Here is a 144,179-nt window from a genome sequence, read left to right as displayed (position 1 = left end):
CAGGGTCAGGGTCAGGGTTAGGTTCAGGGTTAGGTTCAGGTTCAGGGTTAGGGTTAGGGTTAGGGTTAGGGTTATTACGTTGTTTTCGCGTTGTTTGTTGATGGCACACTTTCATCGGCACGCATTTATCGGTGCGCTTCTGTGAGTGCGATTTCGTTCTCGCTGTTTTCTCGCTGCAGTTTTGTTGGCGTGCTTTTGTTGAGATGCATTTGTCGGTGAACTTCTCTTGTGTACTCTGTGTGCTATTACACAACGGCATTGAGGATAACTTTGAAGCTCATTTCAATAAAGACTTCCCAGAGCCATACTATTAATGAAGCATTATGCTTAATCTGCATTAACTAGATTTGCAAAATGTGGTATTTCTTTCTACCTTTTAGTCTGTTCAAGGAATTATAAACTGAATTATTTTCCTCTCTTTTTTGGTATCAGGCCTGCTAATATCTTACTTCCTGGATTCTAGCTGTACGCTGAGATGTACGATTGCTTTATTAGATCGGGTGTCTATGTGATCTTGAGAGCCTATGTATGTGATCTGTCATAAGAAGGGCCACCCAACTCTATGTTTCCCAGCATTGCCGATAAGCTGGTCAGTTAGAGGTCAGAGAGTGCTATTATACTATATCAATATCAGAAATGAACAGCATGGGACAACTGTGGTGGCAAAAATCACCATCACTACGAGCTATACAGAGCTTGTAGGTCTGCACATATCCTCCCCTTATTAGAGAGATTGCCAGGGAGGGCAGATAATTTTTATCTAGGCTTCCTCCTCTAGGACACTAACCCGGTTACCACGTATGCAGTGGCAAAGTTCTGTGCTGTTGCAATGTCCATAAGAAAAAAATTGGCTACAGTATAGTACCATCTTGTACCAATTATCTGAACAAACCTTTAACAATCTTTGGACCATACTATTATTATCCACTTTTAATGTAAATACTTTTAATTATATTTTAATGTTAGTATTTTTAATATAGTGTAAAGACAAATGTACATTGCTGGTCTTTGACCGTAATAAAGATCTTACTTACTTACTCACCACCAGGCAAAAGATTTCAAATCAGTGTCACACTCAAGGACCATCACTGTGTTGAGGGGAAAATGAAGAATTGAAGGAAGGGAGCAAGTGGAGGAGCTTCAGAGTACTATAAAAAAAAAATCTTGAAAAATATCTAAATCGAACAGCAGTACTTGGCTACCCAGAGGAGTACAGAAGTGTCTGCTGTGATTGAAGACCCTCTAATCATACAAAGAAATGGGGAAGCAGCTCCAGCAGAGAGGTTAGGCATCAATTCTGAAATTTCAAAGTTTTCATGATTGTTTTGCCATGATAAACTGTTCAGACAGTTGAAAAAATTTCAAATCACAAGCCTGGAAGATACCTTGACCTAAATTCAGGGGTGGGCTGCTGCGGGTTCGCAGGGGATCAGGAGAACCTCTAGCTAAGATTCAGTGCAGTTCTGAGAACCCCAAAATCCCACTCCTGGCTGGCCCCGCCCACCCCTCCCCTCCCAGGAGTCGCCACATGCCCCATTTTGGATGCAGTTAAGTACAGGGTGCACACAGAGGCTCAGGGATGGTGAAAAATGGGCCTACTGGAAGTTTAGGAAGGCCAGAAATGGACCCGTAGGCTCGAGGAAAACCTCCGGAGCCCTGGGAGGCACAAATCTCCCTCTGCTATGGTGCAGAAGGCCGACTAGGCCACGCCCAGCATGGCCACACCCACCCAACAACCGGGCAGAGAACCTCTTGCTAAAATTTTTGAAGCCCATCCCTGCCTAAACGTTTGGAAGCTGATGTCACTTGCAGCACCTTTCAGGAAAACATGGTCTCCTGGGTTCTGAAACTTCTTCTCTTCTAAAGTGCACATAAAGATACCTTCTAAAAATTTACCTTCTTCCATAAAAAAAAAATATTTATACGATCTTCCCAACATTTCCCTGAGAAAACATTCTCTTTCCTAAACTCACTCTTTTCTCCAAGGAACAGCGCAATGAGTTTTCTAATTCACAGCTGCAGTATTAAGCCACCTACTTCGGTCCAAAGAAACTACGTTAACGCTTTATTCTGTTCAACGAAGGGAAATAATCATCGTTGATGTGATCGGAAAAGGTCACTTCTGCCTCCTTAGAAAAAACACATTGTACGAAGCACATCGTACAAATAAAAGAAGAAAAGGGCAGGGAGAGTGAAACCGAATTGATTTGCCTAAGCTTTCTTTGTAGAAATACGCAGCACATTTAGATAAATAGCCGTATTGTTGAAGATGAAAGGCAAATCAGTTTGGCTTTTTAAAAAAAAGAACTGCATATAAAATGAGATTCTACGCCCTGCCTTGCATAACTTTATGAAGGTAGAGAAAGGAAACGTGGTTGTTGTGTGTGTTTTTTTAAGGAGCTTTTCATACAGTGGCCATCTTGCCCTTTATATTAAAGGAAAAAGCTGTTGACAGTATTAATATCACTTCTCTTTCAAGGGATGGCGGTCATCATTTTATTCCCCACATTAATTCAGTACCATCACTGTATTTGAGGCTGTATATAGAATATAAGAGAAAATTCAACATGCACAATGCTAGCTAAAGGAAAAGATACAGAATTGCTTTAGCTGCAGAGGCTTGGTTACAAGTCAAATTTAATTCCAACCAAATTCTTGCGGGACGTTGCTAAAAGAAAATGTTTGGTTTTCAAGTGAGTTTTGAAGGAAAAAAAAGAGACACAGCAGGTTCCTTCTCTAACTATAAAGAGAACCAAGGCAGGAATAACAGAACAGCTTGAAGGAGCAGAGAATCACAGGTCAGTGAAACTACGTTAAAAGAAAAATATTTGCAGGGTTTGTGTCAGTGGTGGATTCAGCCAATTCGCACCTATTTGGGAGAACTGGTTGGTAACTTTCTAAGCAGTTCGGAGAACTGGTTTTTGGAAGAAATCTCTTGTTTTTTCCCACTTTCCAGGGCTAATCCTGTAAGGAAGGCAGGAAGGAAACATTCTGGTGTTGTTTCTAACCTAATCTTTATTGCTCTCCTTACAGAAACTGCCTCTCCAGTTAACCCTTATGACATTGTAACAACTAAGGCGAAATTCCCCATCTACCTGAGTGACATTGACTTGACCACGCCCTCATGATCACATGACCACCGAGCCCCGCCTACCCAGCTAGTCATTAGGGGAGAGAACTGGTTGGTAAATTATTTGAATCCCACCACTGGTTTGTGTGTATCAAGTTTACAAAACCAAAAAGGATTGGAGAGTTCTAGCAAGGATTTGAAGATAAGAGCAGGGCACTTGGGCTGAATCCAGGAATGAACAAGATAATTTAAGGAAGTCCATCATATGATAACATTCTTCAGACAGGAAGTTAGCTTTAGGTTAACTGGTTTGATTCCTTCTAAGAAGACTGAAATATATATGGAAGATCCTTCATACTGTGAATATTTCTCAGGTACTGTCAATATGTTCTGAGTTACTCTACATCAGGGCTGTCAAACACACAGCCCATGGGGCGCGTGTGTCATGCACTGGTCATGCCCATGCCTGTTTTAGCAAAGAGGGAAAAAGTCCTGATACATCATGTGACACTGCCATGACAATGTGAATTTGACACCCCTGCTCTACATAATTCTGTTTATTTATTTATTCATTATTAAAATGTATATGCCGCCCAATCCGGAAGGACTCCGGGTGGCTTACAAAAAAAGAAAAAGAGACAGAAAAAAAAAAATAAGAAACAAGACAGTTTAAAAACACAAAGCACATGCATTCATTCTAACCGGGGATGGACCTTTTCTGAAGAGAGAACAGTTTGAGAAAAAGAATCAGTTAAGAGGGGTGTGGGTGTGTGGGTGTGTTTTCAATGTTGCCAGTCAGTTTATATAGTTCCAGAATATTTGAAATGTATCAATTTGCCAATTATCTTCTTTTCTATTTAGAAATACTGTGTATAAACATTGGAGATAGTAATTAATGCAACTATTAATTTTAAATCTTCTACTTCTAGACTATTGGATCAAGATTTTACTAATTTTTATAATGTACAAGGTTTGGCTGAGGAATCTCAAGTTTATCTTTTCCTTGTAGTAAAGAAAATGCTAAGAGACTCCTTGTCAAAAATTGAGATGACTGGTAATAGATAGTTAATGAAGCAGGTTTTTTTAAAAAAAACATTTTTAGATTTTTTTTAAAAAATCCCACCTGTATTACTCAAGGCGTCAAACATACACAATATTTCCTCCTCCTGTTTTCCCAGGACAACAGTCCTTAAGAGGTTTCACCCCGCCACTCATTCACAGTTACTTAAAATAATTTTATCTAAAGCTCATTCTTCCTTCAGCCTCTGAGTATCAAATGACTAACGACAAACCAAGAATATTGCTTTCATCAATCAGAAAGTTTATCAAGCCTGAAATTAAAAGTCAACTGAGAGGGAGAGGGAGAGGGAGAGGGGGAGGGAGAGGGGGAGGGAGGGAGGGAGGGAGGGAGGGAGAGAGAGAGAGAGAGAGAGAGAGAGAGAGAGAGAGAGAGAGAGAGAGAGAGAGATTTGCTCTTGTTTATTAAAAAGACTTTTTGAGCACTTAAGAGCTACCCAGGATCCTTTTGATCAATTGTTTGTCTCCATTCTTGATTTGAAATTAAAGTCTCTGAAAAGTTCTTATATACATTTTTGGGATTCACTTTACTTGTAAAATCCTTCATACATCTGCAAATCCTGGAATTACTTCATGTTACAGTAGAATTGTTGTTCTTTACTTATCTTTTGTCTTTAATAGCAGTGCCAAGAAAATTCCACAACCAATTGCATCCTGAGAGCAAAGATAAACCCTCAAATAGCTTCAACAGCTCTCACAGAGAGTGCTAACGGACCAGATGTTAAATTTATTATTTTACCGACAAAGAAATAAGACTAGTATAGAACTATTTCAAGCTGTTTAGTTCTCATCAGCTAGCCATAACCTTCTAGGATTCGGATTGGGGCTGAAAGGCTAAAACGGAAGCAGTATGCTTCCTCCCATAATTGAGTAGACCAGGTAACCCTGATAGACCGGTCCCACTGGAAAAAAACACTTAATTCACCAGATGACTGCAAAGAAATATAATTCTTCCCTCCCCCTCCCATCAGAACCTATCCTTCTTTCCCCCACCATCCACTCTCAACTATCAGTACCTATCTTTCCATTCCCCACCATCTAAACTGGTGAAAGATGTTGGACGAGAAACTAAATGTTTTGTTCTTCTTCCTCAAGAAAAAACCAATCCAGTTGCCTTTTGAGAAAAAAAAAACACTTTTGAGAAAACTATGACCTGGATGACTGAAAATCTCCTCAGACTGCCTCACCTATGTCAGGAATTTTTCTGCTTGTAACCCTTGCTTAACTCTGCTCGAGTGATCATAAAACGCCTAAAGTCAGACTAGATGAGGCACATTGTCTCCTGCCTCCTCCTGTAGAGGGCGCTTTTTAGAGGCTTTTTTAAACAGTTAAGCAGAGTCATCCACGGTGACTCTGGCAGCAACTAGCTCAGCCTGACCTCAGCTCTTGCCTTTTTCCTTTTACATTTTTCTTTTCTTTTCATGATGACAGTGGTGAGGCTCTGCCTCCCCTGACTGCACGTCCCTGGTTCAAAGTTGAACAGAGAAAAGTGGTAGACTTTGTGACACTTCTAATCGAAGATGGATAATGTACCATACAACCAGGGCTGGATTTTCCTATAGGCTAACTAGGCTTCAGCCTAGGGCCTCAAGATCAAGAGGGGACTACATTCAAATTGTTAGCAAAATTAAAATTACACTATTCTAAAAACAGTGAACACTAAAACACTGAACTGAAAATAAGGAGAAATTCTACGCATATGACTAATAAACAAACATAAAAATGTATTGGTTAAGATCGTTCCAGTGCCGCGGCAATTGGGGAGCCCACCCACGTTCCCGGCACCGGCGGTCGGGCGAGAGGCGCGGCCGCTCCCAGTAGCCGCCCCGTCGACGCGGAGCCCACCAGCGGCCAGGCAGGTGAGGGCGAGGGGGACGAGCCGGGCAGCTGAGCGCAGCAGGGGAGGCGGCTGGCCTTGCTGCCTTTGCCGCAGAGCAGAGCCACCCTCCGTCGGGAGGCCAGCTATATATATTGATATATATTGATATATATCACAGTAATGATGTATTTTATTGTCTCTCATGTAATTTACAAACTTAAAAATGGGAGGTGAAAGGGCCTCATAAGTGGAATAGCCTAGGGCCTCTTTTCATCTAAATCCGGCCCTGCATACAACAACATAGGAGAATGGTGAATCAAGAATGAAGAGGGCGTATAGGCACGTACATACAATGTGAAATTAAAGCTGGGATACAACAGTAAATGACAATTAATTGAGAGTCTAAGTCATGAGGCTTAGATGGGATTCTGAGTGATGGAGGGGGGGAGTCATGGGATTCTGAGTGAAATGAAAATTGTTAATGTAGGAGAGGATCAGAAGGTTCAGCATGGTATTAAAATATAATATGCTTGTTCATTGATGTAGCTAGAGTAACCAGCAAAGCATAGCATCAAATGGTTGGTATATCTATTGTCATCCACATCCATCAATGGAATAGATATCTCTGTATGTGTATCTATCTGTATATCTTTGCATGTGAGAGTGCATAGGTGCAACCAGTGCCATCCTATTGTCCCTGTGTGAGTGTTTTTAATTGGGTAAAACTTGGGCCGTAAACACAATGCCACTGTGCTGCACATCTTTCTCAAGACCTACCAGGATTTCTGCCTTTTCTGGAATTAGCACAAAAATATATCCAGCATATTACAAATCAAAATCCCAAAGGTAAGCACCATTTTTATTTCCAAGAATGCCTCTGAGGGTTGCATAGATTTTGAACTCCACATATTGTGCAGAAATAAAAATGTTACGAGGTGGCAGTCTAGTGGTATTGAGTGGGGTGTCCACCTTATCCTCTCCAGGCCCACCAATCCGCACCCCACTGCACCCCCCCCAAAAAACCCTATGCATAGGAGGTAGGAAACATTGCACTTGCCTCTAGAAGTCGTGGATGCTTCAACACTTGAGATTTTGAAGAAGAGTTTGAAGAACCATTTGCTGAAATGCTATAGGGACATGATGGCAAACCTATGGCATGTGTGCCAGAGGTGGCATGCTGAGCCCTCTCTGTGGGCATGTGTACCATCACCAGCTGTTCTTCTGGTTTCCAATGTGCCAGGCAGTATAGAGCCGAGGTGGCGCAGTGGTTAGGGTGCAGTACTGCAGGCCACTTCAGCTGACTGTTATCTGCAGTTCAGCTGTTCTAATCTCACCAGCTCAAGGTTGACTCAGCCTTCCATCCTTCAGAGGTGGGTGAAATGAGGACCCAGACTGTGGGGGCGATATGCTGACTCTGTAAACCACTTAGAGAGGGCTGAAAGCCCTATGAAGCGGTATATAAGTCTAACTGCTATTGCTATTGCTATTGCTATTCATGGGCTCCGGAGCCCCGGAAAGTGGCCAAAAACAGGCCGTTTTCGGGCCTTGTGGGAGCCATTTTCAAGCATTTTTCCAAGCCATTTTCAGGCTGTTTTTGGACCATTTTCAGGCCATTTTTCGGCCGAAAAATGGCCTGAAAATGCCCTAAAAGCACACCGGCCAGCTGGTCTTCGGGTTTTCAGCGCTCCAGCATGTACATATGCACCAGTGGTGGGTTTCAAAAATTGTTCGAACCTACTCTGTGGGTGTGGCCTCCTTTGTGGGAGTGACTTGCCGCCCATGTGACCAGATATGAAGGTGCCGACGACACTTGTCAGAGCCACCTTAAATTACCTCTCACACAGCACTGGCATGCATAAGAATATGATGTAAACTTGTTTTTTAAAAGGCATCTTTGGTTTGCGTTAAAACAACTTCAACACACGCAATGTTCTGATTGCACCACAAATGCAGTAGTCATCCTTACCTTTCACAGAGGCACTGAGTTTTATAAATATGAGCATGATAGTGTAGAATAATCATATCCAAGGACCAGTGGTGGGTTTCAAAAAATTTTGGAACCTCTTCTGTAGGTGTGGCCTGCTTTCCGGGTCCACTGGTGGAACCTCTTCTAACCGGTTCGGTAGATTTGACGAATAGGTGCGAACTGGTAGGAACCCACCTCTGATATGCACACACTTGCATATGCGTCCCAGTTTGGGCACTTGGTGCTGAAAAGATTCATCATCACTGCTATAGGGTTTCCTTCCAAGGTCCCTTCCAACTCCGTTATTCTATTAGTGTGTTATCATGGGAGATAAGAGACTGATGAAGAAGAACCTCAACAGTTTGTCTTTTGGCAAAGGAGGTCATGCTCTCGATCGTGCCCCTCACTGTGACCATTTTGTGAGGGCAACCAGGACGTGTTCTCAACATTCCAAATGGCACCATTGCTCAAAAAAAAAAAAAAAAAAAGGAACCCTTGAGAAATAAGCTGAGTTTCCATTGGCAACTATCAACATCATGATATTCCATGACCTTTGTTGGCAAAATATGATCTCATTCCCTGGGATGTAGAAAATTCTAAATGTGTATCAGAAAGTCAAATTATTTTGATACATTGCTTTGCACAGGCTCAGGAAAGACAAAAGATGAAACTTCCTTGGCTCCCCGTGAAACCTATTTAGGTGTCCTTGGTGCTCACAAGATGTTCTGTGTGGGACCAGCATGCTAGCTGAGATAAATGGAATGGCAGTTGCATTCTGAAATTAAATTTTAAAGCTAGGTGTGAAAATGAAGGTGCAACAATAGCAGATCTTACAGAAGGCTTTTTCTAACATTTATAAATTAGCAGCTGTAGCTCTGCCACCACATACCTTCTGCCTAGAATATAAATCCACTGGAGGTGAACATATTCCCATGAAGCCAGAATAATCTGAGTTAGACAGAACTATCTATCTAGCATTGCTACTAATAGACATTAAAGCATCTGTGAAGCTTTATCAGTTTGCACAGACTAAAGAAAGAGGAGAAGGATCACAGCCAGCATGCTACGTCCTAAAATTTGATAGAACAATTTATAGATTACCTTTCAGTGTTAACTTACTGATAAAGATGAAAATAGAAGCTACAATCCATGTTTCATATAAACAAATGTTTTTTTTTTTTTACATTCCACATCTCACATATATATGTCTCAAAATGACACTTACGATTCTTTCTATTTCTAAGGTTAATGATATTGGAGTTGCATCTGTGGAAGACGGATAGTAAAAAGCCAATTTATCCCAGAAAAACTAAAATTCAATAGGCAAGGGAGCTGTCCTATTTGAAGGGATGAAGACGACTAGACATGAATAAGTTCAGTTCTCAATATTTGAAGAACATTAAAGGAGGTTTAGCACAAATAAATAGGGTCTTTAATTCCATTTGACTGACTGATTGAGGCACTACCTGCATCTGAAATAACTCTATGCAGCTGACCCTACAGCAAAGAACAAGATAAAAACACAGAACAAAAAGAGATTAAAACATGTACAGCATATATCTGATCTATACTAAAGCCTGGGAGAACAGCCAGGCTTTCAAGACCTTCCGGAATGTCATCCGAGCGGAAACACCATGGACCTCAAGGAGATGTCAGGAGCAAGCAACATTTAGATATGCTCCAAAAAATAATTTATTGTTGATCCCCTATATGGTTCACCGACAAAACCGCGAAGCCCTTATCTGCGACGACATAAGCGTGGAGGGCAAATCCGCGCCTTCCGAAGCACTCAACACCCTAACCCTAACCCTAACCCTAACCCTAACCCTAACCGTAACCCTAAACCTAATCCTAACCCTAACCCTAACCCTAACCCTAACCCTAACCCTAACCCTAAACCTAAACCTAAACCTAAACCTAACCCTAACCCTAACCTAACCCTAAACCTAACCCTAAACCAAACTCCTAAACCTAATCCTAACCCTTACCTTAATTTAAATCGGCTTTCTGCCACCGCACTGTTTTAAAGCGCCCTTCTGTCGCCGCGCTGTTGTCGCCGCAGTGATGATGTTGTGGTGATGACGTCACGGCTTTAGCGACGCGGTTTTGTTGCCGCTATTTTGACGAGCGCGGTTTTGTCGGGCCACGCCCCTATATTACAAGAAGCTCACCATCACTGCCTTTCCTTGGGAAACAGCAGGTATAGGCCTAAAGGTTTGACCTCTTGGAGGTTGACTTGTGTTCTCAATGTGGTCCCAATGACTCAGAAAGGGTGCTAATGACCAGATGACTGCAGGGAATATAATTCCTTCCATCCTCCACCATTCAGTCAGAAATGAAGAAGCTTCTTGGATGAGAGGTGAAATGTCTTCAAGGCAAAGGTGGCATTCAGCAGGTTTTGACCAGTTTTGGAGAATGGGTAGCGGAAATTTTGAGTAGTTCAGAGAACTGGTAAATACCCACTCTGACTGTCTCCTCCCCCATCTATTCTCAAGTCGCAGCTGATTGGGAGGAAATGGGGATTTTGAAGTAACCTTCCCCTGCCATGCCCACCAAGCCAGGCCCACCAAGCCAGGCCCACAGAACCAATAGTAAAAAAAAAGAAAATTGAATCCCACCACTGCTTCAAGGAAAAACAAAGACCAGTTGCCTTTTGAAAAAGCACCTTTGGGACAACAACTATGACCTAGATCAGTGGTCTCCAACCTTGGCAACTTTAAGACTTGTGGACTTCAACTCCCTGAGTTCCTCAGCCAGCTGGTTGAGGAACTCCGGTAGTTGAAGTCCACAGGTCCTAAAGTTGCCAAGGTTGGAGACCATTGACCTAGATAACTGAGAATCTTCTTAAGATACCAGATTTGAATTTGAATTTTCATTTATTCCTTAAATCTGGGAATGTTGATTGGGATTGCTAGACTTTGTACTAGCATTTAGTGGGATACTTTAAAAAAATTATATTCCATATAGATATTTTAGAATATATGATGGAAATCATATGCAAGTATATCAGTAATGGGATTCAGCCAGTTCGCACCACTTCGGGAGAACCGGTTCTTAACTTTCTGAGCAGTTTGATGAACTGGTTGTTAGAAGAAATCATTAGGGCAGAGAACCGGCTGTTAAATTATTTGAATCCCACCACTGAAGTCTATCCAAATCAGTGGTGGGATTCACTTACCTTCCCTACCGGTTTGCAAGTGTGAGTGCATGCACTGTGTCTGTCCATGCGCACCGCCTTCTGCACATGTGCAATGCTCATGCATTATGTTGGGGGGTGAGTGGCCAGAGCCTCCCACAGCCGCCGCTGCCAGTTCGCCTGATCCAGAGAGAACTGGCTGAATGCTACCTCTAAACCAAATGTTAAGATAATCTGCAAAGATCCTCTCATCCTAAGCACATTGCTAGCACTGATGATTTTACCTCGTTTAGGTAATAAACAAGAAAACAACCAAGCTCAGAAAGCACCAAGGACCCTCATTTCAACCCTGAGCTATAAATATTCTCCTTTATTGGTACTTTAACCTTTCTACTTATTCTTCCATTAGAGCAGACAGATGGATTAGACTGTTTTGATTTATCTTAGTTTTGCATCTCTCTGTTCTATAACTACTGTGGGAATAAATCTATCAATATAAAAATGCAGAGCATGCCCGGGAAATATATAATATATTGGAAATTAATATACATACATGAATAACGAATGGCATCCTCTTTCCCCCTGAAACTTTTCTTTGAAATGTAACGTTCTCTCTTTCAAATTCTTCTTTGAAAGTTGTAACTTTGTCAAAGATGTTTGCAACTGGTATGTTTATTGCCCCCTCTGCGAATAAAGGATAGTGTGTCAAACTGTCCAGTAGAATATTAATGATTTAGAGCAGGGGTATCAGAGGTGGGTTCCTACCAGTTCGCACCTATTCGGTAGAACCGTTTCGTCAAATCTACCGAACCGGTAAGAAGAGGTTCCACCAGTGGACCCGGAAAGCAGGCCACACCTACAGAAGAGGTTCCAAAAAATTTTGAAACCCACCACTGGTCCTTGGATATGATTATTCTACACTATCATGCTCCTATTTATAAAACTCAGTGCCTCTGTGAAAGGTAAGGATGACTATTGTGTTTGTGGTGCAATCAGAACATTGTGTGTGTTGAAGTTGTTTTAACGCAAACCAAAGATGCCTTTTAAAAAACAAGTTTACATCATATTCTTATGCATGCCAGTGCTGTGTGTGAGGTAATTTAAGGTGGTTCTGACAAGTGTTGTCGGCATCTTCATATCCGGTCACATGGGCGGCAAGCCACTCCCATCCGGTCACATGGGCAGCAAGCCACTCCCACAAAGGAGGCCACACCCACAGAGTAGGTTCAAACAATTTTTGAAACCCACCACTGAAGGGTATCAAACTCAAGGTTCGGGGGCCAAATCCGACCCATGAGGTACTTAGATCTGGCCCGTGGGACCACCCTGGGAACAGCAAAGGAGGCCCATTTTTGCTGGCAGAGGATTGCAGGAGGCCTTTGCAGCCAAAAATGGAGCTCAGGAGACTGTTTTCATTGGCAGCATGGTTGGGCCACCACAAGCGCCACCAACACAAGTGACATCTAGCTGGCCATGCTTACCCTGGCCACACACCCCCGCTCACCCATGCCGAGGTCAAACACAACCCTAATGCGGCCCTCAATGAAATCGAGTTTGACACCCCTAATTTAGAGTAAGTTCAAACTTTTACCTGTTGTGGAATCTGCTTTTTAAATTTTTGAAGAAGGAAATCTTACAACTCCTGATCAATAGGTGAAGTTCTAGGGATAGAAAATTGACAATAAAATCCAAATCAAACTGTATATTGAAATTAGTGCAAAGAAGGTGCAAAGAATGAAATTTGAATTTCACAGTTTTGGGGGAGATTAATCTTTAATCGGAAAGATGTTCAATATTCAAGAACAGGGGTGTGATAGTTTTCCTTGAAGAAAGATTCATTATGTGGAGCTATTAATGTTATTTGTAAATGGAGTTACCCATTAACTAAGCAGACCTGCTAAAGAGGTGACAGGACTAGACTGACCTATTATTACACTGTAAATTCTACAGTGATATTAGCTTTATTTACATTCTGCCCCAATATATATATTTCTAAGAAGCCCAGACAATTTGGGTGTGAGTCATCCTCTGGAAGAATTAAAGTCTTTCATTACTTACTCAGTAGCCAAATTTTGTGTTGTCGCATTATAGCATTCTCTTTTTTTAAAAAAAAAAAAATTGCTTTTAGTGAAAAATTGTTTTTATGTTTTTCTCTTAACTACCTGGTATTGCTAATTCAATTTGGATATTTGCATATAAATTTCCTTGTGTTGATAAATAACAGCAACAACATTTTTCGTGCAGTAATTCACAATGAAAATAAGATATTACTGGTCATAGGAATAACCACTTCTGTTTTATTCACCGTTTAAGATGTAATGTACAGATTCTACAAACTGTGTTATTTTCTTTTAGCTGACTTGTATTTTTATTCTATAGTTCATAACATTTTAGATTAACACTTACAGTTTATTAATATGTATTATTATAGTAGTTTATGTTCCTTTTTTGGTTATAGAGATTCCTTGTTATGTTGGTATTTTACCACAACTGTTTGGCTTGATTTTTATGTTATATATTTAGTAAATTCTGCTGGTAATTCACTGAATAAACATTACAAGTTTATTGGGAAGCATTAAAAGACCAATCTGGAGGCCAGGTTCTCTTGGAAAAAACCAGGACCAAATCTATTTATTTGCTAAAAATTGACCCAGACTTGATGGCACATATTCATTCATTCATTCATTCATTCATTCATTCATTCATTCATTCAATCAATCAAATTTCTAAATTCAGAGACCTACAGGCTGATTCATTTTCACCTGGCCTGGAACAACAGAGCTGTGCCTTTAATTAGAAAAAGTTATTTCTACTGAAGGTGCCTAGGCCTTACCTTCAGGACTGCAACGTGGGCAGCATTTAGTCTTAAAGTAAAGGTAAAAGTTATCTTCGCACATATGTGTTAGTCATTTCCAACTCTAGGGCGTGGTGCTCATCTCCGTTTCAAAGCAGAAGAGCCAGCTCTGTCCAAAGATGTCTCCATGGTGATGTGGCCGGCATGACTAAACACCGAAGGTGCATGGAACGCTGTTACCTTCCCACCAAAGGTGGCCTCTATTTTTCTACTTGTATTTTTACATGCTTTCAAACTGCTAGGTTGGCAGAAACTGGGACAAGTAACAGGAGCTCATTTAGTCTTACGCATGATATAATTTTCCTGTTACTTAATTTGTAATTTTATACTTCTGCTGTTAGAACGGATTGCTTAATCTTAATATATTATCATTGTTTCATTTTATGATAACTTCATGGTTAATTGGTAAATACATATGATGAAAAAAATGGTTTACATTTATTGTATGTGTTTTCTTGGCTTGTTTTGGTTTCATTTCATTTCATTTATTAAATTTATAGGCCGCCCAATCCCGGAGGACTCCGGGCGGCTTACAACGAAAGAAGAAAAAAAAGAAAAGCAAAATAAAAGAGTAGTTTAAAATTCACAACACACATACATTCTAATCGGGGCTGGACCTTAACAATAAAGTCAACAGCCACAGGCCTGCCGGAACAGCCAGGTTTTAACGGGGTTCCTATGGATTATTTCAATTCTTTTAATTTTTGTTAGCAATATTTTTTGTGAGACTATATGAAGAAAGATGAGTGAAAACTCCATGAAAACAAGGCTGATGAATTACAGGATAAATTATAGCTTTGAGAAATAAAAAAAGCAGATGCCTTCTCCATACATTCACAAAAAGAATCAATAGAAAGTTCACTACAGGCAAGACTAAATTGTAAAGGATAATCAAACAATCAGAGTGAAAATGGAGAAGTAGTCACAGGGCAAGATACCCAAGGGAAGATCTGTGAGTTGTAATGAATGATCAAGTAAATATGAATTGACATTGTGAAGCTAACTAATGTTTTATTGAGCAATCCTAGAAGCTGCCTCAAGTGTAAAGCAAATGAGGTGGTGATTCAATTAATCCTGACAATAGTTTGACCTTGTTGAGAAGCCTACATTCACTTTTGGACAGAGCAATTAAAAGTGAAAGATAATTGTAGAGACATAAATGTACCACAACATAAATGAAATGATGCTGCATTTAATATAAAGAAATTGGAGAGTTGAACTGCTAGAAAAACTGGATGATGATGGTGATGATAATAGCCTAACAAGATCTTTGTTGCTTTGATCAAACGCCCAATCTGATATTCCTTCAAGAGTCATTTTTAATCATCAAACAATTTTAAGGTGTATATGTTTCTATGTTGTGTTCTCTGGCCTAAAAGTTGTAATAATGGTTTTCTTGTTGTTCTTGTATCATTAAATCAAAACAGTCCAGTGAATCAAAATAGATCTGCCATAACACTTCTCAAAAATGGAGCATCTTAGACCTGTAAGGTAAAGTGTTTCTTTAAAGTTGATGACATATACTCTGTACCTTAATAATTACCTGTAACTTAATAATTACTGGTGTAATGAGTAGATAATTTTGATATCTCTCTATCCCTCTTTTTAAAAGGCATAATTTTGGAAAACCACAAAGCTTTATGGCATTTCTGAAGTTAGCCATAATTCCAATTTAAGTCAAAACTATGAACTGAGAAATGCATTTTAGGTCCACTGAATCTACTATAACCCTACCAAACCCAAATTAAAATCTTCACTGAATTAAATAAAACCCAGGATTAAGATGTACAATGCCTCAATAGACATTGTGTACAAAATAATAATATTTACCGTGTTTCCCCGAAAATACGACATGTCCTGATAATAAGGCCATGCCACATTTCTTGGTGGGCAAAAATATAAGCCCTCCTCTGCAAATAAGCCCCCTGGACAACCACCCATTTCCGACCAGGCAGAGCACTGCTCACCAACCTAGCGGTATCCCGAAGATGCCAAGCCGCGGGAACCGGGTGGAAAGGTGATCGTGTTGCTTGGTGCCTTTGGGATACTGCTAGGTTGAGTGGCGCTGTGCCCAGCTGAAGAGAGGGATTGCTGGGCGGCTGCTCTCTTGCGAGCGGGCTCCCAAAGAGCCAGGCACAGCAGCCACCTGGCAAACCTCCTTTCCAGCTGTGCAGAGTCCCATTCACTGACCTAGGGGTATCGACAAGCCACGTGAAGGTCTGTTCGTCGCCGCCTGGCTCTTATGGCTTGACACCTTCAAAATGCCAGTGAATGGCGCTCTGCACAGCTGGAGAAGGGGGTTGCGCAAGCAGCTGATCTATTCCCACTTGCGCACCTCCCAGCCTCACAATGCCCTGGCTCTCCCTGCAGAGCCAGGGCACCTCCGCTGCTGCTGCCGCCATCCCAGCATGGCTTTTTCGGCAGCTTCCAAACTGAGTCTTCCGGCAGTGGCCGCTTTGGACATATGCTCTATAGTTGTGGGCTGGCTGTCGGCAGAGCGTACAACCATAGAGCGTACGTCCAGAGCGGCCACTGCCAGAAGACTCAGTTTGGAAGCCGCCGAAAAAGCTATGCTGGGATGGCGGTGGCAGCGGTGGCGGCAGTGGGGGTGCCCTGGCTCTGCAGGAGAACTGGGCCAGGGCATTGTGAGCCTGGGAGGCGCGTGAGTGAGAGCGGAACAGCAGTTCACGCAACACCCATCTCCAGCCATGCAGAGCGCCATTCACTGGCATTTTGAAGGCGCCAAGCAGCAGGAGCCAGGCGGCGGTGATCAGGCGCTCTCGTGGCTTGGCTATAACCCTAGGTCAGTGAATGCCGCTGTGCCCAGCTGTAAAGAGGGTTTGCCGGGTGGCTGCTCGTGAGCGTGGTTGCTTCATGGCTGTTGTATTGCACTGCTGGGTCAGCGCAACACAGCCATTCGCCCATGAGGCTGTGTCCGGCTCTTTGGGAGCCTGCTCGCAAGAGAGCAGCCACCTGGCAACCCCAAAACAATAAACCCTCCCCTCATAATAAGGCCCAAGCGATATTTTGTGTGTAAAAAGAAAATAAGACCCTGTCTTATTTTCGGGGAAACACGGTATTATGGCTGGCCCCAGAGTCAGCCAGATATTTAGATATTTTTATCCAGTCTTTCCCATGGACCTGGAACAGATAGATGTTGATGTTTGATGGTATTAAAAGTATGATTGCAGACAAAGCTGCCTTTTGCAACTGGCTGATGGTTATTTTGTCAATGCTGATGGTGTTCATGTGATGCCCCAGATGCTTTGGAATTGCACTTAAGGTGCTGATTACTATTGACACTATCTTCACTTTCTTTTGCCATAGTCATTCAACTTTTATTGGGTACTTCCACATCCACTATCCAGACATTTGGTCTTTCCTATCTACAGTTGTTAAGTCTGGAGTGTTATATGGCAGGTGCTCGTCTGCTTGAATCCTAAAGTCCCAGAGTACTTTAGCTTCTTCATTTTCTATGACTCTGTGTATTTTCTAGTGGAAGTCCTTGCTTGCTGGCAAATGGTTTTTCTTGCAGATACTCCAATGAATTGTTGTTGCTACTTTGTCATTCCCTTATAGTCAGTGTTGTTGCAGAAAATGACAGGCTTTAGACTTCTCAGGATACAGGAAAAGTTTATTTGGCAGCCAGGTTCAGAAAGCGAGCCCATGGCTTAGCATTGTAAGTTCTGAAGAACCTTTATTATCGAAGCACGCGTTCTTATACATTCTCAAAACGGAAACACTTAACACATTTCGTAGTGGTTACCTTGAGGAGAGAAGCCTTATAAGGAGATGGGGGTCTTACTTCTCCCTTTTGTTATGGAGTACGTGTCATTAACGAACTTTAATTGAACCTTGGACTTTTGACATAGGTTTTGACATAGGAACATCTTGTGGTTAGGCACTGGCTTCCTGTTTCTTCTTCCTGTCTATGTGGCTTTTAATATAGAAGTAAAGGGCTCTAAGAGGCTGTCCAGCCTGACCCGGTAGGTTTCACACTTAATCTCACTTTACGTCTGCTTTATCGTGATCTTCTTGCAGCAGCTAATTAAGTAGTTCACTGTTTCTTCAGCTTCTCTGTAGAGGAAGCATTTGTTGTCTATTGCTGTCTTTTCAATTCTGGCTTTGAATGCATTCGTTCATAAGGCCTGGTCTCATGGAGCCAGAATTAGCCCCTCAGTCTCTTTCTACAACTTTCCTGGTCTTTATTTTTATGAAAAGCTTTTTTAAATTTTTTTTCATTTTCATTTTCATACAAGTAATCACAAGTGTACCATTACATCTTAACCAGCACTATTTTGTATTATCCAATATTATATCAATTCCTCTTACCATCAACCCACAACTACCATTTGCTCTTCTGCTTTCCATACTATAAATATATTTATGCTGATAAATAAAATAAAGGGAGACTAGTATAGATCTATTTCAAGCTATTTAGCTCTCATCAGCTAGCCATACCCATGTTGGGAATCGAACCTGTGCTCTATTGCCTCTTAGGCAGATGTGTTAACCATTGAGCTACAGAGCTCGACTCCTTGAGAGACCGCCTTCTGCCAATTACATCCCTGCGACCAATAAGATCACATAGATTAGGCCTCCTCCGTATACCATCAGCCAGCCAGTGTCGGCTGGCAACTACAAGGAGGAGGGCCTTCTCAGTAGTAGCCCCGACCCTTTGGAACGAGCTCCCCGTAGAGATTCGCACCCTCGCCACCGTCCAGGCCTTCCGCACAGCCTTGAAGAACTGGCTCGCCCGTCAGGCCTGGGGACAAGGATAATTCCCCTCCCGAATGATGAATGTATGTTGTTTATCATTTTATTATATGTCTTATCTTAATGTCTGTATCTCCCCTTCCCCTATTTTATGTGAGCCGCCCTGAGTCCCCTCAGGGAAAAGGGCGGCCTACAAATATTAATAAATCTCTAAATCTCTAAATCTCTCCTTACCAGCCAGCCAGGGTGAGAGGTATATATTTAAAGTCACAACCCCTGGTATGCCCAAATATGGGAGGAAGGTCACACTTCCACTCTCTGTCTTCAGCTATATATATATATATTGGTTATTCAATCTCCTCTCCCTCTCTTCTCTTCCCTACCTCCTTTCTTCCCTCTACCATCCCTCTGTTCTCTACTTCACATTCCTCTCTCCTTCTCCTCTCTCCTCTTTCTATTCCTTCTCTCTCCCTTACTATTTTCCTCCCTTCTGCTTCCCTCTCTCCTAACCCCTCTCTCCCTCCCTCCCTCTCCCTTTCTCTCTGCCACTCTCTCCACTTAACTTAAATGGTGTATTTCAGCATCTGAGCAAATTTCATTTAATATTGATGGTACTAATAATTATATTCCAATGAACACCTTTCATATTAATAATTTTACATACATCCTCCTTTTAAGGGTATACATATATAACAATTCTATTATTATCCCCCCGCCAGCATATTTTTGGGCAAAGTGTGGGATGTGTTCAAGTTTCCAGTTATCCTCATAATAATATTACATAGTTATACATCATTAAGCACCCCAATTTTTTTAATCTTCTGTTGTAATCTCAGTTACTTATCCTCATTAGAGTATTTTCAACCCCCCCCCCATTTTTTATCCAATGTGTTTTCTCATTTAGTACTTAACCAAATATTCATTTCTCATTCATCTGTTGGTGCCTATCAAGTAACATACTATCCTCATTCAAAAATGTTAACTTACATTTAATTGTCTTTTAATTAAAAATCCTTGCTATTCAATACTTATTACAATTCAATTTAACTGCTACATGAAATGATAGGCAAACATACACCTCACTTATATTCTCCACCTAAAAAAGTTCTATATGCACATATCTTCATAATACTAACATTTCAAATATGTTAACTTATATTTAATTATATTTTAATTGCAATCCTTACTATTCAAAACCAATTTACAATTCAATCTGTTATATGAAATAATAAATGACACACACCTCACACATATTCTCCACATATAGAATTCTGCATATTCAATTAAGCACAATTATTCATGTTAATATAATTGTGTGTGTGTGTGTGTGTGTTTGTGTGTGTGTGTTCCCTTCTTCCTCTCTCCTATCAAATTTTCGTCCTTTCCTTATCTTTCCGCTTCTTTCTAGCCAGCCTTTTATCCCAATTTCAAAGCATCTTCTTCTTTTTCTTTCTACTATTTATGTATCCTTCCTTCCAGATCTTTTTTTATCACTCTTTTCTGTGCCATTCAGTATGCCCTCATAGAGATTTCTTTTGTCTCCTTACCTTATTTCCCCTTTTTCTTTTATTATTGTGTTTTTTTTTTCTTGTGGTATGTTCCCTTCTTTTTTTTTTCTCTATGTCTGTCTGATCAATTCTCTTCCATTCTTTTTTTACTCTCCTTTCCTCATTGGGACAAGCTCCCCCTTTTCCATTTTTCCTAGTCTTAGCCATTGCCATATCTTGTTATTATCTCTTTGTCCTGCTATTTTTGTTTTATGTACTGTCCATGTGATACTTTATCTTCCCATGTCTCTCTTCTGATCTTCATTTAGTCTTTCTTGTTGGTCAGTTTGGAGTCTTGGTACTCAGTAGCCTCCATGGTCTACTGTTGTGGCCCAGCAGGTGCCGTTGGAGCTGCCACCAGACTCCGACAGCGAGGGGACCTCTGAGTCAGCTCTGGAGGATGTGGAGGACCCTGGACAGGGTTCCGACTCTGAGCAGGGCGCAGAGAGGCTGGTTGGCCACCAGGAGGCGCCTGAGCCTTGGACCAGTGGGGAGGAGACAAGGGAGAGTGAGCCGGAGGCCAGTAGTGAGTTGTTCCTGGATGCACGCCATCGAAGAGCTACTAGGTGTCAGGAACAATTACGCAATTACAGGAGGTGATTGCACTCAGCTGGTGGTCATTAGGCTCCTCTCCAAACTATAAAAAGCTACTTGTGCACACGGCCCTCTCTGCAGAAGTCAACGTAGGATTGAATGTCGGAGGACAGTACTGTGAGCTTGGCAGGCTGGATTGCTGCCAAGCCTTATCTGTGTTTATTGCTCCCTGAGTTTGTCTGAGTTGCTGCCAAGGTCCTTATCTGTTTGTTCTGCTTGGCTTTCAGCCACTGAGGTTTTGGAGTCTTGCTATTAAAGTACATTCCAGTTAAGCTTGTCTCGGCATTCGTTACTGGACGGAGGAGCGGGTCAGAACAGTCTACTAGCTTCAGTGCATTTTTCTTTACCATCCTTCAGGTATTCTTCTAATGCTCTTTTCTCTTCTTCAAACATGCACTTGCAACCTTCCACAGTCCCCTGTTTTTCTTGGTAACTAGAGTCTGTCAACATCACCAGCATGAATAAAGGCATGGTTTATTTTCAATTATTTTTCTGGTCTCTGTCCAGGCTTATTATTATTTATTCCCTCCACACATACATATACACACAGAGAGGGGGGAGGATCTATATATAGATATCTAGCCATTCAGCCAGCTAGTGGTTAAAGCATCAAATTAGAAAGAAGGAGTCAATGAGTTCTAATCCAACCTTAGCTATGAAAGCCAAATGGATGACTTTGGGCCAGTAACTCTCTCTCAGCCTAATATACCTGTTATTGTGAAGAAACTAGGAGAAGGAATGTGTGTTGGATATGTTCGCTGCTTTGAGTTATTTCTAAAAATAATAAAGATGGGATGCGCTAGATCCTCCCATACCAGTGGTGTGTTGCAGGCAGTTTGCCCCAGTATGGTGGTCCGGAGGACATACCAGTGACGTGCGGTCAGATTTAGGGTTGGTGAGGCACTTTTTAGACTTGTGGACTTCAACTCCCAGAATTCCACAGCCAGGCATGCTCAGTTCCGATTTAAAGCGACAGCATTTTTCCCCCTTGCAAAATAAGTTTTCCCATTCTTTTTCTTCTCCCTCCCCCTCCTTCCTCCCTCTCTCCCTCCCTCCCCCCTCTCTCAAACAGACACACGCACACAGAGAACTTCGATCCCTCTCTCATTCACTCACTCTCAAACACAAACACAGAAGTTGGATTGGATATATTTTCCAAAGGCTTGAAAGCAGCTCCTCTGCCATACCCCCCCTTCCCCTGCTGCCTTCCAATCAAACTTTTTGAATTTCTCCCCCCCTCCCCACACACGCACCTTTTCCAGCTGTTTCAGAGATGATTTCAACTCTGCTTCTCCCTGCCCTCCCCTCCCCTCATGAAAGGCCAGAGCTCTGTCAGACTGAGCTAATTGCTCCCAGAGAACTCTAAAAAGCCTCTAAAAATGCCCTTTACAGGAGGCGAGAGAATACGTGCCTCATTTGCATAAGGAATTTTTTGCTTGTTAACCCTTGCTTAACTCTTAAAAGGTGAAAAATTCCTTATGCAAAAGAGGCCCCTAGTTCTCTGGCCTCCCCCTATGGTTAACACAAAGCACTGTTCCAAGTCACTGTGAATCTGGCAGCAACTACCTTGGCTTTAATTATTTTAAAAAAAATCTTTAAAATTCTTTCCTTTTCCTCATGACTGGTGAGGCCACCGCCTCCCTTGCCTCTAGTGACTGCACGTCCCTGGGACACACCCACCCACCCGAGCTCCTTACCTGTATTTGAGCTCTTTGGCGCTTCCACGCATGGAGCGCACAGCACCTGCACGATGCTGACAGATATCCGATGCAGATTGTGCAGTAGAAGCTTAAAGAGTGCCATTTTAGGCCCACATATATAACTTCCTGCGTTGTTACAATTTGTACCACTGGAGGTTTCTGAATACTCTTCAAGGTCTCCTCTATGTAGATTCAATTAAAGTAGTCTATTTGGTGACCAGGGCATGACAAATACGTTGTAGGTGTAATTATTAAAGCCACTTTTCCATGGAAGTGTATATAGAGTTAATATCAGACATATTGATATATAATCTTAGAGTTCATTCAATAGTCCACCAACATATATTATTAATCTATATTATTCTCAGGCATAAACCTGCAGGTTATAACTTTGCCCTCTTGACTTCTTAATCACATACCTCTACTCTAGATATCTGAATCTGCCAAACTAAGGATGATTATTGTAATTCTATAGCCTCCGGAAGTCATGGCTAACTTTAAAAACCTGAACCAGCACATTCAATTACTGCTATGCATATACCTTCCATTGTGTGTGTGTGTGTGTGTAGCTACGTACATACATATACATACATACATTACTCAAACACATATATGTGTATATATCTCTCTGTGTGTATCTGTATGTGTGTGTGTATACATACATACCAGAGGTGGGTTCCTACCAGTTTGCACCTATTCAGTAGAACCGGTTCGTCAAATCTACCGAACCGGTTAGAAGAGGTTCCACCAGTGAAACCAAAGATGCCTTTTAAAAAATAAGTTTACATCATATTCTTATGCATGCCAGTGCTGTGTGTGAGGTAATTTAAGGTGGTTCTGACAAGTGTCATCGGCATCTTCATATCCGGTCACATGGATGGCAAGCCACTCCCATCCGGTCACATGGGTGGCAAGCCACTGCCACAAAGGAAGCCCCACCCACAGAGTAGGTTCGAACAATTTTTGAAACCCACCACTGATACATGCATACATACATACATACATACGTTAACCACACACAAAGAAATATAACTGTCAAATCTTAGTGTCTCTAGTCACAGAAAATGAATGTTAATACATTTATAAACAATTCCACATGTGTGATTCTGTTTGGTGTATATACATTTTAATAATATATAATCTTTATTTGGCACTTAATCTTGGCATCTCAATGATTTCCAAACCTTTGATTTATCTTTTTAGTGGCATTTTGCTCGTGCTTCATATTTAATATATTCAAGGGTTTCTGATGTGGACATATTCCTAGCAAAACTTTACTGTTGTCCTCAGAAGACCCTTGTCGATTTATTTTAAAATATAAATTTGTCTGTTTCTTACAATTTCATGCCTTAGACAGGAAAGCAGGTGGGGTGATCTTGGGCCAGTTATTCTCTCGCTCAACCCAATTTGATGTTTTTGTGGGGAGAAAATAGGGAGGATTATTTTCTATGTTTGCCCCTTTGAGTTGCATATGAAAAAAGCAGGATAAAAATCTTTTTTTTTAATGGTTTAATTGCAACTCCCACGTCTTTCTAATTCAAAAACTGTATATATTATAGGACTGCATGGTGAAACTTTGCTGGCCTAAAAGTACAGACCCATATGGACTAAGATGACAAAATATTTGTGTTTGATTCAGTGGTGGGTTTCAAAAATTGTTCGAACCTGCTCTGTGGGTGTGGCCTCCTTTGTGGGAGTGGCTTGCTGCCCATGTGACCGGATGGGACTGGCTTGCCGCCCATGTGACCGCATATGAAGATGCCGACGACACTTGTCAGAACCACCTTAAATTACCTCCCACACAGCACTGGCATGCATAAGAATATGATGTAAACTTGTGTTTTAAAAGGCATCTTTGGTTTGCGTTAAAACAACTTCAACACACGCAATGTTCTGATTGCACCACAAACGCAGTAGTCATCCTTACCTTTCACAGAGGCTCTGAGTTTTATAAATAGGAGCATGACAGTGTAGAATAATCACATCCAAGGGCCAGTGGTGGGTTTCAAAAAGTTTTGGAACCTCTTCTGTAGATGTGGCCTGCTTTCCGGGTCCACTGGTGGAACCTCTTCTAACCGGTTCGGTAGATTTGACGAACCGGTTCTACCGAATAGGTGCGAACTGGTAGGAACCCACCTCTGGTTTGATTGGCAAAATATAGCTGAAGAAAACTAGCATTCATTCACACTGTACTACATATTTTATACAGGTAAACCTAATGCTGAGTTAGCCAGGTTCAGTTTATAGCCTATTGTTGGAAGATTTTAAAAAAAGGTGCTGCAAATATTGTCTTCTAAGAAAGCTGGGCTTTAGGTCTTTAAAAAAAAAAACCTCAACCAAATAAAATCACACCAATGTTTCCATTTGTTCTTGGTTTTTTGGGAAATCGGAGATTAAAAGAAAGCCAGCTGGGTGAACAGCAGCTGGAGGTGAATCAATGGTTTAACACTCAGTCAGTCTCTGCCGATTGCTGTGATATTGATTGACTCCTAATCAATTGTGACTCTGTGACTGCATAATCAGTGAGAGTAAATAACATGCATGAGTGGCGCTATCTGAATCAGGGAAGCCAAGGGCTGCATTGTGCAAGGATTTGGGGGGGGGGGGCTGGAGGAGAGCAGAGCCTTTAATTAAGCACAGCACAGCATAGATTAAAAAGAAGGAAGGTTGGAAATTCCAGTCAGCAAGAAAGGACACTCAAAGCTGCTCTTTTAAGATGAATGAAATTGAAGGAAGGGGGCCACATCCAAAATGAGCCGAGGTGGCGTAGTGGTTAAATGCAGCACTGCAGGCTACTTCAGCTGACTGCAGTTCGGCAGTTTGGCTGTTCAAATATCACCGGCTCAGGGTTGACTCAGCCTTCCATCCTTCCGAGGTGGGTAAAATGAGGAGCCGGATTGTTGTTGGGGGCAATCTGCTGACTCTGTAAACCGCTTAGAGAGGGCTGAAAGCCCTACGAAGCAATATATAAGTCTAACTGCTATTGCTATTGCTATATAGAAGCGAGCAGAAGGGCTGGGTGAGGATGCCACTTTCCATATACTTAGACTGTTCCATGTACTTAGGATATTTACCTATGTAGTAAAAGAAGATAAAGGTTCCCCTCGCACATATGTGCTCGTCATTTTCTAGGGGTTGATGCTCATCTCCGTTTCAAAGCCAAAGAGCTGTCCGAAGACATCTCTGTGGTCATGTGGCTGGCATGACTAAACGCTGAAGGTGCACGGAATGCTGTCACCTTCCCACCAAAGGTGGTTCCCATTTTTCTACTTGCATTTTTTACATGCTTTCAAACTGCTAGGTTGGCAGAAGCTGGGACAAGTAACAGGAGCTCACTCGTTATACGGGCACTAGGGATTCGAACTGCTGAACTGCTGACCTTTCTGATTGACAAGCTCAGCATCTTAGCCACTCAGCCAGAGTCCCTTGTATCTATTTAGTAGGGATGTATTAATATTATCCTTCTCATCTTTCTACTAGTTTCTCCTATTGGTATCTTATTATTATATTATTTTGTTGTATGAATACTGAGAGCTTATGCACCGAAGACAAATTTCTTGTCACACTTAGCCAGTAAATATTTCTATTCCATTCCTATTCCAAGCCCCCAAACATAGTTCTGTGTTCATCTCCTTCATAACAGAGGATAGGAGTAGAGAATCTGTACCAGAAGGTGAGATTCACTTACCTTCCCTACTGGTTCTCTCATTTCGCTCCCGTGTGCCGCATCTGTGCATACACACCAGTGGTGGGATTCAGCCAGTTCACACCTATTCGGGAGAACCGGTTGGTAACTTTCTAAGCAGTTCATAGAACCGGTTGTTGGAAGAAATCGTTTGTTTTTTCCCACATTACAGGGCTAATCCTGTAAGGAAGGCAGGAAGGAAACATTTTGGTGTTGTTTCTAGCCTCATCTTTATTGCCCTGCTTACAGAAACTGCCTCTCCAGTTAACCCTTATTACCATTGTAACAACGAAGGTGAAGTGCCCATCGACCTGAGTGACATTGACTTGGCCAAGCCCACATGATCACATGATCACCGAGCCCCGCCTACTCAGATCGTCATTAGGGCAGAGAACTGGTTGGTAAATTATTTGAATCCCACCACTGATACACACCACCATCTGTGAATGTGCAGTGCTCACACACTATGTCAGGGCAGGTGGGCGGAGCCTCCTGCAGCCGCCACTACTGATTTGCCCGAACCGGAGAGAACCGGCTGAATACCACCTCTGATCTGTACCCTTATAAATATAACTGAGCTATAGCTTGCAATAACGCAGGACAGCATCACCACATGTGAGGGATGGGCAGTTCAACGGTTCCACCACAAATGCGCAAACGACAAAAGCGCGCCTGACTAAACCGCGCTGACAAAACCGCGCCAACGAATGAGTGCTGAAGCGCGCCGACAACAGCGCACCGACAGAAGCATGCTGTAACCTAACCCTAAAAATAACCCTAAACCTAACCCTAAACCTAACCCTAAACTTAACCCTAAACCTAACTCTAAACCTAACCCTAAACCTTACCTTAACTTAAATCGCGCTTCTGTCGGCGCGCTGTTGTCGGCGCGCTTTTGACATTGCGGTTTTAGCACCGCGGTTTTGTCGGCGCGCTTTTGACGTTCGCGCTTTTGTCGGGTCATGCAGTTCAACAATATCCAGGCCAACCAGCTTTGGAAAATTATGCTGAAAAGGAACAAAAGAAATACTAATGGCAGATTGTGGCTGAATTTTGCTTGGTGTCCGATGCGTATTGTTACTAGGTGACAAAAGAGTGTTCTTTTCAACTAAATAAACATTTGTCAAGCCTCTCACATCCATCACACTCCATTAAAAAAAACTCTCTCGGTATTTAATTAATGTATTTAATTACAAAAGATTGAAGAAATATAACGTTCTACTAAGCAAAATGCTTATACAAAAACATTTCTTTTAAATCCGTATAATAAATATTGGAGAAATATTCAGATTTATATTCCAGTTCTGTAATACATAAACATGCAGATAACAATTTTAAGAGCACAATAGTAGGGAACTGCTGTCTTGGTATGCTGAAAGATAAAGGCAATTTGATTTTTTTTTTAAAAAAGAACAATTCTGATAGCTGCAACTATCAATATTTAGAAAATATACTGATGCTACATTTAAGACCACAGTGTTTTTCCTCTTTCACTTTCCTCTGCACATAAAATCTCAGAGCAAAAATCAATAAGAGGTGATCTGCCAGGGGCAAACTTTCAATTTGCTGTAGTTTGTGAAGCATTTCGGTGGTAAAGAGCTGCTGTTTAACTAGCCTCTACTGAATGCTTTAAAAGACAGGTGAAATTGAGCAAACCACATTCCTGCAGTTATATGCTATTTTCGGTGGCCAACTTGACATTTGACAGCTTTTAATGCTGCGTGCTGTGACGGATAATTTAAGAGAAAGATGCAAATTTGATAGGAAACATAATGTAGATTTAAGACATGATAACCATTGTCACTTGGTTCAACCTCCTAGTCTTTCATCTACCTATACTTTCTCTGGCTCCATGACAGTAACAAGCAAGCTACTAGTTAACATTGCTCTAATTATTCAGGCTGCCTGGCTTCATGGAAGGAGAACTGTCATGTTATTGGTTCATTCAGTTCTGAGTTTTACCTCATGTTTTATCTAAAAGTCCAAGAATATAAAGCATTGTGAACAGCCTGTTCAAAGGATGATAAAATACCTGTTTTAAATTACTTGCAACTACTGCTTATCTTCAATGGCTTTAGTATGCTTTACCAAAGTTCCCAACTCAAAGTGTCCAATCATGACAAGCCTTACATAAATTTGAAAGACGGCAAATGCGTTTCCAAAATGAAGTTCAGTTTTTGTGACATGATGTGGTGGCAGGAAATAGAATCAATTCTCAAGAGGAAATCCCAAATTCTCAAGAAGAAGCCAAAGTTTTGCAAAGCTATACACAAAACAAGTGTATATTGAACGGGCTGTGCCTTTTAAAATGTTTAGTATATTGTTATACAGAATCTACATGAGGAAAATATGCATTAAAATGTCCATATGTAGACAAAAACATGAAAATCAATTGAAATTTCCCCAAAACTAGAAAATAATTAACAGAACAGTATATGTAGAAATCTCTAGAATAGACACAGATCATTAAAATTTATCCAAATCTCAAAGCTTTGCTTCCTCCCTCCCCAACCAATGAGATTTTCCTAGTAACAAATTGTGATTTAAGAAAAATATTCTAGCTCTGGACAAGGATTTTCTACGATTTCTGTTCTGTCCCCAGAACATTTGCTGTTCTGGCAGGGTGGGGGTTAATTTCTGTCTGTTATAACTGATTGTTCAGCATTCAAATGTACAGCACTGTGCGTTCAAAACAGTAACATGGTTTATATTTAGCTGCTGTGATCCGTTGGCAGCCAGTAGAGCTGGAAGCAGTTGGGGAGGTACAGGGGCCAGTCCTGGGGATTGAGGAAAGCTCCGACGAGGGCTCTGCATCGGAGGCAGAGAGGGAGTTAGACAACAGTGAGGCAGAGGAACAGCTGGAGACTGTTCCCAGTGTGCGCATGCACAGAGCTGCCAGAAGACAAGAACAACTAAGAAAGCATGATAGACTTAAGAGTAAAACCACATCTTGAAGATGATTGGCCCCTCCCATAGGAAACAAAAGAGAAGCGAATGGGGAGTGGACTTTTGCAGGAAACAATTCATTCATTTGGTCATGTCAAGAGTGGAAAGTTCTCTTTGTAACTATAAGAAACTCTGTGTCAAGTTTGGCCTTGCCCTGCATTTGGAAACTAGTTATTTGGCAGCTTGCCAAACAAGATAAGGTTAGTATTTGATAAACATTCCTCTGAAAGACTGTTTGCTAAGCCTTGTGGAGTGTGAATGAAAGGAATTCCCAGTCATGTAAATAAAAGGAGTTTGGCCAGGACCAAGACTCTGCTTCTTGCTATTGAAGGAAGCCTGGGTCAGAATATTAGCTAGCTTATACGTAAAGTTTAGCAAATGACCTTAGGGCTAAAATAGGGGCAGCTTCACAAGGAAGTATTCAGGGATTATTACATACTTATTCTTTCCTGTCTTGTCACATCCTGTTATAAAGCTTTGATGGGAAAGAAAGGAAGTGAAGCCTTTCCAACCTTCTTCTTTCCTTACAGGGAAGTCACTCACTGTTCTTCAGCCAAAAAAGCTAATACAATCCTTGCTTGTTTAGGTTTATGTTAGGTTTATTAGATTTATATGCCGCCCTTCTCCCAAGGACTCAGGGCGGCGTACAACATTAAAAGGAAAACATAATACAAAAGTTAAAAAAATTAAATAGAATATCCCAAACCCAATTAAAATTGACAATGACATTTTTTTTTAAAAAAAATCGAATTAAAATTAACAGTGATCATAATTAATTTTGTTTTGTTCAGGCCAGGCTGGCTTGCTAGAAAAGCCAACTTTTTAGCGTTGGAAGGACCAGAGGTCAGGGATTATATGAAGCTCTGGGGGCAGCTCATTCTGGAGGGAAGGCGCTCCCACAGAGAAGGCTCTCCCCCTGGGGGTCGCTAACCAACACTGTCTGGCCGACGGCACCCTGAGGAGGCCAACTCTGTGGGATCACACTGGATGATGGGAGGCTACCGGTGGCAGTAGGTGGTCTTGCAGGTACCTGTATAAAACAGAGGCATGGAATCAAAATCACGTGAATAATTAGTACCGCTTTATAAAGCCTTAGTAAGGCCACACCTGGAATACTGTATCCAGTTTTGGTCACCACGTTACAAAAAAGATATTGAGACTTAAAGTGCAGAGAAGAGCAACTGAGATGATTAAAGGCCTGGAGACATGAAGAACAGTTGCAGGAATTGGGTATGGCCAGTCTAGAGAAAAGTAACATAGCAGTATTCCAGTATTTGAGGAGGCTGCCACAAAGAAGAGGGGTGGGGGTGTCAACTCATTTTCCAAAGCCCCAGAGGGCAAGACAAGAAATAATGGATGGAAACTAATCAAAGAGAGAAGCAACCTGAAATTGAAGAGAAACTTCCTAACAGTGAGGGCAATTATAGCAATAGCAATAGCAGTTAGACTTATATACCGCTTCATAGGGCTTTCAGCCCTCTCTAAGCGGTTTACAGAGTTGGCATATTGCCCCCACAATCTGGGTCTTCATTTTACCCACCTTGGAAGGATGGAAGGCTGAGTCAACCCTGAGCCGGTGAGATTTGAACCGCCGAGCTGCAGAACTAGCAGTCAGCTGAAGTGGCTGCAGTACTGCACCCTAACCACTGCGCCACCTTGGCTCTTAACCAGTGGAACAGCTTTGCCTTCAGAAGTTGTGGGTGGCTTCATTACTTGAGGTTTTTAAGAAAAGACTGGGCAGCCACCTATGTGAAATGGTATAGGACAGAGGTGTCAAACTGATGGCCCATGGGCCAGATGCATCACATGTAGGCCATGCTCATGCCAGCTCTGCAAAGGGAAAAAGTCACAAAACATCATGTGATGGCAGTGGTGGGATTCAGCCGGTTCGCACCTATTCAGAAGAACCAGTTGTTAACTTCTAAGCAGTTCGGAGAACCAGTTGTTGGAAGAAATCTCCTTTTGTTTTTTCCCACTTTACAAGACTAATCCTGTAAGGAAGGCAGGGAGGAAACATTATAGTGTTGTTTCTAGCCTAATCTTTATTGACCTGCTTACAGAAACTGCCTCTCCGGTTAACCCTTATTGCATTGTAACAGCTAAGGCAATGTTTCTCAACCTTGGTAACTTGAAGATGTCTGGACTTCAACTCCCAGAATTCCCCAGCCAGCGAATGCGGAATTCTGGGAGTTGAAGTCCAGACATCTTCAAGTTGCCAAGGTTGAGAAACACTGAGCTAAGGGGAAGCGCCCATCGACGTGAGTGACATTGAGTTGGCCACACCCACCCAGACACATGACCACCACGCCCCACCTACCCAGCTGGTTATTAGGACAGAGAACCGGTGGTTCAATTATTTGAAACCCACCACTGTGTGATGGCAACATGACACTGCAAATTTGACACTTGTGATATAGGGTCTCTTGCTTGAGCAAGAGTTTAGATTCGAAGACTTCCAAGGTCCCTTCCAGCTCTATTCTGATTGATTGATTTTGACCCATCTGGGGGTATCTGCAGGTGAGTAGCATGTTCTTTCACACCTTTAGGCAGCAAACTTTAGGCCCTGTGGGGGTAGGGATTGTCATATGTTTTACCCTAGATAGTAGGTAGGCTACGTTATAGCTAGGAACATACCTAGAACCACAAGGTTACGGATTAGCGAATCCAGGACAGTTTCCATTATTAAACCAAACAATATGATGTTCATAGATTAAGATGAAAGAAGTGTATAGTGTTAGATATTAGCAACTGTTATAAGGGTTTCCACCAAGGTCCTCTGTTCCGGCGGAAACAGCGATTCAATCTCATTGGCCGAAGGGTCTGACAGCTCCCTATAAAAGGCCTGCAGTCAGACTGAACCTTCACTGGATTGTACATAGTTGTTCTGTTACAATAAAGAGCTGTTGTTGCCTAAGCCTTGAGTGTGTGCCTTTCCTTTACCCAATCTAACATATAGTTTTTGCATTGGTTTTAATTCAATGCAAAGAATCTTTAGGATTAATTGAAAGAAAGCTTATTTTGAATAAAACTTAATTTGGTTAATATTTCAAACTTATTTATAATAACCTTGTATACCATTACTATAAATTCAGTATTCATTTAGTAAGCTCTCACTTTCATAAATTTAAAAGTATGATGCCACTGCAACTTCCAGAAAAGCTCTGGCATTTGAACTGATGACTTTGGGACAGGGGAAGGCTAGATGCAACCCTGTGGCCGCCTGGAAGATTAATGACAGTGAAATGGATGTGATTAGAGAGAATGTGGAGAGCAACTGTCCAGATTAAATTCAAATCACTTATCCAATAGGAAATTCAACTAATAACCTTGGACAGCCACCATCTTTGATGTAAGACACCTGATTAAGATGAAAGAAGAAACATGTAAATATGCTTACTGGCTTATGCTTTGATTTCCCAGAGGAAGGTATAGATAAAAGTTAAGCAAAAATTTTCAAAAATTGTGTACCAATTTTATCCTCTTCAGCTGTGTACTGTCCCAACAGTATATAGCTAATGTAGGAATTAAGAGCTGTCTCCCTTAAGAAACTACCTCATGGGAAATGTAACTACCTTATGGAAAAGGTAGGCAGAACTGCCTTATGCGAAATGTAGTTCCATAACATATGACCACATCTCTGTTCCCTGAATGGGCAGCAGGGTATTCTGCCCGGGAAAAGTGATTTATTACTGGACACACTCTGAATCGCTTTGTCTACCAGAAAGCAGCTTTGCGCCAGCAGCATGGGTTAGAGGAAATTAATAGTTTTTGCATTGGTTTTAATTCAATCCAAAGAATCTTTAGGATTAATTGAAATAAAGCTATGTGATGGGACAGATCATGGAAAGTCAGAAGAATCTTAACACTGAACTGTAAGTTTTGCTATTAAGGATGCCTGATGATAAACTTGATCAAAAGAACGTCCTAAGCGTGGAGTTTAACTGCATGCCCCGAGCCATCTGCATCGCTGGGGCAGAACAAGCTGAGAGAAAAGATTAAAAAGAACAAGACTCGGTTAGAAATTCATCCACATAAAGTTTATCTCAGTCCTGGTTGACCGAAAAAAAATTGTTTATTCTATCCAAAATTGAAAAGAATGGGACCTTTTCACATGAAGCATGAAAACAAAATCCTTCTCAACGTGGAAGGACATCAATCAGCTTCTCTTATACTTTTCAAATCAAGAGCATAGTAACAGTGTCATTTCTCTGTCTCCATGTTACTTTTGTTATTATTGCTTCATCAACAAAGAAGAAAAGTTGCAATGTGATTCTACTGATTTATTTGACATTGTGCTAGTCATTCCCGACTCTAGGGGGCGGTGCTCATCTCTGTTTCAAAGCCGAAGAGCCAGCGCTGTCCAAAGACGTCTCTATGGTCATGTGGCTGGCATGACTAAATGCCGAAGGTACATGGAACGCTGTTACCTTCCCACCAAAGTGGTCCCTATTTTTCTACTTGCATTTTTACGTGCTTTCAAACTGCTAGATTGGCAGAAGCTGGGACAAGTAACAGGAGCTCACTCTGTTACATGGCACTAGGGATTCGAACTGCTGAACTGCCAACCTTTCTGATCGACAAGCGCAGCATCTTAGCCACTGAGCCACCACATCCCTTATTTGACATAAAGTTATGCCTAATTTACCAGATAACTATAAAATAATGAGCAGCAGATTTTAAAAAGAAAATCTGAAATACTGTGTGTGAGATTTGAAAAAAAATATATGGTCTTCTAGCAAACCAATATTGGAATTATGTGTAAAGATGAATACCTCAACACCTATTCATGAATTTGCTGGTGTGATCTACACTGAATTTCTGAGTTTGGTTTCCTGAACATCAGGAATGATCTGCAGCACCAGAATCATTTTTCCCCTTCAGACTTGTAAGCCACTTCTGACCACAACTGATGAAAAGAAATGGCAGTTTCCTGCCATATTGAGGCGGGAAACTAAAGAATAAGTCCTAGGACAGGCAGATTCCATGTTTAAAAATGAATGCTCCACAAAACATCACTCTTGGATGAACTTGGTTAGTCCTACACAGTCTATCATAGACAATATTTGCCACAATTCTTCAAAGAAATGAAAGTATTCCATCTCTCTCAACTACAGTAGCTTCAAGTAAAACTGAAAGAACTTCTCTTGCAGGTATGAAAATGGAATGAAAATAATAATAATAATCACTCCCAAGAACCAGTTTTGCCAAGAATGTTGCAGAGATGGCCTCACATTCTAGCCGGAGGTGGTATTCAGCAGGTGTCAATACCTCTCCATTAGATAATTAGGAAAGAAGACCATGAGACTCCGTGGGTAGAAATCAAGTGTACTTTTACTAATTATAAATGATTAAAGGCATAGCGAAGCGAAGACTGATTATTTAGGCGCGAAGGCGATTGATATATAGAATAACCCATTCCCCACCCCTTGGCATCACAGTTACAGTCCAATCATAATTCTCCCAAGTGTCAGGTGTGAGACAACTTCAAAAGGCATCATGAAGATGGAATGTCGGTGCCGTTAGTCCTGGCGGGAATCGCCTACGCATGCATAGTCTGTCAGGCAACTGAGCTCCAGAACCTTCCTCCAGCACAATTAGTAACCCCTCCCAAATACCATGCCCTCCCTCCCCGTTTCATGGCAGCCGAAGCAACAGCAAAGCAGAGGCTGACAGCAGGTTCTGACCAGTTCTGGAGAACCGGATTTTCAGTAATTCAGAGAACCGGTAAATGCTACCTCTGACTGGCCCTGCCCCCATCTATTCTCTGCCTCCTGAGTCCCAGCTGATTTTTCAGTATCCTTCCCCGGGAGTGGGGTGGGAATGGAGATTTTAGAGTATCCTTCCCCTGCCACGCCCACCAAGCCACACCCACCAAAGGCATGCCACGCCCACCAAGCCACGCTCATAGAACCAGTAGTAAAACGTTTTGAATCCCACCACTGATTCTAGCTCATATTTGGCCAGCTGTTTGGTTTAAAGGGACTTTTGCTAATTTCTGATCCATCTTAATTGTGGACTATATGTTAACCCCACAAAGAATGTTAAAAATAATTTCACCATAATGAATGATCTATATTTAAAAGTGAGTTTTTAGTTTTGATTCCCCTCCCCCCTGCAGCGCTCAAGAGGGACTCCAAAAGCAGAGTTAGAAACAGTAAAAAATAAAAATTCCCTTTCATCAAATTGGACTTCCAGCAATTATCTTGGGCAAAGTATAGCAGTGTTTTATCACTGTCTCCTTTGGGAATTTTTTTTGACTTCCCAGATTAGCCTGACATTTCTCAGTTGTACAAATTTCTATGTCTTGCTATTTCATGCAACAACAATAAGCAAGTCCAAGGCTACAGTTTCATCATTTTGAACCCGTATCTTTGAATGGACAGTTACAAGTTGCCCCACCTTTAAAGAAGGGAGCACCATAACCATTTCGGGGGCCAAAACAATAAATTCCACAGAATGTCTAGAACTAACTGTACACATTATTTTTTCTTAGAGAAAGATTTCTTCCCTATTTTCACCCACTAAAACCTTTCTATCCACTAGACTGGACATTTTAGCCTGCAGAATTGCAACCCATTATTGGCAATTATAGCTCTCCTTCAGAAATGACTTCCAGTCCTTTGCTGCAGAGGGGGGAAAAAAATGAAGCTGGCAGTTAAAATGAAGCAGTACTAGATAATATCTTTGGTATCTTTTTCTGGCTTCAAGAAAAGCCATTTCACTGCTTTTTCCTCCGAACAATGCAATAGCAATAGCAATAGCAATAGCAGTGGACTTATATACCGCTTCATAGGCCTTTCAGGCCTCTCTAAGCGGTTTACAGAGAGTCAGCATATTGCCCCCAACAATCTGGGTCCTCATTTTACCCACCTCGGAAGGATGGAAGGCTGAGTCAACCCTGAGCCGGTGAGATTTGAACCGCTGACCTGCTGATCTAGCAGTAGCCTGCAGTGCTGCATTGGCACAACGATATCAACCGAGAAAAGGGCACTATTAGCTTCCTGCAAATGTATCGGGGAAACATGTTTGTCATTGCGTCTGATAGCAGTGATTTCTTTGTCTTTATCTTCCATAGGAGCATCTCATTTAAAAGAAATGAAACTTAAATGAATGGGCCTTTCCCCCCCTATTCCTTCTAACCTAAAGGAGATATTTCTAGAAATATCTCCAAAAATTGATTTGGAGGTTGCTGTTGTTACTAGGAGGCATAATCCAGCTTGCCTCATTCTTAGCTAAGAGATGCACAAGCTATGGAATTGCTCCATGGGTTTCTGCTCAGCCAATTAGAAATTCCCCTAAAGCAGAGTAGTGGACTGTGCAACTGCTCAAAGGCACTTCAGCTGTTACTCTCACATCCCTTATGCTGGGTGGAGTATCAGCTCAACAGGGTACACCCACATCACACCGAGCTGCACTGGCTGCCCATTGGTCTCCGAACACGATTCAAGGTGCTGGTTATCACCTTTAAAGCCCTACATGGCCTAGGACCTGGGTATCTACGAGACCGTCTCCTGCCACATACCTCCTTCAGACCAATAAGATCACACAGGATGGGCCTTCTCCGGGTGCCTTCAGCAGGACAATGCCGGCTGGCGGCACCTAGGAGTAGGGCCTTCTCTGTTGCAACTCCGGCCATATGGAATAAGCTGCCCCCAGAGATCCGGGCCCTCCCCACTCTCATGGCCTTTCACAAAGCCATTAAAACCTGGCTTTTCCGGCAGGCCTTCTGATTGGCTGTTTGTTGCATTCTTTTTTAACTTTGTGTGTCCTATTGTTTTTAAGTTCCTTTAATTTCTTTTTATTCTGTGAGCCGCCTGGAGTCCTTCGGGATTGGGCGGCATAGAAACCTAATAAATTCAATTCAATAAACTGTAACACACTCTACATGGGGCTGCCCTTGAAGAGTGTTCAAAGACTTCAGCTGGTCCAGAACGCAGCCGCACGAGCGATTGTGGGTGCACCCAGGTACACCCACGTCACACCTATCCTCCGCGAGCTGCACTGGTTACTCATTAGTCTCCGAACCCGCTTCAAGGTGCTGGTCGTTACCTATAAAGCCCTACATGGCATCGGACCTGGGTACCTGAGAGACCGCCTCCTGCTGATTACCTCCCATAGACCGATTAGATCTCACAGGTTAGGTTTTCTCCGGATTCCATCTGCCAGCCAATGTTGGCTGGTGACTCCCCGGGGGAAAGCCTTCTCTGTCGCAGCTCCAGCCCTCTGGAACGACCTCCCCATGGAGATCCGGACCCTTACTACCCTCCCAGCCTTCCGCAAAGCGGTTAAGTCCTGGCTGCTCCAGCAGGCCGGGGGGCTTTCAAAATATCCAGCCCCATGGAAACTGTGACTGTTGTGGATTTTAAAGTATTGTTTCATTTATTTATCCCCTCCCTTGTTTATTGTAAGCCGCCCGGAGTCCTTCGGGAGTGGGCAGCATACAAGACAAATAAAACTAAACTAAAACTAAACTAAATGCAACAACTAGTAGGCCATACAGGCTTATCAATAGTCTGATGATCCTGGGTTTTCTCAATTTAGGTTAACCCAGGGCATTTTGTTGTGTTTGGGAATATCGGACTTCTTGATTACTGTTATGTATTAAATGTATATAGTTATGCTAAAGGCGAATAACCTTTAGATGACCCTGACTGTTGAATTGGGCTAATGTGAAACTAACCTTTGCATAACCTTAACTGTTACATTGTGCAAAAGTGAAACTAAAGTTCAGAACAATTATAGGGGGCCAGGTTTTTTTTTCTAGTTTATGATGGGTTAAGGCCCTGTGGGCCTAGAGTATAAATAACAGGCATTGGCCTGCAGTTCCTCAGTTCCATTTTCGAGCCAATAAAAGCTGTTGCAGCTATGCTGGTCTGGTTCTTGTCCACTGAAGCTCACTACACTATAACTAGGATTTAGCAGTGAAACACAAAATCTCCTGATACATCATGGCTTAGATTGGGGCTTTGATTCAACTTTGCAGACATGGTGAGATAGTTTAGAATTTTTTTTTCACATTCAAAAGTTTTATTTTCTTTTAAAACAAACATTTCATCATTCCTCAATCAGTAAGACATCGGAGTACAATTTTTTTTGTGTATCAAAATAGTTCTAGTTTACCACCAAATTCTTGTCTAGCCTAATGTATAACCCTCCCTCCCTCCACTCCCCCAACCCCCTCCTCCTCCCCCCCAACTTCCCAGAACCCGTACACGATGTGGATTTTTAACAAACACAGTCTAAAATCTATTGAGAAAAAAGAAATAAAGAAATTAATGACATCTCTACATTGATCTTAGCTTCTTCTTGCTGAGCTAACTTTAAACAATTTAAATCATTTCTGATCTTAAGCATAGGCTAACTGGAATTTCTTGGTCCCGTATTTATTTTGTATCTAGTCAATCCATTTTTCCCAGTCTCGTTTATATCTCTCATTTGAATGATCTTTAAGATATGCCGATATTTTAGCCATCTCGGCTAAGCTTGTAACTTTCAATGTCCATTCTTGAATTGTAGGCAAGTCTTCCTTCTTCCAGTATTGCGCCACCAACAGTCTTGCTGCCGTTATTAGGTGCAGAATCAAGTTAGTCTTGATAGTTTAGAATTTTTGTTGCAGGGAGGAATGAATCCACCTTCTTGCTCATTGCCATTAAGAAAATATAAGTGATTTTTATACTCTCTGTGATTTAAAAATATCTTTTTTTCCCCCAGCCCCTCTAAATTAAATACTTGGCATGGCGCTTGGAGACCTTGAAACTGAGTGATCTTTGCATGTTTACATAGCTACCATCTCTGGCCTGGGCTCTGCTTGTGCCAACTTCAGTCTTCACAAGGAAAGAGGTAACAAGTGTCTCCTTGGCAACTAGTGAAAAATTAACGATCAATGATATTTCTGAGTCAGAAATAGCTTTTTAAGGAATGTAATAGAGGAATAGCCCTTTACTTCTTTCTAAATGGACACAAATCAGCCAGCCATAACTTTGGGGATGAAACTGCCCAACAGAATTATGTTACATCTATATTATAGTAAGCATTTAGCATAGCCTGCTCAATGCATTCATTCCTGACTACGACAGCCAGCAAATCCATGGAAATGTAGAAAATAGTCACTTGTTAATGAAGGAAATGACAGATCAAAGAATAGGGTTTCATGCAACAAAAGAAAAATTACATGAGTGGGGCGGGGCTTGATGTCGCAACGACACAACATGCAATTTTGGGTCTCCAGTATTGCTGTCGATATCTCTGTTTCTAGGCGGTCCTTTTGGACCTAAACTGTTCTCAAGGAACAGTGATAGAGAAGAGCATGTCCGGTTGATCTCAGGGACATCAGAAAGCCACTGATTGATCCAGGAGAAAAGCTCTTTTTGCCAGCTACAAGAGAAGCAACTAAAATGGCTGCTGAAGGTTGGGACAAGCCTCTGAAACAAAAGCAGTACAGGAGTATGTCGAATTGGTGAGAAAAAAAATATTATTAGAGAAGGGAAAACCCAAAAGAATTGGAATTTAAAATAAAATTGAAGGCAGAAGAAAACAAGTGGTTAATTAACTCTGGTTTAAGATGATTGTGTTATCTTTTTTACCTTAACTTTGTTTGTTCCTATGGATGGACTCTTTACAAATGCCTCTTACTTTTAAACTGGACTGGTCTCTTTTTTTCCTTCTTCCTCTATACTTTCTCCATTTTATGTTTCGTGGATTAAAAGCTTCTTCTCTCGTAAGGCTGGGACACAGTGTAATTTTTACACTTTTTTTTCCTTTCATCTCTTGGACAGAGAGGCAGAAACAGATGGAAAAGAGGTAACACTACCATCTAATGGCTAGATGCTTGGCAATATCTGATAAAGCTATAAGCTTTGTTTACTGAAAGACTCAGTGAAAACATTTTGTTGATAGAGGTGTTCCTTTGAAGGAAAGAGAAAGCTTTGATTTGAAAAACTCCACTGAATTTGTTTGACCTAAAAAGTCTCGGATGTTTTGGCAGTGTTTATAACCTGGAAAATGGCATGACATGAAGAAGAAAAGGCACAAACTTTGCAAAGAATTTTCTTAGAAATTCAAAAAGTTTTAATAGTTACAGAGAGGATTGAAAAGAGACTTGAAATTATAGATCAAAATACAAAAAGTATGGGGACAGCGATGAAGTTTGAGGGCAGAGCTGAAAAAATAACAGAGACATATGAAAGTGATAAGAAAATTGTTGACACTGACAGCAAACTGAGAGTGGAGGGTAATTACAAGTGTGAAACACGGAAAGGAGAAATTGATGAACGGATCTTCATTTCGGATGTCAGAAAATAGATGAAGAAAGGAGAGAGAATTTGGAAGCAATAATGAGAGTAATCTCAGCAAAAAGACTAATGATAGCAAGAGCTGATAAAAAGAGCAGATAAAGAATTTTGAATTCTTATAAGATATGCAATGAACAACAAGTTCTTAAGAGAAGTCCACATAAGACTTATCAAGAAAACACTTAGAATACAGACTTTACAAATGGCAAAAGATATTGGACTACACTATCTCTGGAAGGATACAGGATGATGAAATGAAATATCACAATAAATTTTAGTTAAATGTAGTTAAAATTTTAGTGCTATGTACAATGTAATAATAGCTATAGTCAAATAAATTATTAATAATGATAACAAAGCATTTATATATACTAGATTGATAATATGAAATTTTATACAATATTGTAAGTGAAGATATGGAGATGATGTCGCTAACACCATTGTTTACAAACATACAGTTTTCAGTAGGCAGAAAAAATAAGTTATTTCTAAACAGTTTTTGTGATATCGTTTTTATAGCTCCCTGCTAATACATGTGTTGAAATTCGTGCTTCTCAGAAAAAGTCAGAACGTTATATTATTTAACTCCCATCACAAAATTCAATAGGAATGATAGTTGGGAATTATTAATGTCTGGTGGAAGGAAACTGCTGGCTTGTACAGGAATACCAATTCATTTTGCATCCCTGTAAGCAGATTTGTTCTGTCAACCAGTAGGTTAGCAGACACAAGGGATCAGTTCCCAAGGGATGTTGTTAATTAATTTGCTAGTCAATGCTAAGGCTTCTGTGATCAAACATGCAGGTTACGATGGGAAAAGTGCATTGCTACATTAGCTGTGAGTCTCTTTTTAAAAAAATATGAAGATGAAAAATAATATGTATTTAAGATTTTATGGTTTTCATTATGTGCATTATTTTCCCTTCTCCCAGCCAGTTTTTATTTCAAAACCAAAGCTATTTTTCAGACGACTTAAAAAGTTATCATCAGGAAAATGATAACTTGAACAAACCTTTCCCCCACTTTCTCTATGGATATCCTTGTTTTGAACAAACAGCAACCTGACTGGTGATTTCCATTTTTTTTTTTTTTTAAATAGCATTCTGTATATCTTGTCTTTCTTTCATTACAGAGTAATGGAACTCCTATTGCTACTGATCTGGACCATATTATTAGCTTTAGGGGACGCATTATTTATTTTTAAGTCATATAATTAGAACTAAGAGCGTGGCACAACAAAACCACGCTCGACTAAAGCGCGCCCGATTAAACCGTGTCGCTGACGTCATCAACAGGGCGACAACAGCGAGCGCGGAGAAAGAAGGGCGCTTTAAATAACGCTTTGGAAGCAAGCCGATTCAAGGTAAGGTAAGGGTTAGGTTTAGGGTTAGGTTAAGGGTTAGGGTTAGGTTTAGGGTTAGGTTAAGGGTTAGGGTTAGGGTTAGGGTTAGGGTTAGGTTAAGGGTTAGGTTTAGGGTTAGGTTTAGGGTTAGGTTAAGGGTTAGGTTTAGGGTTAGGTTTAGGATTAGGTTTAGGGGGGTTAGGTTTAGGTTTAGGGGTTAATTTTAGGTTTAGCGTTTACAGCGTGCTTTTTTCTCCGCGCTGTTGTCGCGCTGTGATGACGTCAGCTACGCGGTTTCGTCGAACGCCCTTTAGTCGAACGCGGTTTTGTGGTGGAACCTCCCAAGAGTGCCTCAAGCATTTTTATGCTGCATTTTTAAAAGGGAGTAGCAGGGTAGAAGAAATGAATGATCTCACCACATCTGCTTCTGTTCTCAGAAATTGATTTAAGAGTGACACAAACCTTGACAATCTCAGAATATGACTGAATCCCTCATTCTCACTTAAGAGGCTTTCAAACTAAGGCAATTCTGTAATATATTGCAATATTTGAAATGTGATTGGTGGTACACATAATTAATTCTGGAGAAATCTTATGTTCTGCATTTTAAGTAGGTGATTAAAACACTATATATTTGATTGTATTACAGACTTTGGTTCTAATATTGTTCTTTTGGTTTCAAATGGGTTTTCTTGTTTGCTGTTATTTGGCAATTATTTTATTGTATTAAAAATAATATGTATGTTATTTGGAGAGCTTGGAGAGAGAAAAGTTTTAAATCTACTTTATTTAAATCTAGTAAGTAACATATTAATTTTCACTCCATGAAAAGATGATTAATTTATCAGCTAAAGATACCTAAAAGCTTAATCTCTCTTGAGCTACCATGATTCCAGACTAATTCCACATTTGACTCTTTCCACTAGCTCGGCAAGTCTCTTTCTCACAATAAGAAAGAAAGATAGATAGAAATAAAGAAAGAGTTTAAGGTTTTGTAATATTTTCTTTTTTTCAATATACAGCAAAAAGTGATTACACATTTGATTTCAAAATGGATTAAAAGGGTTCAGATGAATTTGGATTAAACAGAGACTTTAATTAAAGTTAATTAAAATGATCCTTTCTTGTGGGAAAAGTTCTTTTGTTTATAGTTTACTTGTCAAGAAGACTTTAAAGGTTGGGCACCAGAGGGCACCAGGCGGTTTCCTTAAAGTTTGGTGTTTGGTTGAAGAGATTTTCAAGCTTCTTAACTCCATAATGGAATCAAAAGTTTTATTGAAGAGGAGCAAACCTTTGGAATAAAACTGAAATAGACTTTAAGGTGGATTTAAAAATTACCACTTACAAGAAAGGTATGTAAATATTGCATTTATAATGTTGGATGATCATTTAAAAATTTAAAAACACTGAGATGGATTATTTTCTTATATTGGAATATAAGCAGAGGTGCTATTCAGCAGGTTTTGACCAGTTCTGGAGAACCGGTAGCAGAAATTTTAAATAGTTCAGTGAACCGGTAAATATCCCCTCTGACTGGCCCTGCCCCCATCTGCCTCCTGAGTCCCAGCTGATCGGGAGGGAATGGGGATTTTGCAGTAACCTTCCCCTAGAGTAAGAGGTGGGTTCCTGCCAGTTCGCACCAGTTCGGTAGAACCGGTTCGTCAAATCTACCGAACCGGTTAGAAGAGGTTCCACCAGTGGACCCTGAAAGCAGGCCACACCTACAGAAGAGGTTCCAAATTTTTTTGAAACCCACCACTGACACACACACACACACACACACACACACACACACACACACACACAGACAGACAGACAGACAGACTCACACAGAGAGAGAAAGAGAAAGAAAGGAAGAAAGAAAAAAGAAAGAAAAAAGAAAGAAAAAAGAAAGAAAGAAAAAGTGAGAGAAAGATGAAAGAAAAAAAGGAAAAAGGGACAGAGAGACAAAAGGAAGGAGAGAGAGAGAGAGAGAGAGAGAGAGAGAACACATGGCCGGCAAGCCACTCCCACCAGGTTACATGGCCCACCAAGTCACACCCACAGAACCGGTAGCAAAAAATTTTGAATCCCACCACTGAAAATATAAGGAATCTACTGCTTTTACTAAAGTGGAATTATAAAAGGGCTTGATAAACATGACATTAATTTTGAGAGAAGAGATAAAGAGTATGTTAAAAGCATAATTGGATGTAGTGAACTGATTTGTAATAATTATGTTATTTTTTTATATACAAATAATGGGTTATTAATTCTGGCAACATTTATTATTTTTATGAACAGGACTGGATTTGGACTTTCATTAATTGAAGAGAGGGATTCAGCTATATTCTGGAAATGTAAACTCCTCCAATCTGGTCCTGCTAATTCACAATTTCCATCTCTTATTCCTGCTTCACTCTGGGAAAATTAGTTCAGCTTGCTTTACATACAGGTGGAGGGGATTAGACTATAAAGCTCACTTGTTTCTCCCCTGGCCCCCTGTGTCATACAATCTAAGATTATAAAACTGATCAAATGTTTGAAATTAAATAAAGCTCCAGGATACAACTTCATCTCAGCAGAGTTCAGTTGTAGTCACATAGACAGATAGGGTGCCTGTTTTGGCTTCCCTAACACCTTTATTTATAATTATGTTAAGGTAGATGATTGGAATCTACCTTTGGTCATTCCAATCCATAAAAAAGGAGAGAAGAGATTTACCTGCCAATCATCGGTCCATTAGCCTTCTCAGAATGGTTAGCAAATTATATACTAGACATTTGTACCAGTGGTGGGATTCAAAACTTTTTACTACTGGTTCTGTGGGCATGGCTTTGTTTGTATGGCAGGGGAAGGATATTGCAAAATCCCCATTCCCTCCCCACCCCTCTAACCTACTTTCCAGCTCTATCCTACTGTTCAAGGTAACAAAAGAAGATCAGCTGGGAGCAGTGGTGGGTTTCAAAAATTATTCGAACCTACTCTGTGGGTGTGGCCTCCTTTGTGGGAGTGGCTTTCCGCCCATGTGACCAGATGGCAGTGGCTTGCCGCCGATGTGACCGGATATGAAGATGCCGACGACACTTGTCGGAACCACCTTAAATTACCTCACACACAGCACTGGCTTGCATAAGAATATGATGTAAACTTGTTTTTTAAAAGGCATCTTTGGTTTGCGTTAAAACAACTTCAACATACGCAATGTTCTGATTGCACCACAAATGCAGTAGTCATCCTTACCTTTCACAGAGGCACTGAGTTTTATAAATAGGAGCATGATAGTGTAGAATAATCATATCCAAGGACCAGTGGTGGGTTTCAAAAAATTTCAAAACCTCTTCTGTAGGTGTGGCCTGCTTTCCGAGTCCACTGGTGGTCCTCTTCCGGTTTGGTAGATTTGACGAACTGGTTCTACCGAATAGGTGCGAACTGGTAGGAACCCACCTCTGGCTGGGAGGCTGAGAGGCAGCGGGAGTGGGGCCAGCCTATTTGCGGTTCTCCAAACTACTCAAAATTTCCACCACCGGGTCTCCAGAACTGGCTGAATACCACCTCTGATTTGTACAATAAACTCCTGGACTGGGTTACAATCAAAAATATCTTCCTGATGAGCAGGCAGTGGCCAGACAAGGTCATTTAATTTTTGACTATATTTAAACTCTGCAACATCTAGTTGAGAACTATTTCTCCGGAGCTTGCTCAACAGTCCATACGGTTTGTTAATCTTAGATGTGCTTTTGATTTCATCTCTATAGTCCAACTGTGGGACAAACTGAAGTCATTCTCAAGTGATAGAAGATTACTTGTTCTTATAGACAAGCTCTATGAAAACTCCCAGATGAAAGTGCGATGCCATGGTCATGGCCACTGCACCACGGAAAGAAAGGAGCAAGACTAGGTGTATTTTAGCTCTCAATCTCTGTAATCTATTTATCAATTCTCTCATAGACAAACTGAATGGCCCATCTCTTCATCTAGCAAAAATGGGAAATGGACACATTTCTGCTCTTTTATATAGCAATGTTGCCGTCTGAGACACAAACTGGCTTGAAATGGGTACTTCATATAATCGCTAAACACTGCCAAGAAGTACGGTTAGAAATTAATTACGTCAAAACCAAATTTATGGTTTTTGCTAAGCATCCTAAGTAAGGCACATGTTTGGTGGCTAAATAATCATCCAATGGAGCAATTTAAGACTTTTAAATGTCTGGGGGTTGTTTCCATGCTATTAGCAAATTGCAAGTCCCAGACCAATTATGTCAGCTTAAATGCAAGAAAAAGCGGGTTGGCTTTATAATCTTTCTATTTCTCAAAAAGAGCTTGTTGCATATCTTCAATGATTAAGATTTTGTTGGCGAAGATCCGAAACTCTACAAAATTGGAATTCGGTTGAGCATCAATAGGTCATTTCTTTTGCTTCAATCCAAGGTTTTGAAATCTATTTTTCAAGTACCGTATCTTCCAGTGTTCCAAAAGTGGTCCTTCATTGTGAAGCTAGCTTAATTAAAATAAACTTGGATTTACATTTTTTTTTTATTGCTGGTGTAAGCTCTCTTCTCTCCTAGTCAGCCTGGCCCCTTTTATTACGACCATATTTGGTACAAGACAGTACATGCTAAATTATAATTGGATGGCTTTGCATAACCATAATGAACTATCAATCAATCAATCTAATTCATTCATCAGTCCTCGCTAGAAACAGCTTTTCTGAGCCATTCTGCACATTTTCTCTGATCAGTCAGAGGGGTGAAATGCTCTGAAGTATGCTATTAGTTCACTTCACTACCAGTTTACTTCGCGGGGACATGCAGGCCAAATGCGCAGGCGCTACCATGCAGCGCTGAAAAAGGAGGACTAGGAAGCCTTTTCTGAGTCTGCAAAGATAAATAGAACAGCGAGGGGGGAACAGCTGTGCCTCACAATTTAGCTTTGCTAGAAAGCAGGAAATCCTGCTTTCTAGCGAATATAAATCATGTGGCATAGCTGATTGTCGCACAGCTGATTGTCAGAAGTACTGATTCGGGCAAACTGATAGCATTTTTACTACCGGTTCAGGCGAACCAGTCCGCACTGGTAGCATTTCACCCTTGATCAGTTAGATACCTAGCTGCATAACAACCCTCAAATTTAGAAGGGCTTGGTAAAATGTAATGCCCTCCTAACAGCTGCAACTGAAGGGAGATACCATAATAGCCCATATCTCCATGTGGCAGAGGAATAATTAAAACAATGGAACATGTTATTTCACTGTTTCCCCCTATTCAGATGCTTGCCAGAAATTATTATCTCACATCCTGTTTCTTTTAATCTTAAACTGTTACTATCAGAATGATCTAATTTCATTTCACTGACCACAGTGAATTACTCCTCCATAGTTTATACAGTGCACCATAGTATGTCCTCCACTTTTTTCTGAAATATTTCATTTTTTTCTTTCTCTTTTTATTTTAATTGCATTTTTTTTTGTTTTATTTGCTGGTTTATGTTCAAATAAAAATGTATTAATTGAAACACAATTAGGGGGAAGCTGTTGAAATTGAAATGGAAATATATTTCAAGTTGTTATTTCTAATAACCTTTACTGGACTTTTGTTGATTAATAAGGAGTTCTGAATATGTAAAGACAGGCATATAGAAAATGGGGTGAGGCATGGAACACAGAGGTTACTTGGTTCTATTTCAAGGGACAACAATAAGTTGTTAATGTTGACTGTACTGGTGGGAATGAAGGGGGAAGCTTCTTACTTTGTTTTGTTTTTCTGGGCACTTTTAAAATTATATATAGAAATATAGGATTCGAGATTGAGGGAGACGCATACATTCAGCTGTGACACTAAATACATACCTATTTCCCTGGCTCAGCTGATAAAGGAGGAGAACCTTGTGGCTTAGTGGTTAACACAACTGCCTGATATGTAATACAGCACAGGTTCTAATCCCAGTAAGGGTATGGCTAGCTGATGAGAGCTAAATAGCTTGAAATAGATCTATACTAGTCTCCCTTTATTTATTTATCAGCACAAATACAACACAAATGTAACAAAGGCAACAGTAAAAATATTGGGTTTCTGTCTGGATGGTCTCTTGTGATGAGTCGATAGACAGAGAAAGGAAGCAGTATGCCTCCTCCCATATTTGGGCATACCAGGGGTTGTGACACTATACACACATACATACATACATACATACATACACACACATACATACGTGTGTGTGTATGTATGTGTGTGTGTGTACACACACACACACACACACACACACACACACATATATATGTTTTTTTATTTGTGCTAATAAATAATTTATTTATCAGCACAAATAAAAAAACACAAATATAACAAAGGCAAGAGTAAAAATATTGGGTTTCTGTCGTGATGGACTCTTGTGACGAGCCAATTGACAGATGATGGAAGCAGTTAGCTTCCTCCCATAATTGGGGCTTACCAGGGGTTGTAAAAATCTAATAGATACCTTTCACCCTGGCTTCGCTGATAAACGGATAAGAGCCTGTGGCCTAATGGCTAAGATCTCTGCCTAGTGTGCCTAGTATGCCATATAGCCCAGGTTCAAATCCCAGTAAGGGTATGGCTAGCTGATGAGAGCTAAATAGCTTGAAATAGATCTATACTAGTCTCCCTTTATTTATTTATCAGCACAAATAAAAAAACACAAATATAACAAAGGCAAGAGTAAAAATATTGGGTTTCTGTCGTGATGGACTCTTGTGACGAGCCAATTGACAGATGATGGAAGCAGTTAGCTTCCTCCCATAATTGGGGCTTACCAGGGGTTGTAAATTTTGCATCTTGGAGCGAAGGAAGAGGACGCGACAAGAGGCGTAGCAAAAGCAGTAACCTTTATTCAAAGCATAGTAACTACGATTCAACGTGGCGTGGTTCGCGCCAAACATTTATACCCCCAAGTTTGAACAATGAGCCAATAGGGCGTCGAGTAGCTCAACCAATCGGAGAGAGAGTTAAACCGGCTCCGCCCAAGAACCAGTCAGAAAAGGAGACCTTACTTCCCGCGCTAGTATTCAACACCCCTCCCCCCCTAGTCAAGGTACCCTTAAGAAGGGCAAACATAGTCTTGTAGATAGGTGGGGCGGTGGCGCTCTCGTCCCGACCTTCGTAATTCCCCAGTGATTTTCGTCGGGGGGGAAACCGCCGGCGGAGGCATGTCCGTAGCGGGGCGGTGCGTCTGCGGTGCGGCCCCAAGAGATGGTGCTGGCCCGGGGCCCCGTGCCCAGTGTCCATTTGTCCTAGGTGGCGTCTCCATGGCAACAAAAGTGTCCGACAGTGGCCCCCTGCAATCTGGTTGGAATGTAGATTCAGAGTCTCGATGAGGGCTTCGCGGGAAGGAATAACCGGATGAGGCACGTCTGTCCGAGAAGTCGGCTTGTCCCCCGTTCCCCGAATGGAGACTGTCCGTTGGGGAAAAGGTCATCAAGGGTAGCTCACGCTGAGAACGAGTGTCCGAGGAGCTCGGGCCGTCTGCTTCCGCGGGGAGGCGTCGCCTTAACTGGTCCAGGTGGCGCCTCCATTGTGTTCCGTCGGCCAGACCGGCCCTAAAGGAGCAGGGGCCAGTCAGAGCTGTGATGGTCGCGGGAACCCACCGTGGATCCCCAGAAAAGGAACGGGCCCATACGGGATCCCCTAACTTAAACGTATGGGAAGGGAGGGCCCCTAGGTTGCTCGGCAGATCCCCTGCGTAAAGTGGATGTAGCCTATCTAGGGGGGTTCGCAATCTCCTTCCCATCAAGAGCTCCGCAGGAGTTTTATTAGTCGTTGGGCAGGGCGTAGAGTGCTGACTCAGGAGATACGCCGCCACTCTTTCCTGCCAGTCGCCCTGGTCCATGCGGCCCAAGGCTTCTTTGGCTGAGCGAACTGCACGCTCCGCCCGGCCGTTACTAGCTGGATGATAAGGGGCTGTGGCTGCGTGTCTGATTCCTTGTTCGGCCAGGAATTCTTGGAACGTGGTGGAGGTAAACTGGGGCCCATTATCTGAGACTATCACATCCGGTAGCCCATGTGTGGCGAACATCTTACGAAGGGCCCTCACTGTACTCTCTGCTGTAGTGGAGGTCATGGTTACCAGCTCCACCCACTTTGAGTAAGCATCAACGACTATCATAAAAGTTCGGCCATGGAAAGGGCCAGCGAAGTCAATGTGTAAACGGGACCATGGGCCTCTAGGAATTTCCCACTCCCGGGGGGCGGCTGTGGGAGGATTCGGCCTAGAGTTTTGACATATCCTGCATCGACCTACATAATCTGCAATTTCCGAATCTAGCAAGGGCCACCACACATAGCTGCGGGCTAAAGCTTTCATTCGCGCTATGCCGGGATGGTTTTTATGAAGTGCAGGCAGGATTCGTGCCCGCAGGGCTGTGGGGATCACTACCCTATCCCCCCAGACAAGACAACCCCCATGAAGGGCAAGTTCGGCTTGTCGTGCTTTAAACGGTCGAAATCCTTCCGCTACCTTTTCCGCGGGCCAACCCCTCAAAACCCATGAAGCTACTTGGGATAAGACCGGGTCAGCCTTTGTACAAGCTGCGACATCCGCAGCAGAGACGGGGAGGTCAGATTCAGCAATGGACAAAATAGAGAGAGAAGGCACGTGGGCTGTGTCCGTCTGTGGCAAGGGGCAACGGCTCAGGGCGTCTGCGTGCCCTAGCTGCTTACCCGGACGGTATAACAGCGTATACGAATATGCCGTTAAAAACTCAGTCCAGCGTGTCATGCGGGGAGACAAAATGGGGGGAGTTGGCTTGTCGCCTGCTAGTAGCCCCAGGAGCGGCTTGTGATCCGTGACAAGGGTGAAATTCCTACCATAAAGGTAGTCATGGAATCGCTTAATGCCGGACACTGCAGCCAAGGCTTCTTTATCGATTTGGCTGTAGTTCCGCTCCGTTGAAGAAAGTGTCCGGGAGTAGAACGCTATGGGGGCCTCTGAGCCATTCGGGAGAGCATGGCTCAGAACCGCCCCTATACCATAGGGAGAGGCGTCGCATGTCAAGACTAGGGGCATCTTATCGCTGTATTGAATCAGGACTGCCGACGAAGTTAAAATGTCTTTTATAGCCGCGAATGCGTGCGCTTCACGGCTACCCCATTTCCAGGCCGCTGACCGGTCAAGCAGTCGATGTAACGGTTCAGCTAACGAGGCCTTGTGGGGAATAAAAGGGGCATAAAAATTTAACAGCCCCAGGAACGCCTGTAATTCCGACCTAGAGGTGGGTGCAGGTGCGTTTTTAATGGCAGCAACTTTGGAGGGAGTGGGGTGAATGCCTTGTGCATCGATGAGAAATCCCAAAAATTCTACTTGGGGAACAGCAATTTCGCATTTGCTGCGCTTTAGTTTCAGTCCTGCCTCCCTAAAACGTGTAAGAACCTCCCGCAGTATTTTCAGGAGTTCCGAGTGGCTAGGGGCTGCGACCAGGACGTCGTCAAAGTAGGGAACGACGCCGGGGAGCCCGTGGAGCAGCCGCTCCATAAGGCTCTGAAAAATCCCTGGGGCAACCGAAACGCCGAATTGGAGACGGCGGCAACGGAAGGCCCCGCGGTGGGTGACGATGGTCTGGGCTGTAGCCGCGTCATCGTCTACGGGGAGCTGCTGGTAGGCCTGTGCCATATCTAGCTTGGCGAAAATACGGCCTTGCCCTAAGGAGTGGAGTAGATGTTGCACTACGGGAACGGGATATGGATTTGCCTGCAGGGCCAAATTGATGGTCGACTTATAGTCGGCACATATTCTCACCGATCCATCAGGTTTGACCGGAAGTACTATGGGAGTTTCCCAACGGGCATGATCTACGGGCTCGATTACCCCCTGCTCTATAAGCTTATCAAGTTCAGCATCTACCTTTGCTCTCAATGCGAGGGGGACCCTGCGTGCCTTCAGCCTAATGGGCGCGACCTGGGGATCGAGGCAAAGGGAAATGGGGGTGCCCTTATAACAGCCCAATTTCCCATCGAACACATCTGCGAACTCGTCTAGAACGCTATCTACGGTGAGGGGAACTACCCTGTGCACCCCCTCTATGGTGAGGCCCAAGGCGGGAAACCAATCCAACCCAAGAAGGGCGGGCAGATCGTTCCTGACGATTAGAACTGGGAGTTTCCCCTTAAAATCTCCGTATTCCACTCGGATGTGGAATATTCCTGCCGTGGGAATCCCATTTCCCTGATAGTCTAGGAGGGAGACCCCGACGGGGCGCAACTTGCTCTGGGGAACCCCGGGACAAAGGCGGGAAAACTGGGCCCAAGATAGGAGAGAACGGGAAGACCCGGAGTCCACCTCCATTCTACAAAGCTGACCTTCGAGTCGGACGGCGGTGCTGATTTTGCGATCACCGGCGGGAACGTGGGAAGCCTGGTAGACCACGCAGTCGGCGCTGGAGGGCTGGTAGGTTGAATGGCAGTCCTCAGCTCGCCTCGCAGAACGTGGTTGTTGGCGGCCTTTCGGTGGCTGGCGCTGGTCGCTGGGCTGCATAAACGAGGGAGCTGGCACAAGAGCCCGGCAGACCCTGGCGAGGTGTCCTTCTCCTCGGCAACGGCGGCAGACGGCAGAACGAAACGGGCAGGATGCGCGGCTATGGCGACCGCCGCATCCGCGGCAAGGAGCGTTTGATGCTGGCTGAGCGGGCGTCGGTGGTTGCTGGTGTGGCCTCCGCTTTAGTTGAGTCCTCATTTGTCCGACGGTTTCCTCCTCCTCATCTTCCGAAGGAGAGGGGTCGTCGACGAGGTTCGTCTGGGTGGAAGGCGCTGCAGCAGTTTGCGCGGGGGTTTTCAGCTGGAGACGTTCGATGTCGGCCGTGGATTGTTCGGAGAGCTCTGCTGCTCGTGCGGTCTCCACGGCTTGCAGCAAGGTAATTTTGTGGTTCCGGAGCATACGGCTGCGCAATTGCACGTCGCGGACCCCGCACACAAACTGCTCCACGAGGTTCTCCTCCAGGTCTGCAAAATCGCACTGAGCGGCCACTGTGCGCAAAGCCTCTAGAAACTGGCTGATGGATTCGTTGGGCTTCTGCACTCGGCGGCGAAAGGTAAAACGACGTGCGATCAGAGAAGGTGAGGGGGCGTAATGATCCCTCAGCCTGGACATCAGCTCGTCCCACCCAAGTTTGTAGGCTGGCCTCGGGGCGGCCAGAGCTCTCGCAGAGGCAAACATGGAAGGCTCACAGCAGGACAAGAAAAAGCTGCATTTCTCCTCGTCAGTCTGTGCCTGGTTCTTCGATGCAATTAGATAACATTCAAACCGCTCCATGAAACCGTCCCATGATTCTCCGGCAGATCCAAAAGGCGCAAAAGGAGGAAGCGACGATGCCATTTTGGTCTGAAGCCAGAGAGGGAAAAAGACGGCAAGAAAAAAAAAAAAAACCCTTACGTTCGCTGCCGGAGTTCTCCACCTAAGGAGCGAATTCGTGTTGCTTCAAACGCGGTGGCAAGCTGGCTTGTTCTCTTCCGTGGTCGCGGGAATCTTATCCCACCTTCGTCGCCAGTTTTGCATCTTGGAGCGAAGGAAGAGGACGCGACAAGAGGCGTAGCAAAAGCAGTAACCTTTATTCAAAGCATAGTAACTACGATTCAACGTGGCGTGGTTCGCGCCAAACATTTATACCCCCAAGTTTGAACAATGAGCCAATAGGGCGTCGAGTAGCTCAACCAATCGGAGAGAGAGTTAAACCGGCTCCGCCCAAGAACCAGTCAGAAAAGGAGACCTTACTTCCCGCGCTAGTATTCAACAGTAAAAATCTAATATATATACACACACCCACGTATCAGTATCTGTCAGAACTCAACATGAACACTATTTCACAATTGAGTTGGTTTAATAATAAAACATCTTATTCATACATTTCCTTTTTAACCATTGTCTAATAGTTTAAAGATTAAAAAAAAGAGACACAGAGAGCATACTGCCAAATAAGAAGCAGCTATTAGTTCACTAAGATTTGGGTCCAACCAAATCTCAAATTACTCTCAACCCAACTTCCTTCACAGGGTGTTTCTTGTGGGGAAAATAAGAGGGGGAGAAAGTATTGTGTGTTTGCCACCTTGGGTTATTTGTAAAAAGTAACATGCAGGAAATAAATAAAATGTGTGGTCTCGGGAAGAGCTATGGGGCAATCTCCATCCTTCCATGTCTTCCAAAGCCAGAGTCACTTCCAGAATGACCCAAAATGGAGCTGACTCCATCTCCTTTTTAAATGCTGTCCTGAGAGGGAAAACTGCCTTATGCTGACATGTTGCTCAGTGTTAAATTTCCTAGAATTTGATTTGCCTGCTCTTTCCCCTGATTGGCAGGCAAAGGCAGACTTAATTGAAAGGGACTTCAAAAAAGTATTTCAGTGTCTGATCTTTGGGAATAAAATCTCTCTCCACTTACATCAGTCCCAAACTGCCAAGAAGTAATATTAGTCTGCTGTGGTAAAGTGCTGGTGTCATTAGGAATATCGTTCTTAAGGCAGTTGTAATGTTTATGGAGTGAGTTTGATCACGGCCTAATCAGAAGGAGAGGATTTATTTTATTTATGTATTATTTATTATTAAATGTATATTACCACCTATTTACCCATAGCGACTCAAGGGGGCTTACAGAATATAAAAACCACATTTAAAGCAATAAACTAATTAGAAAATCAAGTAAATTAATATAATAATTAAATCATAATAAAATCACCCCCTACCTCAGCAATAGCAGATCACACGAGCCATTTAATAGGCTTCATTTCGCTCTGGGTTCCCCAGTCCCACTGGCAGAACCAGGTCTTCAGCACCTTCTGGAAGTATTAGAGTGGAGGCTGTTCTAATCTCTGGGGGAATGATGTTCGAGAGAGAGGGAGCCACCATGGAGAAGGCCCTTCTTCTGGGTCCCACCAGGTGTATCTCCCTTGGGGATGGGACCCGCAACATTCCCTGCCTCCCCGCTCTGATGGGTCAGGTAGATGTGATCCTCAAGAGAAGGTCCCTCAGATATCCTGGTCCCAAGCCATGGAGGGCTTTAAAGGTGACAACCAGCGCCTTGAATTGTACCTGGAAGCAAATTGGCAACCAATGCAGCTCCAGCAGGAGAGGTGATATGTGTGCACATCAGGGAATGTACAAAACCATGCAGGCTGCGCTCTACATGGGGCAGCCCTTGAAGAGCATTCGGAGACATCAACTGGTCCAGAACGCGGCTGCACGAGCAATTGTGGGTGTACCTCGATACACCCACGTTACACCTATCCTCTGCGAGCTGCACTGGCTTCCAATCGGTCTCCGGATATGCTTCAAGGTGCTAGTTATTACTTATAAAGCCCTTCATGGTATTGGACCTGGGTACTTGAGAGACCGCCTGCTGCCAATTACCTCCCAAAGACCCATTAGATCGCACAGGGCGGGCCTCCTCCAGGTTCCATCCACCAGCCAATGCCATCTGGCTACAACCCGGGGGAGGGCCTTCTCTGTTGCAGCTCCGGCCCTTTGGAACGAACTCCCCGCGGAGATTCGTACCCTCACCTCTCTCCCTGCTTTCCGAAAAGCCGTTAAAACCTGGCTGTGTTGGCAGGCCTGGGGTTGATGAGCTCCCCTCCCCTCTCGACAGGTGTGGTTGTTGGTCATTTTAATATGTGTATTTTGTACTTATATGTTTCCCCTTCCCGTTTAAGTTGTTCGCCGCCCTGAGTCCCTTTTAGGGAATAGGGCGGCATATAAATAAAATAAAACTTAAACTTAATTTTGCACCAACTGCGAGCTTCCGGATGCTCTTCAAGGGCAGCCTCATGTAGACGGCATTGCAATAGTCAAGGATGGTATTTTTTGAAGAGGGTTTTGGGAGGTTTTTTGGAAGGGGGCTGGTTTTGATAAGTACCTTCATTTCTGACAGAACCTGAATGATTACTATGGAAGGAGTCAATTCAAAAATTCATTGTCTAATTATTCTTTATTCAAATCATGTTTTCTATGCATAAACTTTTATTTATCTTGCCTTATCCTGCACCTTCCTCCCAGACAATATTTAGAAACTATCAAGAAAATATTCAGAATAATGCAACAGGGTGACAACAGCGCGGAGACAGAAGCACGCTGTAAACGCTAAACCTAAAATTAACCCCTAAACCTAGACCTAACCCCCCTAAACCTAATCCTAAACCTAACCCTAAACCTAACCTTAAGCCTAACCCTTAACCTAATCCTAACCCTTAACCTAACCCTAAACCTAACCCTAAACCTAACCCTAAACCTAACCCTTACCTTAAGTTGAATCGGCTTGCTTTCAAAGTACTATTTAAAGCACCCTTCTTTCTCCGCGCTGGCTGTTGTCGCCCTGTTGATGACGTCAGCAACACGGTTTAATCAGGCGCGGCTTAGTCAAGTGCGGTTTTGACGAATCACGGTTTAAAACTACTAAGAAAACTCTTCTTAGTCTTCATAGATAGGAAAATCAGACTTATTTTCATTAATAACAATGCAAAAGAAGTATGATTAATAGGTGCTTCCTTTTTCTGAAGGTGAATATGATCAACATGTTAAATGGAAAAAGAAGTGCAATTTTAAGAGAACATTTCTCAAGTACCTGTGTGCTCCAGTTGGCCCTCCAATTTCATCATGCTCCGACTATTTATTTCAGCCAAATGACAAAGGAGTTACAACCAATGGCTTGAAAGTGCGCTGAGGGAGATGGAAATTAAAATGAACATTTTAAAATTACGAATGATTTCTTGTTAAAGTAAGTATTCAACTTGTAAAATCAAATATTGCTAGTAATCCTGGCTTTCTGCTCTGGCTCCAGCTGTATTGGCTACCATTTTGTGAAAAGGTGGTTTTTGTGATATTTTAGTCCTCTCCAGTTGGCTCCAAAAACAGACAACTTGACTCGAGAATTAGCCTCTAAAAGAAAGAAAGAATACATTTAAAAAATCCCAAGAGTGTTATTTGAAAGGTTAAGTAAAAGCTACAGCAGAGACTTGGTAGAGATATAGTTCCCTACATTTTTTTTTTCAGACAGGTCCTATAGAATCCTAGAGTTTTGCTGGTGTGATGTGACTAAGTTCCATTTATCTAGGCTTGTTCTGTGAGCCAAGTAGAAAAACTCATTCTCTTTGCCATCCATCTCTTTCTCTCTCCTACCCATATCCCCTGCAGGCTTTTAATAGCACAATGCCCAGGATAAGTACTAGATAGATGGTTGTTCAGTTTTCTCCACAGAAGCTTATAAATCCTTCTTCAAACTTTCACCAGTTTGCTGGAATTGAAAATATAATACTGGTCCTCTAGGAACTGGGTTCAGTACCGAACTTATTTTATACCAGCTGTGAAACCAACTCTCAGAAAATGATATCAACATTGGAGCAGACATCTAATGGGTATTTAAGAGGAACACCTAGATAATACAAAACGCAATCAATCACACACTTAGACACAAACGAAGCACATTTTCCATAGCTGGTCACTGTATTTATTTTACCCTTAACCATGCAGCCTTGGCAGAGCTTTTTCTGCATGGGATTTAATCACCCACACTTGTGCTCAGGTGTGTTGGTAACTTGTAAATAAACAAGGCAAGGGGATAATGCAGAGCATGGTTTCTGGAGTTCTTTATCAGCAGTGGCTCTTAGAGGCATCTCTGGTTTCTTCTGCCTAACAACGTATCTTGTTTTCTATATCTATGAATCAGAGGTGGGTTCCTACCAGTTCGCACCTATTCGGTAGATCCGGTTCATCAAATCTACCGAACTGGTTAGAAGAGGTTCCACCAGTGGACCCGGAAAGCAGGCCACATCTACAGAAGAGGTTCCAAAAATTTTTGAAACCCACCACTGCCCCTAGACAGACTGACCCAGAGAGAGAGAGAGAAAGAGAAAGGAAGGAAGAAATAAATAAATAAAAAAGAAAGAAAGAAAGAGAGTGAGAGAGAGATGAAAGAAAAAAAGAAAAAAAGGAACAGAGAGACAAAAGGAAGGAAAGAGAGAGAGAGAGAGAGAGAGAGAAAGAAAGAAAGAAAGAAAGAAAGAAAGAAAGAAAGAAAGAAAAAAAACACATGGCTGGCAAGCCACTCCCATCAGATCACATGGCCGGCAAGCCACTCCCACAAAGGAGACCACACCCACAGAGTAGGTTCCAATTTTTTTTGAAACCCACCACTGCTATGAATGTCTCTCTGTGTATTTTTTTTACTCTCCCTTCTTGATGTACTTGGGAATGTAGGTGTGAATTGGGAAGAGAGGGTAGACTGCTTTTTCTGGGTCACATGATCCAAAGGAAGAAGGCTAAGAATGAAGTTGTAAGCAGCAATGGGTTGGGTGAGGATGTCCTCTGAAGTCATCTTCTCTGCAACCCCAAGCCAGATCTGATCTGTTTTCAAACTGAATTAGTCTTTTGATGACTTTACTCCCTAGAGCAACATTCTGACTTTTCAGAGAGTTATCTTGCTGACAGGGCGACAGATAAGTAGGCAGAAAATTGAAGTCATGGGCCCCTTTCCTTTAAATTCTTTCCAGTGTGGGAAAGGAAAAGGAGGAAAATACAAAAAAAGCAAATAGCGCCAGAATGGAATGCAACATAGGAGACATGGTCTTTTGTACATTACTGGTATCTGCTACGAACCCAGAATTGTCTTCTCCCTTTCCCTCTGTTGCACATCAGTTATTGTTCCTTGCATATCCCAGAGACATTGAAAGGAGAATACAGAGATTGTTGTGGCCTGGCAGGAGCCGTTGGCCACCAGGTGGCAGCAGAGCATTGGATCAGAGGGAGTGTTCAGGGAAACACTTGGGAGTTGTTGCAGGATGCATCCCATCGAAGGGTTACTCGACGGAAGGAACAACTGAGTACTTACAGGAGATGATTGCAAGCAGCTGTTGCTCATTGGGATCCTCTCCTGAGTATAAAGAGACTGCTGGTGCCACGCCCTGGTGGCAGAAGTCAACGTTCCATTTCGTTGCATTCCGTTCCTGTTCTAGTGATTGTTCTTGTTCGCATTTACACCTCGAGAGAAGCTAACTTGGATAAGTGGCTTGCAGTGTTTTGTGAGTTATCGGACTTTTGCCAGAGTTATTATCTTTGTTTATTTGGGCTTGCAGCCAACAAGAGCTTGGACTGATTAAAAGAAACCTTTTTAGTTACGTGACTTTTGGCTTTCGTTCCTGGATGGAGAAGTGGGTTTCAGAACAGAGATGTATTTAGCAAAACATTTGGAGAATATATACTAAGACACAAGGCATCTATTTGCTGACAACAGCAGAAATATTGAAAAGTTATTCTCATCATATATTATAGAGCCGAGGTGGCGCAGTGGTTAGGGTGCAGTACTGCAGGCCACTTCAGCTGACTGTTATCTGCAGTTCAGCGGTTCTAATCTCACCGGCTCAAGGTTGACTCAGCCTTCCATCCTTCTAAGGTGGGTGAAATGAGGACCCAGACTGTGGAGGCGATATGCTGACTCTGTAAACTGCTTAGAGAGGGCTGAAAGCCCTATGAAGCGGTATATAAGTCTAACTGCTATTGCTATTGCTATTATTCCAGTGCTATTAAATTCAGCAGATTTCCTAGGTTGATATTCTTCAGTTATGTTTTTGAATGCCAGCTGCATGATTCCTAACCAGCAAGTCCATGTGAAGGGTATAATGCAGGGGAAGGTGACCAGTTGGGATGGTAGCTCAAGCTGTTGGACTCGGAGTGGGGAGAAACAGAGATTAGTTCAGCCATGAAAATGCAAAGGGTTAGGATTCAACTTACCTCTCGGAGCTGTTCTGGAGAAATGTAAGAGGAAAAACCACTGCCTTGAGCTCCTTTCCATCATTTTAAAAAAAATATTCAGAATATTTACAAAATCTTTGTTTCAAAGGCATGTTCTGCTGAATGGCTGGAGAAGAAACAGGCAATACTTTTGTCAACTGACCTGCTAATTTCCATGCATGTCAGTATCAGTAAAATGATAAAGAATAAGAATTGCCCAACTATTTCATTAGCTAAGACATTGTTCTATTTAACTAGCTTAGAAATATAATTGTGATTAGGAGAGGGTAAAGAAATATTTATGCTGGCAATGTTATTACTCTAACAATGTAATTATTGCGTAACGTGATCCAAGACATGAAAAATTCTAACAATTAAACATTTGTTTATGCACATTATAGAAATGATACCAAGCATAAAACAATTTTTAAAATTGTTTTCTTCCAGTATTTCATTTATATCAGCATTTGGAATATGAATAAATCTTCCATTAAGCTCACATAGATAACCCTGTGATCAACTCTGGGGCCTTAACAAACACTAATAAATGTAATCTTTCTGTTGAGAAATATTAAGACAATTATAACATCCTTTCAAATCTACCCTAGCTATGACTTATTGATGATCTGGGACCATGTTCATGGGAAGATCTCAGCATATGGGTTGCAATTCAATGTTGTGTACATAATGGGGAGAGGCTTACAAGAGGAAACACGGTGAATTGCTGTTAAGGATGTCCTTTTACATCAGTGGTAAACCACAGAGATTGAGCTAGCATATTCCCACTATAAATTGTTGATTCAGGAAATAATACAGGAGGCATCATCATTTAATCTAAAGACTTCTAAAAAAAATTTCTTATGTGTAGCACTGCATGAAAAAAACAGTGATGTTATTCTGTGTAAAACAGGAACTGCTTAAACAGAGACACACTTCCTTATAAAAGGAAGTAAAGAAAAATCGTGAATTATATGATCACTTTCTGAAGATTTTGGTGGGTTTTTACTACCAAGAATACATGCATGCTTACTTTTCCCCCCCTAAAAGTAGCAGAAATGGACTTGGAAGCAGAATGGCTGTCAGATCTTTCTATTCACAGTTCTGCAGACCCTTTAATGCTATCGCAGGACAGACAGTGCATTTGACATATGTGGAGAGTCTGATTGTGCTGCTGTCCAAGTTGAATCCTTTGAAATCTATTTTATACCAGCGACTGCTACCTTGTTGATGCAAAAGTGATGTGACCAAAAATGGCCAATTTTGCAAGCTAGTGATGACCTAGGAAGATCACTTAAATTTGTAGCTTGATTGGACGTCCATGAATTTACTCCTTCGTTCAAGTCAGCTTTGGGGAGAGGCAGAATTTGAAAATTAGCATTGTGTCAGCTTTCCCTTGAGATTCATTGTTTTTGTAGGTATATTTACAGGTATGCTAACCAAACCTACATTACTTATAATTTCAGAAGACAGTAAAGAGCTACAGTACCTTGTGAATTACAGGAATAAAGAATTCAGCAAAAAATCATAATGGCAGAATCTTCAACTGATGTTTCTTTGGCATTAAGAATGTATTTATCCAAGTGTAAACCTCAAAGGTTACACTTTCTCAAAAGTCATGGCTGCAGGTCAAGGTGTCAGCGTTCCAAGTATCATGTAGAATTAAATCAGAGTCGAAGGCTTAACGATCCTTAAAGTTCCAATTTAATAAAGCAGACATCTTAGCACATCTGTGTTAATCCCAATCCTGGAAATTACATCAGAATCCCACCCAGTCAAAAGTTCATGATCTTGTCCCCACACCCACAATCCACACATGGTCCAATCTTCTTCTTCCACACTGGTGTCTCCACCCCAGCTGCTTCCGGTCAGGTGTAAAAGTGCGGAGATGAAAGATGACCTTGGTCTTCTAGAAAAGAATGAAAACAATACATTCCACAATCCTACTCCTGTCTATTCCCCCATCCCATCAACTATACTAATGAAACAGCATAATGAAATAAGAGAAAGTGTGGCAGGCCAAAATTCTAAAAGGAATATAATGGCAGGCCTGACATGAGGTTTACAAAATCTCTAAGGAGAACTTCTACTTACCTTTCACCTTTTTTTTAAAAAAAAAAATCTCATTTATCTTTATTTTGTATATTTATTCTTCCCAAGAGTGTGCTAAATGTTTTAGATTCCAAAAGATTGGAGCCAAGGGTGCGTTGCTGCTGGTTTTTCTACCGATTTGCAATCTGTGTGCAATGCGGAGCGCATATGCGCTGTTCAAAGTAAATTGTTCTTCGCACATGCGCAAAACAATTTACAGTGAACTGCACATGCGCAGTCACTAAAAACCAAAATGGCAGCGGCTCAGCGGCAACGAGGGAACCAGTTCAGGGGCGTGGCAGTCCCAGGTCACTGCTGTTTCTGTGACTCAGGCCTGAATTCCACTACCGGTTCAGCTGAACCGGGCCGAACCAAACCGGGAGCAACCCACCTTTTATTGGAGCCCCAAAATCTTGCCTGAAACAACTTTAGGAATCTGATGGGGTTCTGACACTTCCAGAAGTGTTCTGGCTTTTAAATGGCCCATTTGACATTTAAACAGCTGTTCCAAGTTCAAAGCATTTCTGGATTGGTTGAAATATTCCCGTTAAAGTCAGAATAACCGATTTCAGCCCAAAACAACTGTTGCAAATTTAAAATGTTGCATGCTCCCTTTGCACACTTCTTTCAGCTATTTGATTTCACACACACAGGCACATAATTGTGTTTCAAGATCATTCCCTTTAAAAAAAAATCACTATATAGAAAAATATATTAAAGTATCTAAAATACAGTAGGCACTGTCCCCAAATTAAATCTGTATTCATCAAAAAGAGTCAATTAGCAACTGAGTTTCCATTACATTAAAAGAAGTGTGACCCTAATTAAAGGCACTAACAGGGTATATTGGTGATATAATCAGCAACTCAGTGCATATTAGAAAGATAGAAAAAGCAAACAATCCAATTTTCTGTTTTCATAGATAAGAATGAACAAATGGTTTTGAGAATGACGACAAGTATTTATCCCAGATCCCACAACTGCACGTGATTGGGGTTACTGATAATACTAGAAAAGCTTTGATGCAAAATCAAATATACTTGTTTTTCCTTAATTATTAGTGTAAGGAAGCTCTCATGCTTATCTGTTTATGTTATTTGGTTGCTCTTAAAGAACTATAATTATTCTTCCCTAGCACCAGCCATGGCTAAAAGCTGTTCTAAATTTCAAGTTTTCTTTTCAAGAAAATTTTTATAAGATGTTTTATAGATGGCATTTAGGTCCTAAAAAACTGGCTTCTATGTACTCTCGATGCTACATATTTTCATATATGGTGGACTTGTCAAAAGGTTAAGGCATTTTGGATAAAAATGTGGTGGATAATGCAAAATATTTTTAAAAGAAGGATAAAGTTTACTCCTCAGTTATTTTTATTAGGTATTGATTGAATTTACAGCAGTAGAGACTAATTTGGTTCTGCACTTAATAAAGGCAGCAAGACTGTTGGTGGCGCAATACTGGAAGAAGGAAGACTTGCCTACAACTCAAGAGTGGACATTGAAAGTCACAAACCTAGCCGAGATGGCTAAAATATTGGCATATCTTAAAGACCATTCAAATGAGAGATACAAACGAGACTGGAAAAAATGGATTGACTATATACAAAACAAATACGGGACTAAGAAATTACAGATAGCCTATGCCTAAGATTAGGAATAATCTAAACTGCTTAAAGTTAGTGCAACAGGAAGAAGCTGAGTTTAATGCAGAGATGTTATTAACTTCTTTTTTTATTTCCTTTGTCTTAATATATTTTAGACTGTATTTGTTAAAAACCTATACTGTGTACGGGCTCTGGGAAGTCGGGGGGGGGGAAGGGAGGTGGGGTGTTAGGGGGGAGTGTGGGGGGAGGGGGGATATATAGTATGTGTTAGATTTTATAGTAACGCGATTGCACTTGTATACTGTTGCTCTTTAATTTCACTGTAAAAATAGGACAAGCTGAATATATTAATAGATAGTAGAAAAACACCGAAGGGAGGAGTAGAGGGCTAGAAGAAAGAGGGGTAGAGAGGGTGGGAGAGAGGATTGGAGGGAGGATGAGAAGGAAGGGAGGGAGTGTATTGGGAGAGAGGAGTGATAGAGGGGGAGGGGAAGTAGGGTAGAGGGGAATGTTGGAGGGAAGAAGGAAAGTTGGAGGGGGGGCGAAAGAAAGGGTGTATGGAGGGTCAAAGTGGTACATTGGGTTTCTATTTTGGGGGGTACTGCTGATAAGAGGAATGGCTGTGTTTATTGTTTAATGTTATATGGCCCCGGTTATGCACAGTATATATGTGACTGTACGAAATGAAAATGGAAAATAAAAACACATTTAAAAAAAAAAAGAAAAACAGAAAAGACTTGTGAGAAACCAGAAATCAGAACCAAACACAGCAACTTTCCTCATTAAACCAATCTTAGAATGATCTTATGGGCCAACATGAATGCCTAATCTGCTTTATCTGCTTGTCATTTGATTGAACTTACTTGTGCAAGTGTAGTAGTTTAAAATTGGAGAAAGATTATTTCCCTAGAATTGTGCATACGGTTATTCGCCAGACATGGAGTAAGGTGGGATTGTAAAACATGCTCTCTGTACCGCCTGCAGAGAACCCATCAATGGGTTGGGTGCAGCTCACAAGATACCTTGTCCACATCCACAGCCCTCCCATGCCCATATCATTCTACCCTATTCTTTTATTGTCCTTTCTTTCCATCTTCTTGATCAACCTTTTATTAAAGGGAAGCTGTGATTTTTCTTCCTCCCATACCTTCTCTCACCTTATCTGTCTATTCTTTCTTCCTCATCTTCCCTCTGCTGAGTCTTAGTTTTATATCCATGTTCTTCAACGGAGGTGTTATTATTTCTCCTTCCCTAAAGGTAAAGGTTCACACGTATGTTCTAGTTGTTCCCAACTCTAGGGGGCAGTGCTCATCTCCATTTCAAAGCCAAAGAGCCAGCGCTGTCTGAAGACGTCTCCATGGTCATGTGGCCAGCATGACTAAACACCCAAGGCACACAGAACACTGTTACCTTCCCACCAAAGGTGGTTCCTGTTTTTCTACTTGCATTTTTACATGCTTTCGAATTGCTAGGTTGGCAGAGGCTGGGACAAGTAATGGGAGCTCACTCCATTACACAGTGCTAGGGATTTGAACTACGGAACTGCTGACCTTTCTGATCAACAAGTTCAGCGTCTTAGCCACTTAGCCACCGCGTCCCTCTCCTTCCCTACAGCTGGCTTTTCTAAACCTCACCTGTTTTTCTCTTCTATTTTCCCAGTAATACCTGGGAAAGACCAACTCTATAACCTTGCCTGCTTCCATTGATTCTTTCGGTTTCTTTTGGATTCCTGTTAAAGTTGCTTTCCAATGTTGCCTTCCCATAGTAGTCATGGAACCTTTGTATTGACTGCTACCTTCTGATACAAATTCAAACAAATGGCAAATTATAATCATATGAAAGTTGGCAAAAACATATCTTTGGTTCTTATTTCTTGGTAGTCTTAGGGCAGAGGAGTAGACATTGTGAGTCATGGTAGAAGTGCTACCATGTTCAAGATGAGTTTCTATTAAGAGACGACACGTGTAGTGGTGGGATTAAAATAATTTACCCTCTCTGCCCTAATGACCAGCTGGGTAGGCATGGCTTGGTGGCCATGTGACCATGTGGATGTGGCCAACTCAATGCCACTCACGTCGATGGGTGCTTCACCTTAGCTGTTACAATGTAATAAAGATTAATCGGAGAGGCAGTTTCTGTAAGCAGGGCAATAAAGATTAGGCTAGAAACAACACCAGAATGTTTCCTTCCTACCTTCCTTACAGGATTAGCTCTGGAAAGTGGAAAAAAACAAAAGGAGATTTCTTCCAACAACCGGTTCTCCAAACTGCTTGGAAAGTTAACAACCGCTTCTCCTGGATAGGTGCGAACTGGCTGAATCCCACTCCTGCATATGTGACTTTCATTTACTCAAAGCTTCAGAAAAATACAAAAAATACCATATTTTTCAGAGTATAAGATGCACCTTTTTCCCCTCAAAAAAGAGGGTAAATATCTAGGAGTGTCTTATACACCGAATACAGCATTTTTGGCCTCCCAAAACCCCACTCCCTTTGCAAATATGGACGTCCAGAGGGTTTGGAAGGCTTGCAAAGTGCTCCTGAGGGCTGGGGAGGGCCATTACTCATGGCTGGTCCCCCAGCCCCCAGGAGCACTCTAAGAGCCTCCCAAAGCTCTGAATGCTTTTTTTTTTTTTAAAACAGCCCGTTTGTGTGAAAAACGGGCCGTTTTTTTGCTCATTTCCCCCCCCCATTCCCCAGGAGCACTCTACAAGCTTCCCGAAGCTCTGCATGCCCCCCCCCTCTTTTTTTGCAAAAAATGCAGAGGGTTTGGAAGGCCTGCAGAATGCAAAAACTTTTTTTTTAATTTACCTCTTCAAAATCATAGTGTGTCTTATAGTCCGAAAAATATGGTTTTTGCCTGCTCACACCCACATTTTGGAGTCTAGAATTCAGCAGGCCATGTAATTCTGGTGCAACTTGCCAGTTAAGAGAAGTTATGCAATCCCAAGGTAAGGTTACCCCTTACCTTACCCAAGGTAAGGTTACCCTATTTCAGACTCTCTTTAAATATCTAAATTATTCTATCTCTTTGCCTAGGTGAAAAATGCTATGCTTCCATTTAGTTTTCTTTCTGGCAAAAAATAAAAAAAATCTTGCACAAAGGGAGAGCCCTGACTGTGATATTCAGGCCTTCATCTGGGAGCCTAAAAGACAATCCTACTTTCAATGGCTGGAATGCCAAAACTGTTGTTGTTGTTTGAATCCTGGAAGATACAGAGAATTGTATTCATGTTCAACTTAACACAAGGGTCTTTTAGATTTCCCAGCTGAAAATAAGATGCATCTCTCTCTCTCTCTCTCTCTCTCTCTCTCTCTCTCTCTCTCTCTCTCTCTCTCTCTCTCTCTCCCTCCCTCCCTCCCTCCCTCCCTCCCTCCCTCCCTCCATCCATCCATCCATCCATCCATCCATCCACATCTACCATCTACCTATCCTCTATCCCGCTCTCTCTTTCTCACCCTGTTGTCTATCCAGTTTGCATGTTTACCTGGCCAGGGCAGCCAGAACATTTAACTTAATTTAACTTAATGAAGTCCCTAATCGGTTCCTATGTTCCTTAATAGAGTTTTCAATGCAGACTTTATAGGTTGGAACCGGGATTTCATGTAACCCTTACAACTTTAACAGCAATCATATTCTTTTCACCTTCAGCACAATATCCTTCACCGGTGTTATATTAAAAGGGATTGCTACTGTATTTACAAATCTATATTTTCCCAAAAGGAGAGGAAAATATTGTTTTGGTGGCACAGAACACACTGCAGTTATTAACATAACTGAAATGTGAGGCTGGGGCAAGCAATTTTTTTTGTTATAAATGTTATACATAAGAGTCACTGATGTCCTTGGTGCATATGATAAATCCATATTTTCTGATTCAAAGACAGCAGAAATCTATGCATTCCCAGCAGACTTATTCCCACAAAGACATGCACTAAAGCCTGACCAACTGACTGCCCCTGAATTCTATTTATATAATTGGCTATTTGCCCCATAATCAATTTTTTTAAAATCCTCTTACTCCCCACAGCTGCTGCTTCCTGATGCTGCTCTCCTTTGATGATTTGCTTCATCAACATTGCTCTCTTCCTCTGGTTGTGTTGGACAAAAGGAATCCACCAAGGAGGAAGGAAACTGTGGGTAGTAAGTAAGAGTTGCAGTGGCAACAATGGCACAGGGGGAGAACACAGTGTAGGATCAGGCTACTCCCTGGCACCACTTTCCTCCTATTATTTCTGCCCACCCAATTAGATCTGGGAGAGAAGGTACGCTTTGGATCTCTTCTATCAAACGTCTTGTTCTGGTTCCCAGAACCACGCTTTCTGTCGTAGCACCTGCTGAGATAGTTGGTGGGGTTGACCTTGGGAGACAGGAGGAAGAGCCAACAACTGGACAAATAGCCTGTAAAAAATATCTGTCTCCAGGAGGGGTTGTGGCAAGTGTTTCAGAAGGGACCCTCCTTAGTTTTCCAGAGAATGAAAGGAATACTTTTATCTTGCATGAATAAAGATAGATTTATCTATTTATCTATTTATCTATTTATCTATTTATCTATTTATCTATTTATCTATTTATCTATTTATCTATTTATCTATTTATCTATTTATCTATTTATCTATTTATCTATTTATCTATTTATCTATTTATCTATTTATCTATTTATCTATTTATCTATTATTTATCTATTTATCTATTATTGATCTATTTATCTATTATTGATCTATTGATCTATTGATCTATTGATCTATTGATCTATTGATCTATTGATCTATTGATCTATTGATCTATTGATCTATTATTTATCTATTATTTATCTATTATTTATCTATTATTTATCTATTATTTATCTATTATTTATCTATTGATCTATCTATTGATCTATCTATTGATCTATTTAACTATTTAACTATCTCTTTAACTATCTATCCATCCATCCATCCATCCATCCATCCATCCATCCATCCATCCATCCATCCATCCATCCATCCATCCATCCATCCATCCATCTATCTATCTATCTATCTATCTATCTATCTATCTATCTATTCCTGGCAAACTATTTAACAACCGGTTTTCTGACCTAATGATTTCTTCCGACAACCAGTTCACCAAACTGCTCAGAAAGTTAACAACCGGTTCTCCCGGTGTGGTGCGAACTGCCTGAATCCCACCACTGTCTTGAACCGAAAAAACTGCTGCTGTCCCCACCCTGTTCTTCGCACTGGCCACACAAGTGCATCCAATTGCCAGCTGCCCTTTCCCCCCGAGAGACTTCCATGGGCAAGTCCGAGCGGAGCGGCACAGCAGGCAATGCACATGCACAGCTGGCGAGAAGAACAGGGCAGCGACGTCAGCAGCTTTTTTGGTACGTTTGAAACCTTCGGTAATTTTTGACAGCCCTCCAGTCAGCCGCCGCTGCCAGTAAGTGGCTGGCAAAGAGGCAGTGGCTGGGAGGCTTCTTACAGTTGCACCGAAAAAAGAGAGCTTGCCTTCCGGAGCCCGGACAAGCTGTCATGGGAGGAAGGTAAGCCCAACGAAAGAGGCAGTTGTGGGGGGAGGAAGCAGGGCTAGGGCTGGGGCCTCTGAAGGAGCAGAAAGGGGACTGATGAAGGGAGAATGGGCAGCATGCAGGAGGTGGCCCCAGGAAGGCCAGAGCAGGAGAATGACATGTTCCCTGGACCGGGCAAGGTGAATGACGAGCAGGTGGAGGCTCCAGGGCCTCAGGGAATGGTGCATCCCTGGGCCCTGGGCCCCAGGCCCCGGCCCAAGGCAAAGGGCAAGTGGGCAGCATGCCCACTTTGGTGAACTGAGCACAGTGGGTGAGGCGCGGAGGCGACTAGAGAGACAATAGCTACAAATATTCTCTTCTATTGATAACTTCTACAGAATCTTCGCACCAGGCTCTTCCTTGGCCTTTCCTATACTTTCCCGCTTCCTGGGGATCCTATAGCCAGCCTGTCAAACTGGCAACCACAGGCTGGATGTGTCACACATCGGCCACACCAGTTGTGGGTTTCAAAAATTGTTCAAACCTACTCTGTGGGCAGTGGCTTTCTGCCCATGTGACCGGATGGGAGTGGTTTGCCGCCCATGTGACCGGATATGAAGATGCTGACGACACTTGTCAGAACCACCTTAAATTACTCACACTCAACACTGACATGCATAAGAATATGGTGTAAACTTTCTTTTTAAAAGGCATCTTTGGTTTGCATTAAAACAACTTCAACATACGCAATGTTCTGATTGCGCCACAAACGCAGTAGTCATCCTTACCTTTCACAGAGGCACTGAGTTTTATATATATGAGCATGATAGTGTAGAATAATCATTTCCAAGGACCAGTGGTGGGTTTCAAATATTTTTGGAACCTCTTTCTTCTGTAGGTGTGGCCTGCTCTCCGGATCCACTGGTGGAACCTCTTCTAACCGGTTCGGTAGATTTGATTAACCGGTTCTACCAAATAGGTGTGAACTGGTAGGAACCCACCTCTGGGCCACGCCCACCCCAGCTCCGCAAAGGCAAAGAACATTATGATACGTCACAATACACCGCATGACACGGTTGAGTTTGACACCCCTGCTATACAGGTTTCCCCACCACCACCATCCCGCATGTGTGGGGTTTTTTTACGCAAATGTAGCTGCTTTTCATTTTCCTCCAGGGTAGGCCAGGGACTTATCCAAACCCTAAATTTGCTTTAACCCCCGCAAGCCTCCATGCTTCTTCATTACTTCAGGAAAATGGAAAACATTTACTCCCCACCCCTTTTAATGACAAAATGTGTTTGTTTCATCAGCTTTTTATCCTGCTGCCATTCAAAGTAATTTGAAATGGAGCTAAAATGTTCAGGAATTATAGGCTCTTATGAGAGGGTGACACATGTCAAACTAAAGACAAAACATTTCTCTTTTTTGCCTCTTTGATTACTGCCAACATCATTGTAATTGTTTTGGCAGGATGTGAACTAATTTTCAGGCATAATTGACTCTTCTGAGGGAATAAGTCCTGCCAAGCTTCAGATGATTAGATTCCAAGGTTTTATGTTGTTACTCAAATACTGGTATTTGAATATTAATGAATAATGATGCCAGATAGCAAATCAAAGTAAAATAGTTTTAAAAAAAGCCCTTTTTAACAATCACGTTTTTCATTTATTTAATACTTTTATGTTCAACGACATTCTATGGCAGTGGTTCCCAAACTTGGCAACTTTAAGACTTGTGGACTTCAACTCCCAGAATTCTCCAGCCAGCTCTGCTCTGCTGGCTGGAGAATTCTGGGAGTTGAAGTCCACAAGTCTTAAAGTTGCCAAGTTTGGGAACCACTGTTCTATGGAACTCTTTTCTTCATTATGAGAGAATTCTATTGATATATGTGGGCCTCAAGCTCACAAATTCCTATGGGGTTTGAGTTTGAAACCCCTCTGTCCTAAACTAAGAGAAAATTGGTTTAATACATGAAATTGATTGCAATTATCCTTCATTTTTCACACTTCTCTGACTGTTAGGAAACAGTTCTGAGTAAAATGCATACAAACATTCATTAAAATAATGCACGCTACAGCAAATTGTGTGTACAAATGGTACATATTAGGATAATTGCAAACCAAAGGACTATGCACTAGGAAAAGCAGTAATTAGTAGTGCAGATTTTAAAATGCAGATATTTAAAGGAAAAAAAATACCATAAACTAAAGTAGAAATCTGATGGAAAGAGCTCATGTTTGAAAAAATATTCAAAAGGTGTAGAAATATTTGTTTGAGTAGTCATGCTGCTGTAATACACAACCCTGTGGTGTTGCAAAAGGACTCTTAAACAACTTCCAGGCTTAGCATTGCAAGATACTAAAAGAAGAAATGGGACCAAAGAATAGCGGGGAAAATCAAGAAAAAAATAAAAGTTAAAAAGTAGAAATTCAGGAGGGTTTTTTTGTTTGTTTGAGGTCACTCAAAGTCACCACAATGAGCAAAACTGTATTTATCCACGGTCTAAAAATGCAATTCAGAATGGCACGAATCAAAAACCACTCCTAGCCTACAAAACATCACAGTTCACATTTCAGTCCCCGCTTTTCCCATGTCTATATAACCATTGGCAAGCCATTTAAATCAGAAATAAGTGTTGGACAAGGCATAATTTACTGCCAGGTGCGTTTTCTATGTTCAAGGGAAAGTTATATCAACAGCAATTTCTTCCAATCGTTGCAGCTTTCAGACAGAAAACTCAGAAGACATGATGAAGCATTTGTTCACGTGTCGGTATGAGGTGGCAGGCTGAACCAAGGTAGGCCTCAAGCCTGAACCAAAATAGGGTTTCATGATATTAAGCCTTAACTGTTCATATATAGAAATTGCAAAGTCCGCTTTTAAAACATGGTGCCATTGACACAGGTTAGAAGGAAGTCTGCACATGAAATCTGCTGAAGTAAAGTATCTATTTTAATCTATCTGCTGGCTTGACTGTAAATCGTTTTGGTAGACATATATTGTCAGTTCCTCAAAATACGAGCTACGCTGCTCCGTTAGCTGACCCATGTATACTTCCTATAACTTCTTGTAACTCAAGGGCAAATCTTGAGGGGTGTTTCCAAAACTAACAGATGGCTTTAGCTGACAATGATAAACTATATAAGAAAGTTCCTGAATTTCATTCAATGTTCAGGCCATTTATTCTTTGCTATGAACCTGTGCAAATAAACTATTCCTTCCCTGAAGAGCTGGCTTGTGTGTCCTGTTTTTTCTACAACAGGTATGAAGTAAAAGAGATGTCTCAAGTAGGCAGACAAAAATAAACGAACAAACCCCAGATGGATAGGAAGAAGGGTTAATTGGTTTATTCTTTGATGTTTGATTGGTCAAGTAAAAGCAATTAAAAATAGAGGTTAAGAGGATGGTAAGTCCTGGCAGAAAGTATTATTCCACTGTCTTTGGTATTGTTGAAACCCACATTCAACATTTCAGCATTGTTTTTTATTTTGAACAAAGCTAAGTAAACATGATCAAAATAAAAATGCACAACATGTGTTGGATTGTTCCTTAAAGCATAGTTCTAATGAGAGAGTCAGTGAAATTCTATTCTTTTACAAGCAGTGGTGGGTTTCAAAAATTTTTTGAACCTACTCTGTGGGTGTGGCCTCCTTTGTGGGAGTGGCTTGCCGGCCATGTCACCTGGTGGGAGTGGCTTGCTGGCCATGTGTTTTCTTTCTTTCTTTCTCCCACTCTCTCTCTGTCTCTGTCTCTCTCTCTCTTTCCTTCCTTTTGTCTCTCTCTCACTTTTTCCTTTTTTTCTTTCATGGCTTGCCGGCCATGTCACCTGGTGGGAGTGGCTTGCTGGCCATGTGTTTTCTTTCTTTCTTTCTCCCACTCTCTCTCTGTCTCTGTCTCTCTCTCTCTTTCCTTCCTTTTGTCTCTCTCTCACTTTTTCTTTCTTTTTTCTTTTTTCTTTTTTTCTTTCTTCCTTTCTTTCTCTTTCTTTCTTTTTCTCTTTCTCTCTCTGTGTGAGTCTTTGAGTGTGTGTGTGTGTGTGTGAGCGGTGGGTTTCAAAAAATTTTGGAACCTCTTCTGTAGGTGTGGCCTGCTTTCTGGTGGAACCTCTTCTAACCAGTTCGGTAGATTTGACGAACCGGTTCTACCGAACTGGTGCGAACTGGTAGGAACCCACCTCTGTCTACAAGATATGTTTACACTACCGGGCTAGCCAAGTGATATTTACACTATTAAAATTTTGTTGCTTAAATTGTTGTTTCAAGTTTTTTATTCTTTGGGAGAAAAATCTGAATTTGCTGAAGTTCTGAAACAACTAAACTAAATTTTCATCCTTCACTGTAAACTGACATCTGCTCTAAATTTCAATGTGGTTGCTTACCTTCCGCGGTGGCTGGTCCAGTCTCGAAGGCAAGCTGACCAGAGTTTTCAGTGGCCTACAGCCAGCCTCTGCTGTTGGGAAGAGGCTGGCTGGTGAAGAAACCTCCCAGCCACCACCTCTTTGCTTACTGGCTCTCAAAGAGGCCAGTGGCTGGTGCAGGCCACTGAAAAGTTCTCCGGTCAGGGGGAAAATGGACTTGCAAGGCAATGGGATGTGCATGCATGAAAAAGATGGCGGCAACTGTAGCCACTTTTTCACTGACCGGAGGACTTTTCAGCAGCCTGGGCCTCTGGCCTCCTTGAGAGCTGGTATGCAAAGAGGCAGCACAAGCAAGTGGCAACCGGAAGGGCATGGTGAGCAACTGGTGACAGGGGGCCAGTTTGGAGGCATTGCCAGTCGGTCATCGCTACTGGTTCGCCGAACTGGGCAAAATTTCTGCCACCGGTTCAGATGGACCGGTATGAACCAGCTGAATACCACCTCTGTTTCTGACAAATGAGTGCTACAAGGAAGCAAAGAGATACAGTACATACACATTTATCTCTTTTCTTCCATCTAATGGTCATCTGGAGTTCTGCAGCCCAGATTCAGTAACCCTAGTTTAGGTATGCTTCCAAACTATGCAGGTTTTTAAAAAATCCTTCTCTTTGTAAACAAGCATTATTTGGTTTCTGTTGTGACTCAGCAGATGTCTGCTGTGAGTCTTTTCAGGATACAAGATTCATTATGCAGCTGGGGCTGGTTAGAAGCAAGTTTGGAGATAAAAGGACGGATGCTGCCATGCCCTAGTCGCAGGAGTCAACATATGTTCCTTCGTGCGTGCCTTGGTTTGTACAACATTGTTTGATCATCAGTCGTGGTTTATGTAAGATTCACTTGGATAAGTGCTTTGTCTGTTTGTAACCCTGATTCATAGAGACTTTGGAAGAAGTGTTTTGCTTTCGTTTTCTTCAAATTGAGTTGCTGCAAGAAAGATTTGTTTTCATTACGTTATCTGGTCAAAGACTTGTATTTATGTTATTTTTTGGGCTCGAAGCCAGTTTGAACTGTGAACTGATAAAGAAAAAGTCCTTTTAAGTTTTCCTGTCTTGCCGTGTGTTAAGAGCCGTGAAGGGAGGACAGAACAGGTTTCTATCTTGAACTTGCCAATATTCTTGTTCACATAAACTGAGTGATAATATATGTGATTATGTAGATATAATTCCTAAGTTAATGGGCCTTCCTTCCTTCCTTCCTTCCTTCCTTCCTTCCTTCCTTCCTTGGCTTCCTCTACTGTCATAGGTATATAGATATGAATGTTTGCAAAGAAAAGCTTACAATATTAAAAAAATCCATTTATATAACATATAATGGAAAAAAAGAACCAGCAATTGAGAATTAAAAAACCCACAGCATCAAACCATGTGGGCTTCACTAACTTCCTGATCCTTACACCAGAATAAACAGGTGTTCACACTTTCCAAATTGCCAGCTGAGTTAAGGCTCATTTCTAAGGTAAGATAAGGTACTCTCTCTGCTTTCTTTGCATCATCATCATCATCATCATCATCATCATCATCATCATCATCATCATCATCATCCTAGCCATCGTCTATCCACTGTAAAACGAAGGTCTCTTCCATGTTTCCTACCAATACAATCCTGACCTTTCCTTTGCCAGTTAGGCCCGCAATTCTTCCTGATATCATTAATCCATCTTGCTTTAGGATGCTTCTTGGATGCTTTTTATCAAGTGGGATCCATTCTATGATTGCCTTTTATAGCCCACCTGCCATCAGTCCAGAGGCGGGTTCCTACCAGTGCGCACCTATTCGGTAGAACCAGTTCGTCAAATCTACCGAACCGGTTAGAAGAGGTTCCACCAGTGGACCCGGAAAGCAGGCCACACCTACAGAAGAGGTTCCAAAAAATTTTGAAACCCACCACTGGTCCTTGGATATGATTATTCTACACAACCATGCTCATATTCATAAAACTCAGTGCCTCTGTGAAAGGTAAGGATGACTACTGCGTTTGTGGCGCAATCAGAACATTGCGTGTGTTGAGGTTGTTTTCACGCAAACCAAAGATGCCTTTTAAAAAACAAGTTTGCATCATATTCTTATGCATGCCAGTGCTGTGTGTGAGGTAATTTAAGGTGGTTCTGACAAGTGTCCTCGGCATCGTCATATCCGGTCACATGGGCGGCAAGCCACTCCCATCTGGTCACATGGGCAGCAAGCCACTCCCACAAAGGAGGCCACACCCACAGAGTAGGTTCAGACAATTTTTGAAACCCACCACTGCATCAGTCCTTCTTGCTATGTGACCAGCCCATTTCGATTTCAATTCTTTTACTCTCTTGATGATATTGTATACTTTCGTTTGTTCTCTAATCCATGTGCAGGTCTTTCTATCTTGTCTTGTGATGCCGAGCATGTATCTTTCTATGGCTCATTGTGCCACTTGTAGCTTTTGTATCGATTGTGAGGTTAGTGTTCATGCTTTGCTGGCACCTGTTAGAACAGGTAGCACACACTGATTGAGGACTTTTCAGCCCTAGGGCGGGGTTGTTTTTGAAAATTATGCTTAACTTGTCGAATATCTACCAACCACATTTAACACACTCTTCAATTTCCTTATTGTGTCATCTTCCATTGAGATCCATTGGCCAAGATATATATAGTGGTTTACCATGTCTAGCTCTTCTCCAGATGTAAACATTTATCTTTCTTTGCTGAATCTATTAAACATGAGCTGGCTCCTTTTCAGATTTATTTTGTGCCAAATAATTCCACTGTTTTATGCAGCTTCTCTTTGTGTCTTCGTAACTCTTCTGGGTCTTGTGAGAAGAGAACAACATCATCTGCAAATCTTAAGTGATTTAAATAATTGCCGTTGATTTTTATTCCATCTTTTGCCCACTCTAGTTTGCAAAACACTTCTTCAAGGCCAGCTGAGAAAAGGATAGCTAATATTGTATCACCTCATTCTATTTTGATTTCTACTTTAAAATCATTCAGGCAGATTATCACCATTGTTTTTTCATATATTGATGTCATAAGTGTATGCAATGACGTGCGGTGAGGTTTATGGCTGGTGAGGCAGCAATTTTTTTAGACTTGTGGACTTCAACTCCCAGAATTCCACAGCCAGGCATGCTCAGTTCTGATTTAAAGCGACAGCATTTGTTTTTCTAAACTTATTTGTGAAATAACTTTCCTTCTTTCTTTTTCTTCTCCCTTCCCCTCCTTCCTCCCTCTCTCCCTCCCTCCCCCCTCTCTCAAACACACACACACACACACAAAGTTGCACCAGGATTCAGAAAATTTAGGTTTTCCTCCTCAGCCCATGTTAGCAATATCACTAGCAGCATTTTGGCTGGCAGGTGTAAGTAGAAGTGGAAATTCATTCTACTGAAAACATTGTTTTTGCTTATGATTGGATAATTAAAATTTCAGAAGACCCAAAGGCATAGTATTAGAGTGTTACATAGTGCATAAACTAAAGAACTGTCTCAATATGCTCCCTCCCCCTCTTTCAAACACACACACACACACACACACACACACAAAGTTGCACCAGGAGGATGAAGTTTGAATTCCCCCCTCCCTCCGACCCACACATATACCTTTTCCAGCTGTTTCACAGAGGATTTCAACTCTCCTCTTGCCTGCCATCATGAAAAGAAAAACAATGTAAAAGGAAAAAGGCAAGAGCTGAGATCAGGCTGAGCTAGTTGCTGCCAGAGTCGCCGTGTGGATGACTCTGCTTAACTGTTTAAAAAAGCCTCTTAAAAAAACGCCCTCTACAGGAGGCAGGAGAACAACATTTGAATTTGAATTTGAATTGATTTTATTTGTAGGCCGCCCTTTTCCCTGAGGGGACTCAGGGCGGCTCACAGAAAACCAGGGAGGGGGGAATACAGCACTAAGACGACAACACATAATAAAATAATAAGCAACATGCATACAACATTCGGGCGGGGTAATGGTCCTTATCCCCAGGCCTGACGGGTGAGCCAGTTCTTCAAGGCTGTGCGGAAGGCCTGGACGGTGGAGAGGGTACGAATCTCTACGGGGAGCTCGTTCCAAAGGGTCGGGGCCGCTGCTGAGAAGGCCCTCCTCCTTGTGGTTGCCAGCCGACATTGGCTGGCCGATGGAATGCGGAGGAGGCCTAACCTATGAGATCTTATAGGTCGTAGGGAGGTAATTGGCAGAAGGCGGTCTCTCAAGTATCCAGATCCACTGCCATGTAGGGCTACATGCCTCATCTACGTGAATGATTCAGCTTTTAACCCTTTCTTAGCTCTGCTCGAGTGATCATAAAGTCAGACTAGATGAGGCACGTGGTTCTCCTGCCACCTCCTGTAGAGGGCACTTTTTTAGAGGCTTTTTTAAACAGTTAAGCACTAAGCAGAGTCATCCATGGTAACTCCGGCAGCAACTAGCTCAGCCTGACCTCAGCTCTTGCCTTTTTCCTTTTACATTTTTTTTCTTTTCATGATGACAGTGGTGAGGCTCTGCCTCCCCTGCCTCCCCTGGCTGCACGTCCCTGCAGGGGTGTCAAACCTGTGGCCTGCGGGATGGATACGTCATGTGCTAGCCCCGGCCCCACCTGGTTTAATGAAGGGGGGGAGTCGTGATACATCACATGATGACGCCGTGATGACACAAGTTTGACACCCCTACTCTATACACTACAGAGGGAAGCTTGGATTGGCTGTGCTATTCTACTTTATTTTGTGGTCCAAGTAAATAAAATGGGGTGAAAGGCGAAAAAATAAGCCCTGATTAGCCCATATGAGTTAGGAATGTTTGCTTTGCTTTCCTCTTTCCCCTCCATTCTTTTCTGAGCTTATTCTGGCCTCAGTGATTTCCCTGTCCTTCACCTACACTCAGATGTTGCCCTTCGGTTATGGCTGGTCAGCAACTTAAGAGAAGTTTCAATCAAAATCATTGAACATAGTTTTGATCTTCTCCTGCATTAACTTTTCGACAAAGTGTTCTCAAGGACTTTTGTATTGAACAATTCCTGAAAGCTTTGAACTTTTTAATACTTTGTATTATTCCTCCAGCATCTTTCAGATAAACATCCTATGAGATTTGCAAACCTCCGTTATTATTTGCTTAATTCCTTATCTTCAAGAAGCAAAGCAAATTTATTTTTAGATGATATTTTCCTCCCTACAGACATTTTTTTCTCTCCTTTGTCTTGTCTAATCAGTAGTGCTTTGTTGGTAGTAAATTACTAAACACTGTTGACTTTGGACATACATTATCCAACTTTACACTGCCTGTTAATAGAATAAACAGTTACTTGAAATGTCCTTTCGTTCGGTTCTTCAAAGATTTAAGGGATGAAAATCAATGTTGCAGAGAATTCAAGACAATGGGAGCAACCGGGGTGAAGGCATACTAGTAATAGCAGTTAGACTTATATACCGCTTCATAGGGCTTTCAGCCCTCTCTAAGCGGTTTACAGAGTCAGCATTTCACCCCCACAGTCTGGGTCCTCATTTCACCTACCTCGGAAGGATGGAAGGCTGAGTCAACCTTGAGTCGGTGAGATTAGAACCGCTGAACTGCAGATAACAGTCAGCTGAAGTGGCCTGCAGTACTGCACCCTAACCACTGTGCCACCTCGGCTCTAAACTGAATCTGTCAAATTTCTCCCCACACCCCACATTATTTTCTAAAACAAACAGCACTCAATTCTTTGCATTCTGATAATAAAAGATGTTGGTGAACTTTCAGAAACTCCTTATAAAAATATGAAGTGAAATAAATGCAAAGTTGTCTTTAGAAAGCAAATTCAATTACTACAACAAATTTTTACTACAGTCATCTTGCAACCGCCTGGGTGAGGAATCCCGATTTCCAAGAACTTCCTCTGCTCTGTAAAAAAAAAAAGCTTACTTTCTACTAGACTTTATGCCAAGAGAAAGTCCTGGATCTATCATACTACATAAGGATTGGAGCCTTTGTTCACCTATAGCCTGTTGGCAAGAAATGTAGCATTAACTTATTCCTATGGAGGCCTTCCCATACACACATGCACTCGGTATTCAACATTAAAAGAGATTTCTTAAACTTCATCTTTTTTGTGTACAATTGGTATCACAACAAACAGGCCATTGTGGATGCTATAATGCTACGGGCCACGGGTGGGTTCCTGCCAGTTCTAACCTCTTCTATAGAAGAGGTTCCACAAATCTACAGTGCCGTTTAGAACCGGTTCCAGCTCCCTCCCCCCGCCCGTCCGCACATCATCAAGATGAAGAGCAAGAGGAGGAATTCTGGGAGTTGATGTCCACAAGTCTTAAAGCTGTCAAGTTTGAACACCCCTGGGTTTTTTTTTTCTAAAGGGTTAGGGGTGCAAGGGTCTTGTAACTTGACAGCTTTAAGACTTGCGTGCTTCAAATGCCAGAGTTTCTGAGCCAACATTTTGGTTGCTAAGCAAGAGCGTTGTTAAGTGAGTTTCACCACATTTTACAAGTTGGCCATGCCCACCCAGTCACATGACTGCCAAGCCACTTCCATTCTGTCACATGGCTGGCAAGCCACTCCCACAAAGCATGCCACGCCTACAGAAGAGGTTCTAAAAAAAATTAAAACCCACCACTGAATCTTGCCCATCCTCTAAGAAGGGCTAAATACACCATTCTATTTTCAGCTCTTTTGCTGTCATAACTTTTAAAAGAGAGGCTGGGTAAGCCTATTGCCCCCAAAAATCTGGGTCCTCATTTTGCACACCTCAGAAGGATGGAAGGCTGAGTCAACCTTGAGCCTGGTGAGATTCAAACTGCTAAATTGCAGGCAGCTGGCAGTCAGCAGAAGTAGCCTGCAGTACTGCATTCTAACCACTGCGCCACCTTGGCTGTTCCATTCCCCACCATCCAGCCACAGCTGAAGAAGGCTCTTGGATGAGAAGCAAAATGTCTTCAAAGAAAAACAAGGAAGCCCAGTTGCCTCTTGAAAAAGCACCTTTGTGACAACAGATAACCATCTGTGTTACCCATGCAGGTAATCATGGCAGATTTAGTAACAAAGTTTTAGCTTTATCAATGATACTTGTTTTAATTGGTATAATTCACAAACGTGGCTAAGAATATTTTCAGAGTTCCGTGGGTCTATTTCAATGCATTTGAATAGAAACAGAATTTATGGTTTTGAAATGACAATGGTAATTTGCTTTCGGTATGATAAATTGTCTTCCATTTCCTTCTTTATAAAAAAGTAAGTCCTGGCATTCGGAAGACTATCCAATTGTCTTATAGCATGAATGTTGTTGAATCATATTCTGATATTAATGTATATATTAACGTATATATTATGATCCTAAGATCATAGTCATTACTAGGCTGTCAGAATTGAACTGCGAAAATCCAAAGAACCTAACCATAAATTAGGGGTTTTTTGAGGTCTTTGTTATCATGTAGTGATCTTCTGGTGTTTTGCAGTAGAGATTTGTTAACTTACCTTGATAAAGTTTACTTTGCATTTAAATTAAACAACTCTGGGTTTGATCGTATATTCCGAAATTAGCTTCATAAGTTTGAATTTAAATGGTGGGGTTTATCATGCATTCAAACACCACGATGAAGCCTGAATTTGATATGCATGGATACATCTCAAGTAATACCGTACATCCTCGAGCTATTCAAAGCAGCAGCAGTTTTAGGCAAGGGGAAAGAATGATTTCATTTTAATCTAATGACCCAATTTACCTTCAGTTTAATTCTGCTAAAGTCTTTTTAATAGGGGGTGAATGCCACTCTTGAAAAGGGAGAACAGGGGCATAGATGCTGGCTCTGCTTTTCTCAACCTTCTTGTAGTTCTCCACGTGATAAGGATAATAGTCTGTAGTAGAGTGTTCTCTCTCCATGGAAGCTTTCTGGTTGTTTTAAAATTTTGAATGAGAGTCCTCGACTTACAAATATTTGTTTAGCAATGGTTTGAAGTTGCAACGGCACTGAAAAAAAGTGAGTCGTGGCTGTTTTTCACACTTAAAGATGGTTGCAGTGTCCCCATGGTCATGTGATCAAAATCCGGATGCTTTGCAACTTGTTTATATTTATAATGGTTGCAGTGCCCTGGGGTCATGTCAGAGGTGGGTTCCTACCAGTTCGCACCTATTCGGTAGAACCGGTTCGTCAAATCTACCGAACCGCTTAGAAGAGGTTCCACCTGTGGAGCCAGAAAGCAGGCCACACCTACGAAAGAGATTCCAAAACTTTTTGAAACCCACCACTGGTGCTTGATATGATTATTCTACACTATCATGCTCATATTTATAAAACTCAGGGCCTCTGTGAAAAGTAAGGATGACTACTGCGTTTGTGGTGCAATCAGAACATTGCGTGTGTTGAAGTTGTTTTAATGCAAACCAAAGATGCCTTTTAAAAAACAAGTTTACATCATATTCTTATGCATGCCAGTGCTGTGTGTGAGGTAATTTAAGGTGGTTCTGACAAGAGTCGTCGGCATCTTCATGGGCAGCAAGCCACTCCCATCTGGTCACATGGGTGGCAAGCCACTCCCACCAGGTCACATGGCTGGCAAGCCACTCCCACAAAGGAGGGCACACCCACAGAGTAGGTTCGAACAATTTTTGAAACCCACCACTGGGTCATGTGATCACCTTTTGCGAACATCTTATAAACAAAGTCAATAGGGAAGCCCGATTCAATTAACAACTGTGCTCTGGGACTAACTTAACAAGTGCAGTGATTCACTTAACTGTTGTGACTCAGCAGCAGTCTTCTGTGAGTCTTTTCGGGCTGCAAGATTAACAATGCAGCTGGGGCTCGTTAGGGGCATCTTCTGGGGATGAAAGGATGGATGGTGCCAAGCCCTGGTTGCAGGAGTCAACGTTCCTTTGTTCATTCAACATTCATTGATCATCGGTTGTGGTTTATTTGAGAGCACTTGGAGAAGTGATTTGCTTTCTGTAACCCTGATTCAAGGAGGCACTTGGAGAAGTGCATTGCTTTGTAAGAGTTTTTGTTTTGTATTCTGTTATCTGGTCAGAGACTTTATGTTTCTTTTTGGGCTCGCAGCCAGTCTGAGCCGAGAACTGATAAAGAGAGTTCCTTTTAAGTTTGTTTGCCTGTCGTCTGTTAACGAGCAGAGAAGGGGGGGGACAGAACACTTAACTATGGTAAGAAAGGTCATAAAATGGGGCAATATTCATCACATCACAACTGTCTCTCCTAGCAACAGAAATTTTGGATTTAATTCAGAGGTGGCGCTCAGCAGGTTCTGACCAGTTCTGGAGAACCAGTAGCGGAAATTTTGAGTAGTTCGGAGAACCGGTAAATGCCATCTCCACCCCCCATCTATTCTCTGCCTCCTGATTTCTGAGTATATAAGAAATAGATAGATATAGATAAAGATAGATCAATAGACACAAACACACATACATACAGTATGTGTGTCTGTATGTACATGTATGTGTATGTATGTATATATGTGTGTGTGTGTTTGTGTGTGTGTGTGTATATATTTGTATTCGTATTCGTATTGATATTCGTATTGGTATTGGTATTGGTATTGGTATTGGTATTGGTATTGGTATTCACATTCATATTCACATTTACATTTATATTTATATTTAAATTTATATTTTTATATTTATATTTTTCTATTTATATTTTTATATTTATGTTTTTATATTTATGTTTTTATATTTATATATTTATATTTATATTTTTCTATTTATATTTTTTTCTATTTATATTTATACATGAGGGACACGGTGGCTTGGTGGCTAAAACGCTGACCTTGCTGATCAGAAAGATTGGCAGTTCGGCAGTTCGAATCCCTAGCGCCGCATAACGGAGTGAGCCTCCGTTACTTGTCCCAGCTTCTGCCAACCTAGCAGTCCGAAAGCGTGTAAAAATGCAAATAGAAAAATAGGGACCACCTTTGGTGGGAAAGTAACAGTGTTCCATGCACCTTCAGCATTTAGTCATGCCGGCCACATGACCACAGAGACTACTTCGGACAGTGCTGGCTCTTTGGCATTGAAACAGAGCCCCCTAGAGTCAGGAATGACTAGCGCATATGTGCAAAGGGAACCTTTACCTTATGTCTGTGTGTCTGTGTGTCTGTGTGTCTGTGTGTGTCTGTCTATGTGTGTGTGTGTGTGTGTAATGCACATTAGTATTACATATCCTGAGTTGCTGGCACTTGAAAAGCACGAACAGTAACAATTAAGAAACCAATCGCAAACATCCAGAACAGAGCAGAAATCAAGTAAAACAGTGCAAACCAACAAGCAGGGCTTAAGAGAGGCTACTTAAGTCAGGGTATCAGAAAACAGCCAGGTTTCCAAGAGTTCAGAACAACATGAGGAGGGAAGTCAGATGCAACTCTGGGAAGATACTATTTCAGAGGGGAGATGCCACAATAAACACTTCTGAGATTATTCTGAACTGTCTTCCCTTTAGGCCACTTAGTTTTTGACCCCTTACTCAGCACGTCTGGGATGGCAAGGATGGTTCAAATGTTTTCGGTGTGGAGTTCAGTGATCCTTTGAAATAGGGCAGTATTGCTATTCCCATGTTCAGGCAGACTGTTGAGAGAATTGCAACTGATCATGTACTAGAGAGCCGAGGTGGCGCAGTGGTTAAAATGCAGCACTGCAGGCCACTTCAGCTGACTGCAGTTCTGCAGTTCGGCGGTTCAAATCTCACCGGCTCAGGGTTGACTCAGCCTTCCATCCTTCCGAGGTGGGTAAAATGAGGACCCGGATTGTTGTTGGAGGCAACATGCTGACTCTGTAAAACTGCTTAGAGAGGGCTGAAAGCCCCATGAAGCGGTATATAAGTCTAACTGCTATTGCTGTTGCTATCATGTGGTACATGGACTACTCGGCTTACAGCAATTCATTTAGTTACTATGGCATTGAAAAAAGTGGCTTATGGCCATTTTTCCACACTTACGACCATTGCAGCATCCCCATGGTCATGTGATCAAAATTCAGAGGCTTGGCAATTGGTTTGTATTTATGACCATTGCAGTGTCATGTGATCCCCTTTTGCGACCTTCTGACGGGCCAAGTCAATGAGGAAGACACATTCACTTAACAACCGTGCTTCTAACTTAACAATGGCAATGATTCACTTAACAACTGTGGCAAGGAAGGTCATAAAACATGGCAAAATTCACTGAACTGTTTCACTTAGCGACATAAAGTTCAGGCTCAGTCGTAACTCGAGGATTTTTATTAAGATAAAAATGGAGGCTTTCATGGTTCACATTTTGCATGGCTAATCCCCATAAGGGAACGAATGTGATGTTTACACAGGTTTTTTCCCCCATGTATTTAAGTATTTAATAAATTTATAGGCCGCCCAATCCCGAAGGACTCCGGGCGGCTTACAGAAATACATTTCCAAAAATAAAGAATTAAAAATAGAGAGAGAGAGAAAAAAAAACAGATTAAAAGATCACTTCATACACTCAATGTAAGAGTCTAGTCTGCTTTTTATAGAACAATACCCAGAAGGTGACTTATTTATGTGGTAAATAGAAAATCCTACATAAAAGGGGAATCTCTCTGTGTCTCTGTGTTTGCGTGAGAGAAAGAGAGAGGGGGAGGAGGGGGGGGGATGAGAGAGAATAGTGCAACTGGATCAAAATAATGTAACAGCACACCAAGTGTGAAATTGAACCAAGTTGCTACAGCTTCTGTGAGAATAGGAACAGGAGCTCACTTTGCCCCACGGTGCCAAAGAGAGATCTAACCTTTTTTTTAAAAAAATCTCTCAAAGCTCTGGGCAAATGTTCCACCTTCCATCGGCAGAAAACAAATCAGTTTCCCCCTGTTCTCCGGTGAACCTTGGCCTTGACTGCAACCTGTTGAGAAGAAAACAATATTAAGCATCGAAGGGCCTTGAATCTTCCTGCTTATTAGCTCAGCTCAGCAAATGGGAAAGTACAAAATGAGTGATTCGTTACAAACCCCTCTTCAATTGCATCCTTTTGCTCTGCTTAAACCCATAGCAACAGTCAACAGCATCCTCCCTGAACAGGAGGTTGTTCATTAAATGTATATTTAATATCTGTGGTGGGGGAGAGAACCTCTGTTTGAGGTTTTCAAAGTCCACTCTATTTCTTCTACTTAATGAGAAATAAAACATTACAATTCAGAAGTGCCGTGTTTCCCTGAAAATAAGACAGGGTCTTATTTTCTTTTGTCCCCCCCCAAAAAATAAGCCCTTGGCCATATTTTCAGAGAGGTCTTATTATTTTTGAGGTGCAGGAGACAGCGAGCGTGGTCACCTCGTGGCTGCTACTGTGTTGCAATATTTTAGGGGAGGGCTTATTTTCAGGGGAGGGCTTATTTTAGCACATTCGCTCAAAAGCCCGATTGGGCTTATTATCTTATTTTCAGGAAAACAGGGTAGCATTCTGACTTCACGTGTTCTCCCATTTCTTCCTTGCTTTAGGATTTGCATTACCGATTACTGGCTATTTCTGCTAGCTAAGTGTTGTGACTCAGCAGAAGTTTGCTGTGAGTTGAGTCAGGATGCAAGATTAACAGTGCAGCTGGGGCTCGTTAGTGGCATCTTCTGGTGATAAAAGGATGGATGGTGCCACGCCCTGGTTGCAGGAGTCAACGTTCACTCGTTCGTTCATTCATCGGTCGTGGTTTGTTTGTGAGAGACACTTGGAGAAGTGATTTGCTTTCTGTAACCCTGATTCAAGGAGACACTTGGAGAAGTGAATTGCTTTGTAAGAGTTTTGTTTTTCCATTCTGTTATCTTCTTGCCAGAGACTTTATTTATGTTTATTTTTGGGCTCGCAGCCAGCGGGAGTCGAGGCTGATAAAGTTCTTTCCTTTTAAGTCTGTCTGACTGTCGTCTTTGAACGAGCGAAGGAGGGGGGACAGAACAGCTAAGTATCAGCATAGTCTTTGACTATTCAGAACACCGGGGTACCAGGGGTGGGTTCTTGCCGGCATTACTGCCGGTTTAACGCACATTTTTTTTTGCTCTGTGCGTATGGTACATTTGCACCTAAAAAGGTCTGCACATGCGCACGTTAGAAAAGGGGGGGAAATTAAATGTTTGCAGTGAAGATTGCAAAATCAAGATTTTGCCAATCAAGACGGCGGCTCTGGTGATAGAACTGGCTCAAGGGTGTGGCAGGCCGAGTTACTACCTACTCGTCTGAACCGGTCCGAACCAGTAGGAACTCTGCAGGGTACATATCTTGCTCAGCTCCACTCTTCAATATAAAGAATGTGTGCAGAGAACACTGAACATCGAAGACTGAAAATTTCAGGAAAAAGAATTTGTGAGTGCCAGATTAAAAGATGATGTTAACTCTAATGTGGATGCCTCCTCCCCACTACGCACAGGCATGCTCATTGTTTTTCTTCCAGGATTTAGAAAACAAAATTAATACGTGGAGACCCAGTGAATTTTTAAGTAATAATAAACTTTACTGATTGTAAAGTATATTTATTTACAATCATCCATACTTACTCACCACTAACCAGGCAATTAGCCAGAGGGACAGAAATCGCCAAGTCTGAATCCCAAAATGACTCAAAAAATTGGCAGGCCCCCTTTATCCCCTAAACTTAAGGGCCGAAAGTCCTTACTTTGTTAGTGGAGAGGGGCTTCCCATGTGCTCAGCGCCACTCTTTCATTAGCTGTTGGTGAGACTTAGGGAGGGGCTCAGGCCCAACTTTTGTCCTTTTGTTTCCTTAATGACTTGGTTCCTTTCAAGATTGTTGGGGGCAAATAGGCTGGCTCTGTAAAACCACTTAGAGAGGGCTGTAAAGCACTGTGAAGCGGGTCACCGACAAATGCACGCTCGACAAAAGCGCACTGATGAAACCGCGGCGAGAAAACCACGAAGTCAAAATCGCACCAACAAATGCACGCAGAAGCGCACCAACAACAGCGCACCAACAAAAGAGCGCCTTCAACAAACAACTAATAACAACCTAATAACCCTAACCCTAACCCCAACCCCAACCCCAACCCCAACCCCAACCCCAACCCCAACCCCAACCCCAAACCTAACCCTAACCCTAACCCTAACCCCAACCCCAACCCCAAACCTAACCCTAACCCTAACCCTAACCCTAACCCTAACCCTTACCTTAACTTAAATTACGCTTTTGTGGGTGCGGTTTTGTCAGCGCGTTGTTGTGGGCGCGTTTATGACGTCGCGGTTTTCTTGCCGTGCCTTTGTCATGCGCACATTTGTCGGGTCACGCTGTGAAGCGGTATATAAGTCTAAGTGCTATTACTGTTGCCTTCTTCCTAGACCTGAGACACAGTTACCCGCTTCTAATCCAATGCCTTAATGACTAGTCCAAACCTACTATATGAATCTTTCATTATATCTCTTCAGCACAGATACAAATTATGAATGGGTGTCCCAGAAGATTATTTCATGCCATTAGTCAAGAGCTTCAAAGTAGTTGATTGCAAACCACGACCCTGCACTTCAAGTGGCCTCTTGGGATGATTCTAGTTCTACTCACTGCAACTGACTATTAAAAGGTCTTTCCAGCTCTAATGCAAACCCTCAGCTGTGACTTGCCCTGGGCAAGCTTTGCTCTTCTTTTAGATAATATTTTCCAGGGGCTTCCCAGCAAGGCAATTCGCTTAAAGCAACATAACCTTTCAAAGGTTTCTCACGAAACCGAGGAATGCCTTGCACGTTAGTTGCTTAGCATGTGAGATACTGATAGACCATGATTGGAGAATTTAAACTGAGATGATTAACAAATAGGCACAATCAACATGTGCCAGAATAAGCTAATACCTGCCCTTCTCCTAGGAAAATGGAATATTTTAAGAAATATTAAAAAGGCAGAATATTTCCCCTAAAAAGAGAAGTAGAAATTCAGAGAGGCAGAAACTCAGCCCCCCTTCACCTTTGTTATTAAGGCCTAGGTCAGTCTATTCTACATAACAAAGATTCACCCCATTTCATTAACCTTCACTGCAACACTCACCAAGTTTCAACTAAACTTAGCACACAGACAACCTACAAAGCTAGCTATGACCTCTGACAGCAACCAATCAGGATACTCTTCCTGATTGGTTGCCCCAGGAAGTTCAAAGCCCAGAGAGGGCATAAAACCCAGGAACTCTCAGCATCTCTTCCCTTTTTCACCCAGGAGCTCCAAGGGGTGTGATCCTGTCCACCAGGGACGTGCAGCCAGGGGAGGCAGGGGAGGCAGAGCCTCACCACTGTCATCATGAAAAGGAAAAAAAATGTAAAAGGAAAAAGGCTGAGGTAGTTGCTGCCAGAATCACCATGGATGACTCTTCTTAGTGCTTAACTATTTAAAAAAGCCTCTAAAAAAGTGCCCTCTACAGGAGGAGGCAGGAGAACCATGTGCCTCATTTAGTCTGACTTTATGATCACTCGAGCAGAGCTAAGAAAGGGTTAAAAGCTGAAAAATTCCTGACGTAGATGAAGCACATCATTCTCCTGCCTCCTGTAGAGGGTGTTTTTTTAGAGGCTTTTTAGAGGCTCTGGCAGCAACTAGCTCAGCCTGACCTCAGCTCTTGCCTTTTTCCTTTTACATTTTTTTCTTTTCATGATGGCAGGCAAGAGCAGAGTTGAAATCCTCTCTGAAACAGCTGGAAAAGGTACATGTGGGTCGGAGGGAGGGGAAGGAATTCAAAAAGTTTGATTGCATGCATAGCCACATTGTCTTTTCAAACACACACACACACACACACACACACACACACACACACACACACACACCTGGATAAAAATATATAAGCCCAGCTTCATTGATTACAAGTATGAAAAGGCAACGTGGCTCCACCTGCAATCAAATGCTTGGATCGGAAGGCATCAGGGGAATGGGGGGGAGAGTATGGCAGAAGAGCTGCTTTCAAGCCATTGGAAAATATATCCAATCCAACTTCTGTGTTTGTGTTTGAGAGTGAGTGAGTGAGAGAGGGATCCAACTTCTCTGTGTGCGTGTGTCTGTTTGAGAGAGGGGGGAGGGAGGGAGAGAAGGAGGAAGGAGGGGGAGGGAGAATAAAAAGAATGAAGTAAAACTTTTTCACAAAGGAGAAAAACAAATTCTGTCGCTTTAAATCAGAACTGAGTATGCCTGGCTGTGGAATTCTGGGAGTTGAAGTCCACAAGTCTAAAAAAATTTGAAACCCCTGTGTCAGTGCCTCACCAGCCATAAACCTCACCGCACGTCACTGCTGTCCACCATTAAACCATCTTTCCAAGCAGCCTCCATGTTTCCAGTGTCTTTTTCCCACTTAGAACGGAACCCAGATGGACATTTCTTCCAACAAAGCTAAACACTGAGACATTACCTTTTGAATAATTGAAGTAGGCATTTCAACGTGATGTTTGATATAAAATATTTGGAAAAGATGCATACGAAATGTCTTCGTTGTGGAGTAAACACATATTTTAAAATAACAGAACAATGGAGCGAGGGGTTCGTTTTATAAAATACCCAATACTGAAGTTGCAAACTTGCTATAGACCCGAAAGAGATTTATTCTTACATGATAAATAGTTAGCTAACAGTTTCTCTCTGTGTGTATCTGCCTCCCTCTGTCACTTGCTCACATATACACACCATCCCACAAATATCAGCATGGTGTTGATTGTTGTAGTTCAAAGCTCTACCCATGCAGAGTACAATTAAATAAATAGTGGCATCCTGTGGACTAAAAAAATAATAATAACTAATTGAAAAAAGTCCTTCCAAATGTTCCAAAAACATATAGCAAACCATGAAACTCCTCCGGATCTCTCCTTCGGCCTCTTTAGCCTGTTTCTGGTGGTGCTTCTGCAAAACAACAAAGCACTTTTATCAAAATCCGAATGTTTTTCAGCAGCCAAAACTATACCCGAATAGGGGGTATACCTGAAAGCCATTAAGTCCTTTTAAGTCCATTGGGAAAAAAAAGGTGTTAATTTAGTCAGCCTGACAGATGGCTCTGCATATGAATGAAGCGCACCTTGCTGAGCCCTCGTTTGTGGCTGTTCGCGACACAGTGGTTGCTGGGTAATGTTTATTCATGGTGGTGCCTAGTGGACTCCTTTCACCGGAGGTAGAAATCAATGGCTAGAATTAAGCGATCACGTTATGACACCTGCTGTTTGAAAGGACCACTTAGCAAAATAATCAGCTGAAAAACAAGATGCATTTGTCCCGTTTTGTTGGAATAATATTTAGAGTATGGGGGTTTGGTTTGTTTGGGGTTTGGGGGGGGGGGTTGTTTCCTTTTCTACATGGGGCAGCCCTTGAAGAGTATTCGGAGACTTCAACTCGTCCAGAACGGAGCCGCGCGAGCGATTGTGGGTGCACCTCAGTACACCCACGTTACACCTATCCTCCGCGAGCTGCACTGGCTACCGATTAGTCTCCGGATACGCTTCAAAGTGCTAGTCGTAACTTATAAAGCCCTTCATGGTATTGGATCTGGGTACTTGAGAGACCGCCTGCTGCCAATTACCTCCCAAAGACCCATTAGATCACACAGATTAGGCCTCCTCCAGGTTCCGTCTATTAGCCAATGTCATCTGGCTACTACCTGGGGGAGGGCCTTCTCTGTGGCAGCTCCGGCCCTTTGGAATGAACTCCCCGCAGGGATTCGGACCCTCACCTCTCTCCAGGCCTTCCGAAAAGCCGTCAAAACCTGGCTTTGCCGGCAGGCCTGGGGTTGATGAGTTCCCCTCCCCTCTCGACTTGTGTGGTTGTGTGATTCTTGGCTATTTTAATTACTTGTATTCTGTTCTATGTTCCCCTTTTCCCCTTTTGAGTTGTTCGCCGCCCTGAGTCCCTCCCGGAAAAGGGCGGCATACAAATAATAAAATTCAATTCAATTCAATTCAATTTTCAGGAGGAGCCTCCTTTAGTGCCCACTTTTCAAATGCTCGAAATCCCCGAGAACCATTAAGATAGCAGCTGAAATGCCATAAAGCTGTATCAGTACCAGCCCCACCTAGATTGAGTGTATGATGCGTTGCTTTTCAATCTGTTTCTCTCTTTCCTTATTTTTAACTTTTTATCTTTTTAGTCCTGTATTTTGTAAGCCGCCTGGAATCCTTCGGGATTGGGCGGCATATAAATTTATTAAATTTACAATTTAAATTTACAGTAGTTTCTCATTTATGGTAATGCTAGGACCCATTAATGAAGCTCTTACTCTCTTAAGCGTACTCAAATTTCAACTGTCCAAATGTATCTAACATTTAAGTTTGTGATTTTTAAGAATATAAGGCACATTCCAGAAATGTAGAAGAGCTTGTAGATATGTGTTAGTATACATCACTTCCCTGCCAATAATATCATGGCGGGACAGAGGGCTGGAGCACAAATCACAGACAAAATTAGCATTGAAGAAAGTGGTGGGTTCCTACTGGTTTGGACCAATTCAGCCAAACCGGTAGTGGTTTGGTGGCGGCCTGGGTTGCTGGAACCGGCAGCGACCCAGGCCAGCCATAGCAATAGCAATAGCAGTTAGACTTATATACCGCTTCATAGGACTTTCAGCCCTCTCCAAGTGGTTTACAGAGTCAGCATATCTCCCCCACAGTCTGGGTCCTCATTTCACCCACCTCAGAAGGATGGAAGGCTGAGTCAACCTTGAGCCGGTGAGATTAGAACTGCTGAACTGCAGATAACAGTCAGCTGAAGTGGCCTGCAGTACTGCACCCTAACCACTGCGCCACCTCAGCTCTTAAGTCCATTGGACTTCATTGCCCCCAAACCGGTTCTCCATTGCCGCCATCTTGTTTTTTTGCTTCTGCGCATGTGCAATTTTTATTGCACTGTGCATGCACATGGGCACCCATGAGTGAACCGGCAGTAGTGACTGTCAGAACCCACCTCTGACCTGAACATACAATGATTATACTGTGAAGAAACTGAGGACTCCCCACTCTCATCCCCAAAAATGTCAGAACCTCAAAATCCAGGAATGAAAATGGTAGGACATTCAAGACAAATCAGGGAATATTATATACAGCCAATACCAAAACAGTAGAAGCAGCTATAACATAGTCATGGAGAAAAGATTATTTACAAGTAGTCCTTGACCTTATGACCATTGTGTTTACTGTCCATTCAATTTACAACAATGCTGAAAAAAAGTGACGGTTGCAGTGCTTCCATGGCCACATGATCAAAAGTTGTTTGCTTGTCAACCAACATGTATTTGCAATGGTTATAGCATCTGAAGAACATGTGTTCGCTATTTGCAACCTTCCCAGAGGGCTTCCGACAAGCAGACTCAATGGGGAAGTCAGATTCACTTAATGATCGTGTGATTCGCTTAAGAACCATGGCCAAAAAGATCATAAAATCAGACATTGCTCATTTAATGATCACAGCATTTAACAACAAAAGATCTGGTCCAATGGTGGCTGTAAGTTAAGAACTACTTCCACAGCTGTTTATCAAGCTGGCTGACTATTCTGACCCCCTCCTCCATCCAGTAACGAATGCTGAGACAAGCTTAACTGGAATGTACTTTAATAGCAAGACACCAAGACCTCAGTGGCTGAAAGCCAAGCAGAACAAACAGATAAGGACCTTGGCAGCAACTCAGACAAACTTAAGCAGCAATAAACACAGATAAGGCTTGGCAGCAGTCCAGCCTGCCAAGCTCACAGTACTGTCCTCCGACATTCAATCCTGCATTGACTTCTGCAAAGAGGGCCGTGTGCACAAGTAGCTTTTTATAGTCTGGAGAGGAGCCTAATGACCACCAGCTGATTACAATCACCTCTTGTAATTGTGTAATTGTTCCTGATGCCTAGTAGCTCTTCCATGGCGTGCATCTAGGAACAACTCACTACTGGCCTCTGGCTCACTCTCCCTTGTCTCCTCCCCACTGGTCCAAGGCTCAGGGGCTTCCTGGTGGCCAACCAGCCTCTCTGCGCCCTGCTCGGAGTCGGAACCCTGTCCAGGGTCCTCCACATCCTCCATAGCTGACTCAGAGGGCCCCTCGCTGTCGGACTCTGGTGGCAGCTCCAACAGCACCTGCTGGGCCCCACAGCTGACTATATTTTTATCTCCAGAATCAAAGGCTGAATTTTTATTTTTTTACAGCAACTCTTCATATATCCTTAAGACATTTCTTGTTAGAACAAAAAAGATTCATTTGTTTGACTTTGCTTTCTTAAACACATTCAAGGTTTGCCCTCTTTTTATTTTCCTGTAATTATTTTCAGAGTTGTTCATTGCTTTGTATCGAGCCGGAACAAAATGCGAAATATATTTTTGTTGTTGCTACTGCTACTACTTTTCCAAACAGTTCCCTGTTATTCTTTAAAAACTGTAATATCTTTCAACACTTTAATATCCTTAAGGAAATAATAAGTTGACAGTAACACTGTTTTTTCTTATGCTTACACTCTTGTTTGCTTTTTCAGTAATGAACCTAAAAAAAGAGGGGAGGGAATCCGTTATAGTAACATTCAGAGTTTTCTTTTTTTATAGTTCAGAGTTTCTCGCACTGACAGATAATATTCATGTTTGTATTTAATTGCAATGTTTAGCAAAAATCTTATATTTGAATCAACCAATTTATTTTATTTTAACACTGCACAAGCAATTGTTTTATCTTCAGTTTGTTTAGCTCTATGCATTGTTTTATAGAGGGTGAAAAAAACCTTATTGGAGTACTGGTAGCATAATGATCCACCATGAATGATGGATTTATTACAGAGGTGGGTTCCTACCAGTTCGCATCTATTCAGTAGAACCAGTTCGTCAAATCTACCGAACCGGTTAGAAGAGGTTCCACCAGTGGACCCGGAAAGCAGGCCACACCTGAGAAGAGGTTCCACTGGTCCTTGGATATGATTATTCTACACTATCATGCTCATATTTATAAAACTCAGTGCCTCTGTGAAAGGTAAGGATGACTACTGCGTTTGTGGTGCAATCAGAACATTGCGTGTGTTGAAGTTGTTTTAACGCAAACCAAAGATGCCTTTAAAAAAAACAAGTTTACATCCTATTCTTATGCATGCCAGTGCTGTGTGTGAGGTAATTTAAGGTGGTTCTGACAAGTGTCGTCGGCATTTTCATATCCGGTCACATGGGTGGCAAGCCCCTCCCTCCTTTCTATCCAACTTGTAAGGACACAAATTCCACTGCTTTTACTACCTCCTTCATCTGGACAGTAAAATGTAGAATATTGTGAAATGCCGAACAATTCCTATGCTTCCACATTGAACAAGATATTGTTCAGGTTATTAGATTTTAGTGATCCTCCCACTTGCTCAGACACACAAGGTTTCAAGCAACCTACCCTTTCAAAATGCTATCATGACATTAATTGTAGAGAATTACAAATTGCAAGAAATTAATACCTAATGTTTGGTGGAGGTTTCAATCTTTGAATTATATAATTAGGGTAATGACATTGTGTCACTAGGCTATTAATTAGGCACACGATTAGAAATTATTACTATTGTCAAGAAAATGTCTTTTAAAGACTACTGGAGGAAAAAAAAAACTTTTCCAACAATGAATTAAAGCATGTGCTGCATTTGAGCACAAACCGCACTCAATTGAAAAAGTCTCTAGCTAATTACATTGGCCACCTAGCACAAATTTTGATTGTTATTTCAAAGTGTTAATTGTTCTGCTCAGAACTGTATAATTTTAAAAAAGATTATGCAAGGATACAAGCAGAGACTCATATAGTTCTGTTGCAAAAGATTTCCAGCACATGCTCCATAAAGGAACAATAGTTTCTCTTCACTCTAAACTTAAGAATGTTTTTTTTTTTCCACTTGAGGGGATAAACCCACTCACATGCTCCTATTTCTAAAAATGTTTTTAAAAGTTTCGTTTTTATTTTTCCCACTTACATGCTTAGTAAGAGTTTCCAAATATATAAGAATCTCTTTTTTCTTCTCTTTGTTGGAGAGTCAATGTTAGACATATATGAAATGAAAAATTAATAATGGGTATTTTGTTCTGATGCAGAGGACAGAGAGCATGGCCTGAAGGAATGGAGAAAGCATTGCTACCAACACAACAATCTGTTATAGTAAAAGGGACCAAGAAAATAAACTTACGAAGCAGCTCCCTAGATCACATGAAGCACATTTAAATTTACACTATTCTATTACTATAGTTGTTACAATAGAGAGAACAGTATTGACCGACATGCAAGCGTGTCTTAGTGTGATCTTCCCCGTAGGGTTGACATCAGAACTCAGAATAATCCACCGGAATTCTTCTGATATACCATATTTCAATGGAAGGAAACTCAAAAAAGTGTTTTGCCATAGCCAACAATGGGAATTAGAAATAACTTCCTTGGTGTCCGACAGATGTGGGTTCCTACCAGTTCGCACCTATTCAGTAGAACCAGTTCATCAAATCTACCAGACCGGTTAGAAGAGGTTCCACCAGTGGACCCGGAAAGCAGGCCACACCTACAGAAGAGGCTCCAAAAAAATTTGAAACCCACCACTGGCAAGGATCTTGTAACTTGACAGCTTTAAGACTTGCATGCTTCAATGCCAGAGTTTCTGAATAGCTACTTGGATCGACCTAAGTACTAATTCATAATTTCATATCCGTTCTGGTCACATGGGTGGCAAGCCACTCCCACAAAGAAGGCCACACCCACAGAATAGGTTCCAACAATTTTGAGAGACCACCTTCTGCCGATTACCTCCCACAGACCCATTCGATCCCACAGATTAGGCCTCCTCCGTATTCCATCTGCCGGCCAATGTCGGCTGGCAACTACTCGGAGGAGGGCCTTCTCTGTGGCTGCTCCGGCCCTTTGGAACGAGCTCCCCATGGAGATTCGGACCCTCTCCACCCTTCGGGCCTTCCGGACAGCCGTGAAAACCTGGCTGTCCCAGCAAGCCTGGGGTTGAGTTCCCCCCCCCCTACACGAATTTGCTGTGTCTGTTGTGCTTTTTAATTGTTCGTATTGTCTGATTGTTTTTGTCTTACTTTTTGTAATTTCCCCTCCCTTGGCTTTTGTTCAGCCGCCCTGAGTCCCTTCGGGAATAGGGCGGCCTACAAATTGAATAAACTCCAAACTCCAATTTTTGAAACTCACCACTGGTGTCCGATCAAGTAGGGCAGAAGTAGTTGAAAGAAGTAAACACCACCTGTAATGGATGTGTCAAGCTTCAGCTTGGAGATCTGATTTGCTGACTTAAACAAATCTCTAAACAGAATTTAGAAATCGAACCTCCAGATTGATTCAAATCATCGAATCACATGAGTTCACTTGAGTTTGGTCTGTTTTTAAACAAACGCACAAGCATTTAGAATCAGATCTGGTTGGGATATCCTTATTAGCCTGCTCAATGAGTTGAGTCAGACTCGTAGTAGTAGAAGATTGGAGTATAGCACTGAAATAAATTAAAGAAATGACAAATCTGACCAGTTTGGTCGTGAAAAAAGATGATAAAACTATTTTTTAATAGTCTGGAAGGCTAATATGAATATTTTGTGGAAAGAAGAAAGGACTGAATGGATGATTTATGGATAAGGGGATTTAAAGGATCAAAGAGGGAAAATAAAGAGTAAGATGGCAATTACTTTACAGCAGTGATGGCTAACCTTTTCCACACCGAGGGCCCAAAAGTGCGAACACCCAAACCCCCAATGGACCCATGCCCCCTGAGCATGTGCCTAGTGGCCCGCCCCCACACATGTGGGCGTGGCCCCACACATGTGCACATGCTGCACATGTGCGGCAAAGACCTGAAGACCAGCTGACCAGCGTGAGGCACATGCGCATGCGCGTCAGAACTGAACTGGGGCAACAGCTCATGTGTCATCAGAGAGGGCGCTGCGTGCCACCTTTGCCACACGTGCCATAGATTCACCATCACAGCTCTATAGAAAAAGAGCAGAAATTGTAATTAATTAATTAATATATTATATTATATTATTTTTTGGACTTTTATTGTATTGAATGTATGTATGTGTATGTATGTATGTAAATACAAATATTGAGAAATGCTATTGAAACAATAATAGCAATAGTAATAGCAGTTACACTTATATACCGCTTCATAGGGCTTTCAGCCCTCTCTAAGCGGTTTACAGAGTCAGCATATCGCCCCCACAGTCTGGGTCTTCATTTCACCCACCTCGGAAGGATGGAAGGCTGAGTCAACCCTGAGCCGGTGAGATTTGAACAGCCGAACTGCAGAACTGCAGTCAGCTGAAGTAGCCTGCAGTGCTGCATTTAACCACTGTGCCACCTCGGCTATTGTTAACAATAACAATAATTGTTGCCACAATAACAATAATAATCTGATGTATTCATATATTTCTATTGGATTATGTTAATTCCGTATAGGAGAAACCAGCTTGGAAAGCTTGGAGGAAGCAAAATAAATTGATCCAGAGATCTCATATTTCTGTCAGATTGGTTGATTCTCATAGATCTACTATCTACTGAAATTCTGAACTTGGGAAATACATTTTTCTTTATTCATCACATTTTTTTACCAAGCATCCCAACTAAACGGGAGGTTTAAAAAAAAAAAACATGGTTATATACAAGAATAAATAAGAACGTTAAAATCAGAATTTAAAATATTAGGGTTAAATATTAAAAGTTACATTTTAAAAATAGGGACAATGGAATTAGGATGAGATAGGTCCTCAGGTAACGTGGTCCTAAGTGATGTAGGGTTTTAAAGGTGATAGCTAGCAAGAGCAATAGCAGTTAGACTTATATACCGCTTCATAGGGCTTTCAGCCCTCTCTAAGCGGTTTACAGTGTCAGCATATCACCCCCACAGTCTGGGTCCTCATTTCACCCACTTCGGAAGGATGGAAGGCTGAGTCAACCTTGAGCCGGTGAGATTAGAACCGCTGAACTGCAGATAACAGTCAGCTGAAGTAGCCTGCAGTACTGCACTCTAACCACTGTGCCACCTCGGCTCTCTCTCAAGCTAACACCTTGAATGGGACCCAGAAGCAAACGGGAGCTCAACGCAGCTTGGTAACAGTGGTGTTAAATGTGCAACACCACAGGGGAACCCAGGACTGCTCACACCACCACATTCTGCACCAAGTTCAGCTTCCAGAGACTGTCCAAAGGTAATAGAGGCCATTGCAATACTCCATAAGGGAGATGCAGATGGTATGAATGACTGAAAGAAGGCTTGTCAATCCAAGAAAGAGCATAACTGGCACACAAGCCAAGTTAAGCAAATGCCCTCTTAGCCATGACTGCCACCATTCAAATGCCTTTCGGCCAATAGATTCTGGATGTTATAACATCATCCTCTATTCTGGCCCTCCTCCTCCGTCCAGGAACGAAAGCCAAAACAATCGTAAATGAGAATGTTTTTAATAAGTCCAGACTCTTGGTGACTGAAAGCCAAATCAACAAAGAGATAAGCACTCTGGCAGCAAGTCCTACAAACCTTGGCAGCAATGCAAACAAACTCTGGCAGCAATCCAGCCTGCCAAGTTTGTTGCTCGTTAGTCCCTAACGTTGACTTCTGCAAGAAGGGCGTGGCACAAGCAGTCTCTTTTATAATCGGGAGAGGAGCTTAATGAGCATCAGCTGAGCATAATTACCTCCTGTAATTACGTAGTTGTTCTTGATGCCGAGTAGCCCTCCCGGAACAACTCACAGGTGGTTTCTGGATCTCTCACTCTTCTCTCCTCTCCACTGATCCAAGGCTCAGGCGCCACCTGGTGGCCAACCAGCCTCTCTGTGCCCTGCTTGGAGTCGGAACCCTATCCAGGGTCCTCCACGTCCTCCAGGGCTGACTCATAGGGCCCCTCGCTGTCGGAGTCTGGCGGCAGCTCCAACAGCTCCTGCCGGGCCACAACACTCCTCTATTTTTAATTAGTATTTTATGCAATGGTGATGCAATAATACTTGTATAAAAATCGAATGCTGGTTGCATTTACGCAGAGCTCTTGAGGAATAGAGGTCATGCACATAGACAAAGGGTTTTTTTTTTTTTTAAAAAAAAGTACATTCATTCCATTTCCTTACTTAAATATTCAATCAATATTGCACCAAAGGGGATGAAAGAGTTTTAATTTTAGAATACTCTTTTATTTCTAGAAAAAAATAGTTTAAGGAGTGCTATCTATTGCTTTCAGTGCCCAAAGAACAGTTTTTTGAAGCAGTTAATAATTTTCCTATTCTCTGATATGCCACAACAATATCATCGATTCCCCCAATTCATTATATTTGTGGAAGGCTTTCCAAACCGTTTAGGCCTATTCATGACTTAGAAACAATCAACAGTGCTTTGTTTAAGACAAGGCTACAGCTGTACCTGATCTTCCTTCAGGGGATTAGTGCTGTTTACACAGCCACATGTTCCACACAAATGCCAGGCAGCTCACAAGGAAAAATGATGGCTTTTGCACCTTGCCAAGTGGGAAATCGTCCTGCTAATTGATAGATTGTTTGATATTTGGCATTTGTATATCCTGCCTGAATCTCATCCAAGAGTATCAGAAAGGACATTACAGTGACACGTTAAGTAGCCACACAATTCTAAAGAAAATGGCAAATACAAATGATTACAACAGTGTCAAATTATGCTAAAAAGCTAGAAACAACACTTGCAGATGCTTTTGAAAAGTCAGTTGTACAAGAAACTGGATGACTGGTAGCAAAACAAAAACCTGAAGCCAAAAACATGCAAATTCTTTTTTTAAAAAAAAATATGTTATTTTGTTTATACAAACTTCACATCTTTGCAACACATTACATTTGTTAACACATCTGTTGTGATTTTATTTATCTATACAAGTAAGTCTTTTATAACTATAGCTTTATAGATTTAAATAGGAGCCAGCCGTGTGCAGCAGCTGCCAAAAAAGCCAACACAGTTCTAGGCTGCATCAACAGAGGGACAGAATCAAGATCCTGTGAAGGGTTAATACCACTTTATAAGGCCTTGGTAAGGCCACACTTGGAATAATGCATCCAGTTTTGGTTGCCATGATGTAGAAAAGATGTGGAGACTCTAGAAAGAGTGCAGAGAAGAGCAATGAAGATGATTAGGAGACTGGAGACAAAAACATATGAAGAACGGTTGCAGGAACTGGGTATGTCTAGTTTAATGAAAAGAAGGACTAGGGGAGACATGACAGCAGTCTTCCAATATCTCAGGGGTTGCCACAAAGAAGAGGGAGTCAAACTATTCTCCAAGGCACCTGAGGGTAAAACAAGAAGCAATGGGTGGAAACTAATCAAGGAGAGAAGCAACTTAGAACTGAGGAGAAATTTCCTGACAGTGAGAACAATTAATCCGTGGAACAGAAGTTGCCTCCAGAAGTTGTGAATGCCCCAACACTGGAAGTCTTTAAGAAGATGTTGGATAGCTATTTGTCTGAAACGGTATAGGGTTTCCTGCCTAGGCAGGCGGTTGGACTAGAAGACCTCTAAGGTCCCTTCGAACTCTGCTATTGTATTGTATATATTTGTGCATTTACATTATTTCATATATTTTTTTCATTCTATATATAATAATCTATATATTCTATATATAACAATTTTTACTACATTTAGGTCGTTTTGTATAATATTTATTTGGTATAGTCTATCTCATGTTTCTATATTTTAATCATTTTCCGGTTTTGTAGTTATCTATCGATATGTTAATCTTTCTTTTTGGCTTTCCTGTCCTCCCCCCTCTTTCCTCTAGCCAATTGTACAATAAATCCCATACAGAGTAGTATTCCGATCCTTCTTTCTCTTTTAGTTCTTTCGTGAGCCTATCCATCTCTGCACACTCCAATATTTTTTTATTACATTTTCTTCTGTTGGTGTATAATTATTTTTCCAGTTTGGAGCGAATGTAATTCTCGCTGCCACAATTATGTGCAAAATTAAGTATCTAATATTTTTTTTCATAATTTCCTTTTATAATTCCTAAGGAAAAAAAATTAAGGTTTTAGTGCAATTTGGTGTTTAGTAATCTCCTCTAGCCAATCTTTAACTTTTTTCCAATGCTTTTTCGCAGATGTGCACATCCAAAAACATGCAAATTCTTAAATTTACTTGAACTCCGGTCTTAAGCCTTATTGGAAAGCAGACATGGCGGGATGGGGGGGGGGGGTTACAATCAAGTGTTCACAATGCCCCCTTCCCAAAAAGTACCAAAATAAAAGAAAAAGTTCCAAAGGAAGTTGAAAATTCCTGGGAGGGTGAAGGAGGATGAAGAAAACACTCCTTTCAGCTTGCCTTCTGGTAGCTTGGGGAGGTAGGGCGGCCATCCGAGCCCCAGGGTTCGTGCCTGGGCCTCAGTGCAACTAGCTGTTTAGTGTTGCTATGGAGGATCAGGGGGTTCCACCACAAAACCGCGGACGACAAAATCGTGCTCAATGAAAGCGCGCATTTGACGTCATCACAGCGCGACGAAAACATCGCACTGTGATCGATAAATGTAAAAATAAAGCAAAAACCTTACCCTAACCACCCCAAACCTAACCCTAAACCTAACCCTAAACCTAACCCTTAACCTAACTGCTTTAATTTTATTTTTATTTCAATTTTTAAATTACTTCGTTGCGCTGTGATGACGTCAAATGCGCACTTTCGTCGAGCGCGATTTTGTCATCCGCGGTTTTGACGGGTCACGGATCAGGGTAGGCTCTGAGCAATTTAAATTTGCCTACAAGGCCACTTATTAACCCTTGCTGTCCTCCACTCATTCCAGATGTGGTATTCAGCAAGTTCTGACCAGTTCTGGAGAACCAGTAGCGAAAACTTTGAGTAGTTTGGAGAACCGGCAAATACCACCTGACTGGCCACGCCCCCATCTATCCTCTGCCTCCCGAATCCCAGCTGATCGGGAAGGAATGGAGATTTTACAGTATCCCCCCCCTGCCATGCCCAAGCCATGCCATGCCCACCAAGCCACGCCCACAGAACTGGTAGTTAAAACATTTGAATCCCACCACTGACCCATGTCTTAAGAGTAACCACCTCCTTCTTTTCATATTTTTCACAGCAGTGTGGTTACAACAGGTTTACTTTTGAGAACAGAATGGATGAGGCAGGCAGAAGGAGATCTCCAATTCAGCCTCTTCCTTCTCCATCCAGTTTGATGGCCGAAGACGTGTGGAAGAAGAATTTTGCACTCTTATCCAGGAAACCAGCCAGAAAGGACAACAGTGTGTATCGATTGGGCAAACTTGCTCTAAGTTATTACACCTTCTGAGTAATCAATTCTGCAGCGCGAGTTCTTAAGCAGAAAAAAGCAGCCATAACTCTTCATATTCTCCCATAACATCGCTGCAGAACGAGCGTCACTTTATCTGTCTTGTAAAGCATCTAGGATCACGCAGGTAGGCTCCAAGACAGAGACATTGCTCACAGTTGAAAGCAGAAGGCAGAAGGCAGACAGATTCAGCAGCACTACAAACAAACAGATCTGTTTTAAGAGGAGGATCACTTCTTTCACTACTATTAGACACAATCTGAGCTGCCTTTGTTAACTTGGGTGGGATGATAGTTCTTGGAGAAAAGGCTTTAACCGTGTCAACTCTCAGTATCACAATTGAATGCTAAACATCTGTCAAGCTTTATTCAAAAAGCTCACTTCTTCTTTTTCTTCTTGGCCTTCTTTTAAATGTCACACTGATTTATTCTCATCTTTTAACCGTTGGCTTCAAAGAGTAAAACAGAAACCTGTGGAGATGATCCAAGGATTTGGGTACAATGTGTGTTATATTAAAGGATATACCCTTATGCTTTATGTTTAGGATGCTTATGATAGGAATGGGCCACCTATGTGCCAAAGATTCCTTTAGGACTTGTGGGAGAAAAACTTCACCAAAGATTTTCACCAAGCCTTCACCAAAGATTTTATTTATTTATTTATTTTCTATTTTATTTATTTAAATCCCACCTTTTTTTTTTTACAAATTAGCAATAGCAATAGCAGTTAGACTTATATACCACTTCATAGGGCTTTCAGCCCTCTCTAAGCGGTTTACAGAGTCAGCATATCGCCCCCACAGTCTGGGTCCTCATTTCACCCACCTCGGAAGGATGGAAGGCTGAGTCAACCTTGAGCCGGTGAGATTAGAACCGCTGAACTGCAGATAACAAGTCAGCTGAAGTGGCCTGCAGTACTGCACCCTAACCACTGCGCCACCTCGGCTCTTTTATAAACAAACAAACAAACAAACAAACAATCTATCCAAAATACTTCTTGGTTCAGTACATTGTGCGAATTCCGCGCCAAAGCTAATATTTCCCTCCTGGTTTTCTTTAATACAATCTACTTAAAACATTTTCATCCATCTGGGAACATGCAGTGATCTCCAGCATTCGCAACTTAAAGTATCCTAGATTGTGTAAATGCCTTGCCACTTCCAATCAATGTTATCCAAACCAGATCACCGGACCAGTGGTGGATTTCAAAAAAAAAAATGGAAGCTCTTCTGTAGGTGTGGCCTGCTTTCCGGGTCCACTGGTGGAACCTCTTCTAACCGGTTCGGTAGATTTGACGAACCGGTTCTACCGAACTGGTGCGAACTGGTAGGAACCCTCCTCTGCACTGGACCATCCACACAGATCACACAGTGGAGGATCAGTCCGATATGATGGCCCATCAACACAGAAAATAGAGTCACCCCCCGCCTTTCCTGTAAAGTAAGAAGATGTACTATAAAGGCACACTTGTGTATGCAGGAAGCCACTGAAGTGGCTCCATAATTTGTTTGAAGTTTCGCTACGCTGAATGATAAAACTGGAGATCTACACAGCCTTGCATTATCTGCCTGCCCAGCGTGAAATTCTTAAATGTGGAGGACTACAGGTAGTCCTCAACATACAACAGTTCATTTAGTGACTCTTCAAAAGTACAACGCACTGGAAAAAAGTGACTTATGACCAGTTTTCACACTTACGACTGTTGTAGCGTTCCCATAGTCATGTGATCAAAATTCAGGCGCTTGGCAAGTGATTCGTATTTATGACCGTTGCAGTGTCCCAAGGGATCACTTTTTACAGCCTTCTGACAAGCAAAGTCAATGGGCAAGCCAGATTCACTTAACAACAGCTTGACTAATTTAACAACTACAATGACTCACTTAGCAACTGGGTGAAGAAAGGTTGTAAAATGGGGCAAATGGTCTTTAAACATGTTTCACTTACCAACAGAAATTTTGGGCTCAATTGTGGACATAAGTCAAGGACGATCTGCATTAGAGGGGAGAAAAGGTAGGGGAAGGTGATAATTCGATTTCACGAACCTGATTGCTCTTGATACACAGGGATCTAAAGTACAGTAAATATTTGGAAAGATGAATCTACCCAGTTCACTTTCTCCAACACTTACTTCAATAAGAAACTCTGCTTCCCATTTATGATTAAACTAAAAAGCGTTATATTTTTATCAAAAAAGCAATTCTTCATCCTCCTTATTTCCAGATAAATGCATATTTGCTTGCTGCCTCTCCTTAGAGCAAATCTTACTGAAGTTAATAAGGTACAAAGCAATATAGAGAATATGAAATGATTCCGCCTGTTTCCTATGGCTGCCTGTGGTCTTTGGAATACCAGTCCTTGAAACTTTGCTTCCCTTCAGAAAAGTTCTCAACATCTGGATTTTCAGACAGGTAGAGGCCAAAGTGATTTGTGCCCCCCCACCAGTGGAGGGTGATGGGACTTAACAGTGTTGGGTTTCAAAAATTGTTTGAACCTACTCTGTGGGTGTGGCCTCTTTTGTGGGAGTGGCTTGCCACCCATGTGACCGATGGGAGTGGCTTGCCGCCCATGTGACCAGATATGAAGCTGCCGACGACACTTGTCAGAACCACCTTAAATTACCCCACACACAGCACTGGCATGCATAAGAATGTGATGCAAACTTGTTTTTTAAAAGGCATTTTTGGTTTGCATTAAAACAACTTCAACACACGCAATGTTCTGATTGCACCACAAATGCAGTAGTCATCCTTACCTTTCGCAGAGGCACTGAGTTTTATAAATATGAGCATGATAGTGTAGAATAATCATATACAAGGACCAGTGGTGGGTTTCAAAGAATTTCGGAACCTCTTCTGTAGGTGTGGCCTGCTTTCCGGGTCCACTGGTGGAACCTCTTCTAACCGGTTTGGTAGATTTGATGAACCGGTTCTACCGAATAGGTGCGAACTGGTAGGAACCCACCTCTGGTACTTAAGTATATTTTTTCCTTAAATATTGTTTGTGTGAGAGAGGGGGGGAGGGAGAGAGAGAGAGAGAAAGAGAGGGGGGAAGGGGGGAAGAGAGGGAGAGATAGGGGGAGAGGGAGAAATGGAGAGAGAGAGAGAGAGAGAGAGATCATCCAAAGTGTTCTCTTAGCATTATAGATATGAGTCAATACTGCCTTTTTCCACAATGCTTTTGACTTTCCTCTGTACTCTCCAGTCTTGACATAATCTGGTCAAGGACCAGTCATGTCCAAACTTACTTCCTTTTTCAGAGATCAGCTATGGTGGGTTGCCTACTACCAATTGTCTACTGTCCCGTGACATTTTGCAAATGTTCCAGGGTCTTTGACATTGCTTTCAAGCAATCTTTTCAGTTTCCCCAATGCTTCAGTGTGTTGCAGCTACAAACAAAATAACAGAAGCAAGAGGAGGGGGAAAAAATCACCACCCACAGACAGTCGACATGTGTTCCCTTAGGCACATATCATTAAATATATATTTTATTTACAAATGTCATGCTCAATGATAGCTAATACGTTTCCTAGGATGCTTCCTGTGGTTTATGGTGATTAAAGGCAGGAAGCCAAGAGAGGGTTGTGAAGGGGAGGACAAAGGTTTATTATAATAGATGGTAGTGCTATAAACACCACCAACCTCTCCGGATAGCTTGAAAATCGACATGAGCGAATTCCCTGAAAACCCTCGCATTTTATTAACACGGTTGTTGCTTTAATAAGACAGCATTTACTTCTAGGATGAAGAACAGTTTGGTGACAAAGGATACTACTTTGCATTCCAGATGCAGCTTTAACATCTGTCTTTCCTACAAGTCCTCACTTAAAATAATGGGATGAAAATACAGAAATATTTCTGCATTTGTTGTTGTTTCCCCACCTGTTTTTAAACGTTAAACTGTTTAATAAAAATATTTTATAAATAAAATAAAATAATGGGATAGAAGCAAAGAAAGAATTCCTTGAACACCTCCAGAACCCCAGCAAAGAAAGAAAGCAGGAAGATTACTGCTGAGAATAGTTCAGGGATGAAGCCAGATTAGCTCTCCAGGGAAATTTCTGGGATGTTTTTGTTGCATTAACCAATTTTGCTGAACCAAAACAATTTTGTTTCACCATAATGTATTGATCAAGGTGCAAATAAATTTAATTCCTTTCTTGTTAGTTAAAATGTTATGGAATTGGCTAAATGCCATTAATGTTTAGAGCCGTGGTAGTGCAGTGGTTAGAGTACATTATTGCAGGCTGACTCCGCCCACAGCCAGGAGTTCAATCCCTACCACTTCAAGGTTGACTCAGCTTTCATCCTTCTGAGGTGGGTAAACTGAGGACCTGGCTTTTGAGAGGGGCAATATGCTGACATTGTAAACAGCTCAGAGAATGCTGTAAAACACTATGGAATCAGAGGCGGGTTGCTCCCGATTTAGCCCTGATTGGGCGAAGCGGTAATAGTGGTGGCAGGAGGCTCCACCCACCCGCCTGTTTTCGCTGGCAGAGTGCTCGGGTCACCACAGACGCCCTTGACACAAGTGATGTTGAGCTGGTCATGACCCCCCCCCGCTACGGCCACCCTGCCCTCCCTGGATCCCCTGAGGTCAAACACAATGTTGATGTGGCCCTCAATGAAATTGAGTTTGACCCCCCTGGTATAAAGGAACAAAGAGATGGCCTCGGAAGAGAGGAACCTTAAGGGAGATGAAACAGCAACTTAGTCCTGGCAAAATGAGGAACAAGCTGAAAATCCAGGTAATCCTTGACTTACGGCCACAGTGTAGCCCAACACTTTTGTTGCTAAGTGAAACATTTGTTTAGTGAGTCTTGCCCTATTTTACAACCTTTCTTGTCATGGTTGTTAAGTGAATCACTGCAGTTGTTCAATTAGTCACATGCTTGTTAAGTGAATCTGGCTTCCCCATTGTCAGGTCACAAAAGGTGATCATATGATCTTGGGACACTGCAAACCATCATAAATATGAGTCAATTGTCAAGCATATGAATGTAAATCAGGTGATTGTTCTGACCCCCCTCTTCGCTCGTTCACAAACGACAACCAGACAGAACTTCAAAGGAAATATCTTTATCAGTCCCGGCTCAAGCTAGCTGTGAGCCCAAAATAAACATAGATAAAGTCTCTGGCAAAAAGTTACACAGCAAATGCAAAAACAAAACTCTTACAGCAAACCAGGTTTACAGAAAGCAAATCACTTATCCAAGTGCCTCTTTGAATCATGAACACGAACTCGAACAGGAACGGAACTGAACTCCCGAACAAACGAACGACGTTGACTCCTGCCACTAAGGCGTGGCACCTTCAGTCTTTTATCTGCCGAAGACGACCCTAACGAGCAACAGCTGCTCATTATCCAGCATCCCGACGCAACTCACAGCAAGCTTCTGCTGAGTCACAACACATGGGGATGCTACAATGGTTATAAGTGTGAAAAACGGCCGTAAATCACTTTTTTTTTCAGTGCCGTTTTAACTTTGAATGGTCAGTAAAGTGAATTGTGGCAAGCCGATGCCTGCCTGTAACAACATTGTGATTCTGCTCGGCATAAGGTGATGCAAAAGAAACTTTGACAGGCTTTCAAGACCCTACACAAATAAAGTAGCATTCCTGTAATCCCTGCAGTGTCTCTTTCGTGACCTCGGTGTACATCAGAAGTCTGAGAACAACCTTGAGTTTCTATTTCAGCTCCCTTAGCAGCTCTTGCTTTCAAAGGTCAGCTTTACATGCCTTTAAAACTGGAGAGTTTCGTCTTTTTAAAAAAAGAGAATATGTTCTCTTTTAACTCAGAGATCATGTGGGACACCAGATGTTTTTTTGGCTCCAGCTCCCACCAGAGATAGTCAGCATAGCTGATAAGGGATCATGAGAGTTACGAATCAATGACATTTTCAGGGTCATATCTTCCCCACCCCTGCCTAAACAAAGAATTTACTTTAGTAGGCTCTTTATACGATTCCCCATAGAGTTCATGACAGAGGCAAAATCTTCTGCCTGGCCATCTTGCGATGTCTGGTTACCTCTTGTCATATACTACACATCAAGCCTCAGGAAGCAGAAATGTCCACCTGGATTATGTATCCTGCAGTGCACAGCAGTGGTGGGATTCAGCCGGTTCGCACCTATTCGGGAGAACCGGTTGGTAACTTTCTAAGTAGTTGAGAGAACCGATTGTTGGAAGAAATCTCCTTTTGTTTTGTTTTTTCACTTTACAGAGCTAATCCTGTAAGGAAACATTCTGGTGTTGTTTCTAGCCTAATCTTTATTGACCTGCTTACAGAAACTGCCTCTCTGGTTAACCCTTAATTACATCGTAACAGCTAAGGCGAAGCGCCCATCAACCTGAGTGACCTTGAGTTGGCCACACCCACCCAGTCACATGACCACCAACCCCCACCTACCCAGATGGTCATTAGGGCAGAGAACCGGTTGTTAAATAATTTGAATCCCACCACTGCCACTATCTATCCATAAACTGCTTCCCCAAATCTGACCATCATGTTTCTTTTCCACTCAAACCCCGAAGAAGCCTAACCCTACCCATAGCTGGAGTTTACAGTCTTACAGGGGTTTGCCATATGTCTTGCCTAGGACCTAAACCAAAGCAGAAAGTCTTAGGTAGAATGTTTCCTCCCAACAGGATTTCCCAATGCGTTAGTGGACAAGTGGTCTTCAACCTTCAACTGGTTACTTAGCGACTCACTTGATGTTACGGCGGTTCCCCTGAAAAGGTATTTACAACCCAGTTACAAAGGTCTAATGGCTGGCTCCCCCTCCCTGTGCAGGGCACATGACTGCATTTCAGGCACCTGGGAAGTGAACCTGCATTTGCAACATCCTGCAGTCACATGACCACATTTTACTTACAACATATATGTTCTGACCCCCCCCCCCTTCATACACTAAAGCATGCCGAGACAAAGATACTTCAAGGATTTATTCACACAGACTAGACCTTGGCAGTAATCCAGCACAGACTTACCTTGGCAGCAATCCAGCCTGCCAAGATAGCCGTGATAGCTTCTCCAGCTCTAGTAAATACGTTGATTCCTGTGACGAGCATGTGGAAAGTCATTCCTTTTATAGTCTTGAGAGGAGCCTAATTACTACCAGCTGAGTCCAATTATCTCCTGTAACTGTTCTTTACACCTATTAGCCCTCCGTTGCTAGGACCAACTCCCTTGTCACCTCCCCACTGCTCCAATGCATGATGTCAGGATCACACTCCCTTGTCTCCTCCCCACTGCTCCAAGGCTCAGGCACCTCCTGGTGGCCAACCAGCCTCTCTGCGCCCTGCTCGGAGTCAGAACCTTGTCCAGGGTCCTCCACATCCTCCAGAGCCGACTCATAGGGCCTCTCGCTGTCGGAGTCTAGTGGCAGCTTCAACAGCTCCTGCTGGGCCACAACAATATACTTCCATTTTCATCAAAAATGCTTCATATGGAACAGTGTGTCCATTTAACCACTACTGATTCACTTAATGACCAAGGTGTTTCATATACCAAAAAAGTTATAAAATTAGGGCAGCTTTATGATTGTCATGATTTACAACTGTAACTGCCAGACTTCATTAAAGTCATAAATCAAGGACTATCTGTACTTGATTCCTTTTCCCCACTCATACCCGGAGTTTATTAGATGCATATTTTTTTTTGATTGAGCACTTTTTTCACGTGGATTCTTTTATTAGATCTTTCAAATCTTAACTCTCATTCTGAATCTCATTTTAAGTGGGTGTCAGCAGCCCCGACTGAATTTGAGACCACTTCAGATGCCTCGGGGTTATTTTAAATAACCCTTTTGGATTGTGCAACGTAATCTTTATTTGTCCAAGAATAAAACAGGATTTGTGAAACAAAGAATAGACAAAAGGAATGACATTTTTACTGCTCTTCTTTGGAAATTCAGATTCCAGCCAGAAACTTAAAAATTATCCCTGTAAAGACTTAAGATATGATCTTTGCCCACAAGGTGGATTTTTGTAAATCCATGTCATATGTAGCTGAAATATTTAGTTCTCATAAAAATGTTTAATTTTGTTGTTCTGCCTAATGTCTCAGTAATTGTAGGGAATGTCTTATGAGATCTTTTTCATAATCTACCCATTTTTTATTGTTGGTTGTTGTTGTTGTTGTTGTTAGTTGCGAAGTTGTGCCCAACCCATCATGACCCCATGGACAATGCTTCTCCAGGCCTTCCTATCCTCTACCATCCTCAAGTCTATTTAAGTTCATGCCAACTGCTTCGGTGACTCCATCCTGCCACCTCATTCTCTGTCGTCCCCTTCTTCTTTTGCCCACAATCTTTCCCAGCATTAGGCTCTTCTCCAGGGATTCCTTCCTTCTCATTAGGTGGCCAAAGTACTTGAGTTTCATCTTCAGGATCTGGCCTTCTAAAGAGCAGTCAGGGTTCATCTCCTCTAGGACTGACCGGTTGGATCTCCTTGCAGTCCAAGGGACTCGCAGGAATTTTCTCCAGCACCATAGTTCAAAGGCCTCAATTCTTTGGCGCTCAGCCATTCGTATGATCCAACTTTCACAGCCATACATTGCAACTGGGAAAACCATAGCCTTGACTATATTCACATTTGTTGGCAGGGTGATGACTCTGCTTTTTAGTATGCTGTCTAGATTTGTCATAGCTTTCCTTCCCAGGAGCAAGCATCTTTTAATTTCTTGGCTACAGTCCCCATCTGCGGTGATCTTGGAGCCCAGGAAAATAAAATCTGTCACTACCTCCATTTCTTCCCCATCTATTTGCCAGGAATTGAGATGGCCGGATGATTGTTTTGATTGTTAGGTCTGTATATTCTACAATCTTTCCCATTCTTTTTCTTTGATTTTGCAGTCCTTCAGTTATTATTACATCTGATGTTCTAAGGTAGCAAATCAGAATCATATGCAAAAGTTTGACAATATTTTGTTATCATTTTCAGCACTTATTTCAAATTATACTTGCTTGTATGATTTTACCACGTTCAGAGACTCAGAAATCATTTTTTTCATAGATGCCAGTGAATTATATTGGTTACTCTGACATGACACTGTTTGAGCAATTTTGTTGCATCCACTAATTATATGATCCTTGATTTGTAATTGTTTGCAATGCTGGTTCTTAAGCTGTAAAAAATAATTATTTTCCCCCCTCTGATTTTGTGCCAATTTGTAACCATTATCAATTTCTGGTCTTATCCGCCTTATTTTCAGTTTCTTTTATGTAATGGCTTACTTTTCCAATTTTCACTTTTATATTCTACAGAAATATATTCTGTAGTTGCTTCTACAATTTTCAGGATGTTTTCTTTGTAAAGTCCAATCTATTTATTTTCTGCATTGCCTCGATGTAGTCATTTAATCCATGCTTTTCTTCTTCTGCTATTTATTTTATCCCCAGGAAACCATGGGCTCCACTTTTATGTACTTAGATGATCAATATCACTTTGTGGATGCATTGCAAGGTGTACTGTCATCGGTTTTTAAGTCTTTTGGTTCCATTGTAAAATTGCAGGCTGTGTCCAGTTTACTTTATCAATAGTACATCAATCACTAGTATCCTCAAACCTATGTATTTATGGCATTGATTACATTTCTACCTATTATCTTTGAATTTGTAATGTTATTTTTTTAAAATATACTAAACTGATTTTCCCTTTTTATTTCTTGTACTCCTAAATATTTATAACTTTTTCCCTTATGGGCAAACATTTTATGATATTTCTTTATTTTAAATTGTACAATCTCTAATCATTTCTGAAATAATGACCATATAATCCATTTTGACAAAGCCAATTTTTCTCAATTTAAAAAAAATATCATTCTTTGTTCCAGTCTTTTGGGTTATCACAAATGTCATTCCATACTTTTAACTTTTATCTTTATCAGTGCAAATGTTAGAATTAATTCTTAGAATGTTTTAGCAATATTTTTAAAACAAATGCTCAAACCTTTTGATTTTGTAAAAATGGTTTTATTCTTCATAACATTAAATTTGGTTTCAAATATTTATAACATTGTTTTAGTTCAACTGAGACTTCATCAATTGTCTTAGTGCTTATTGTCTTCAATTGCCTTATAAAAACGTTTTGTAAACTTTTCTTGATCCTGCTTTGTTCAATTCAATCATAATTTACTGATCTTTTAAATATTATTTTCATATTGGTGATGAAGTTTGTTACTTTTGTTTTACAGTTTTGTATTTAAACTCTGGTGTTGTTATTGTGTTATTAATTAGTTGATTAGTTAAAACTGATCAATATTTGTTTTAATATTTTTATTACTAACTAGCAACTTTTAGAACTTGTAATTATTCGCTTCTACTTGATCTTTCAATGATGAAAGGATTTCCTTATAATTTGAGCTTTTAATTCAATAAATTTTTCTGACAATCCCACCTCTATCAGAGCTGATCTTAAACATTCTTTTCCTCAATGTTTTCACGTCTTTAATCATTGTTATCTGAATCAGATGTCCATAAAATTAGATGGTGCTCTTCCAAAATTTCATTCATTTGATTATCTCCAATTTCATTTATGTCATCAGTATTATTTGCATTCTCAGCTAGTTTTTCCAATTCTTGCAATTTGGTATCTATACAAAGATTTGATTCTAAGGATAATTCTTTATTGATCAAGGAGTATTTATGAGTCTGGATAGTTGTGCTTCCAAATATTGAACAATGTATTTTGAAATCATCTAGGTTTAAGGGTTTTACAATTAAAAGTAACTTCGGTTTTGCTTCATTATTTTTGAAATGGTTGTTCAGAATTTCCATTGGCTGCATTCAGATTAATTTTTATGTTGACTTGCTCTTGTGTTGCTTTTGTGGTATAATTTACTTCTTCAGTTTCAAATCTTTCATTTTCACTATTTTTATTCTTGATCAAATTCATTAAGTTTAGTGCTTGTAAAAATGTTTTGGGGGTTATTAAACTTCTTTAATCCATAACTTGTTGGTCAGTGACTTGTTAACTTGTTAAATGAATTACTGCCGTTGTTAAGTTAGTAACAAGGTTATTGAGTGAATTTGGCTTCCTCATTTGCTTTGCTTTGCTTTTCAGTAGGTCACAAAATGTGATCACATGATTCTGGGACAGCACAACCATCATAAACCTGAGTCGGTTAACCACATGACCACAGGAATACTGCAAGAGTTGTAAAAGTTGAAAAGGACACTTTTTAGTTACCTAGAACCAGTGGTGGGATTCAGCCAGTTCGCACCTATTCGGTAGAACTGGTTGGTAACTTTCTAAGCAGTTCAGAGAACCGGTTGTTGGAAGAAATCTCCTGTTGTTTTTTCCCACTTTGCAGGGCTAATCCTGTAAGGAAGGCAGGAAGGAAACATTCTGGTGTTGTTTCTAGCCTAATCTTTATTGACCTGCTCACAGAAACTGCCTCTCCGGTTAACCCTTATTACATTGCAACAGCTAAGGTGAAGCTCCCATTGACCTGAGTGACATTGAGTTGGCCAAGCCCACCCAGTCACGTGACCACCGAGCCCCACCTACCCAGATGGTCATTAAGGCAGAGAACCAGTTGTTAAATTATTTGAATCCCACCACTGCCTAGAACGGTCACTAAATTTGTAAGTCAAGGACTAACCTGAGCTATTTGATAGCTCAACATTATTTCTACCTGGGTTCTGCAATTTAATGTATTCTTTTTTTTTCCTTTAAGGATCTATGCATTAACTCTACATCCAAATACCTTTAGGTTTGAGACATTAGATTTGTTCCCATGTCATAACTCATATGGGGTTTTATCTGCACAGAGGTGGGTTCCTACCAGTTTGCACCTATTCAGTAGAACCGGTTCGTCAAATCTACTGAACCGGTTAGAAGAGGTTCCACCAGTGGACCCAGAAAGCAGGCCACACCTACAGAAGAGGTTCCAAAAAATTTTGAAACCCACCACTGGTCCTTGGATATGATTATTCTACACTATCATGCTCATATTTATAAAACTCAGTGCCTCTGTGAAAGGTAAGGATGACTACTGCGTTTGTGGTGCAATCAGAACATTGCGTGTGTTGAAGTTGTTTTAACGCAAACCAAAGATGCCTTTAAAAAAAACAAGTTTACATCATATTCTTATGCATGCCAGTGCTGTGTGTGAGGTAATTTAAGGTGGTTCTGACAAGTGTCATCGGCATCTTCATATCCGGTCACCTGGGCGGCAAGCCACTCCCAGCCGGTCACATGGGTGGCAAGCCACTCCCACAAAGGAGGCCACACCCACAGAGTAGGTTCGAACAATTTTTGAAACCCACCACTGTATCTGCACCTTTTGCTGATAAACAACTTTGCAGTTGTTTAAGCAGTTGTGCTGAGTGCATCTCTTCTGAAATTGTCTACTAAGCCTGCATCAGGCAATAGCAGGTTTTGATTGATTCTTTCTGTAATTGAGTTTTGTTCAGGGCTCTGATTTAATGTGCTTTTCAGGTTGTATGCCTTTATGCCCCCCACCCCGCCCCTCCAAAATTCCCAGGTGTAATATTCTTTCTCCTCATCAAGTATAATCTCTTTGTTTTTCTGTGGAACAATTTTTCTATACAATACAGTTTGAAATTCTCAAACATTTCATTCTTATTGGCCAAAGAGACTGTGCAAACATATTTTGAATTGCAAACTAAATGTTACAATATATTTTTCTACTGTTCATTTTGGTTGACATGTAACCAGAAACATTTGAAAAAAATAAATAATACATAGTTGGGCAGTTTGTTTGATTTTGAGCACGGGAAAGTTGTCTTCTTTCTTGAATGAATAATTACACTTCTATTCTCTTTGCTTGCAAAAAATAACCATTCATTCCAAGTCCTTATCCTTTATTTTCTTAATATTTATCCCTTGGGCCAAATCTTCAACACTATTTCTAGCATTATTATTACACATGCCTTCTCGCTATTCTTTTTGTTTAGATTCTATTCATTCCAACCTATTAGCTTCATTGTGCTTCCTTTTTAACATTATTTTATGGTCTTTAGCAATAGCAATAGCAATAGCAGTTAGACTTATATACCGCTTCATAGGGCTTTCAGCCCTCTCTAAGCGGTTTATAGAGTCAGCATATTGCCCCCACAGTCTAGGTCCTCATTTCACCCACCTCGGAAGGATGGAAGGCTGAGTCAACCTTGAGCCTGGTGAGATTTGAACCGCCAAACTGCAGATAACAGTCAGCTGAAGTGGCCTGCAGTGCTGCATTTAACCACTGTGCCACTTCAGCTCTTTATTATGTTCCCTGGCAATTATATGGATGAGTCCATCCAGTGTTTTTAGCAACACTTTTGAGAAATTGATTGCCACTGCCTTTTTTCTAGAGTAAGAAAATTACCCAGGTGGCTTTGTGCCTAAGGCAGAATTAGAGTTCATGGTTTTCAGCCTAGACCAATTAATGTAACACAAGACTTAAAATATTATATTGTTGCCCTCGTTATGATTTATTGGACCAATTTATTGGATTGATTATTTATTGTTTTGTTTTAATGTCTACTGAATATACTATGATACATGTTCCACTAAACTGTGACAAACTGTTCTATGTGATCATTTCAGATTTGTTTCCTGAATATTAAAATATTATTGCTCATTCCTGAGTAGGCACATATCTGTCTAAGCTTGTTCCAGATTTCTTTTCCTGAAGCATACGTTTGAACCAACCTACAGTTGATTTATATTATGTAATGATTAGATGACTTAATGTGTGCCATGCTGAGCCTAATTATTGCATTTAGGCTGAATTAATTGTATTACTAATTGGTTACTAAGTATAAATGCCCTAGTTTTTCTTCTGAAGATGCTCGGTCTTTGGATAAATGCAAGAGCTAGAAATAGAATAGAATATCTGCCTATATCACAGCATGTTATGCAAGGGTTGGGTCAAGAAATGGTGACACACATTTAAATTTATATAAGAAATTTCAGGAGTCATCCCATAGAAAGATCTCTTTAAGGTCAATTCCAAGATTATGCAATTATTAATTTCTCCAATTAGTAAACAGTAAACCAAAAAAATGTTACCTTTTCCAACACTTGTTGATGTAATGTTCAGTCTGGAATAGCTTTTTCTAATATGATACCTTGCAGATATGTTATAAATAGAGATCCCATCATCTCAAGTGAGTAGTAGTAGTAGTAGTAGTAGTAGTAGTAGTAGTAGTAGTAGTAGTAGTAGTAGTAGTAGTAATTATATCTTCTATAGCTTAATCAGTTAACCTTACAATGACATCACAGTACTCAATTAAGTAATAGGAATGGAAATATTAAATAAATCAGTACTTGCTGCTTTTCCCCAATTCTTTCTCTGTAAATGTGTTTTATTTTCATTTTTCATTTCGTACAGTCACATATATACTGTGCATAACCGGGGCCATATAACATTAAACAGTAAACACAGCCATTCCTCTTGTCAACAATACCCCCCAAAATACAAACCCAATGTACCACTTCGACCCTCCATACACCCTTTCTTTCGCCCCCCCTCCAACTTTCCTTTCTTCCCTCCAACATTCACCTCTACCCTACTTCCCCTCCCCCTCTATCACTCCTCTCTCCCAATACACTCCCTCCCTTCCTTCTCACCCTCCCTCCAATCCTCTCTCCCACCCTCTCTACCCCTCTTTCTTCTTTCCCTCTACTCCTCCCTTCGGTGTATTTCTACTATCTATCAATATATTCAGCTTGTCCTATTTTTACACTAGAATTAAAGAGCAACAGTATACAAGTGCAATCGTGTTACTTTAAAATCTAGCAAACACTATATTTCCCCCCTCCCCCCTCCCCCCTAAGACCCCACCTCCCTTCCCCCCCCCCGACTTCCCAGAGCCCATACACGGTGTAGCTTTTTATCAAACACAGTCTAAAACATATTAAAACAAAGGAAGTTAAAAAGTTTTTTTAAACTTTTCCCCAATTCTAATAGCTCACTGTTTTCCAGACAGTGGGATTGGGAAGAATCCAAACCCTTCCTGACTCTTCACATTAATTATTCCTTCTGATAACAAAAGCCAAGGTGGCGCAGTGGTTAAATGCAGCACTGCAGGCTACTGCTAGATCAGCAGGTCAGCGGTTCAAATCTCACCGGCTCAGGGTTGACTCATCCTTCCGAGGTGGGTAAAATGAGGACCCAGATTGTTGGGGGCAATATGCTGACTCTGTAAACCGCTTAGAGAGGCCTGAAAGGCCTATGAAGCGGTATATAAGTCTACTGCTATTGCTATTGCTATTGATGAAGGCAGAAGAATCAATCTGGCACTGCTGGTTGTCCACATATCCCAATGGTGATTCTCAAAGGACTTCAATATGTATTTCTAATGTATTTAGATCAGCAGTATATCATCACCAGGGACATGCAGTCACTAGAGGCAGAGGAGCTGCTTTCAAGCCTTTGGAAAATATATCCAATCCAACTTCTGCGTTTGTGTTTGTTTGAGAGTGAGTGAGGGATCCAATTTCTCTGTGTGCGTGTGTCTGTTTGAGAGACGGGGGAGGGAGGGAGAGAGGGAGGAAGGAGGGGGAGGGAGAAGAAAAAGAATGGGAAAACTTATTTTGCAAGGGGGGGAAATGCTGTCGCTTTAAATCGGAACTGAGCATGCCTGGCTGTGGAATTCTGGGAGTTGAAGTCCACAAGTCTAAAAAGCTGCCTCACCAGCCATAAAACTCACCGCACGTCACTGATCATCACAAAGCCATTTTGGAAGTCCATCATTCCAGAACAAAAACATCCCCAGTCATTCTTCCCAGAATGGGCTCAAACAAAGCCGTAACTCTTTTCCTTGTTATGCAGAAGGTGTGAAGGGGACTTCAAAAGTCTTTGGCTGACTGAGTATCAGCCTCTTCTACATGAATGTAAGATTTGGGGTAGATATGCTAGGAGGGTTTAAGGGTAGCCCCAGAATATGTATGGATTTCCTCTCTCTGCTGTGCTATTACAATTGGAGGAAGCATCTGAAAAGGATGCATGTGTTACAGTGGTGGGTTTCAAAAATTGTTCGAACCTACTCTGTGGGTGTGGCCTCCTTTGTGGGAGTGGCTTGCTGCCCATGTGACCGGATATGAAGATGCCGACGACACTTGTCAGTGTTCTTTTAAAAAAAAGAAAAGTGCTTCAGTATCGGACAAAACCCCTACCGCCCACCATGAAAGCTGGAACACCCACTAGTGGGCGGTAGGGACAGGTTGACTACCACTGCTTTACATCAATCTTACTTACACCAAAATTATGATATTAATCAGAGCAGAAGCATGAAATGATGACACTAGCTAGCCATATAGAATGTCAGGCACACACACAACAAACCTAGACCCACTTACGCAGAATTCAAGCTAACTACTTTATTACATTCTGCCTATAATACAGGAATCTCCCAAGAATGGCAGCCTTCTCTTGGGATGGATAAAGCTTCAAGGAACTTGGGAGAGATTGGTCCTAAGCCTTTAGTGGTTGCGCAGTGACTCCAAGCTAACTCCACACCTTATCTCGTCTCTCTGCCAGTGCTTCCCAATAGAGAGTTCATTGGATTAATAAGATGAAATAGATTTGTGTTCATACCTCCCACAAGTGAGAGCCAAGGTGGCGCAGTGGTTAAATGCAGCACTGCAGGCTACTTCAGCTGACTGCAGTTCTGCAGTTTAGCTGTTCAAATCTCACCGGCTCAGGGTTGACTCAGCCTTCCATCCTTCCGAGGTGGGTAAAATGAGGACCCGGATTGTTGTTGGGGGCAATATGCTGACTCTGTAAACCGCTTAGAGAGGGCTGAATGCCCTATGAAGTGGTATATAAGTCTTAGGGGGGGAAAAGTGTGCACCATGCATCAGTGGTTGAGATTATGGCAACTTTTCATTATGTTTATCCAATGGATCTGAAAATTACCAAATGAATCCCTCATCACACAACCCAAGCATTTCTTTCTGTTCCTAATAACAAGAAGACAAAGTATTAGACTCTCAGATAGAGAAGCTGAGTCTAATCCAGAAGAATTCTTATATTATTCTTTTGTATTCATAATGCTGGTTGTGTATCTTTTCGCGTTGTCTTGTGTTTCTTTGAAGAGAAATAGAAAGTGCTAAAATCCTTTGATAATATCACATGTTAAATTCTTGTTAATATGAAACACATATATCTGATGGTCAAAATTTTAACTGATGCTTTTTCTTGAAAATGTAATCAGGGCAATCCTATAGATCAGAGCTGGCTGGAGAATTCTGGGAGTTGAAGTCCACAAGTCTTAAAGTTGCCAGGTTTGGGAACCACTGCTATAGATTAATTTTTCAATCGATTGTTTTGACATGTTATTTATTTATTTTGAAAAACTAAGGGCATTTGTGGTACATATCAAGCCAAGTGCCAGGTGCATGCCATGTGAGGCTTTCTGCAATACTGGACAAATCTATCCCTTTCATCTCTGTGATTGTTACTTCATGGATTTTTAGTCAATATTCCATTCCGTTTTCAAATTCATCTCCAAATCCCTTGTTGCCTTGTTCTATTTTTTTTGCATTCAAACCCATATTTAAGTACATATTAAATGCGCGTTTCCTGTCAAAATACAGCTGTGGATGCATATATGTATTGCATGGCTATGAACTGATTAACATAGCAGAATAAGAAGGCTGATCCACTTCTTCCATATGGGAATTCAGAATGATGCAATCCCTCAAGATTCATAAGAACTTTCTCTCTTTAGGAACAGAACTCTTCAGAAACTGCATTATATTAAATGGGCTCACTAGCCTAAGACTGTCTGTATTCTCCCTTTGCCTGAACGGTTAACAAGAAGTGAGGTTGTGTCAGCTAAAGATTAATGTTAGTAAGTCATGTGATGTTCTAATCTCTCTGTGGAGCATTAGAGATTGCATATTTCTCAAATAATGCCTTTATGTGATTGATTGATTGATTGATTGATTGATTGGTTGGTTGACTGAATGATTGGTTAGTGAAGATTGACTCACTTTAGGGAAAATGTTAAGGCAGGGATAAATATCCAAACTCTGCAAAGGCATATTTGGAATTTGAAGACAATATGATTATTATGTACTAATATTAATTACTTGACTGAGGCGATCCGTTCAACAGTAAAGGTTTATTCAACATCAACTAAGCACAAATCATGACAGAACAGAGAAACTCCGGTTTGAGAGATCTTTTATATCGGAGCTGTCAAACCGGCAACCAATCAGAACGACGTTAGCTTCCTTAGGCACTGCCTACATTGACGGACCAATCCTGTCATCGGGTGGAGATGATTGACACCTCGCGTTACCTACTTGTTCTGACCCCCCCCGCCCGCTCGTCCTACATCAAAGCATGCTGAGACAAAGATACTTCAAGGATTTATTAACACACAGACAAGACCTTGGCAGCAATCCAGCACAGTTCAGATGTTGGCAGCAATCCAGCACAGACTAACCGTGGCAGCAATCCAGCTCTAATGAATACGTTGACTCCTGCAACGAGCGTGTGCACAATCATTCCTTTTATAGTCTTGAGAGGAGCCTAATTACCACCAGCTGAGTGCAATTATTTCCTGTAACTGCGTAACTGTTCCTTATGCCTATTAGCTCTTCATTACCAGCTCCCTTGTCTCCTACCCACTGCTCCAATGCATGATGTCGGGATCACACTCCCTTGTCTCCTCCCCACTGGTCCAAGGCTCAGGTGCCTCCTGGTGGCCAACCAGCCTCTCTGCGCCCTGCCCAGAGTCGGAACCCTCTCCAAGGTCCTCCAGAGCCGACTCATAGGGCCCCTCGCTGTTGGAGTCTGGTGGCAGCTCCAACGGCTCCTGCTGGGCCACAACAGCTACTTTAAAGAACTGCAGACAGAGGCTATGATTGCACTTCTAAGCACTCTGAAGCAGATTCTAGAGATCCAAAGTATTGCATAGCTCTGAAAATTTGTCTTTTATGTAGAAACCTGAAGAATAGGATGAGCATGATGTCTCCACCCCTATTACTAAGCTGACCAATAGAAAATTTCTATTTCTTAATGTTCCATACACAAGTCAGAACTTTGGAAAAACACTTACTACTTTCTCATTGTCCCTTCTTCATTTTTTTCCTTTAATGGTGTCCTTGACTTTTTAAGGTTATTTCTCACCTCAGTAGAATTCCAATATCTACAAAACTTTCAGTGGAAGAGTGCTTTATTCTTTTTTTAAAGAAATTAGTTATATACATTTCCTGTTTTTGGTTGCATTCTTTATTGATTCTTTTTCTGTTTTGGATACTTTTCCTAATTAGTATAAAGTTTACATTCTTCACTTTTTAAAGATGAAGGTGATCGTTCATTATAAATATTCTACTTCATAAGGAGATCTGAACATGTATAAATTAAATGTTAAAATCTACAAATATTTTCCTTTAATTTTTAATGTAAATGTTTCCTATAAAAATCAATTTAAAACCATAACATCTTTTATGACTATCTGCCCCTGGAGTTATTTTATAACTTTATCCAGTAAATGTATAATTTATGGCACATCACAAACTGTCATCTAACACTCAAAACTACTGATGCTACTCCAGAGAGAGATTCCCATAAATTGAAAATAGTTACTATACTTTGAAACAATTCATTAATCCTATAGATCAAAACTCCTTTTCATCTGTTTTTCTTTTAACTATATTTTTTAAAAAATCTGGAATATTATAGCGCAGTAAGAAAGCATTCAAGGAATTTAAAATTTGGAGGCAAAACAATGAAGAAAATATGTCTAATACAAGTAGTCCTTAACTTACAACCACAATTGAGTCCCAATTTCGGCTGCTAAATGAGCCATTTGTTAAGTGAGTCCCATTGTATGACATTTCTTGCCCCTGTTGTTAAATGAATCATGGCAGTTGTTACATTCACAATATGGTTGTTAAGTGAAGGTGGCTTCCCTATTGATTTTGCTGGTCAGAAGGTTTTAAAAGGTATAACCCCAGGACATGAAACTGTCATAAATATGAATCAGTTACCAAACATATGAATTTTGATCACATTACCATGGGGATGCTGCATGGACACAATTCTACAGAGAAATTATTGAATCTGTCATTTGTTCTTCTACAACTGTCTTGTTTTGCTACACCAACAAACAGGACAGGTACAGACTTCAACGGATAGTTAGGACTGCAGAAAAAACAATTACAATTAGAGAGCCGAGGTGGCGCAGTGGTTAAATGCAGCACTGCAGGCTACTTCAGCTGACTGCAGTTCTGCAGTTCGGCTGTTCAAATCTCACCGGCTCAAAGGTTGACTCAGCCTTCCATCCTTCCGAGGTGGGTAAAATGAGGACCCGGATTGTTGTTGGGGGCAATATTCTGACTCTGTAAACCGCTTAGAGAGGGCTGAAAGCCCTATGAAGCGGTATATAAGTCTAACTGCTATTGCTATTGCTATTGCTAATTACAACCAGCCTGCCTGCCATCAAGGATCTGTACAGTGCACGAGCCAGAAAGAGGGCTGAGAAAATATCTACCGACTCCTCACATCCTGGACATAAACTGGTTCAACTCCTTCCTTCAAGATGCCACTATAGGGCATTGCATGGCCAACCAACTGGACAAACCAACTGAAAACTCCTTTCCTTCATGCCATCACTCTGCTGAACACCTAATTCCCACAGCGCTGCCTTATGTCTAAGGATATTTATCCTTGTAGTAGGGGTGTGTTGCAGTGTTAGGATACCACTGGTACGCCCCGGTACGGGTGTACCAGTGCCTGCTGGGAGCACCAGGTACCGTTCCGTTGCTCTGGAGGGCCCACCCATCCTCCTTACCTGTATTTGAGCTGATTGGGGCTTTCATGCACGCTCACGGAGCATACTGTGCCTGCGTGATGCTCCACCGAGCAGCTGGAGTGTCACAGGCAGTAAGTATGCATGTGCATGTGCTGCGCGCATGTACTTGGTGGACACCCGTCCCCGTTGCAGTGTACTGGTTGCAAAGGGATCCAGAACCCACCACTGACGTGTTACTATTATCCTTCTAATGTTGGTATCTTATGATTATATTACTTTGTTATTTGTGTGTACACTTATACACTGGAGACAAATTCCTTGTGTCAATCACACTTGGCCAGCAAAGAGTATTGTATTGTATTGTATTGTATTGTATTGTATTGTATTGTATTGTATTGTATTGTATTGTATTGTATTGTATTGTATTGTATGTCAGGCCTGCAATTATATTCCTTTTAGAATTTTGGCCGGCCACACTTTCTCTTATTTCATTATGCTGTTTCATTAGTATAGTTGATGGGAGGGGGGAATAGACAGAAGTAGGATTGTGGAATGTATTGTTTTCATTCTTTTCTAGAAGCAAGGTCATCCTTTGTCTCCGCACTTTCACACCTGACCGGAAGCAGCTGGGTGGAGACGCCAGTGTGGAAGAAGAAGTTTGGCTGACATTGTATTGAATTCATTATAAGGATTATTGTAATCAGCATAAAACCTGTAATGTTTTATCATCTCTGGTTAAAGAGAGCCGAGGTGGCGCAGTAGTTAGGGTGCAGTACTGCAGGCCACTTCAGCTGACTGTTATCTGCAGTTCAGCGGTTCTAATCTCACCGGCTTAGGGTTGACTCAGCCTTCCATCCTTCCGAGGTGGGTGAAATGAGGACCCAGACTGTGGGGGCGATATGCTGACTCTGTAAAGCGCTTAGAGATGGCTGAAAGCCCTATGAAGCGGTATATAAGTCTAACTGCTATTGCTATTGGTAAAGAAAATGTGTATCTATTACCGCTTAGTGAAATAAAGGAAATTGTTAACAGCAAGGAAGAAAAAATATTTCCTGGGAGCTTAATGCAATCAATTCACACAACCTGGCTTTATGTCACTATGTCAATTGCTCTTCCTCCAAAACATCAAGAGAAGCCGATCAATTTATACGTAATAGATAACATTTTGACCCAGTTAGAAAGCTGACTGAATTAACTTGAAGATGGGAAATCTTTGGGGATTTTCATCCACTGATTGATTTATTTTTTTGGCTGCAGATTTTCAGCCTTTGCTTCTATGATATCAAAATCTTCCTTCTTTATTACTGACAGTGGATAAATCCTGTACTAAGAAACATGGCTGTTCTTTAGAAGCTTAATAAGGATTCACCCACAGGCAGGTTTATAATGCTAGGAAAGCTGCCCTGAGATTCAAATTGTGTTTCCTGACCACTGCGAGGGAAGAATGAATGCATTATCCTTGAAGTCTGATAGCCCTGAGTATCTTAAAACATGGTTCACAATTCACTGCTCCTTTGTCATAAGACGTGGTTGCAATTTCTTTGCAAACAAGGCATATGAAGTGAAAAGAAGTTGGGAAAAGCTAGAAGCATTCAAACAAGCAACATCATAGTCAGAAGAATGATTTCTTAGATGTTTTCCCAAAAGGTTAAAGAATCCATGCTGACAAGAAATGGTTGTCGAGCCTCCATTTTAAGATATCAGTTTAGTGACCTTTTGAAGTTACAACAGAAGTGAAAAAAAAGTGATTTATAACCATTTTTCACACATTGGTTGCAGCATCAACGGTTCACCCAGAAATGTGCGATATTGTCGTGCAGGCCGACAAAACCGCGGCGAGAAAACCATGAGGTCAAAATTGCGCCGACGAATGCACACAGAAGCACGCTGACAAAAGCGTGCCATCAAAAAACAACGAAAACAACGTAATAACCCTAACCCTAACCCTAACCCTAATCTTAACTTAAATCGCGCTTTTGTGGGCACGGTTTTGTCAGTGCGTTGTGGGCGCGTTTATGACATCGCGGTTTTCTCGCCGTGGTTTTCAGGCTTATGTTCCCACCAGTTTGTTGTTGTTTTAATATTATAATTTTTGCACAAATTCCAATGGATCATTTGTGCTACTGAATTGTGCCGCAATTTATAATCAGTCTGTGTGATTTTTTTTACAGCAGCTGAGTATGTGACAGTTTCATCAGTTTCATCATCATCATCATCATCATCATCATCATCATCATCATCCATCATTCATTGCACAGTCAGCCAGATATTCAGAAATCTGGGTTTGGTGTTTTTGTCTACCTATTGAGTCCTTACCAAGGACTTGGGATAGACAGATCAGGATGGTTGATGGTGTTACAGATATTGTCATAGGATGGAAGCTGTTGTTATTGTTATTAATAATAATAATCTCCTTTATTCATTAAACATGAAACAGTCAACTGAACATTTAAAAATGTATCACAAATACCATTGGCTGGCACTAATGGTTGATACAGGTTGCTGCAGCATCCTAGGTATCAACCAAGTATCTTCTTAATGTTCCAAGTAGTACAGTTTTTTTGCAGTTCCAATGTTGTTGCTGTTGTTGTTGTTGTTGTTGTTGTTGTTGTTGTATTTTATTCATTAAACATGAAACTCGGTCAATTGAACATTAAAAAATGCAGCACAAATACCATTGATTGGTGCTAATGGTTGATACGGGTTGCTGCCAGTGTTCTAGGTATCAACTAAGTACCTTCTTAAAATATATGATGTTCCCAGTAGCACAGTTTTTTGCAGTTCCACTGGTGTTATTGCAGGAAGCTGCAATTTGTTGATGTATCTTATAAACTTCTTGGACATGGTACCAAGTGCCCCAATGACAATGGGTATCACAGTTACATGTTTCATCCATAATCAGGTAGTTTCGATGGCCAGGTAGCGGTATTTCGTGATTTTTTTGCAGTTTTTTTTCATCCAGTTTCCATTCCCAGTTCCATTCCCTCTATTTTTCCATTTTTCCTCACTCCATGAATAATATAGCACATTTTTCAAGTCCAAAGTTCACTTTGATGTCACTGCTGAACAGTTGAACTGTGTTGAGTATTGATTTAAGTTCAGTGGGGTTTTTTGCATACATTTTTAAGTCGTCCATGTATAGTAGATGGTTTATCTTGCCATCTTGGCTTGAGATTTGGTATCCCAGTTTTGTGGGCATAGTTTTGTGATTATTGTCAGTGGAATTAATGTGAGATTGAACAGCAGTAGTGAAAGTGAGTCCCCCTGGAAGATTCCTTGTCTGATGTTGACTTCACCAATGTTCTCCCCATTTGCTGTTAGAACTGTTTTCCATTTTGGCATATTTGCTTTCAAAAATGTACAGATATTTTTTGCCGATTCCAAAGTTTTCCAGACAGGTGTTAATCCAGCTGTGGGGTAATGAGTCAAATGCCTTCTTGTAATCTATCCACATCATATTTAAATTTGTTTTTCTTCGTTTTGCATTTTTAGTACCATTTTGTCTATGAGCAGCTGATCTTTTGTTCCTCCTGATTTTTTTTATAATTTCCTTTTTGCTCTACTGAATGCAAACTATTTTCCGTCAGATGATTGAATACTGAATTTGCCAGTATTCTTGTAAAAAGTTTGAATGTTGTTGGCAGACAAGTAATTGGGCAATAGTTGCTTGGTTCTGTGCCCTTTTTTGGATCTTTCATTATCAAGTATGTTCGACCAGCTGTTAACCATTCTTTGATTGTTGCATTTTGAAGCATTTGATCAAATTGATCCAGTTCTTGATCTTCCTTGCTTATTTTGCCACCATGTCAGTTTTTATTATAATATTTCCCATTTTGTTTCATGTTTGTGTTGAATATCTTTGATACAAGAGGCAGTTTTGTTGTGTTCCACTGGGTTTTCTCAGTTCCTTCCAAAAATGTAAAGTTTTTTTTCTTTATATGGGTGAACATAAGTTTGGACTCGATTTTCATCATGGGACTGGTAGGAGAGGTGTTTTCTTCTTCTGAACTGGACATTTTCATGATATTGTTTTATTCGTACTTTGTATCTTTCAATTTTCTTTGCTGTTGCTATGACATGTTGTTTTAGTTCTTCCATGATGTCCGTTATTGTTTTTTTCCCCGATTGTATTTTTTGTGTAAACTATTTTTCAGCCTTTTGTACTTTAGTTTTCCTTCTTTCAAGTATTTCAGATTGCTGACATCTCCTCGTAGTTTTTTTTATTTTATTTTCAAGTCAAATTTTTCACTTTGGTGGAAAATGTGACTTGAAAATATTATTGTTACTGTTACTGTTATTGTTATTTGTAAATTATTTATTAAATAATTTATTCAATATTTATATATTTATTCATCAGCTGTCTGATGAAAAAATGAGCCTCACTGGAGAAGACTGTAACAAAATAGGAACTGAGTAATTATGCATTTTCTTTGTTATCTTTCCCTCTGTATTATTAAGCCGTGACCCATCATAACCGCACTCGACTAAACCGTGCCCGATTAAACCGCGTCGCTGACATCATAAACAGGGTGACAACAGCCAGCGCGGAGAAAGAAGGGCACTTTAAATAGCGCTTTGAAAGCAAGCCGATTCAACTTAAGGTAAGGGTTAGGTTTAGGGTTAGGTTTAGGGTTAGGTTTAGGGTTAGGTTTAGGGTTAGGTTAAGGGTTAGGGTTAGGGTTAGGTTTAGGGTTAGGTTAAGGGTTAGGATTAGGTTTAGGGTTAGGTTTAGGATTAGGTTTAGGGGGGTTAGGTTTAGGGGTTAATTTTAGGTTTAGGGTTTACAGCGTGCTTCTGTCTCCGCGCTGTTGTCGCCCTGTTGATGACGTCAGCTACGCGGTTTAGTCGGACGCGGTTTAGTCGAGCGCGGTTTTGTGGTGGAACCTTATTAAGCAGGTGATATACAATCCTTTTTTTTTTCTTGTTGATTTTCTTTTCCAACATCTCACAAAATCAATTTTGTGAGATGTTCTTAGCGTATTTCAGTAACCTCAACTCATTGTCAAGTTTTCAAACATCCTCTAGATAGTCCTAGTCTCTCTGGTCCCAAGGGCTAGTCACAGACCTGGCCTATGATCTGGGATATTCCTTCCTGGTGATACTGTGAGTCTTGAGATGGGGTTGATGCACAAATGATCCTTCTTTCATATCTATTGTTTCAGCTTCTGCTAATACTGGAAAAGAACTGGATTGCATCCCTAAAATTATGAATCGCAATCTATAGTGTGCATTGGAAATGGAAAAAGTTAGAGATATTTCAGTTTCCCATCCCTAACTCATTTTTCTGGCATGAATTTCAATTCACTGATATACCTTACTTCTGTGTATATGTGAAGGTGACTGTCCTATTGAAACACAGACTTCTAAAAACTGCATAATGATGAATATACATCGTTTATTATGTCGCAGTTTGCCTTTTGGTTTTTGAAGTGGTTATGAGTGTGTGAATGTATTCCACTCTGGAAGTTTACAGCAAACAGGCACACAATATGTTTATCAAGTGTTATGATTCCTCTCTTATTTGAGGAATTGAAAGGATGGCTTAAAGGTTTAACTATTCAAAACAGCATCTTCCCTGCATTATTTTTTTATAACAATATATTATCCCCCACCTTTTAAACAAGAGTTTCAGAGGTGAGAATAAAAATCTTTAAAGCAATGCAGTATGCATTCACATATACCTTATATTGTTTCATGCAATCATAAAAATAGCCTCAAATAATGTATATATTATATATAGAATAGAATAACAGAGTTGGAAGGTCTTCTAGTCCAAACCCCTGCCTAGGCAGGAAACCCATACCATTTCAGACAAATGATTGTCCAATCTCTTCTTTAAAACCTCCAGGGTTGGCACATTCACAACTTCTGGAAGCAAGTTGTTTCACTGATTAATTGTTCTGATTGTCAGAAAAAATATTCTTAATTTTAGATTGCTTCTCTCCTTGGTTAGTTTTCATCTTGGTGCTTCGGAGAATAGCTTGACTCCCTCTTCTTTGTGGCAACCCCTGAGATATAGAAACACTGCTATCATGTCTCCCCTAGTCCTTCTTTTCATTAAAATAGACATTCCCAATTCCAGCAACTTTTCTTTATAGGCTTCAGCCTCCTGTCCCCTAATCATCTTTGTTGCTCTGTTTGTGTATATTTCATATGGTTATAATGCAATCAATTAAGAGAGCTTGGTAGAATGAAAAGTCTTTAAGGACAAGTTAAGACCTCGGGCAAGTTGAGTATTTAGAGGAGAAGATTCGGCAACTGTGGAAATATTTGTGAAATTCCCAAATGACTAACACTATATCACAATTATGCAAATTATCATTCCCAAACAAGATTATCAGAATTTTCTGCTTACCTCTAAACTGCAGTGTAAAATGTCAGAGCTTCTCCTGGCTTTGATACAGTTAAGAATTGCTTCAAATACCTAATTATTTTTTCTTGTCCAAGCTTAATCCTCGGCACAGAGCTCATTAATTGTTTCAAAGCTGGATTCCTGTAAGTATCAGTCACAACCTTCAGGAATGTGACTTTGCAAAGCTCAGTTTGAATTTCTATAATGAAAGAAGATGGGCCTCATTATTGCCGTGTGTGTGTGTGTGTGTGTGTTTGTGTGTGTGTGTGTGTGTGTAAATACTCACATATATATGCATAAGCATGGATTGTAAAACTTTCCACAATGAAATTTGAATATCAACAACATTAATCACAGGATAGTATTTATCTTATGCTTTCCTAATATGGATTTTATTCACCATGAAGGTCAAACAGTAGATACTCTGTGACTATCTGTGTGTATCTGACCAGGGACAAAAGCCTTGGAACTAATATCAATACCTGATAAAACTTAATGAATATGTATATTGAACAACAATACAACAGATTTTAATTAGATATTATTCATTTTTTCATATTACATGTCTGTAATCAAGAAATGCCTTTATGTAGTAGTTTAGTTGTGGGGAAAAACTTACAAATTTGTTTGTGCCCAATGTTTCAGAGGTGATACAAAACTAATTCAAATTTCTTTATAAATTCCACTCTCTATTTTTTTAAACAAAACAAAAGCAGATTAGAAGATAGCTTCCTCAGAATTTAGACTTCTCTGCTGCAATGCATTTCTATGTTCAAAAATATAATTTATTTAAATATATGTCCAGAAAGACCCATGGGCATTTAAATGTACATGATATAGAATTCATTTTCCTTATTCTAATACAGAATCTATGTTTCAAACTGATTAAGCATTGTCACCCTTTCTTTAGATTCTCCAGTAAGATTGGAGTCTTTCTTAGAGAAGACTGAAAGCTACCACTGTGAAATTGAAAAAAAGAAATCTCCTTTGCCCACAGATAGTTATGCCCAGAGATGCTAATTAGGTTGCTTTTAGTGGAAGCTCAGAAGAAATAAAGGACTACATCCTCATAAGTACAATATTAAAAAAATATATGCTGGAGCTACTTTCAACAACCTCAAGCATCCAGGTCATACTGGATACACTGTAAGCTCCCAGACAACAAAGGAATTATGGGATGTCCAACATATCTAGGAACTTCAAATGACAAGCTAAAAAAAGAAGACGAATCAAGCTACAAGGATAACTGTTCTGACCCCCTCCTCCGTCCAGTAATGAATGCCGAGACAAGCTTAACTGGAATGTACTTTAATAGCAAGACACCAAAACCTCGGTGGCTGAAAGCCAAGCAGAACAAACAGATAAGGACCTTGGCAGCAACTCAGACAAACTCAGGCAGCAATAAACACAGATAAGGCTTGGCAGCAATCCAGCCTGCCAAGCTCCCAGTACTGTCCTCCGACATTCAATCCTGTGTTGACTTCTGCAAAGACGGCCGTGTGCACAAGTAGCTTTTATAGTCTGGAGAGGAGCCCAATGACCATCAGCTGAGTACAATTACCTCATGTAATTGCATAATTGTTCCTGATGCCTACTAGCTCTTCGATGGCGTGTATCCAGGAACAACTCACTACTGGCCTCTGGCTCACTCTCCCTTGTCTCCTCCCCACCGGTCCAAGGCTCAGGCGCCTCCTGGTGGCCAACCAGCCTCTCTGCGCACTGCTCAAAGTCAGAACCCTGTCCAGGGTCCTCCACCTCCTCCAGAGCTGACTCAGAGGGCCCCTCACTGTCGGAGTCTGGTGGCAGCTGCAACAGCACTTGCTGGGCCACAACAGATAACAATGAGAAATAGCAATAATTTATTTCCTAGATCAAGGTAGTTTTTCTGAGATCTATTAGTATTAAGAAAATGTTTCTCATGCAATGGATCAGAGGTGAGTTGCTGCCGGTTCTGCCCAGTTCAGCTGAACTGGTAGTGGAATTCAAGCCTGGGCCACAGAACCAGCAGTGACCCAGGCCTGCTATGCCCCCCGAACTGTTTCCCTCACTGCTGCTTGGCCGCCGCCATTTTGGATTTTAGTGACTGCCCATGCGCAGTTCACTGTAAATTGTTCTTCACATGCGCGCAGAACTATTTACATTGAAGAGCACATGCGCATGCAGCACGTTACACACGGGTTGCGAACCGGTAGTAATGCCGGCAGCAACCCACCCCTGCATTGGATGATAGCCCACCTCTATTGTATGTGTATCAGTAGTAGGATTCAGCTGGTTTGCACCTATTCGGGAGAACTGGTTGTTGGAAGAAATCTCCTTTTGTTTTTTTCCACTTTACAGGGCTAATCCTGGAAGGAAGGCAGGAAGGAAACATTCTGGTGTTGTTTCTAGCCTCATCTTTGTTGCCCTGCTTACATAAACTGCCTCTCCGGTTAACCCTGATCACATTGTAACAGCTAAGGTGAAGTGCCCATTGATGGGAGTGGCAGTTGAGTTAGCCACGCCCACCCAGTCACATGACCACTGAGCCCCACCTACCCAGCTGGTCATTAGGGCAAAGAACCGGTTGTTAAAATTATTTGAATCCCACCACTGATTGTGTATCTTATAATGCAATAATTTAATAGCAACGGGATGGAAACTCAACCATTACAGCTGCAATTTTATTAGAAATATTGACTCAGTTCTAGGGCTCACATTATGTGATTATGAAATAATAAGCTCCCTACATGAAATACACTAATTTATTGGAGAGAAACATTTAACATAGTCCCTTCCACAATCGATTTCTTTACTACAGCCTGGAAATGTTTACATAGGAGAAGATTGAAAAGAAATGCCCATTTTTGTGATGTAGATGGCCCAGGATTCATGATTTTCAATCCAAGAATTGCATGCCAAGACTTGTTCTTAACCATACTGCAGTTCCTCAATGACAAGCAATAAACTCTTCTGTTCTGATAATTTCACAGTCATTTGAACAAGACCTTTAATAATGCATTAGTAATTTTCTTTTACATTTTTCAATAAGGTATACTTTATTATGAAGACAGTTTTTAAAAAGATGTCCTCCGGTATACATTATATATGACATTTGTCATAACCTTTCACACATGTATTCCTGCCTGTCTTCTGTTACAGTGAATAGTTTCCAAAATTCATTGAAAATTGCTTTTCTCCTTACTTATTTTAACTTTTCTTCTCCCCGCTTCCCTCTCTCTGTCACAAACACACTTTACAATTACATAAATTATACAGACAAAATTGCTGCCGTACTTAAACTAAAATCCATTTGCATTTGCAAGAATACAAAATACATATTTAGATATTTTGTCTGGGAACTTGATTATCTAAATGCTGATTTAAAAAAAAATACTAAGGAAGTTTTCTTTTAACCCATAGTGTTGTGAATACTCTTCTGAGTATTTTGATGGCTGTTTCATTTCTACATTTAGCAGCAAATAATTTTGACTGAGCTTTATACTTCTCAAATGTATAGTTATGGTGAAGATATTCCCATGCCTTAGTAATAAATAATGGAGTAAAGGATTTCCCCCTGATATTTTAGAAGTGGCAGGTGGAGCAATGCCTTTGAAAATGCTCTATTGGAGAAAAAAATAGTTTCAGGTGACGGGTTTTTACAAAATGCATGAAATGCATGTGCTGCAAATCTTGATCGCTTGTGCTGCATTTTGGTTGATTATTTTTCAATTTGCATTTAGCTTCCATTCCTTTGAAACTGAATCACGGCAGATACTATACTCATGTTCTACCAGAACTCAACATAAATAGTTAGGTGCAGTTTATGTCATTAATTTCACTGGATCAGCCAATGTAAAAAATGATTATAGTTTATAGTTTATAGTTTTATTGATTTGTATGCCGCCCACTCCCGAAGGACTCCGGGCGGCTTACAATAAAACAAGAGAGGGGGAATAATACACAAACAACATTAAAATATACAACAATCACAATCTCCGGGGGGCTGGATATATCGAGAGCCCCCCGGCGTGCTGGAGCAGCCAGGACTTAACAGCTTTGCGGAAGGCCAGGAGGGTAGTAAGGGTTCGGATCTCCACGGGGAGATCGTTCCAGAGGGCCGGAGCTGCGACAGAGAAGGCTCTCCCCCGGGGAGTCGCCAGCCAACATTGGCTGGCAGATGGAATCCGGAGGAGACCTAACCTGTGTGATTGAATCGGTCTATGAGGGGTGATCGGCAGGAGGCGGTCTCTCAGGTACCCAGATTATTCTGCCTTTGTTTGCTGTGTAAAATACGCCTGCATTCTCCATGAAATTGATGGCACAATGCAAGAAAACAAATAAATTGGAAAACAGAAACACACAGGTTTAGAAGAAGATGCAGTCAATAACCCATGTTCCATGGATTTTTGTAGATTTACTAAAGTATAACCATATCTTACTTCAGCTCAATTGCTGGCTTCATTTATCATGTTAAGACATGATGTGCATTAACCATGATCTGTTCAATAAGCCACAATGCCCAGGTTTACAGATTACAGTAAGACATGTTCAGAAATTACAGTGCCTGACAATAAGCCGAAAATTAATCAAATCATATTTACAATATGAAGGCTTGTAAAAAAAAAAACTTCAGTGCATTACAAGCTACAAAAAAATCTTTTAGTGTTCCACTAGTATCTCATACTAAATTGGTGCAATTAAAATTCTCAAAGCAAGCTGTATTCCTATAATTTTTAATTCTGCTTTCTAAACCTCATTATCATTCAATCCCCTCGCTTGTCTATCTGCTCTGTGGGAATTAGATCAATTTCTCTAATCTTTGTTATTATATGAAATATTATTAAAATATTCTCATTTTCCCTTATCACTCTTTCCCCTACCCACACTGTCATTCTGTGACATGTTTGCTTTAGTGCTTTCTGTACCATAATTTTTAAATAAAGGAAGGAAGGAAGGAAGGAAGGAAGGAAGGAAGGAAGGAAGGAAGGAAGGAAGGAAAAGGAGCATTTCCCTTTCATAATGTATTTTCTCTTACTCCAAACAAGTTCGACTAATATCAGTGTTTGTTAATATTTGTGATTTGACTTATAGGAATTGACATGGTTCACCCCAAAATGGGAGACGACAGCTGTTACTGGATTCAAAATACTAGAAATAAATTACTGTATATACTTGCCGATAAGTCCATCCATAGATAAGCTGACCCTTGAATTTTTAACAAAAATATCGTGAAAAACGTACTACTTCGGAGAAGCCAACTGTGAAAAGTTAAAACAAAACCTGCTCTGGAAAACAACATTTATTGATACAATATGTGAAAACAAATGAAGTCCCTTTGTTTTCACATTTTGTATATGAAATATATTATGAGAAAAAGCCATTAAAAAAAAAAGCATTGAGGGTCAGCATAGCCACGAATGGGCTTATCTGTAAGAGTGACGAGTTTAAAGAAGTTAAACTGGTACTATTTACATAAACTCATGGATAAGCCTTTCTGAGGATTATCTAAACCAAATTTTGGGGGTGTAAATTTTGGGACTTAAAACTTGTGGTTTATCTGCGAATATATACCGTAGGTTTATCTTCTTGGCCTGCCTTTTTGCCAGCTATATGGGCATCTCTATGATCTTAGCATTTGGATACAGTAAACCTTAGCTCTGCATTTATTTATTTAGCTTCAGGAGTTACATGAACAACTGTTGTGGCCCAGCAGGAGCCGTTGGAGCTGCAAACAGACTCCGATAGCGAGGGACCCTATGAATCGGCTCTGAAAGATGTGGAGGACCCTGGACAGGGTTCCGACTCAGAGCAGGGCACACAGAGGCTGGTTGGTCACCAGGAGGTGCCTGACGCATGGAGCAGCGGTGAAAGCCGAAGGGAGTGTGCCCATGACGTCAGGCCCTGGAGCAGTGGTGAAGACGTCAGGCCTTTGAGCAGTGATGAGGTTCAGAGGGAATTGGTCCCGGACGCCCGGCAGATGTGGGCGGATAAACGCCGGCAGCAATTAAGGAGACAAAGGAGATAATTGGACCCAGGTGGTTGTAATTAGGCCCCTCCCAAGAGAGCATATAAGGAGAGACTTTGGGAGGAAGCTGTTTGCAGGATTCAACTAATATATTAATGCTGGAGAAGCTCTCGTGTGTATTTCTTATCTGTGGAAGTCTGGGTTGCTGACAAAGTCTTGTCGGTGTGTTAATTTACTGTGAATAAATTGTCTGGCAGTAATCTTGTGTCGGCGTGATTCACCGTATGGAGGGGGGTCAGAACAGACAACTATCTCATACAGTGACTCTAGGTGGCTCATAATGATCCATAAAACATAACTGAAAACAAAAATATTTTCCTCCCCCCAGTGCCAGATCAAAATCCTTATAGATCAATCCCCACCCCCATTCTAGCCCAATATTTGGAGAAAAATCCAGGTCTTCATGAGCCTATGGAAAGGTAAAAGCCAATCCCCTTTTTGCCTGTTTAACATTTCTTCCTTTTGCTTGCAGGTTATTTCCCTGGAAAATCTTGGAATCATCCAGAAGGAAGTGAGTCTTTGGGGCAGAAGAAAATTTCAGGTAAGAGAAGTAACTTGTTTTTTCTTCCAATTCTTTCCAAGTCATTTTAAGTGCCAAGAACTGTGATGGTGCAGTGGTTAGAATGCAATACTGCAAGCTAACTCACTGTTCACTGCCAGGTGTTCGATCCTGACCTGCTCAAGGTTGACTCATCCTTCCATCTTTCCAAGGTGGGTAAAATGAGGACCCAGATTTTTGGGGGAAATATGCTGACTCTGTAAACTGCTTGGAGAGGGCTGTAAAGCACTGTGGAGCATTATTGCTGTTGCTAACTCCTGTACTCTATGCGCTTCCTCTAAATCCTATTATTCATCACATATTGTTTGTCCCTGGCCTTGCTGACTAAGACTGATAAGAATTCCAGTCAGGCAATATGTGCAGGTCCATACCTCCACCGGGATTCGATTTCCAGGTAATCTCAGAAAAACATGGCACAAATGCTTTTATTTTCTTTCTGCCCTTCCTTAAAAACCTCTGTAGGACCTGTTTCACGAACAGCATCTATTTTCTGAAAATGTCCTACAAATAATAAATGCAGTGACTGCTATTTCTGCCATTATTATCACTACTATTAATAGTGATTAGGATGGTTGCTGTTGTTATTCTTAACACCAATAAACACTAACAAGCTGTCAAACCTAATATTCTGTAGTTTAAAGAATGAAGGAAGGAAACTAACGGAAACAGACTGTGAGCTTTAAAAATACTGGACATACAGCTGCCTGGCAAAGAAAAATTGAATTCATAAATTCTTCACCATACTTACACTAAGATTCTTCCCACCTCAACTCTACAAAAGATTATCTGGAGTAAAGGCAAGGAATTTTCAGCATAACAACAACCACTGAATGCATGAACAGTTTCCTTCTGCGCACATTAGAAAACTCATCCCCATGCAAATAACCTCTCTTTTTTTTAACCCAGGGAGGTTCATGATTTTATACATTTTAATATAATAACCATACCAAACAAAAAGAACATTGTCTCTCTCTTGCTGACTATGTTACATATGAGCTCCCAGCCCCAAGGGAAAATTGTTCTATTGCACAAGGGGCATAAGAAACAGGAGCTTCATGTTTGACATGAAAATGTGCAAAATGCAAATCTACTTATATAGCATTGCATAAATGCAACAAATATTTGGCAAGACAAAGAGGTAATAAAAAGAGGAAAAATGAAAGTTCAGAGATGAGCAATGAAATGCTGGACGTAAATCTCTCTTTATTTAACCTAAGAAATTACTATATTCATTAAATCTTAATGAGACTCGGTGGGCTGAATTCCTTTTTTTAGAAAGAAAAAAATGATAGGGGTATATGATAGTCATATTGCTATGAGGAATGTGATACAAACAGGCAGGATGATGGAGAGAGCCAAGAGACTGTATTCCACTTATTCTGGGACAATTTATTACCTACATTTTGCTATTGGCTACCATTCCTCTAAAGAAAATGCTGGATTAGTTAAACAAGATGGATAAGATTTGATTTGATTTGATTTGATTTGAAGTTTATTTGTATGCCGCCCTTTTCCCTGGGGGGACTCAGGGCGGCTCACAACCAAAAAGGGAGGGGGCAGACAAACTTTTAACATATAAGACAATACATAATTAAAAACGCAACATTCATACCATTCGGGCGGGTTACAGTCTTAGCCCCAGGCCTGACAGGATAGCCAGATTCTGAGGGCTGTGCGGAAGGTCTGGAGGGTGGTGAGGGTACGAATCTCCATGGGGAGATCATTCCATAGGGTCGGAGCTGCCACCGAGAAGGCTCTCCTCCGCGTAGTTGCCAGTCGGCATTGACTGGCAGATGGAACTTGGAGGAGGCCTAATCGCTGAGATCTAATAGGTCGCGTGGAGGTAATTGGTAGTAAGCGGTCTCTCAAGTGCTTCTCTCTTCAAACATGAGTTAACATGAGTTAATTGTTAGGATCACATCATGCCTGTTAATTATAATGCAGCACTAGAAGATAATTTCTGTCTGATTTTGCCCTGTTCATCAAGAAATGCTGCCAAATCAAACTTTTTTTATATATCTTGGGGTCCCATCTCCAATAATGTTGATGGGGCAGCACCAGTGGTGGGATTCAAATAATTTAACAACCAGTTCTCTGCCAAAATAACCAGCTGGGTAGGCATAGCTTGGTGGTCATGTGACAATGTGGCCTTGGCCAACTCACGTCGATGGGCACTTCGCCTTAGCTGTTATAATGTAATAAGGGTTAACTGGAGAGGCAGTTTCTGTAAGCAGGGCAATAAAGATTAGGCTAGAAACAACACCAGAATTTTTCCTTCCTGCCTTCCTTACAGGATTAGCCCTGTAAAGTGAAAAAAAAAGAGATTTCTTCCAACAACTGGTTTTCTGGACTGCTTAGAAAGTTAACAACCGGTTCTCCCGAATAGGTGCAAACTGGCCGAATCCCACCACTGGGCAGCACTGTGTGATTTATGGAACAGTTGAACTCATCCCAACTATCAATGAAGTTAATGGCTTAACCAGAGGTGGGTTCTTACTGGTTCAGACCGGTTCGGCCAAATAGGTAGTAACTCAGTCTGCCACACCTCCGAACTGGTTCTATCAGTGGTGCCGTAGGGGCCACCATCTTGATTTTTTCTTCTGTCCATATGCAGATGCATTTTTTACTTATGCACATGAATGCATAGCATGCATCAATGGAGCATCAAGCTCATGTGGGCCTGAAGCGCATCCCTGAGAGAACTGGCAGTAGCAATAGCTGGAACCCACTCCTGGGCTTAACCATTACCTGATAGTTTCCTGTTCTGACCCCTTCCTCCGCCCAGTAACAAAAGCCGAGACAAGCTTAACTAGAATGTACTTTAATTAGCAAGACCAGAATCTCGGTGGCTGAAAGCCAAGCAAAACAAACAGATAAGGACCTTGGTAGCAAGTCCGACAAACCTTGGCAGCAATCCAGACAAACCTTGGCAGCAATCCATCCTGCCAAGGTAGTTATGTTCTCTTTAGTCAAAGCGTTGACTTCTGCAAGAAGGGCGTGTCACAAGCAGTCTTTTTTATAGTCTGGAGAGGAGCCTAATGACCATCAGCTGAGCGCAATTACCTCCTGTAATTATGTAATTGCTCCTGATGCTGAGTAGCTCTTCGATGGCGTGTATCCAGGAACAACTCACTGCTGGCTTCTGGATCACTCTCCCTTGACTCCTCCACACTGGTCCAAGGCTCAGGCACCACCTGGTGGCCAATCAGTCTCTCTGTGCCCTGCTCAGAGCTGGAACCCTGTCCAGGGTCCTCCACCTTCTCCAGAGCCGACTCAGAGGGCCCCTCACTGTCGGAGTCTGGTGGCAGCTCCAAAGGCACCTGCTGGGCCACAACAGTTTCCAGCATTGGAAAATACCAGGGGGAAACTTTCCTCCATAATTGTTGCCCATCTTTCAAAAAAATAATAATGACAAGTGACTCACGAATACGCTGACTTCCTTACCACTATTTTTTTTTCACAGAATACATTTTATCTTTGTGAATAAGAGAAAATAAAGCCTGGTATTTATAGCATTTTTTAAAAATAAAATATCCTGAATGCTGGGTGGATGTTGTTGTTTTAAATCTATTACTTTGATGTATAAAAAGAAGAAGAAAAGAGGGGAGGGGAAAAAAAAGGGAGGAAACCTTCAAGTAAAACATTGCATATAGGAAATCATTCAGACTATGTGACATTTTGATGACATGCAGTAATATTGATTTTCATTACCCTGACAAAAGACAAATTTATAAGTAGAAAGGGAATACAAAAGTATTCTTAGGGGGTGACATGATAGCAGTATTCCAGTATTTGAGGGGCAGCCACAAAGAAGCTCTTATGAGTTACAGCTGCCTTCGTTGGATGCAGAAATAAGCTAAAACTGATGTAGGATTTAAATTGGGATGAGATGGGGGGGAAAGGGAAAGAGAGGGGAAGACGTGTTTTTTATGAAAATACAAGTTAGTTGTGAGGCAGATTATGAACATTATCAGTTAACAGTTGTGATATGTTAAAATTGTTGCATCGCCCATTTTATACTTCTAACATAATAAGTCAACTCTTTAAAACATTATCTAAAGTAGGTAACAGATTTATCCAGATTAGTATAGCAAAGCCAGAAACCAAGTGTTAAATATAAAATTCTGCAAAATGCAAGAAATAGGTGAAGATTAGGATTGTCTGATTTTAAGATGTATTTTGCAACCTGCTGTTTAGTTTGGATCAAAGATGTATCTTGCTGGGAAATAAAAGAACATTAGAATGGGAGGAAAATATCCTGGAGTTTGGTTGGTACGTTCTGATGGCACTATAAAATTAAAGTTAATGTAGATTTTTAAAAACATTATTTGAGAAGTGCCATATAGAAAGTATGGAATATATATAAGCCCAGGATACATCTGCGGATACTTTTATTGACCTTGAAACTTTATAGAAGAGAAACAGCATCTAGGGAGAAATGACTAATATATCAAGATTTATTAATACAGAAGGATGGAAGAGTTAAGATGAAGTCAAAGAGTTATAGAATTCAGAAGGACATAATTTTCAACAGCTTTCATATGCTGAGTTAAAAGAAAGATTTAATACGGATAAAAAGATGTTTGGAATTATAAAAACAGAATTTGAAATTGAATTATGTACAACTGATGAACATGCAATAGCAAAAACAGGACTCCAAGCCAACAATAAGTTACAGCATTTAATTAACAGACAGACAGGTCCTTGGCAGCAAACCGGGCACAGACAAGCTTGGGCAGCAATCCAGCACAGATAAGGCTTGGCAGCAATCCAACCTGCCAAGGACACAATAATGTTCTCTGACATTCGTTCCTGCGTTGACTTCTGCAAGAGGCGTGTATGCACAAGCAGTCCATTTATAGTCTGGAGAGGAGCCTAATGACCACCAACTGAATGCAATTACCTCCTGTACTTGCACAACTGTTCCTGACACCTATTAGCTCTTCGGTGCCGGGCATCCAGGAACAACTCACTGCTGACCTCAGGCTCACACTCTCTTGTCTCCTCCCCACTGGTCCAAGGCTCAGATGCCTCTTGGTGGCCAACCAGCCTCTCTGTGCCCTGCTCAGAGTTGGAACCCTGTCCATGGTCCCCCACATCCTCCCCCTATTCTTCATGGTGGCTCATATTTCCATTAAATTGTTATGCAGGAGCAACATCAATGGGGCCTTTCTGCATTGAGAAGTGAAGTCAACCAGGGAACTTGAAGTGGATCCTGAGTGATGGTTTATAAAGGGAAGAAACCCTTTATTCCTCTTGGAAGAATGAGGAAAGCTACAACATAGACACACTCAGAGACAGAGACAGACAGACAGACAGACATTATCATGAATAAGAACAAAGTAGAAAAACCTTTTCCTCAGAAGGAGAAAACTGAAGAACCAATGCAGGCATCACATGAGTAATTACAATATCCTGGATGTTCACAATTGCTTGATAAATTTGAAGCACTACTGGGCCACAAATAGGTTCCCTCCCTTTAAAAGAAGAAATAGATGACATGCCTGAGTTTGAAGCATAGCTATCAATTCAATGTTTTAAAAAACCATTATCACTGCAAAATGTAAATATTATATTATTATTATTTGTACAGAGACTCTCCAATCAGGGAACTGTATGAGGACACAGTTTGAAAGCATATGAGGCTATATATTTCCTAAAGCAAAAAAAGATTTGGATCCTCTCCATACCTGGACAGGAAATTGCCTAGGATTTGTTATACTCTGAATTAAATTTAGTAGGCAAAAGAGAAGGATTTATATTTATCAGGGCATTTTTATGCAGGAGAAGGTTAACTTCACACAGTTCTGTTATTTATTATCAAGTGCAAATGCAACATGATTGACAGAATGCAGGAGCTGTTCACACTAATCCCTTTCTGTTGACCTGCTGTTGAAGCTGACATATTTCACTTGCTTTCAAAGCTCTTTCACCATTTAGGAAATAAAAGTTAGACTCAGGAAGCTAAAAACGATGTGGCAAAATACTAGTTTTTTAAAAGCAAATATGCAAATAAGCAAATGCCTCTGATTCTGCATAAAGTAGTGTTAGGCTTACAACAGTTCATTCAGTTTCCATTCCAAGTTACAATGACAGTGAAAAAAGTGACTTATGACTGTTTTTCATACTTACAACTGTTGCAGCAACCCCATGGTCACATGATCAAAATTCAGATGCTTGGCAACTGGCATGTATTTGTTGTGGCCCAGCAGGAGCCGTTGGAGCTGCCACCAGACTCCGACAGCGAGGGGCCCTATGAGTCGGCTCTGGAGGATGTGGAGGACCCTGGACAGGGTTCCGACTCCGAGCAGGGTGCAGAGAGGCCGGTTGGGCACCAGGAGGTGCCTGAGCCTTGGACCAGTGGGGAGGAGACAAGAGAGAGTGATCCAGACACCAGTACTGAGTTGTTTCTGGATGCCTGGCACCAAAGAGTTAATAGAGGTCAGGAATAGTTGCACAAGTACAGGAGGTAATTGCACTCAGCTGGTGGTCATTAGGCTCCTCTCCAGACTATAAAAAGACTGCTTGTGCACACGCCCCTATTGCAGATGTCAACACATTGACTAAAAGTTGGAGAACTTTTGTAACTACCTTGGCAGGCTGGATGGCTGCCAAGGCTTGTCTGAGTTGCTGCCAAGGTCCTTATCTGTTTGTTATGCTTGGCTTTCAGCCACCGAGGGTTTGGTTTCTTGCTATTAAAGTACATTCCAGTTAAGCTTGTCTTGGCATTCGTTACTGGACAGAGGAGGGGGTCAGAACAATTCTCCATTACCTTTTCCCTTCCTTGCCTGTTGTAAAATGAAAGATGAAATATCTTGAACAATGAACTTTTCTTCACCTGTTAAAAACAAACTTGTATTAAAGTACATTCCAGTTAAGCTTGTCTCGGCATTCGTTACTGGATGGAGGAGGGGGTCAGAACATGTATTCATGACAGTTGCAATATTCCGGGGTCATGTGATCACCTTTTGCCACCTTCTGACAAGCAAAGTCAATGGGAAGCCAATTTCACTTAATAACCGTGTTACTGACTTAACAACTACAGTGATTCACCTAACAACTGTGGCAAGAAAGTTCGTAAAGTGTGGCAAAACTCAATTAACAACTATCTGGCTTAGTAACAGAAATTTTGGGCTCAAATATGGCCATAAGTCAAGGACTACCTTTATTGCCCTCATAGGAAAAAAGACAGCAAAGGTACTGGCTCTCATTTAATTGCCATTTTTTAACAAATTGAGGAGCAGTGTTTAGAAAAAGAGGAAGGAAGGAAGAAGAGGAATCAATAAGCCTTGACTTCAACTGTGACCCGTCAAAACCGCGCTCGACTAAACCGCGTCGCTGACGTCATCAACAGGGCGACAACAGCCAGCACTTTGAAAGCAAGCCGATTCAACTTAAGGTAAGGGTTAGCTTTAGGGTTAGGTTAAGGGTTAGGGTTAGGGTTAGGGTTAGGGTTAGGGTTAGGTTAAGGGTTAGGGTTAGGGTTAGGGTTAGGGTTAGGGTTAGGGTTAGGGTTAGGGTTAGGGTTAGGGTTAGGGTTAGGGTTAGGGTTAGGGTTAGGGTTAGGGTTAGGGTTAGGGTAGGGTTAGGGTTAGGGTTAGGGTTAGGGTTAGGGTTAGGGTTAGGTTAAGGGTTAGGATTAGGTTTAGGGTTAGGTTAAGGGTTAGGTTTAGGGTTAGGTTTAGGGTTAGGTTAAGGGTTAGGTTAAGGGTTAGGTTTAGGATTAGGGTTAGGTTAAGGGTTAGGTTTAGGTTAGGTTTAGGATTAGGTTTAGGGGGCTTAGGTTTAGGTTTAGGGGTTAATTTTAGGTTAGGGTTTACAGCGTGCTTCTGTCTCCGCGCTGTTGTCGCCCTGTTGATGATGTCAGCGACGCGGTTTAGTCGGGCGCGGTTTAGTCGAGCGCGGTTTAGTCGAGCGCGGTTTTGTGGTGGAACCACCTTCAACATCCCAACAAAAGTCCCAGAAACTGGTCAAATGGACAGTAGTACATAAGTTTTTGCAATTAAAAATAATAATTAATTTCTCTTGAATTTTCCTCCCTGCAAGGAATATGTGTTGAAACTCAAGAGTTTGTTTAATCTATTACCAGTATTTCCCCAAAAATAAGACTGGATCTTACATTCATTTTTGCTCCAAAAGATGCATGAGGGCTTATTATCAGGGAAATACAGTATTCAATGCATCCGTCCTGCTGACAGTCTTAACTGGGGCTTATTTTTGGGGTAGGGCCTATATTACAAGCATCCTGAAAACTTATTTTCCAGTTGAGTTTTATTTTGGGGGGGAAATGTAGTTTAGTTAGACTCTCTGTATTGGTTTTGGCTGGGATTTCATATGAGCGATGATGGTCATTATTCGTTATTCTATCATATTTGACTTT

Source organism: Thamnophis elegans, chromosome 3 (assembly GCF_009769535.1).
Source record: "Thamnophis elegans isolate rThaEle1 chromosome 3, rThaEle1.pri, whole genome shotgun sequence".
In the NCBI taxonomy this organism is placed as follows: domain Eukaryota; kingdom Metazoa; phylum Chordata; class Lepidosauria; order Squamata; family Colubridae; genus Thamnophis; species Thamnophis elegans.
Note: the sequence above shows the minus strand (reverse complement) of the source record.